Source organism: Macaca nemestrina, chromosome 14 (assembly GCF_043159975.1).
Source record: "Macaca nemestrina isolate mMacNem1 chromosome 14, mMacNem.hap1, whole genome shotgun sequence".
Lineage (NCBI taxonomy): Eukaryota > Metazoa > Chordata > Mammalia > Primates > Cercopithecidae > Macaca > Macaca nemestrina.
Genome location: NC_092138.1, coordinates 112,272,690 through 112,404,931, shown reverse-complemented (window position 1 = coordinate 112,404,931; position 132,242 = coordinate 112,272,690). Strand labels below are relative to the sequence as shown.

At 51.2% G+C, this 132,242-nt stretch overlaps 3 protein-coding genes and 1 long non-coding RNA gene across 11 annotated transcripts in view; 2 read left to right on the top strand and 2 right to left on the bottom strand.

Annotated features, from left to right (window-relative positions):
- Nucleotides 1-13,734: 13,734 nt before the first annotated feature.
- On the bottom strand, nt 13,735-35,937 carry LOC105464050 (phospholipid phosphatase 7 (inactive)). Of its 2 annotated transcripts, none has more exons than XM_011711671.3 (3): nt 35,674-35,927; nt 34,800-35,370; nt 13,735-15,074 (listed from the first exon to the last, which is right to left on the bottom strand). In XM_011711671.3, exons 1-3 carry the CDS (start codon nt 35,884-35,886, stop codon nt 14,710-14,712), a joined length of 1,149 nt encoding a protein of 382 aa, XP_011709973.1. In that variant the 5' UTR covers nt 35,887-35,927; the 3' UTR covers nt 13,735-14,709. The 2 variants fall into 2 exon arrangements, with proteins under 2 accessions (XP_011709973.1, XP_070934553.1); XM_071078452.1 differs by lacking the exon at nt 13,735-15,074 and adding an exon at nt 16,817-19,629 and having other exon boundaries at nt 35,674-35,937.
- Nucleotides 35,938-49,078: 13,141 nt separating this feature from the next.
- Nucleotides 49,079-68,016, top strand: LOC105464049 (family with sequence similarity 78 member A). Of its 2 annotated transcripts, XM_071078451.1 has the most exons (4): nt 55,419-55,698; nt 61,477-61,520; nt 62,506-62,627; nt 64,724-68,016. In XM_071078451.1, the coding sequence occupies exons 1-4, from the start codon at nt 55,551-55,553 to the stop codon at nt 65,250-65,252; spliced, it is 843 nt and encodes a 280-aa protein (XP_070934552.1). In that variant the 5' UTR covers nt 55,419-55,550; the 3' UTR covers nt 65,253-68,016. The 2 variants fall into 2 exon arrangements, with proteins under 2 accessions (XP_011709972.1, XP_070934552.1); XM_011711670.3 differs by lacking the exons at nt 55,419-55,698; nt 61,477-61,520; nt 62,506-62,627 and adding an exon at nt 49,079-49,946.
- A 1,537-nt stretch (nt 68,017-69,553) lies between these two features.
- LOC105464047 (uncharacterized) lies at nt 69,554-89,922 on the top strand. 2 transcript variants are annotated; one of them, XR_011612893.1, is made up of 4 exons: nt 69,554-70,230; nt 74,793-74,905; nt 77,883-78,185; nt 89,012-89,922. It is a non-coding gene; the product is annotated as an uncharacterized lncRNA (long non-coding RNA). The 2 variants fall into 2 exon arrangements; XR_976639.3 differs by lacking the exon at nt 77,883-78,185 and having other exon boundaries at nt 69,591-70,230.
- A 2,170-nt stretch (nt 89,923-92,092) lies between these two features.
- LOC105464101 (nucleoporin 214) overlaps nt 92,093-132,242 on the bottom strand; it is a 113,159-nt gene continuing 73,009 nt past the window's right edge. For 3 of the 5 annotated variants that reach the window (XM_071078447.1, XM_071078446.1, XM_071078448.1), the window contains exons 29-36: nt 128,951-130,750; nt 126,466-126,536; nt 113,552-113,708; nt 105,084-105,236; nt 98,510-98,681; nt 96,058-96,197; nt 94,446-94,470; nt 92,093-93,295 (exon numbers count right to left, since the gene is read on the bottom strand). In XM_071078447.1, coding sequence (XP_070934548.1) covers nt 93,262-93,295; nt 94,446-94,470; nt 96,058-96,197; nt 98,510-98,681; nt 105,084-105,236; nt 113,552-113,708; nt 126,466-126,536; nt 128,951-130,750 — 2,552 coding nt within the window. In that variant the 3' untranslated portion in view covers nt 92,093-93,261. Of the gene's footprint in view, nt 93,296-94,445; nt 94,471-96,057; nt 96,198-98,509; nt 98,682-105,083; nt 105,237-113,551; nt 113,709-113,775; nt 113,797-115,133; nt 121,143-126,465; nt 126,537-128,950; nt 130,751-132,242 lie in introns of those variants that run through there. The other 2 variants (XM_071078450.1, XM_071078449.1) reach the window with 2 other exon arrangements.

Genomic DNA, 132,242 nt, shown 5'->3' with positions numbered 1-132,242 from the left:
CATGTTAGATTGTTGGATAAAATATAGGACACTCCGTGAAACTGAATTTCAGATAAATGAAATAGTGTTTTAGTATACATATGTCCCAAATAATGCATCCTGCATATTGATTTGCTAAATCTGGCAGAATACATGTAAATTTGTGCATTCAAGAGAACATGCAGGCATATGAGTGTGTACAGCAGTGCAAGAACACACATATGGCCGAGCGCAGTGGCTCACGCCTGTAATCCCAGCACTTTGGGAGGCCGAGGCGGGTGGATCACAAGGTTAGGAGATCGAGATCATCCTGGTTAACACAGTGAAACCCCATCTCTACTAAAAATACAAAAAAAAAAAATTAGCCAGGTGTGGTAGTGGGCGCCTGTAGTCCCAGCTACTCAGGAGGCTGAGGCAGGAGAATGGTGTGAACCCAGGAGGCGGAGCTTGCTGTAAGCCGAGATCACGCCACTGCACTCCAGCCTGGGCAACAGAGCGAGACTCCATCTCAAAAAAAAAAAAAAAAGAAAAAAGAAAAGAAAAGAAAGAAAGAAAAAAAAGAAAAAAGAATACACATATGTATAAGCATCTGTGCATGGCCAGGCGCGGTGGCTCATGCCTGTAATCCCAGCACTTCGGGAGGCCAAGGCAGGCAGATCACCTGAGGTCAGGAGTTCAAGACCAGCCTGGCCAACATGGTGAAACCCCATCTCTACTAAAAATACAAAAATTAGCTGAGTGTGGTGGTGCACGCCTGTAATCCCAGCTACTTGGGAGGCTGAGGCATGAGAATCGCTTGAACCCGGTAGGTGGAGGTTGCAGTGAGCCAACATCTGCACCACTGCACTCCAGCCTGGGCAACAGAGCAAGAACCTGTCTCAGAAAAAAAACAAAAGTATTTGTGCCTGAATGTAGGTAAAGCTAAGCGTGTACATATACACATGGATGTGTATGTACCAGAACACAGTGTGTGGACAGGTTTTTCTGTATGTGTACCAGGAGGGTCAGGGAAGGGGATGGCAGGAGCTAGAAAAACTCAGGAACTCCCAGACCCACGGCCATCTGTCTCCAGGAAGAAACAGGACATCTGGCCCTGGCTTTTGGCCCATGGTGAAAGGTGCATTTTATATCTAGGTGCATGTATAAATGTAACTGTGTGCAAATACGGACATGTGTGTTTTCATGTTTGCATCTGCATATGTGCATGCATGAAGTTTAGATATGGAAATACCTGTGGATAAGTATGGAGGGACTACTGAAGGACTATCGAAGCTGGAGGGACGCTTACAGATCTCACGTACATAATTTTACATATAAGGAGAACAAGGCCAGCGGCTGAGACTGTGTGTGTGAGTGAGTGTGGGCTCAGGCTCCTCCGGGAAGCAGCAGGGCTCTCGGAGCATCATCTCACCCCCCGCCGACTGCCCTGTGATTATCATGCTTATTTCACACGTGAGGAAAAGTCAGGTGGGGTGAGGCCAGGGCACCAACCTGCGAGGGGCTGCCTGGGCCACATGGGGTCACATGTGGCTTACATAAACGGCATGGGCCAAAGCCGGTGCCAGATGTTCTGTTTCTTCCTAGAGACAGATGGCGGCGGATGTGGGAGTCGGAGGATTTTTCTAGCTCCTGCCATCCCCTTCCCTGACCCTCCTGGATTTTCCCCAGGCAGGGAAGGGCTGGGGAGTTGGGAGCTTTGTCCTGGTGAGAATTGCCTTGGCCTGGGAAGCTGCTTCCCTTGGGCAGGGCCTCAGGAAGCCATGATGGGGTCCATGCTGACGCGTCTCCTCCAGGATGGACTCCTCTCACAGTGCTCTTCCTACAGGGCCCAGAAGCAGAGTGGCCAGACCAGTGGCATAGTGTAGGTCATGCCCCGGAGCAGTGCTCTGCACTGTAGATCTGTCCCCAGGTTTGGCTGGAGTGTGTTCAATCTTGCCACCGCCTCCCAGCCTTGCTATTCCTGTGGGCACAGGTGACAGCCAGTCAACCTGTGCTTCCAGGGCTGCCATAACAAAGGACCACAGACTGGGGGCCTTAAACAAGACATTTACCTGCTGGAAGTTCTGAGGCTGGAAGTTCGAGATTGCGGTATCAGCAGGGTGACTTTCCCAGGAGGCCCCTCTTCTTGGCTTGTGCATGGCCGCCTTCTACTCAAATCTTCCTGTTGCCTTCCTTCTGTGTCTATCCTGTCTTAATCTCCTTTCTTCTTCTTTTTTTATTTGGGGTGGGGGGACAGATTTTTTTTTTTCTTTCTGTTGCCTAGGCTGGAGTGCATGGCACAATCTTAGTTCACTGCAACCTCCACCTCCAGGGTTATTCAAGCAATTCTCCTGCATCAGCCTCCCGAGTAGCTGGGATTACATGCACACACCACCACACCCAGCTATTTTTTGTATTTTTAGTAGAGATGAGGTTTTGCCATGCTGGCCAGGCTGGTCTCAAACTCCTTAGCTCAGGCAATCTGCCTGCCTTGGCCTCCTAAAGTGTTAGGCTTACAGGCGTGAGCCACCACGCCCGCCCAGGAATGTATCCTAAGGAAATAATCACAGATACGCACAAAGATGGACCATATTTCTATTGTGGTGTGGTTTATAGCTGTGAAGAACTGTTTTTGCAGCCTTGACCTCTTGTTTTCAAGGTATCCTCCCACCCCAGCCTCCTGAGTAACTGGGACTACAGGTTCACCCACCATGCCCAGCTTATTTTATTTATTTTATTTTATTTTATTTTATTTTATTTTATTTTATCTTAGACAGAGTCTCACTCTGTTGCCCAGGCTGGAATGCAGTGACGCCATCTCAGCTCACTGCAACCTCTGCCTCCCAGGTTCCAGCGATTCTTCTGCCTCAGCCTCCTGAGTAGCTGGGATTACAGGCACCCGTCATCATGCCTGGCTAATTTTTTTGTGTGTATTTTTGTAGAGACAGGGTTTCACTATGTTGGCCAGGCTGGTTTTGAACTCCTGACCTCAGGTGATCCGCCTCCCTCGGCCTCCCAGAGTGTTGTGATTACAGGTGTGAGCCACCGCACCTGGCCTGTTTTGGTTTTTTAGTAGAGATGAGGTTTCACTATGTTCTCAAACTCCTGGGCTCAAGTGATCCTCCCACCTTGGCCCCCTAAAGTGCTAGGATTATAGGTGTGAGCCACTGCGTTTGGGGGCCATGAAAAGCGTTGAGAAGCCTAACAGAAAAGCAAGAGAGAGCCCTGGGCACACAGCCCCCTCGAGAAGGCAGGCAGGGCCCCACCTCACGGTGTGGGTCACAGAGCTTCACAACCTGCATTTCCAGCCATGTGGATTTGGGGGCCATCCACCCATCCGATACTGGTTAAGAAGGTGATCAGGGCTCAGCGCAAGGGAATACTGTAGGTGAGGATGAAAACTACAGGGAGAGAGGTCTATAGTATGTGGAAGAGCAGATTAGCACACAGCATGGAGAATTTCCCTATTCAGAATGCATGTGTGTGTACATGCATAAGAATTTGGATTGGGGGCCAGGTGCAGTGGCTCATGCCTGTAATTCCAGCACTTTGGGAGCCCAAGGCAGGAGGATCACTTGAGGTCAGGAGTTCGAGACCAGCCTGGCCAACATGGTGAAACCCCGTCTCTACTAAAAATTAAAAAAATCAGCTGGGCATGATGGCAGGTGCTACAGGAGAATCACTTGAACCTGGGAGGCAGAGATTGCAGTGAGCTGAGATTGCGTCACTGCATTCCAGCCTGGGCAACAGAGCAAGATTCCATCTCAAAAACAAAAACAAAAACAAAAACAAAAATTGGATTGGGCCAGGCGATGTGGCTCACACTTATAATCTTAGCATTTTGGGAGGCCAAGGCGGGAGAATTGCTTGAGCCCAGGAGTTGAAGACCAGCATGGGCAACAGAGCTAGACCTTATCTCTACAAAAAATTTTTTAAAATTAGGCTTGGGTGCGGTGGCTTATGCCTGTAATCCCAGCACTTTGGGAGGCTGAGGTGGGCAGATCATCTGAGGTCAGGAGTTCGAGACCATCCTGGCCAGCATGGTGAAACCCTGTCTCTAATAAATATACAAAAATTAGCCGGGCGTGGTGGCAGGCGCCTGTAATCCCAGCTACTAGGGAAGCTGAGGCAGGAGAATCGCTTGAACCTGGGAGGCAGAGGTTGCAGTGAGCCGAGATTGTGCCAATAGACTCCAGCCTGGGCAATAGAGTGAGACTCTGTCTCAAAAAAAAAAAAAAAAGAAGAAGAAAGAAAAAGAAAAGAAATTGACTTCTCGGCCGGGCGCGGTGGCTCAAGCCTGTAATCCCAGCACTTTGGGAGGCCGAGACGGGCGGATCACGAGGTCAGGAGATCGAGACCATCCTGGCTAACACGGTGAAACCCCGTCTCTACTAAAAAATACAAAAAACTAGCCGGGCGAGGTGGCGGGCGCCTGTAGTCCCAGCTACTCGGGAGGCTGAGGCAGGAGAATGGTCTAAACCCGGGAGGCGGAGCTTGCAGTGAGCTGAGATCCGGCCACTGCACCCCAGCCTGGGCGACAGAGCAAGACTCTGTCTCAAAAAAAAAAAAAAAAGAAATTGACTTCTCGCAGTTCTGGAGGCTGGAAAGTCCAGGATTAAGGTGCCCACAGATTTGGCGTCTGGTGAGGGTCCACCCTCAGGTTCACACAGGGGGCCTTCTCATTGCGTCCTCACCTGGGGGAAGGGGAAGGGGTCTCTCTGGAGCCTCTTGTTTTTTAGACAGAGCCTTGCTGTGTCACCCAGGCTGGAGTGCAATGGCGCTATCTCAGCTCACTGCAACCTCCGTCTCCTGGCTTCAAGCGATTCTCCTGCTTCAGCCTCCTGAGTAGTTGGGATTACAGGCATGCCCCACCCTGCCCAGCTGATTTTTGTATTTTTAGTAGAGACAGGGTTTTGCCATGTTGGCCAGGCTGGTCTCAAACTCCTGACCTCAAGTGATCCACCCACCTCAGCCTCCCAATACCAGCATGAGCCACAGCGTCCGGCCTCCGGAGCCTTTTTCGTAAGGGCACTAATCCCATCGTGTGGGCTCCACCCTCACGACCTAATCACCCCAAAAGCCCCATCTCTTCATACCCTCGTGTTTTGGTTGGGATTTCTTTTTTTCTTTTTTTTTTTTGAGACGGAGTCTCGCTCTGTCGCCCAGGCTGGAGCGAGTGGAGCGATCTCAGCTCACTGCAAGCTCCGCCTCCTGGGTTTACGCCATTCTCCTGCCTCAGCCTCCCGAGTAGCTGGGACTACAGGCGCCCGCCACCTCGCCCGGCTAGTTTTTTGTATTTTTTAGTAGAGACAGGGTTTCACCGTGTTAGCCAGGATGGTCTCGATCTCCTGACCTCATGATCCGCCGGTCTCAGCCTCCCAAAGTGCTGGGATTACAGGCTTGAGCCACCGCGCCCGGCCTTGGTTGGGATTTCAATGTACAGACTGTGGGGGGCATAGACCGCAGCGGCCCCCTCTCCACAGGCCGGTGCAGAGCATCAACGCATCTTACAGATGAGGAAACCGCCCAGTGCCAGTCCTTGCCCTGATGCCTCCCTGAGCCTTTTCGGATGGGGTGGGTGGGAGCCTCACACAGGATGAGTGGGCGCTAAGCCCTGTGGCCCTCCCACCCAGAGCTGCATCTCTGTCCCTCCCTCCTCCTTCCCAGAATCCTCCTGACCAAAGCGGCAGAGAGCGGAGCTGTTTGCAGCCTGCCTGTCCCGGCCCTGCCCTCACCCCGCCCTCTTTGACCTTGAGATGGGTTCCTTGAGCCAACGTCTCTTTCCTGGGGCTGGATGGGGACAAACCCGGGGTCCCTCCCTCTCTTAGGAGTTGAACCACAGTGACCAGGAGCCCAGGAGCGCGGAAGCCCTGTGGTTGCTATGGAGATGGGAGCAGGTTTGCAGAGGGAGCTGTGTGATTAGGTGGCATTTGCGTCTGTAGAAGGAGGCAGCGCGACACCCTCGCCACCCCTGAGAGGTGCTTACGCCTTGGATGCTCTTATGAGAGCTTTCCAGAAAAGCCAGGCTCACGGGGGCAGGAACGGAGATTCCTCCCCACACCTCTACCCTGTCCCTGCCCCCCAAACACACAGGTACCCAGGCAAACTGTGGCCAGCGGACAGGTGCCATCATGACATGGGTGAGCTGCCTGCCTGGAGGTTCTCCAGGTCCCTCCTGTCGCCCCCTGTCCAAGCCCCAGAGCGTCCCTAAATGCCCAGGGAACACTCAGGGTCCTTTCCAGGGGGCAGTGGCCTAAGCAGCTCATTCTCCAGCAACCCTCTGCACCAGGCTGGGTGGTCCCATTGCCCTGTCTCCGACCCTCACAACTTTTAAAGCCAAGTATTAGCCCCATTTCACAAGCGGAGAAGCTGAGGCTCAGAAGGGTCAGCAATCTGTCAGGGCCGGAATCTGAACCCAGGTCTGCCCAACTCCCGTGTATGTGCTCTTTCCCTCACACTAGCCAGCCCAGCCCAGCTCCAGCCTGGCCCCCTCAGCCTACCCTGGGTTTCCAGCCAGTGACCCTCCCAAAGCACAGAGCTGAGGCTCAGAGAGACACGTGGCTGGACATGCAGAGAGTGAAGCTCTGTGGCCCACAGCTGGAGGAGGACCCTGCCTGCCACCTCAAGGGGGCTGTGTGTTCAGGGCTGTGTGCTCAAGGCTCTCCCTTGCTTCTCCCCACTACTCCACGAGCCGGCCTTTCTGCTTAAAAAGAGAGCCCCAGCCAGGAGTGGGGCTCATGCCTGTAATCCCAGCAGTTTGGGAGGACGAGACAGGCAGATTACTTGAGGTCAGGAGTTCAAGACCAGCCTGGCTCATGTGGTGCAACCTGGTCTCTACTTAAAAATACAAAAATTAGCTGGGTGTGATGGCACATACAGGGAGTCCCAGGTACTCGGGAGGCCATGGCAGGAGAATCCCTTGAACCTGGGAGGCAGAGGTTGTAGTGAGCCAAGATCACACCACTGCACTCTAGCCTGGGTGACAGAACGAGACTCTGTCTCAACAAACAAACAAACAAACAAACAAACAAACAAAAAACCCAAAAAACAAAAAATTGGGGGGTAGGCGCAGTGGTTTATGCCTGTAATCTCAGCACTTTGGGAGGCGGAGGCAAGCGATCACATGAGGTCAGGAGTTCGAGACCAGCCTGACCAACATGGTGAAACCCCATCTCTACTAAAAATACAAAAAGTTAGGCTGGGTGTGGTGGCTAACACCTGTAATCCCAGCACTTTGGGAGGCTGAGGTGGGCGGATCACGAGGTCAGGAGATCGAGACCATCCTGGCTAACATGGTGAAACCCTGCCTCCATTAAAAATGCAAAAAAAGGCCGGGCGCGGTGGCTCAAGCCTGTAATCCCAGCACTTTGGGAGGCCGAGGTGGGCGGATCACAAGGTCAGGAGATCGAGACCACAGTGAAACCCCGTCTCTACTAAAAATACAAAAAATTAGCCGGGCGCGGTGGCGGGCGCCTGTAGTCCCAGCTACTCAGGAGGCTGAGGCAGGAGAATGGCGGGAACCCGGGAGGCGGAGCTTGCAGTGAGCCGAGATCGCGCCACTGCACTCCAGCCTGGGCAACAGCGTGAGACTCCGTCTCAAAAAAAAAAAAAAAAAAAAAAAAAAAGCAAAAAAATTAGCCGTGCGTGGTAGCAGGCGCCCGTAGTCCCAGCTACTCAGGAGGCTGAGGCAGGAGAATGGCGTGAACATGGGAGGCGGAGCTTGCAGTGAGCTGAGATCGCACCACTGCACCCTAGCCTGGGTGACAGAGCGAGACTCCATCTCTAAGAAAAAAAAAAATTAGCTGGGCATGGTGACACTGTCTGTAGTCTCAGTTACTTGGGAAGCTGAGGTAGGAGAATCGCTTGAACCCAGGAAGTAGAGATTCCAGTGAGTTGAGACTGGGCCACTGCACTCCAGACTGGGCGACAGAGTGAGACGCTGTCTCAAAAAAGGAAAAAAAAAAAAAAAAAAGAGACCCCCCCCCCCCACCTGCACAGACCCTGCCCAACATGCTATGCTGCAGGTGTCCTCCAGACCCAGACTCCTTGACCAGATCAGAACTGAAGACAAGCCACGCATTTCCCGAGGTTTGCCACGCTCCTGCTCCTTAGACCTTCACGGCTCCTGCTTGGGGGCGAAATGACACATTGAAGACCACCCTTTCCATTTTCCATAGTCATGATTCCTGCAGGCCGTCTCCGGGCTCCCATTCTGTATTCTGGGAAGTGTTTACATTGGCCATGACAGCTGAGGTGGTGAGGCGGTGACGCTGGGTGGGTGGGGTGGGAAGGAAGAAACTGGGGTGGCCGGAGGGCATGGGGCAAAATCAGGGTTAGCACCAGGCTCCAGGGATCCCAGCTGGTGCAGAGAAGGCCGAAATCCACAGGGCTGGGTCTGTCTGATGGCAGGAGAGGGTGTGGGTGGGAACAAGCAGGGGTGGAGGGGGTGTTACCTTTGTAGAGACCTCTTGGGGTCACATAAGGACGGAGCAGGCGCCGTTCCTGCCACACCCAACTTGCAGCCCAGGGTGAGGCCCACGGAGTCTGGCCAAAGACCGCCGGAGACAGCACAGGCAGCCGCCTGGCGTGGTGGGATTTGGTTCTGTTTAAAAAATAGAAAAACAAGTCACCCCCACCCCGCCTCCCTGCGCCTGTCACTTCACCAGCTCAGCCTCATTCCGAGGCTGCCGGGCACCCTGCGTTTCTGTCTTCCGGAGGGCTTCTCTGCGCTGGGGCCACTCAGGCCCGGTTTCTGATCCCAGCTCCACCATATCCGAGCTGGGCAACCTTACGGAGATGGGTTTCCCTCTCTGAGCCTCAGTTTCCTCATCTGTAAAATAGGGATAAGGTCATCACAATGACGCCTATGGAAGACGTAACACAAGCCAGGCCCGGGGGAGGTGTGAGCCCCACTCTTCACTCCTCCCCTCAAATCATGGCTGAGAATGGAATGTCAACTCTAAGAAGAGGGTGCTTTCCAAGAGGCTAGGAACGAGAGGGAGAGCAGAGATCTGGGATCTGGGGGCTGGAGAAGGAGATGATACCAACTCTACACAGATTCTCAGAAGGGTAGAAGAGGCCAGCACGCCTCTGGTAACCAAATCAAGAAACAGCATCCCTCATGGGCATTGATGCCAGAATCCAGAACACATTCTTTGTCCAATCCAACCCAGCCATATTTAGAAGGGAAATGCCCCAGGGTGTGTCAGGGTGTGTCTCAGGTATGCAGAAGTGGCTACCATTCAAAAATCATTTATAGGCCGAGGGCGGTGGCTCAAGCCTGTAATCCCAGCACTTTGGGAAGCCGAGATGGGCGGATCACGAGGTCAGGAGATCAAGACCATCCTGGCTAACATGGTGAAACCCCGTCTCTACTAAAAAAATACAAAAAACTAGCCGGGCATGGTGGCGGGCGCCTGTAGTCCCAGCTACTCGGGAGGCTGAGGCAGGAGAATGGCGTAAACCCGGGAGGCGGAGCTTGCAGTGAGCTGAGATCCGGCCACTGCACTCCAGCCTGGGCGACAGAGCGAGACTCCATCTCAAAAAAAAAAAGAGAAAAAAAAAATCATTTATAATTCACCATAAAAAATGAAATGGGCATGTCAATCACCAGGCGCAGTGGCTCACGTCTGCGGTCCTAGCACTATGGGAGGCCAAGGCAGGAAGACTGCTTGAGGCTAGGAGACCAGCCTGGGCAACATAGTGAGACCCCATCCCTACAAAAATAAAAATAGACTGGGTGTGATGGCTCACGCCTGTAATCCCAACACTTTGGGAGACTGAGGCAGGCAGATTACCTGAAGTCAGGAGTTCCAGACCAGCCTGGTCAACACGGCAAAACCTTATCTCTACTAAAAATACAAAAAAAATTAGCTGGGTGTCATGGTGCATGCTTGTAGTCGCATCTACTTGGGAGGCTGAGGTATGAGAATCTATTGAACCTGGGTGGCAGAGGTTGCAGTGAGCTATTGCACCACTGCACTCCAGCCTGGGTGACAGAATAAGACTCTAGCTCCATTTAAAAAAAAGTAAAAAAAGAAAAAGAAAAAGAAAAAGAAAAATATTAGCCGGTGTGGTGGTGCACACCTGTAGCTATGTGGGAGGCTGAGGCGGGAGGATCGTTTGAGCCCAGGAGTTTGAGACTGCAGTGAAATGTGATCATGCCCCTGGACTGCAGTCTGCAGAGTGAGACCCTAACTCTTCTTCTTCTTTTTTTTTTTTCTCAGGTAGCATCTTGCTCTGTCACCCAGGCTGGAGCGCAGTGGTTCAATCTCAGCTCACTTCAACCTCCGCCTCCTGGTTCAAGCAATTCTTGTGCCTCAGCCTCCGGAGTAGCTGGGACTACAGGCATGCGCCACCATGCCTGGCTAATTTTTGTATTTTTAGTAGAGATGGGGTTTCTCCATGTTGGCCAGGCTGGTCTCGAACTCCTGACCTTAGGTAATCCACCCACCTTGGACTCCCAAAGTGCTGGGATTACAGGCGTGAGCCCCTGTGCCTGGCCAAGAGACCTCAACTCTTGAAAAGGAAAAAAAAAAAAAAAAAATGGAGCAGTTATTGGCTTTACTCAGCAAAGTGCATTCCCCATGCCGGAGCAGGTACACACCATCTCTCGTGTTCCATGGTAGGAACTGGAAGCTGTCAACCAATGCACAGCCGCGTCCATCTCCCCACCCAGGCTCTGTCCAGCAACAAGGCAGGGTGGCAAGTCCTGAAGGAGTCCCGGCCTCCTCCCTGTTCTCTGAGGCTCTGCTCTTGCAGGTGCCCCCAGAGGGGTCATCCGGGACCTGAGGGTGGCAGCTCTTCCCACGGCCCTTGGGTCTTCATGGAAAGGGGCTGCAGAGTGATGGTTCTGGAGACATGTCGGTGTCTGAGAGTGATGAAGTCCAGGTAAAGTCTTGGAAGAGTCAGAGCCTGGGTCTGCCTTGTGCTAACGGCCATGTCAGCACAGCGTGTCCCAGTTCCTTCCTTGCCACCAGGGACAACAACACCAGGAGCCCTGCGACCAACACTGAGCATGACCGGTGATGTGTCAGGTTCGCAGGTGGAGGGCACCCCGAGTCACACATCAACCCCCCGGGGCCCCTGCCATCCCCGTGTGACAGACAACGACACCAACGCTCTGGGACGGGACATCCGCACCGCTCATTGTCCTGAGCCAGCACCGGCTGCCGCTGCCATCACACAGGATATGGTTCCCAGGCAGCACACCGACTGCCTTCCAGGAGGCTCTCCCCTTCACGGTGTGCCAGGCGCTCTTGGGGCTCCACTGGCCCCTGCAAGCTTTAGAGGGCTTGCCCAGAGCCCTCCACCCTTCAGAAACCCCTCCTGATCCTAAGGACTCCAGAGACCACCCAGCCACCTCCTGCAGAGCCAGAAACCCTGGGGATCTATGTCCCTGCTGGGGATACGGGCTCTGGACGGCAGAAGCTGTCCCCAGCGCACACCTGGAGCTGGATCTGCGGTGGATGACAGATTCCAGAGAGCAGGGGCAAAGGGAGAAAGAAGACACCCTTACCCTTCTTCTCAGCACCTTGGAAAGGCACCGCCATGAGCACCGTGGGAATGGGCAGAAGCTACTTTAACCCGCCAGGGTTTAGGAGTGGATGCTGGGTTTTTTTTGTTGTTGTTTATTTCTTTGTTTTTCCCGAGACAGAGTCTCGCTCTGTCACCCAGGCTGGAGTGCAGTGGTGCAATCTCGGCTCACCGCAACCTCTGCCTCTTGGGTTCAAGTGATTCTCCTGCCTCAGCCTCCCGAGTAGCTGGGACTACAGGCGTGCACCACCATGCCTGGCTAATTATTTGTAATTTTAGTAGAGACGGGGCTTCATCATGTTGGCCAGGCTGGTCTCGAACTCCTGACCTCAAGTGATCTGCCCACCTTGGCTTTCCAAAGTGCTGTGATTACAGGTGTGAGCCACTACACCTGGCCAAGATTAGATACTGGAGGTTTGCTTTGTGGTGACCCGGCTGGACCCAGTGCTCCTGAGCTCCCCTCAGAGCAAAGACCAGGTGCAGATTCCCTGCACCCTCAGTAGGCCTGGACGTGCAGGAGGCTTCAGACAGAAAAGCAGGGCTTTGCGAGGGCGGGCAGCGTCTTGGATCCTGTCTGCAGGGGCATTGGCCCTGAACAGACCACCACTGTCAAGGATGTGGAATCTCTGCAACAGGGGGGCAGGGCCTGTAGACCTGCAGGCTGGACCTGGGACACCCAACTGCCTGTTGTCATTGACAGGCCGGCCCCTTTGTGGCAGCCCTACCCTCGGATGGCAGTGCAGCTGTATCCCTGCCCTGTCCCGGTGAGGCCAGCTACGAGGGGAAGATGTGTTTCTCCCCAAAAGCGTCCTGTGGGTTACATACTGAACTGGTCCTCCCAGAAAGAGATGCTGAAGCTCTAATTCCCAGTGTCTATGGCTGTGATCTTCTTTGGAAATAGGGTCTTTGTAGGTGTGACTAAGATGTGGGGCTGGGCGCAGTGGCTCACTCCTCTAATCCCAGCACTTTAGGAGGCTGAGGTGAGAGGATCACCTGAGGTCAGGAGAGTGAGACCAGCCTGGCCAACATGATGAAACCCCATCTCTACTAAAAATACAAAAAAATTAGCCGGGCACGGTGGCACATGCCTGTAATCCCAGCTACTTGGGAGGCTGAGGCAGGAGAATCCCTTGAACCCAGGAGGTGGAGGTTGCAGTGAACTAAGATCATGTCACTGCACTCCAGCCTGGGCAACAAGAGCGAAACTCCATCTCAAAAAAAAAAAAAAAAAAAAAAGATGTGGGTTAAGATGAAGTTCTACTAGAGTAGGATGGACCATAAGCCAGTATGACTGTTATTCTTATAGGAAGGGGACCATAGACAGTGACAGGAAGACAGACACAACACAGGGAGAAGGCCTTGTGGGAACAGAGGCAGAGAGTGGCGGGATGTGGCTGAGAGCCAAGGAACACTGAGGCTGGCCAGCCACCGCCAGGCAGACTGGCTCCCACCCTACTGTGCTGCCTCCTGGCTGGGCAACCTTGGGCAAGTCTCAGGGCCTCAATTTTCCCATCTATGGAAAAGGCATGTTGATCACCTCACATCAGAGGGCTGCTGAGAGCCGCAGACGAGCGCTCACACTCAAAGTGAGGTTAGGGGAGCTCAGGGTGTCCCCAGGCCTCCTGCTGACCTGTGATAGGACCCGAGGGCTCTTGCCTCCTGGCCCTCACCCCTTTCCTCCCTCTGCCTAGAACATTCTTCCCCTCTTTCCTGGCTCCCTCCACCCATTCCCTCCAACTGGGCTCAGATTTCCCTTTCTGGGACCCATGCACTGACACCCCAAGGCTGGGCTCCAGGGCCTTTTCTCTGAACACTCACTGCCCTGCACATCCCTCATGGCAGCTCTCGTAGGCTTGGCTGTGTTCGACTGGTCACTTGCCCACTTCCTGGGGGACGAGGATCAGGTTAGCCAGGTGTCAGGGCGGGGGGCTTTGGGAAGGCCTGAGGCTGAAGTGAGAGAGGGTCTCTGATCCATCAGTATCACAGTGAGGGCTGCTCAAACAGTCCCTGCCCAGGCCCCAGGTAGCAGCCAGCACAGGACCTGGGGACTGAGGGAGCACCAGGCGGCCACCCCAGGGTGAAGGGACTGGCCAACCTGGCAAAGTCCAGAAGGAGGCCAGCTGTGCCCAGAGCCCCTGATCCCTGGCACTGTCTAGGGCCGAAGAATTACCCCACCCTTCCGCCCATTAATAAGGCGATTGCTTCCGGAGCAATTGAAGTGCACAAGGAAAAAGCCACACCGGAGAGGGCCATTTACATGTCATCTGTATTGTCACATGAAATGCACATCCATAACAGGTGACTTGGAAACGACCTATTAGGTCACACGGAGTCCGGCCCCTGGGGGCCAAAGCCTCATCGATGCCCACGGGCGGTGGCCAGCGCTTCCCTTGGGCTGTGGTGGTGCAACTGGCCTCCGCAGTGGAGAGTCAGCTCACACCCCAGGCCCCTTAGCTCTCTGACAGCAGCTCCCAAAATGCAATTGAGGAACCAGTGGTTCCTTGGGTGTTAATAGCTGTTCCCCAAGAAAAGGGTTCTGTGGTCAAATAAGTTTAGAAAACATGGGTTAAAGAAGGTTTAGCAAGAAGCTTTTCTGCAGGACTCGTCAGAGCCTTGATGGCAATAACGACCTTTGTGAATGTCCAACTTGGGGACAGAGGGTGCAGCACTTCCCAAAGTTATTGAACCACAAAACCCTTTTCCCCACAAAGCATCTCGCAGGCTGGTGTCCCACGGGGCACCCGTTGGAAAGTGCTGCCCTAAGCTGTCGATGACTGTTCATGGCAATGGCACCTGCATCAGGCAGTAGGTTGGGGGCACTCTGGCAGGCGTCGTGCTGTGGCATGATGAGCACAGCCAAGAACTCAACAGTCATGACGATGAAAAGATGAGACTCGGCCCCTCCCACCATCCTGGTTTTTGCTGTACCCAGAGCAGAGCTAAATAGGGCTGTCCCCACGGGTGGGTCCGGGTCGCCTAGAGAGGAGACTTGGAGTCCAAGCAAAGGGGCAAGAGGCCTGGCACTGCCAAACACGCTTGTCACTGGGAGGGGCGGCCTGGGTTCGCTGGCCTCCAACCAGGAGGGGAAGACGGGGTGGGGGTGGCCGCTCCAACTCCTGGTGGCTCTGTTCAACCTGTGCCTGCCACCTTGCCACCCCCTACCCCTTCTCTAGGGCCAGCCCTGCCCCCAGAGCCTTGCATGGGTCGGCGGGCGCTTCACCAGGCGGAGATGAGCATCTGGCAGGTGCTGGAGGGCATCCAGACCAGCTCCACCAGGCGGAACTGGAGGTAGCCGATGACGAAGCCGGAGAGGACGTCCGTGACGTGGTGGCGGCCAATCATCACGCGGGACAGGCCCACGCAGAGGGCCCAGAGCACCAGCAGCACACGCAGGGGCACCGCCAGCACCAGGTGGCTGAGGAAGAACTTGGACACCATGGCGGCGCGGCTGGCGTGCCCGGCCGGGAAGGCGTAGACGTCCATGGTGAGGTAGTCCAGGAGGCTGGGGCTCATCTCGTACGGGCCACGCCGCTTGATGAGCTTCTGCACACCAGCCACTGTCATGATGTCCAGGAGCAGGGCTGTTGGGGGGAGACAGAGGCCCCCCGGCCATCAGGGCCACCAGCCAGGTCCAGGCCCCAACCCCCCACATTCCCCCACCTCATCTCCCCTCCCTGCCCCTCATTCCAGTCACTCAGCCACGCTGACCCCCAGGCACGGTCCCGCCTCAGGCCATTGCCCTTGCTGTCCCCTCTGCCTGACACGCCCTGCCTTCCCGTAGCCACTCCATTTAGCAGAGAAGCCTTCCCTGACCACGCTGTTTATAAAAGCCCCCCCCACACTCTCTCCCCTCACCTTGTTTTTCTCATGCCCTGATGTAATATGCCTTTTATTTCTGTGGTTTTTTTTCTTTTTTCTTTTTCTTTTTTTTTTTTTTTTTTTTGAGACAGAGTCTCACTTTGACACCCAGGCTGGAGTGCAGAGGCGTGATCTGGGCTCACTGGAACCTCCGCCTCCCAGATTCAAGCGATTCTCCTGCCTCGGCCTCCTGAGTAGCTGGGATTACGGGCACCCGCCACCACATCCAGCTAATTTTTGTACTTTCAGTAGAGATGGGGTTTTGCCATGTTGGACAGACTAGTCTCAAACCCCGGACCTCAGGTGATCCAACCTCCTCGGCCTCCCAATGTGCTGGGATTACAGGTATGAGCCAATGCTCCTGGCCTCTTTTTCTTTTTTTTGATACAGGGTCTTGCTCTATTGCCCAGGCTGGACTACAGTGACCCGCTCTTGGCTCACTGCAACCTCCACCTCCTGGGTTCAAGCAATTCTCATACTGCAGCCTCCCGAGTAGCTGGGATTACAGGCGCACACTACCATGCTTGGCTAAGTTTTTGTATTTTTGGTAGAGATGGGGTTTCTTCATGTCGGCCAGGCTGGTCTCCAACTCCTGGCCTCAGGCAACCCGCCCGCCTCAGCCTCCCAAAATGTTCACCCATTACAGGCGTGACCCACTGTGCCCAGCCCCATTCCCATTTTTCAAAACTTGAAGCAGAATTTACATCACGTACAGCGAACCATTTTAGAGTACACGGTTCAGTGGCATTTAACACATCCCAGTGTCGGCAGCCACCTCCTCTCTCTAATTTCAAGACATTTCATCATCCTAAAAGAACGCCCTGTACCCACAAAGCAGCCACTCCCCATCCCCTTCTCTCCAGCCCCTGGAAACCACCAATCTGCTTTCTGTCTCGGTGGATTTGCCTCCTCTAGACACTTCATGTAAATGGAATTAGACAGTATGTGACCTTTTGTGTCTGCCTTCCTTTCCTTAGCATAACGTTTCCAGCGTCCACCCACGTGGCAGCATGTGTCAGCACTTCATTCCTTTTCATGGCCAAATAATATTCCATTTATGGATGGACCAGTATTTGTTCCTCTCCTCTTTCTTTTTTCCTTCCTTCCTTCTTTCCTTCTTTCCTCCCTTCTTTCCTTCTTTCTTTCTTTCTTTTTTGAGATAGAGTCTCGTTCTGTTGCCCAGGCTGGAGTGCAGTGGCGTGAACTCGGCTCACTGCAACCTCTACCTCCCGGTTCACGCGATTTTCGTGCATCAGCCTCCTGAGTAGCTGGGATTACAGGTGGGCGCTGCCTTGCCTGGCTAATTTTTGTGTTTTTTGTAGGGACAGGGTTTTGCCGTGTTGGCCAGGCTGGTCTCGAACTCGTGACCTCAGGTGATCCACCTGCCTTGGCCTCCCAAAGTGCTGGGATTACAGGCGTGAGCCACTGTGCCCAGCCTCTTTTTTTTTTTTTTAAAGATGGATGTCTCTGGCTGGGCACAGTGGCTCACACTTGTAATCCCAGCACTTTCGGAGGGTGAGGTGAACCTATCACTCGAGCTCAGGAGTCTGAGACTAGCTTGGGCAACACGGCAAAACCCTGTCTGTACAAAAAATACAAAAATTAGACATGTGTGATGGTGCACACCTGTAGTTCCAGCTACTCAGGAGGCTGAGGTGGGAGGATTGCTTAAGCCCAGGAGTTTGAGACCAGCACGGGCAACATGGCAAAACCCCATCTCTACCAAAAAGAAAAAATACAAAAATTAGCTGAGTGTGGTGGTGCATGCCTCTCATCCCAGCTACCTGGGAGGCTAAGGTGACCGAGTGAGACCCTGTCTTAAAAAAAGAGAGAGACACTTTGGGAGGCCAAGGCAGGTGGATCATAAGGTCAGGAGATGGAGACCATCCTGGCTAACACGGTGAGAAACCCCGTCTCTACTAAAAAATACAAAAAACTAGCCGGGCGAGGTGGCGGGCGCCTGTAGTCCCAGCTACTTGGGAGGCTGAGGCAGGAGAATGGCGTGAACCTGGGAGGCAGAGGTTGCAGTGAGCCGAGATCGCGCCACTGCACTCCAGCCTGGGCGGCAGAGCAAGACTCTGTCTCAAAAAAAAAAAAAAAAAAAAAAAGAGAGCGAGTGAGAGCGAGCGAGCCTCTTTCTGTTGCCCAGGCTAGAGTGTAGTGGTGCAATCATAACTCACTGTAACTTTCAATTCCTGGCCTCAAGAGCTCCTCCCGTCTCAGCCTCCTGAGTCACCAGGACTACAACTGTGCCACCATGCCCAGCTAATTTAAAATTTTTTTTTTTTTTTTTTTTTTTTTTTACAGATGGGCATCCCATTTTGCTGCCCAAGATGGTCTCAAATTCCTGGCTTCAAGCTATCTTCCTACCTCAGCCTCCCAAAGTGCTGGGATTCCAGGTGTGAGCCACTGTGCCTGGACACAATTTGTTTATCCATTCATCTGTTGATGGCTATCGAGTTGTTTGCGCCTTTTGGCTGCTGTGACTCACGCCGCTATGCAGGTGTGTGCAAGTGTTCGCCGAGTGCCTGTTTTCAGTTCTTTCGGTAGATCCCTAGGAGTGGAGTCGCTGGTTGGCAATGACAGTAACTCTGTGTGTGACTCTTTGAGGAACCCCACTGTTTTCCCCAGCACCTGCACTGTGCCATCCCCACTTTACAGAGGACAACATGAACCTTTGGAGCTCAGGGCACTCATACCTGATGCTCTTACTTTCTGGAATGTCCCACTCTTTCCCAACCCACCACCTCAGGGACCTGCCCCTGCCTTCCAGACAGCTCAGGCCCTGAAGGGTTCAGTCTCAGCATCTGGCCTGTTTCATGGCTTTCCCTGCCTGTGCAGTCACTGAGGCATCTGTTGGGAGGTGAGGGTTCGCCGTCTGTGGCATGAAGTCATCACTCCATAGAGGCAGGGCCCGTGCCTGTTTGTTCAGAGGTTTTTTCCCCCGGGTCTAGAAACAGAGCCACGTCTCCAAACTTAGTTGAGTTACTGGCCTGAGGCTCATAACCAGCCAGGTGGGCTCTTTCCTTCCTTTTCTTTTTCTTTATTTTTTTGAGGCAGAGTCTCACTCTATCACCCAGGCTGGAGTACTGCAGCGTGATCTTGGCTCACTGCAACCTCCACCTCCTGGGTTCAAGCGATTCTCCTGCCTCAGCCTCCCGAGTAGCCGGGGACAACAGGTACCTGCCACCACGGCTGGCTAATTTTTGTATTTTTAATAGAGATGGGGTTTCATCGTGTTGGCCAGGCTGGTCTCGAACTCCTGACCTCAAGGGATCTGCCCACCTCTGCTTCCCAAAAAGTGCTGGGATTACAGGCGTGAGCCACTGCTCCTGGCCTTTCTTTCCCTATTTTGGAAACACAGGGCAGACCTGGATCTCCATCATGCCTCTGCCACCCACCCTGCTGTGTGGCCTTGGGAGGTTGCTCTGCCTTTCTGTGCCATGAAAGGAAGGCACCATGCCAGAACTCCAGTTTCACCCAGCTGGTCTGAGTGGCACCCATACAACCAATGTGGGGGTTCTGGGTCAACCCTCCCCACCATTAGAAAGGCCTTTGGTGGCCAGGCGCGGTGGCTCAAGCCTGTAATCCCAGCACTTTGGGAGGCCGAGACGGGTGGATCACGAGGTCAGGAGATCGAGACCATCCTGGCTAACACGGTGAAACCCCATCTCTACTAGAAAATACAAAAAACTAGCCGGGCGAGGTGGCGGACGCCTGTAGTCCCAGCTACTCGGGAGGCCGAGGCAGGAGAATGGCGGGAACCCGGGAGGCGGAGCTTGCAGTGAGCTGAGATCCGGCCACTGCACTCCAGCCTGGGGGGCAGAGCAAGACTCTGTCTCAAAAAAAAAAAAAAAAGAAAGGTCCTTGGAGGTCACACCCTCTGACCTGGGGGTGGGGGTGGCATCGGCAGGCCAGAGAGCACTCCCAGGGCAGATGCAGTCAGCAGGGAGCCTGTGCCCCTGCCCCCTGTGCTTCCCCACCTCAGGTGACCTTGGGGACCCCAGTGAGGTCACAGCCCCTGCAAGCCCTGCTCTGGGGACAGTGAAGACAACACCCGCAGTGTATCATGGTGGCAAAGCTCACAGGCGTCACAGCCAGAGACCCGGCTGTGAGTTCCAGCCCCGGAGCCTCCCAGCTGTGTGACCTCAGGGAAGCCACCTAACTTTCCTCACCTGTGAGACGAAGCTCATGGACGCCCACCTCCCAGAGGGGGCCCAGCACCGTGCCCGCAGGCTGACTGCAGGGTGACAGGTTTCGCCGGGACAGAGGGGTTTCCTAGGACACAAGACATACGGTACTAAAGCAGGGAAGTCCCAGCAAACGATTGAGTTGGTCCCCCCAAGCGCTCGGCCCACCAGGAGGGCTGGATAAAGGTGGGGGTCATGACTCGGTGACAGTTCAGTACAGCTGGACGCTGGGAGCTTCCCTAGAAAACTTCAGTGTTGGCCGGGCGCGGTGGCTCACGCCTGTAATCCCAGCACTTTGGGAGGCCGAGGCGGGCGGATCACGAGGTCAGGAGATCGAGACCATCCTGGCTAACACGGTGAAACCCCGTCTCTACTAAAAATGCAAAAAATTAGCCGGGCGAGGCGGCGGGCGCCTGTAGTCCCAGCTACTCGGGAGGCTGAGGCAGGAGAATGGCGTGAACCCGGGAGGCGGAGCTTGCAGTGAGCCAAGATCGCGCCATTGCACTCCAGCCTGGGCGACTAAGCGAGACTCTGTCTCAAAAAAAAAAAAAAAAAAAAAAAGACAACTTCAGTGTTTATCAGAATGGTCAGCTCTTGGCAAAAATGGAAACAAAAATCTAAAAAAATATGACGCAGAAGATGCTGTTCACCGCAGAACATTTATAACACAGAAAACAAAAGTTCGAGTTGAAATCACCTGTAATCCTGCCCGTCAGAGGTAGCCATTGTTCCAGACACTTCCATCCATCTATAGAGCATAGTTTTTTGCTTGTTTGTTTGATTTTTAAGACGGAGTTTCACCCTTGTTGCCCAGGCTGGAGTGTAATGGCGTGATCTCAGCTCACTGCAACCTCTGCCTCCTGGGTTCAAGCGATTCTCCTGCCTCAGCCTCCTGAGTAGCTGGGATTACAAGTGTGTGCCACCACCCCCGGCTAGTTTTTCTATTTTTAGTAGAGACAGAGTGTCTCCATGTTGGTGAGGCTCGTCTCGAACTCCCAACCTCAGGTGATCTGCCCACCTCGGCCTCCCAAAGTGCTGGGATTACAGGCGTGAGCCACCGCACCTGGCCTTTGGAGCACAGATTTAATAAAGCTTGTAACATGGTTTACATATGTTGTTCTGCTGCCTGCTTTTGAAAGTCTTGCCCCATCACATACCCCCGATCCCCATGCTGCAGGGGTGAGGCACTGTGGCGCACCTAACTGTCCGTGCCAGGCAGTTAGACTGTTCCATATCACACAGTCCTCCCTGGAGGACTAGAACTTCTGGGCTTCCCCTTTTCCTACCCACTTCAGGGTTGCTGCTTGTAGTCTGGTCTCTCTGTTTGGGGTTTGCACTGTGGCCTCTCCTGGCCCCTCTCATTAGCCACAGGGCTGGCTGGGAGCCTCGCACCCTGGAAGTGCCTGGCCAGCACAGGAGGGGGCTGAGCAGGTGCACAGAGGAGCTGCCTGGCCCGAGGAGGGTGGGGCCTGAAAGCCTGGAGAAAACCTTGCTCTACCCTGGCCTGCCAATTTCACAGCAGCTGTCCCCATGGGCTGGGTCTTCCCAGGAGGCGTGTGGCTGGCCAGCTCGTGTGCTGGCCATGCCGGGGTTTGGTGCCATCTGAAGCCTGTGGGAGGTCACAGTTCCAGCAGGAGAGAGGGACTGGGGACTGCCAGGTCCCCAGGGCAGGTGGGAGCTGGATGGAGGTGGCTGTGCTGACCTTGGCATGCCTCCGCCCCGTGGAGCAGCTGAGGAAGCCAGCTCAGAGGGGCCAGCTGGTCCTCTCCAGCCCAGGGAGCCCTTCTCATCTGCAAGCCCCGCTGCTTCCCCAAAAATGGGCTGGCGACAGGCCCTCTCCACCTGGGGACAGGAGGCAGTTCATGGGGAGGGGGTTAAATCTGAAGGTTCTGGAGTCACAGGTGGGGTTCAAGTCTCGCTGACTGGGGCTGTGAGGAGGGGATCCTGGTGCTTCTGGCCTGGGGGTTGACCCTGCTAATTAAGAACAAATTCTGGCCAGGTGCAGCGGCTGACGCCTGTAATCCCAGCACTTGGGGAGGCCGAGGTGGACGGATTGCCTGAGGTCAGGAGTTCAAGACCAGGCTGGCCAACACGGTGAAACCCCGTCTCCACTAAAAATACAAAAAATTTAGCTGGGCATGGTGGCGGGCGCCTGTAGTCCCAGCTACCTGGGAGGCTGAGGCAAGAGAATCACTTGAACCCAGGAGGCAGAGGTTGTAGTGAGCCAAGATTGCACCACTGCACTCCAGCCTGGGCGACAGGGCGAGACTCTGTCTCAAAAAAAAAATAAAAAGAACAAGTTCCTTCCCCTCTCAGAGCCTTGGTCTACTCACCCATAGCAAGGGTGGTCCCAGGAGGAAATAAGCCAATGAACTGGGGGAAGTGTGGTGATTGACAGCATGCTGCTGCCATTGCACTGCCCGCAAGTCCTGGTCCCGCCTGGCCTGGGAAGCCGTGAGAGGCTCTGGTCCTGGAGGCTGGGGCACCATGCATGAGCATCAGTGAAGGCTTTTTCTCCTAAGGTTCCACCAGGTCAAAATTGTCTGGCCCAGGTTCCAAGACTTCCACCACCTCAAGGCAAGTAAGAGAGGCCAGGCCAGGCAAGGCCAGGGCCTCCTTGGTTGTGGCGGCTGGTGACTGGTGGCCAGCCAGGGTCTGGGTGCCCAAAGAGCTGCCAGACTCTGGGGTAGGAGGTGGTTAATGTAGACCAGGACTGAGCTCCATGGCAGGCTGAAATATGACACCAACCACTGGAAGGCATGGGCCATGTGTCCTACTGGCAACCAGGTCTTTAGGTTGAAAACCAGGGCTCGGCAGCTGATGGGTTCAAAATCTGCCTTTCGAGGCCAGCACAGTGGCTCACACCTGTAATCCCAGCACTTTGGGAGGCCGAGGCGGGTGGATCTCCTGAGGTCAGGAGTTTGAGACCAGACTGGCCAACATGGGAGAAAACCCATCTCTACTAAAAATACAAAAACTAGCCGGACGTGGTGGCAGGCACCTGTAGTCCCAGCTACTCAGGAGGCTGAGGCAGGACAATCGCTTGAATCTGGGAGATGGAGGTTGCAGTGAGCTGAGATGGCACCACTGCACTCCAACCTGGGTGACAGAGTGGGACTCTGTCTCAAATAAAAAAATAAATAAAATAAAATAAAATGATCTGCCTTTTGAGCACAGGGGCCCCCATGGACAGCTGCTGTGGTCAAGGAAAAAGGGAGGAGGAAAGGGTGACTTTACTAAGTCACTTGGGGGGTACACTGGGCCCAGTACCTCACTCCGATGGGGTGGCCAAAGGCAAGGAGGGCTGGCTGCCTCAACCTCCCCACATGCCCCAGCTCTCTGCATAGGCTGTCAGGATCCATAGGCCAAAAACTAAGCTAGACCCAAACCTTCCTTTTTTTTTTTTTTTTTTGAGACAGTGTCTCCCTCTGTTGCCCAGGCTGGAGTGCCATGGTGCAAACAGGGTTCACTGCAGCCTTGAACTTTTGGGCTCAAATGATCCTCCTGCCTCAGTCTCCCATGTAGCTGGGACCACAGGCACAGGCCACAACTGGCTAATTTTTTGATTATTTTTTGTAGAGACAGTGTCTCAGTTTGTTGCCCAAGCTGGTCTTGAGCTCCTGAGCTCCAGTGATCCTCCTGCCTCAGCCTCCTGAAATGCTGAGATTACAGGTGTGAGCTACTGTTCCTGGCTCCTTTCAAATTTCTAGCAGCAAAACATTGTTTTCACCAATGAAAGCATACAGACTCGGTGTATGAAACAGATGTGGCTGAAGCTGGTGTGTTGTGGGGGTCATCTGGAGCTCCCCTGGCTGCCAGGGAGGCCTCTGTGGGTGCCCACGTCTCATGATCTGGAAACTCCATCTATGGCTTGAATGAGTTTCATGAAGTTCGTGTGTTGGAAACTGAATCCCCAATGCAACAGTTTCGAGAGGTGATGAGGCCGGCTGTGGTGGCTCACGCCTGTAATCCTAGCACTTTGGGAGGCCAAGGCGTGTGGATCACCTGAGGTCAGGAGTTTGAGACCACCAGCCTGGCCAACATGGTGAAACCCTGTCTCTACTAGAAGTACAAAATTAGCCGGGCGTGGTAGCACATGCCGGTAATTCCAGCTACTCAGGAGGCTGAGGCAAGAGAATTGCTTGAACCCAGGAAGCGGAGGTTGTGGTGAGCTGAGATAGCGTCATTATACTCCAGCCTGGGCAACAAGAGTGAAACTCTGTCTCAAAAAATAATAAAATAAAATAAAATAAAATAGCGATAGGCCATGGGGGCTCTCCCCTCATGAATGGATGAATGCAGGTATCGGGGGTGGTTCCTGACGAAAGGGTGAGTGTGGTCACCTCCTGCCCTCCCAGGCATGCACTCCCTTGCATGAGATGCAGAAGACACAGGGAGCAAGGAGGCCCTCACCAGATGCGGCCCCTCAACCTTGGACTTCCCAGCCTCCAGAACCATGAGCCAAATACACTTCTATTCTTTATAAATCAGTGCGTGGTGTTCTGTTACAACAGCATAAAATGGACTAAGACGCCCCACAGCTGGGCCTTTGGGAAGCTGTGGCTATTTTGGGCTGGTTCCCTCTCTTCAGGCCATAATGAGAGGGAGGCTCTGCCCCTTTTCTGCCCTGGGCCCTGCGGGGACCATAGGGGCCAGCCTGGCTGTCCAGCGGGTTGACCCACCCAGCCTGTGCCTGGTTCACTCATTTTTCCACCTGCCCGCCGGTTCTTGGGTATTTCAGGCGTGTGTCAGGCCTGGCACTGTGAACTAGGCTGGCAGGGTCCCCTGTGGCCAAGCGGGACGGTGGGCAATAAGCACGTAGTGACACAGAGCGTTACTCTATCACAGGTGTGATTGGGCGTGTGGCTTTTCGCCCTCACTATGCTGCAGCCGTCTGGCCAGGAGGGTTGTGAATGGAAGAGGCAGTGGCCTGCCACCCTCAGACCACAGGGCGACTCTCCAACAGAGCCGTGGCCTCCCCTGGGCCTCCCACCCCACCCTGTCCTCTCCTGCTGCCCCTGCAGGGCCTCTCTCCCTCCTCCCGCGCGGCCAGGCCTCCGTGTGACTGTGATTCTGACACTGTCAGCGCATCATCTGGTGCCCAGAAATAGAAGCAAATGGCGCCATCACTCAAGGCTGATTTTGCCCACATGGCCCTGTCCAGTTGACCGACCTACATTCCCTTCTTGACTCAAGGAGGGCAAGGAGACCCCTGTAGGGGGAAAGGTCCGCCCAGCAGGAGGCTCAGGGGCAAGAGCTGGGGAACGGGTGGGAGCTGCACTGCTGGGACCTGCTATGTGAAACGTCTCAGGGAGGCCCCTCAGCCTCCACTGGCCTCCACTCACTGGGATCACCCAGGGTGGTGGCTGCGAACTCAGGCTCCAGAACGAGACCAGCTTCGAGGTAGGCCACTTGTGGACAGCATAACCTCGCTGTGTCTATCCCTCAGAGCTCCCTGCCATGGATACACTGGGATGACAAGGGGCGTGCTCTGATGCTTGTGTGCAGCAGCCACTGAGTAAATGCACCCCCGGGACCCCGTCAGAGGACACCAGGGCTTGGCCCCACTACCCCTCACACTCTTCCATTCCAACCAGCTCCACTCTCAGCTCTTTTTTTTTTTTTTTTTTTTTTTTTTTTGAGACGGAGTCTCGCTCTGTCGCCCAGGCTGGAGTGCAGTGGCCGGATCTCAGCTCACTGCAAGCTCCGCCTCCTGGGTTCGGGCCATTCTCCTGTCTCAGCCTCCTGAGTAGGTGGGACTACAGGCGCCCGCCACCTCGCCCGGCTAGTTTTTTGTATTTTTTTAGTAGAGACGGGGTTTCACCGTGTTAGCCAGGATGGTCTCGATCTCCTGACCTAGTGATCCGCCCGTCTCGGCCTCCCAAAGTGCTGGGATTACAGGCTTGAGCCACCGCGCCCGGCCCACTCTCAGCTCTTTTCACAGGGTTGGGGCCTGAATGTCTGAAGCTCCCGTGCAGGAAGCACAGCTGTCCCTGAGGCCCTGCTGTCCTAGAGGTTTCCTGGCCCTCAGAGGGCAACAAGAACCCACCTCAAGGCCCACCCTTCTCCCCTAGCCCAGGTCCCTCGGGGCTGGTGGTGGCCAGGGAACCAGAGAGCCGGAGGCTCCCAGAGCCCAGGCAGGAGCCAGGGTTTTCTTGGAAAAGAGCTGCTGCCATGCTGGAAGATTTGGAATCATCTCCTCCTGGGGCCTCTGAAAATCAGAGTGTCACTTGTCTGCCGGCAGCTACGTGCACTGGGGGAAGAGCGGCAGCTGGGGTGACCTAGTGTGGCCCTTTGTGGCATTGGGCTGCTTTCCCCCTGAGGACGCATTCTGTGGGACCAGCTTAGAGCAGGGCAGGGTCTCTGGGGAGTTGGGGCTAGTGGGGTAGGGGTGGGAGGTGGAGGCTGTGGGCTCAGCTGTTCTAAAGCCAGGGGCAAAGACGGGGCTTCCGGGATGCCCTGCAGGCTGTGAAAGGCTGGGTTTGTGGGCAGACGTCTCTCTCTGGCTGGGTTGGGAGGAGGGGTCCCGGTGCTTCTGGGCTGGGAAGTCGATCCTGCTTCTCATCCCCCATTCTGGCTTCTGGAAAGCTGGGCGCCAGCCATATGCTGCCCAAGGGGTGTGTAAATCGTTCTGAACTTCCTGAAGGGCATTTGGCTTTGGAATCAGAAGTCTCCTCCACGTGTCTCCCTTGGACTCAGCTCTTCCCTTTGCAGGAATATCTCCTTGGGAAATCGTTAGGGATGTGGGCCATGATTCATGGCCCGGGATGTTCACTGCAGCATTGTTTATAACACCGAAAAACGTGAAACAACCCAGCGCCCTTCAAGAGACAGACGGGACAAACCGTGGCCTAATCTAGACACCAGAGCATGCTGTGGCCACGGTAGATGATAAGGCCCATGTGTATTTATAGACCCACTATATCGGAGAGCCGCGGGGTATGTTAAGTGGAAAAGGCCGCTTATAAAATAGGATTTCCAGTAGGATGCCATCTTCATAAAATAAGATATGTATGTAAACAAATGTGCTTATATGCAGACAGAAAAATCTAGAAGGCACTGCTCTAAATGCTAACAATGCTTCTTGCTGGGTAGGAGGTTTAGGGGTGACTTTTACCATCTTTTTGTAATTCTGCACTTTAAATCTTTCTTGCCACAAGCACATATTATTTGTGCACATTTTTAAAAAGTATATTTACAGGCCAGGCGCAGTGGCTCACACCTGTAATCTCAGCACTTTGGGAGGCGGTGGCGGGATGATAGCTTGAGCTCAGGAGTTCGAGACCAGCCTGGCCAACATGCTGAAACCCCGTCTCTACTAAAAATACAAAAATTAGCCAGGCATGGTGGTGGGCGCCTGTAATCCCAGCTACTCAGGAGGCTGAGGCGGGAGAATCACTTGAACCTGGGAGGCAGAGGTTGCAGTGAGCTGAGGTTGTGCCACCGCACTCCAGCCTGGGTGACAGAGCGAGACTCTGTCTTAGGAAAAACACTAGCTGTGCTGGTGGGCAATGCTGAGCCAGACCCTGCCTACTGGCACCACAAACCATTGCATTTCTCTTGCACCCGCTGTGTGGACGGCTGCCAGGGCAGTGTATTAAGGGTTGACCTGGCCTGGGGGTGGCCAAAGGTCCCCCTGAGGGACTGACTGTTGTACTGAGCCCCACTGAGATGCTGAGAAAGGAGGCTGGGGAGTGGACCCCTCTACTTCTGAGGAGGTAGTGTGTGCGGTCTCCCACAGAAGGGTATCTAAGTGAAGATTTGGGATCAGCTTAGATATCCCTCAGTTAGGAACAGGCTAGACAAGCCTCGTGCAGAGGCTGTCACCTTAATTGTCCCTGAGAGCAACAGCCAGAGGGCAGGGGATGGGGGAGCTGCCAGAACAGATTATCTGGAGCATCTGAACCCCTAATGCTTGGCGCAAGGGACATGGGGGGTCCAGACCAGGATTCTAGGCGGGAGGGCCACAGCTGTGAGAGTGAGCCCAAACCAGGCAAAACACAACCTGAGAAACACATTACGCGTTAGCATATGCACGGGGAAAAATCCAGGGACACCTGACCCAAGCTGCGGCAGAGGCTCTTCTGGGAAAGGGTTTCAGGGAGAGGCTCACTTTCTTCTTGATCTAGCCTTGTAATGATTGCATTTTTTTCTTACTATAAGAATGTGTAGGCCGGGCACCGTGGCTCATGCCTGTAATCCCAGCACTTTGGGAGGCCAAGGTGGGCGGATCATCTGAGGTCAGGAGTTTGAGACTAGCCTGACCAACAATGGTGAAACCTCATCTCTACTAAAAATACAAAAAATTAGCTGGGCATGGTGGTGCACACCTGTAATCCCAGCTACATAGGAGGCTGAGGCAGGAGAATCGCTTGAACTCAGGAGGCAGAGGTTGCAATGAGCCGAGATGGTGACACTGCACTCCAGCCTGGGCAACTGAGTAAGACTCTGTCTCAAAAAAAAAAAAAAAAAAGAATGTACAATGAAAAGGCGCCCAACATCACTGATGGTTAGGGAAATGCAAAGCAAGACCACAAAAAGGGCCGGGTGCAGTGGCTCATGCCTGTAATCCCAGCACTTTGGGAGGCCAAGGCAGGAGGATCACTTGAGGTCAAGAGTTTGAGACCAGCCTGGCCAACATGGTGAAAGCTCATCTCTATGAAAAATTAGACAGGCATGGTGGCAGGCACCAGTAGTCCCAGCTACTTGGGAGGCAGAGGCAGGAGAATCGCTTGAACCTGGGAGGTAGAGGTTGCAGTGAACCGAGATCGCATCACTGCACTCCAGCCTGGTGACAGAGCATGACTCTGTCTCAAGAAACAAACAAACAAAAACCCCCAAAATAAAACCAAAACCAAAAACAAACAAAAAATACCCAAAACCACAACGGAGACCACTTCACACCCATTAGGAAGGCTCTGATTGAAAAACCAGATAATGAGTGTTGGCGAAGGTGTGGACATATCGGAGCCCTTGGGCATTGCTGGGGGAATGCAAAATCACACAGCCGCTATGGGCAACGGTAGGACAGGTCCTCACACAAGTCGACATAAAATTACCCTGTGATCCAGAGGCCCCCTTCTGAGTATACAACCAAAAGAACTGAATGCAGGGGTTCAAGAAGATGCATATACATCTGTGCGCACGGCAGTGTTACTCAGAGCAGCTAAAAGGTGGAAGCAACGGAAGCGTCCATGGGTGGACGAATGGATACACGAGGTGTGGTCCATCCTGTAACTGAGCACTATTCAGCCTTAGACAGGAAGCAAATGCTGGTGGTGCCCGCTACAGCATGGATGGACCTCGAGGATATCATGCTGAATGAAATCAGCCAGTCACAAAAGACAAATACGGTACGATTCCACTTACGTGAGGTCCCTAGAACAGTCGAATCCACAGAGACGCAGTGTAGAATGGAGGTTGCCAGGGGCTGGGGGGAGGGGGAGTGGGGAGTCAGTGCTTAATGGGGATAGAGCTTCTGTTTTGTAAGATGAAAGATGGAAAGAGTTCGGAGATGGATGGTGGTGATAGCTGTAGAACAGTGTCAATGGACTCAGTGCCACTGAACTGTGTACTTAAAAGGATTATAATGATCAATTTTATGTAATGGATAGCTTATCACAATTAAAAAAAATGACATAAAAATGTAGTTTTCATAGCCAGGAGTGGTGGATCACTCCTGTAATCCCAGTACTTTGGGAAGCAGATGCAGGCGGATCATGAGGTCAGTAGTTCAAGACCAGCCTGGCCAACATGGTGAAACCCCATGTCTACTAGAAATACAAAAATTAGCCAGGCGTGGTGGTGGACACCTGTAATCCCAGCTACTCGGGAGGCTGAGGCAGGAGAATCACTTGAACCAGGGAGGAAGAGGTTGCCGTGAGCCGAGATCACAGCACTGCACTCCAGCCTGGGTGACAGAGCGAGACTTCGTCTCAAAAAGAAAAAAAAAAGTAGTTTTCATACTCAGGAAAATCTCAGTAAAGATACTTTTTTTTGAGACAGAGTCTCACTCTGTCACTCAGGCTGCAGTGCAGTGGCACGATCTTGGCTCACTGCAAGCTCTGCCTCCTGGGTTCATGCCTGTACTCCAGCCTGGGGACAGAGCGAGACTCCGTCTCAAAGAAAAAAAAAAAAAAGAAAAACATACTTTTATAGGCCAGCGTAGTGGCTCAAGCCTGCAATCTCAGCACTTTGTGAGGCCGAGGTGGGTGGATCACCTCACGCCTGTAATCCCAGCACTTTGGGAGGCCGAGGTGGGTGGATCACCTGAGGTCAGGAGTTCGAGACCAGCCTGGCCAACATGGCGAAACCATGTTGGAGAATGGCTTGAACCCAGGAGGCGGAGGTTGCAGTGAGCCAAGATCTTGCCACTGCACTCCAGCCTGGGCAACAGAGAGCGAGAGACCCTGTCTCAAAAACAAAAAGATACTTTCATAAAGGACACAGATCAGGGAACAAGACCGTAGGCATTTCCCACCACAGGACAGGCCCATGAGGAAACAAGGATGGGCTTAGTGAACCACGATGGGCCTGGTCACCTGTCACCTGTCACCTGGCTCCCTTCGGATCATCAAGCTGGGTGCTGCGCGGGAGGGAGAAGGAAGGGGACAGGGTGGTCTCAAGGCATCTAGAGCTTGGAAGATACCTGGCAGGAGGCTGGTCCTGGACTTCTGACAATGATGACGGTGATAATGATGATGATAATCATCGCTACTTAAGCGTTAACTAACATCAGTAAGTGCCAAGCACTTTATGTGAGATTCATCAGGGAGATTTCTCAACAACCCATTTGACAGATGAAGAAACTGAGGCTCAGAGAGGCAATGTCACTTGCCTGAGTTCCCACAGCAGGGCTGGGATTTGCACCCAGGTCCTGCTGCCTCTGGAGTCCAAGCTTTTGCCTGCTGCTAAGACCCCTTCTGGCTCCGAGCTTTCTGGAGTCTTGACAGTGTGCACTAGGGGAGGGGCAAGCAGGGAGGGCATGGGACTGACTACCATGCAGGAGCACGCGGAGAACTTCCCCGGGCCCAGCAGGACCCTTCCTAGGCCTTGTAGCTGCAGCTCCCATTTCCTAAGCTCCCAAGTCTGCCTCTTCAGAGCCAAGTAGAACCCAGATCCCAACCACAAGCTCGGAGGTCTTGCTCCCAGCCCAGAGACTGCCCCAGGAGTTGGCTCAGTGCCATGGGGCAGGGTTAGGCAGGGCTCCCTCCCCCTTCAGTACTGCAGTGATGTCAGCCATCGGTGGGACATGTGTGGCATGGCACCCACCGTGCCAAATGTTTTACCAGCTCCCTTCAGATCCCTGCCACAGTCCCCTCAGTCCCCAGATAGGGAAACTGAGACTCAGAGACAGGAACTGACTTGAGCAGATGCATACAGCAAGTAAGGGTCAGAGCAGAGACCTGGACAAAAGCCAGTCTGACCCCAGAGCCTGTGCTCCAGGGTTGAAGGGTGCCCTCCAAAGACAAAAGGACAGATGGAACCCGCAGCCCGCACTCAGTGGGTGGTCTGCTTTCCTGGGACAGGGGACCTTGGGACCGTCCCTCCTGGCAGGTCAGACCAGAGCAGCGGGATTAGAGCGTGCCTTGGCCGTTTGCTGCTGTTTACTCCCACCAAGCCGAGGGCTGAGCTGGCATCCCCACGGAAGGACCTTGGGGTCCCCAGACCCATCCGGCCTGCTCTGGGCCTGTGCTGAGTGCCTGCCTTGTGCCAGGCCCTATGTCCCCATGATCTCAATACCTGGATAGAAGTCAGTCATCCTCCTCCCAGACCATTCCCCTTCTCAAAGCACACACGCTCCAGGAGTGCAGTGAATATGGGTGATATGACCGATCTACAGCCCCATGGTGAGCAGCAAGGAGCGGGGGGATTTGCAGTCACAGGGCCTTGGATTTACTTCCTGAACCTACCACTTATAGCTGTGTGGTGGGCAAGTTGCTTGAGCTTTCTGAGCCTCAGTTTACTCATCTGTAAAATGGGCACATTAATGTTTACCTTGAAAGGTCATCAACAGCTTTTTTACATCATAAAATACAGGCCGGCCGGGTGCGGTGGCTCAAGCCTGTAATCCCAGCACTTTGGGAGGCCGAGACGGGCGGATCGCGAGGTCAGGAGATCGAGACCATCCTGGCTAACACGGTGAAACCCCATCTCTACTAAAAAAATACAAAAAACTAGCCGGGCGTTGTGGCGGCGCCTGTGGTCCCAGCTACTCGGGAGGCTGAGGCAGGAGAATGGCGTAAACCCGGGAGGCGGAGCTGGCAGTGAGCCGAGAATGCGCCACCGCACTCCAGCCTGGGCGACAGAGCGAGACTCCGTTTCAAAAAAAAATAAATAAATAAAATAAAATACAGGCCGTTCATGCCATTGTCTTTGGTACATAATAAAGCTCACTAAATGATGTTTTTAAAGTTTTTAAAAATGTCTATCGGCCGGGCGCGGTGGCTCAAGCCTGTAATCCCAGCACTTTGGGAGGCCGAGACGGGCGGATCACTAGGTCAGGAGATCGAGACCATCCTGGCTAACACGGTGAAACCCCGTCTCTACTAAAAAATACAAAAAACTAGCCGGGCGAGGTGGCGGGCGCCTGTAGTCCCAGCTACTCAGGAGGCTGAGACAGGAGAATGGCCCGAACCCGGGAGGCGGAGCTTGCAGTGAGCTGAGATCCGGCCACTGCACTCCAGCCTGGGCGACAGAGCGAGACTCCGTCTCAAAAAAAAAAAAAAAAAAAAAAAAAGTCTATCACTTCTGTTCAAGGAGGAAGGCATCTCAAATCTTCATCTTTATCCTGTGGGGCATACACCTTTGTGCCCATAGCAGCTGGCTGCTGGAATGAGCCTGAAGCCTTATCTTAACAAGTAAGTTGCAAATTTTTCAATGTTGGGGGCAGGGGAAATGTTCTTAAAAGCAAACATTCCTGTAAAAAAAACAAATCAAAGCAGAGCTATTTTACTTGGTGATGAGAGGCAGCTTGCTTGCATACCCCCTACCTGGGGGAGCTCACCCCCTTACTAGAGAATCCACTGACTGTGGGTAAGTTGAGATGCACCTCCTTTCTTCTCTGATCCTCCCCACGCTGGAAACTTCACACAGTCTGAGCTGGTTCCCTCTCCCTCTCCTCTGAAAATGCAAAGCAAAGCTAGAGTTGCTCCCAGTTCTGCTCCTGGCTCCATCACTGACTAGCTGCCCAATCTTGGAACCATCGTCACTCCATGCCTCAGTTTCCCCCTTTAAACGGGAAATAATAACAGCACCAAGCTCCATGGGTTACGGTGAAGAGCCGAAGTAATGATATGGTTTATGCAAAGCCCTGGAATGTGGTAAGCACTCAACCAATGACAACTTCATCACCTCCCTCGTCAAATGGGGAAGGAAGATGGGAAGGAGGAGATGGGGTCAAGGGAGCAGGGTTGAGAGACAGACTCGGGCGTATGCCTTCCCACCCCATCTCTGACAGCAGGCAACCTACCTCTCTAACTCCCAACAGTCTTCTTAAGCCATGTGGCCCCGTGTGAAACTGTTGATAATGAGAGCAGGGTCTGCCCCTGGAAGCGCCTGGCCTAGTGCCTCGGCCACTTTGCTCTGTCCCTCCCTCCCATGCCCGTGGCACAGCACCTGGTCTGTGTGTCAGCTGGAGCCAGTGCAAATCTCAAGCCCCGAGGCTGTGCCAGGTTGCTTTATTTATAGGAACCTCAGTTTCCTAATACGTAAAATGGGCACGATAATGGCACCAAGCTCGTGAGACTGTTTATTCAGGAGTAAATCATAAGTTATTGTAATGTAAACAATTTAGTAATAAGAACAAGAAAACTGGCCAGGCGCGGTGGCTCATGCCTGTAATCCCAGGACTTTGGGAGGCCAAGGCGGGTGGATCACCTGAGGTCAGGAGTTTGAGACCAACCTGGCCAACATGGTGAAATCCCCCTGGTCAACATGGTGAAACCCCATCTCTACTAAAAATACAACAATTAGCTGGGTGTGGTGGTGGGCACCTGTAATCCCAGCTACTTGGGAGGCTGAGGTAGGAGAATTGCTTGAACCCGGGAGGCAGAGGTTGCAGTGAGCCGAAGGTTGTAGTGAGCCGAGATCGCGCCACTGCACTTCAGCCTTACAGCCTGGGCAACAGTGCGAGACTCTGTCTAAAAAAACAAAAGGAACAAGCATACCTCGAAGGTGGCAGACCCAGCCATCTCCTGCATGAAGTATCCCGATGGTTTCTGCCTCCCTGAGTCCCACCCACAGGGCATGGAGCCTCCAGACTGAGACTAGAGTGAGGAGATACATGTTTTTATTGTGACTTCCTCTGGAACCCGTGTTCTCTGTGGTCCAACCCAACGCCCTTTTGGAACCGAGACCCCTTGTTAACGTTTACCTCTCCCGAGACCTCCACCTCACATGTCCCCCAAATGATGGCCACACTGGGAAAGACAAGGAAATCGATGTGGGCCTGGCATGGAGGATGGAAGTAGAGGTTCCCGGGGCACCTTGGGGACCTGGTGGTGCCCGAAGGGTGGCCTGGACGGGGGCTGGGTGTCACCTCTGGGTGGAGGGAATGGCTTGCCCCCACATGGGTCCCACGTGGCACCTGGCACAGGGCGGTGCTAATCTGCAAGATGTTGGTGGCAAAGACTTTGGAAACAAACCAACAACTGGTCCCCCGACCCTTTCTCCAGTGACTCCCCCTGGGAAGGAGCAGGGAAGAACTCCAGGGGGCTGTGAGTGGGTGGCAGTACCAGCTGGACCCCCTGGATCCCCAGACCCTGCGGGAGAAGCCTGGGCAGCTTGCTGGGTTCCCGAACGAGGCGGGAGGTGCTCATGGGCAGCTCACCGGCACTGCCTAGCTGGGAGCTGTCAAGGAGCGAGGACCCCAGCCATGGGGCAGGAGTCAAACAGTGACACCCCATTCCAGGACGCCCACCAGAGCCCATCTCCCTTGAGGCCACCGCCTCTGGCCCAGCCTCCCCTCAAGCCGCCTCTGGGCAGCGGTGCCTTCTGCCCAGCAGGCCCTCCTCACAGGGCCGCACTGGCCTCTGCCTTCATTTGGCACGTGGCTGGGGAGCCTCGCCTATGCATCCCTGGCTCTCGCTCCCCACACTGGAGCCTGCCCGTTTCTGGGGCACCCTTCCTGCCTAACCTCATTAGACCATCCCAGCCGGTTTCTGAGGGCTGTGCAGGTCCTGGCCAGGGTGGGGCTGGGCAGGCCGGTCTCCCTCCCGAGGGGCCTGACAGCGAGTGGCGGGTGGCAGGCACACTCACCCAGGAGCAGATTCATGAGCACCTCCTGTCCGGCCAGTGTGCTGCTCTTCACCAGGCAGAGGATGGTGCCTCCGATCCAGGGGATGCCGTGGCCCGTGATGCCGATGAGCTTGACCATGGAGCGAGCACTGGCCCAGGACGCCGCCCGGCCGGCACACACCCCCAGCCGCTTGGACATACAGATATCGATGGCCAGCAGGGAGTTGAAGGCGATGCCCTTGAAGGAGGGGTTCAGCTGCATGCAGTCCTCCTCTGGCAGCTGCTGTGACTGGCGTCGCTCTCGGGCCCCGTCACCAGCAGGTGGGGGCTGTGCCGAGGGGCCGGAGGCCTTTCTGCCGGAGCTGCGGGGCTCCGGGCCCCCCTTGGGGGGCTGGTTCAGGGACAGGAACTCAGCCCGGTTGAGGACGTTGTTGCGGTCCCTGGCGCGGGCCCGGCTCTGGGAAGCTGGCATGGTGACCTCGCTCACCCCGAAAAGGCCGACGCCAGCCCGGCTCCAAGGGCCTTCTCCCCGAAGAAAAGAGCTGCCCCCAGAGCCGCCACCGTGGCTGCCTCCCTGCCTTCTCCGCCGCAGCTGTTAAATATAGGGTGGAGAATTGCACATGGTTGTTTATCTCCGCTGCCACCCGGCTCCAAGGGGACGTCAGTGCCAGCCGGGCAGCCAACTGAGCCCTCCAATGCCGGGCCTGCACCAGCGGAACCTCCGGGAGGTGAGGAGTCCACAGCTGCGGCCTGGCTGCCTCGGGCCTGGGCTATTTAAATCGGCCAATGGCTCATCCCTGGCCTTGGGGGACTCTGGGAAATGTAGTCCTCCGGCTGCTCTCGACTCTGCAGTGGCCTTGGCCTCTGACAGGGCAGAGGTGGGACCTGGGCTTACCTTGTTTTTACCAGCTTCCCTCTGAGCCGTCCAGACCCCTGCAAGCCAGGCCTGCCTGCCCCAGCGGCCTGGCAGCTTGGACCTGGTTCTGTAAACTGGCCGGTGTTGCTCGGGCCGAGGCCTCTTTGGGCACCAGATAGAGTGAACGACGTCATTGACAGCATCATCCTGGGTCCCTGGGGTCAGGTCCAGCTCCTCCCTCTGTGACAGCATTCATTAAGCTGGCAGGTCTTTTTTTAAATCAGTCTTGAATTCAGCTTCAGCGCATCACAGTCCAATCAAATGACAATCCGTGAGCTCTGATTTCCATCAGAGGGAGGGGTAATGAGTTAGCTGGTAACGGATCGCCTCTTGGAGGTTGCTTGCACTACCTGGGACTTTGTAAAGGACAGGAGTGTGACAGCAGCTTCAGGCAACCTGTAAATAGTTACCGAGCGCCTGGCGCTGTGTCAGTGCTGGGCACACTGCAAAAAGCTCACAGTTCAGCGGGGATGGAAAGAAGGACACGTATAAGTGGTCACCAGTGTGCAAATGTGTGGCAGGATCCTAGAAGCGGGGCTCTGGGAGCTCTGGGTCTGGTCTGGGAGTCATGGACGGCTCCCCCCAGGAAGGAAGAAAAAGGGGGGAGCCCCATTCAGGGAGAGCCCACCTTGCAGGAGGCCCCAGGAGGCCCGTGTGGCTGCATGGGGCCCAAGGGTCGAGAGGCTGCAAACCCAGAACGCAGACCCAGAGGGCACAATCGAGGATTCGGGATGTGAGGTAGGGATCCCTGCTCCCACCTGGGCCACCTGTGGGAATCCAAAGTCTCCACAGCCCTTTTAGGGCTGACTGGGCCTGGGCTCGATGGGGGAAGCTGCCAGTTTCAGCTGACCAGAAGAGTCAGAAGCGAGCTCCTCTGTCTCCTGATTCTGGGTGCCAGCGCCTGTCTGCTCAGCCCAGATGAAGGCAGGAGGCTGCAACTTCTCTTCCAACCATGGAGCCCGCCCATGGTGCCTCAGGCCCACCTAGAGCCTCCCAAGAACAGGAAGCTGCCCCGGGAGGGAGTAGGGGTTCCCTGGCCACGGGGGACAGGCACCCAGGCTCTGAGTCAGACAGATGGGGCTCTGCCCCGCCATCAACCAGCTGGGAGACCTTGAGCAAGTCACTTGGCCTCCCTGGGCCTTGGTGTTTCCACCTGTCGCATGAGAATGACAGTGTTCACCTCCTAGGGCTCTCATGAGTCTGGGTGAGACCGTGTTTGTGAAATGCTGAGCTGGGTCCCTGCCGCAGAGTGGGTTAGGAATCGATTTCAGCCCTGTGGGTTAGGAATTGATTTCATTTGACAAACGAGGCACAGCCCTCTCTTCCTTTTGAGTGCCCTCTTCAGAAGGGCCCAACCCTGTGGTCTGGCCTCCTCTCCATCCCTGGCAGGGAAGAGGCCAGAGGCCAGGAGCCCTCAGTCTGGGGTTCCCTGCAGATGCCCTGGCTGGGTCCAGCTGGGCTAGAGCAGGCTAGACCTGCCTCATTGCCCCCTCTTCCTTTCCAGCGTGCTCCACCCGAACTGTGCGGCCATAGAGGGATGTCATGGCCGCAGGACGTCCTGCCATCTTGGGTGCAGCAATGATGACATGCGCTGCTTCATCCCGGACTCCAGACAGCTGGAAACAGGCGCACGTGGAAGTGTGTACGCCAGGCACGGATATTGAGCATGTACAAGTTCTCTGTGTGCTGAACTCTATGTGTTCAGCTTACTGACAACGTCTAATGACAGTCCTGTGATGCAGCTGTGATATCCCCATTTATAGACGTGGAAGCTGAGGCTGAGGGGGTGAAGGCCTCCAGCCAGGAAGCTGAAAAGAGAAGGGGTCTGGCTCCTAAGTGGTCCCTATGGGACGTGGCACGAGGGCCGCTGGACTCAGATTCCTGGACCACAGGGACCTGATCTGCTCATCTCTCCACCAAGCACTCACCCCACTCTCCCTGGGTGGCCTCAGGAGGGGCACAGGAGCCCGGCTCAGACAGGGGTTATTAATAGCCAGAGGTTGTGTCAGCATTTCGTCTGGCCGGAGCTGCTGGCAGGTTCTGAGAGCCACATTGGGCCTCGCACTGGCGGGGCCATGGGATCTGATTTGGCTTCTGCCCAGCAGTAGTTAAGACATAAAGTCTGGGGTAGGATGGCCCCAGGTTCAAACCCTGGCTCAGCCACCTCCAGGCAAGTCCTTTCACCATTCCAAGCCCATTTTCCCCTTTGAGGGCTGGCAAGAAGATTATGTGAAGGGCTCTTTCTGTCCGTGATGATTTTGGTGACTTCCTCCAGGACCCTGAGACCCGCTCCTCTCCTTTGTATGGTGGGGTGACTCTGTACACATTCTCAGGTAGCTGAGAATCAAGAGTGAGCAAGCAAGCTTGGTGGGCTAACCTGAACCACCTACTGTAGCACCCAGACACTGGGAGGCAGGATGGGGCCACAGACACTCCTGGTTGTCAACCCACAAGCCTTTATTTTTACTTTTTTTTTTTTAAGAGATGAGGTCTCCTTATATTGCCCAAGCTGGTCTCGAACTCCTGGGCTCAAGTGATCCTCCCGCCTCCTCCTCCCAAAGTGTTGGGATTACAGGCATGAGCCACTGTGCCTGCCCCCTACAAACCTGTATAAGCACCCACCATGAGCCGCACAATCCCACTTCCCAAGAGACTGAGAATTAATTCATCCATTCATTCACTCATTCATTCAGTGCTTTTATTGATCTCGTCCTCTTATTGATCTCGCAGTCTAGTTGGGGATACAGGACACACATCCACAAAATAATTAGCCCATTTATAAAACAGTACAATTTTACCAATAACCTTATTTTTTCTTACTATATATATTAAAGTGTTACATACTCACTGCAATAGATTCAGCACACGCGGTTGATATAGGTTTCATCCTACCACCCAGTGTTAACATGAGGGTGATCAGGATATAAAGGGAATCTCACTTGTCTGATTTCCAGTTACTAAAATATTTTGCATCAACCAAGCATTACTTTAATAATTAGAAAACAATATATACTAAATAAGCTATATCTTTATATATCACATATATGCAACATACACAAAAATATGCATTTTTAAATTATTTTTTTTTTTGAGAGAGAGGATCTCACTCTGTTGCCTGGGCTGAAATGTAGTGGCATGATCTTGGCTCACTGCAATCTCTGTCTCCTGGGTTCAAGTGATTCTCATGCCTCAGCCTCCCGAGCAGCTGGGACTACAGGTGTGTGCCACCACGCCCAGCTAATTTTTGTATTTTGGGGTAGAGACGGGGTTTCAACCATGTTGGCCAGGCTGGTCTTGAACTCCTGACTTCAAGTGGTCTGCTGCCACGATCCTAAAATGCTGGGATTACAGATGCAAGCCGCTGCGCCTGGCACCAAAATATGCATTTTAAACATGTGATGACAAGCCGGGCGCGGTGGCTCACGCCTGTAATCCCAGCACTTTGGGAGGCCGAGACGGGTGGATCACGAGGTCAGGAGATCGAGACCATCCTGGCTAACACCGTGAAACCCCGTCTCTACTAAAAAGTACAAAAAACTAGCCGGGCGAGGTGGCGAACGCCTGTAGTCCCAGCTACTTGGGAGGCTGAGGCGGGAGAATGGCGTGAACCCGGGAGGCGGAGTTTGCAGTGAGCCGAGATCCGGCCACTGCACTCCAGCCTGGGCGACAGAGTGAGACTCCGTCTCAAAAAAAAAAAAAAAAAAAAAAAAACGTGATGACATTTTACCTTCTTCTGAAAAGCACCCTGCCCTTTTCACTTAATATAAATCTGGCCATGTTTCCATGACACCCTATTATTTTTCAAAGGCTGCCTGGCATTTTGTCACATGAATGGGCCAGAATTTATGTAACCAATCCCCTGTTATTGGACTTTTCATTGTTTCCATTGTGTAACTATTCAAAAACTACTTTAGGGTGGCCGTCCTTCTACATATATCCCCGTGCCCTAAAGCAGGATAGAAACAAGTAGTCAAGGCCGGGCGCAGTGGCTCACGCCTGTAATCCCAGCTCCTTGGGAGGCTGAGGCGTGAGAATCGCTTGAACCCGGGAGGTGGAGGCTGCAGTGAGCCGAGATGATGCCAATGTACTCCAGCCTGGGAGACAAGAGCAAAACTCTGTCTCAAAAAAACAAAACAAAAAAAAGCCGGGCCCGGTGGCTCACGCCTGTAATCCTGGCACTTTGGGAGGCCGAGGCAGGTGGATCAGGAGTTTGAGACCAGCCTGTCCAATGTGGTGAAACCCCATCTCTACTAAAAATATAAAAATTAGCAGGGCTTGGTGGCCCACACCTGTAATCCCAGCTACTCAGGAGGCTGAGGCAGGAGAATGGCTTGAACCCGGGAGACAAAGGTTGCAGTGAGCCAAGATCGGGTCATTGCACTCCAGTCTGGGTGACAAGAGCAAAACTCTGCCTCAAAAAAAAAAAAAAAAAAAAAAGAAAAAGAAAAAGAAAAAAAAAAAAAGAAAAAAGGCAAAGAAAAAGAAAATAGGCCGGGCGTGGTGGCTCACGCCTGTAATCCCAGCACTTTGGGAGGCCAAGGTGGGCAGATCACGAGGTCAGGAGATCGAGACCATCCTGGCTAACATGGTGAAACCCCGTCTCTACTAAAAAAAATACAAAAAATTAGCTGGGCGAGGTGGCGGGCGCCTGTAGCCCCAGCTACTTGGGAGGCTGAGTCAGGAGAATGGCTTGAACCCGGGAGACAAAGGTTGCAGTGAGCCAAGATCACGTCATTGCTCTCCAGTCTGGGTGACAAGAGCAAAACTCCAACTCAAAAAAGAAAGAAAAGAAAAAAAAAAAAAGAAACAAATAGTCAAGGTGGGGTGACTGGGACCATGCTGGGAGGGATCCCATGGGATCTAGTAGGCTAACCCAAACACTGTAGCGGCCAGACATGGGGAGGCAGGATGGGGCCACAGACACTCCCCAAGGTGTCTTGTTGGACAAGGCAAGTCCAACCACCCTCTTCCCATGTTAGAGGAACAAGTGCAGGCCCAAGGTGGTGACATCACTTGTGAGGCCACACAACTGACCAGGGCCAGAGCTAGGACTTAAGCAGGCCAGTCCCTCTGACTCTGAGCCTTCGAGCTATCCTCCTAGCCACGTGTCCCACGGCTTCTCTGTTCCCTGCCTGCTCGGCCTCATCTGTCACTCATTCACTTACTCATTCAGTTTCACTCATTCACTCATCAACAATTTTTTTTTTTCTTTTTGAGACAGGGTCTTGCTCTGTTGCCCAGGCTGGAGTGCAGTGGCATGATCTTGGCTCACTGCAACCTCCACCTCCCAGGCTTAAGTGATCCTCCCACCTCAGCCTCCCAAGTAGCTGCAACTATAGATGCATACCACCACACCCGGTTAATTTTTCTATTTTTTTGTAGAAATGGAGTTTCACCATGTTGCGCAGGCTGGTCTTGCACTCATGAGCTCAAACAATCCGCCCACTTCGGCCTCCCAGAGTGCTGGGATTACAGACGTCAGCCACTGCACCCAGCCTTCACCAACATTTCTTGATGCCACAGTGTGCCAGGCCCCATGGAAGGACCAATGAGAAGAGTAAAGATGACCTTGGTGGCCCTGTTCCCTTAGACCAGTAGACCTCCCAGGATCATTGCTCTACCTGGGCCTTGTTCCAAATATTGATTGCTGAAAGGTGGGCTGGGGGTGAAGTGATTTACCAGGGCCCACAGCTAGTACAAGGATTCAGACCCAAAGCTCAACCTAAATCCCTAACCATCTGACAATACTACCTCTCTCTTACTTGACAGCAGGAATTTTCTGGCAGCTTTTGGTACCTAGAGCAGTTTGGACGTTGCAGACACTTGTTTTCTGTCTTTAAGAGTTTAAAATAGTTACCATAAATACCAACATGCATGTTTATCCCTGGTTTATACTTGACCCTTGCTATGCCTGTGCCAGGCTTGGAGTAAAGTGCACGCCCTACATCACCCAGTGTAACCAGCAAAGAAACTTCACAGACAGGCTTTTCACGCCCTTCACACAAAGGGGAAAACCGAGGCTCAGAGTTGAAGAGATGGAGCCAGGCCACTGCATGAGCCAGCGGGGAGCCCCGAGTCAAATCTCACCCCCCCACCCCTTGCCTTCTTCCCTCTTCTGCTCTCTGTTTTTTTTTTTTTTTTCTTTTTGTTTTTTTTGAGACAGGGTCTCGTTCTGTCGCCCAGGCTAGAGTTAAGTGGCGCGATCTCAGCTCACTGTAACCTCCGCCTCCCGAGTTCAAGCGATTCTCCTGCCTCAGCCTCCTGAGTAGCTGAGACTACAGGTGTGCACCACCACGCCTGGCTAATTTTTTGTATTTTCAGTAGAGACGGAGTTTCATCATGTTGCCCAGCCTAGTCTCAAACTCCTGAGCCCAGGCAATCTGCTTGCTTTGGCCTCCCAAAGTGCTGGGGTCACAGGTGTGAGCCACCACACCCAGCCTTTTAATTTTCTTTTCTTTTCTTTTTTAAAGCCCATATCCCTTTTGGACGCAGCATAGCCTCACCTCTTTATTCTGTGAATGTTTGGGGTTCTGTGTCCTGCTAGGAAAAGGCTCTTCCCCCCGGGGCAGGGCCTGTCCTCTATTTGTTCACTGGTGGGACCCAGGTGCTCAGGCAGTGCCTGGCTCATAGTAGAAGCAACTTCCAAGCCGGTCTTGAACCTGCTACATACCTGGTCATCAAAGACGATTGCCAGTGGGACACTACTGGGGGACTGATGGCAGAAAGGAAGGGGAGGCAGTGGGTGAAAAGCTCCACTCTGGGTGGGGCCGGCGGCCTGGCAGCTGCAGGGGAGAGGAGGGAGGGTCCGCCGCGGGGTGCACTGCCAGGAGGGCGAGGGAGCCCCGCGGAAAGCATTTTTCACCCCCGCCTCCCGCCCGGATCGCTTTCCCAGTTCGCATTTCTAAGGCCGCTCCTGGGTTATTTTGGTCGGGAAACCTGATCCTTCGCTGGGTTTATTTTAGCACCTTGGAGAACTCCCAGTCCCGCACCCGATCCCAGGCCGCCCCCTCCGTCCTTCCCGGGCGGCGGGGGGCGGGGGACCGCCGGGCTTGTTGTGGGGCGGCGCACCCCGCGCCTGGCCGCGGTAACCCGCGGTCCCCCACTCGCATCTCCTGCACGTGGGCTTCTGACCTCTCGGACGGAGGCTGCTGGGTGGGACTGGTGGTGAGGGGGTGCAGAGGGGCGGCGTCGGGGTGGGCGGGGCGGTGCTGAGCGCGCTCCAGCTCCGCGGTGCCGGCCTTGGGCTGCCTGAGTCTCCGGGCCTGGGCTGGGAGACTGCGTTCAGACGCGCGCCCTGCGGGGGAAGACGTTAGGCGCTCAGGGCGGTGGCTGGAGGCTCCCAGAAACTTCCAGGAGGATGAGGAAGCCGGGCCACTGCGGGAGTGGAGGGTGTTGGGGGGCTTCACGGGGTGGAATGCGAGGTCAGGAACCCTACCTGGGACCCTCGGTGGGCAGCGAGGAACAGTCCCTACCCGCCCCTTCCCGATCTCGATTCAGCCTCAGTGCCTCGGACTCAGCCCCACACTCACACCCAACACACTCGCATGTGCAGGCACTTGCACACTCACACTCATGCACACACACAGACGTGCTCACCACACTCTCACCAGTTCACACCCACACCCACGCAGACACACGGCCTCACCCACAGACACGCATGGACCCACACACACAACCAGAACACACACTTAAACAGATCCTTACACCCGCCAACTTTCATCCCCTCACACAATACACACACGGTTATACACAACTTGCACACACTTGCCCATCAACACGCACACCACATATGCTCATTCACACCATTACACACCCCAAGCACACACGGACATGCACCCACATGGCATGCAGGCACATACACTTACATGATGGACACACATACACACCCACACAATCACACACAACTGTCAAATGTAGCCTCACACACAGAGATGCACACTCACACCGTCATGCACAGATGCACATTCCCCCACACACCCTAACCCACTGCACACACACCCCACAGCCTCACACCCCACAGCCCTGGTGCACGCACCCTTCCTCCAGCTCAGCAGCAGACACACACATGTGGAAACAACTGACATACCTCCTGATTTATAGCCATTGATGCTGACTCATAACCATTTTGAGTATCAATGTGTACCTATTTATTATTGATGATAATTAATACCCTCATTCATGGCTCCTGGCATTATCCCCGACATCTCTGGCACGGGGATGCCAGTGCTGTTGTCTGGGCCTGGCTGTGACCCCTCCGCTATATCTTCCCAGTGCCTGGCCTGGTGGACGTGTCCGGTCCACACTGGGGAAGGAATGAATTCGAACAGTGGGCAGGTGGGCTGAGAAGCCCCAAGCCTCACTAGCCCTAGAAGCCATGTGGTTCTGAGCTTTGGCTGGGAAGGCCCCAGCCTCCAGATTTGCAGCCAGCACAGGCGGTGGTCGCGTGCCCTGTCATCCCCATGTGGCACCATGGCCCTCAGTGGAATGACGCTCTCGCTGAGTGCCAGGCCAGAAGACTTGAGTTCTAGTGAAGGAGGCCTCCCTGGAGGGCTTCACTGGGCCTTTGTTCCCCACCTGAAGGGGAGGCTGCTGGACCAGCTGTCTCTGAGATCTTGTCCCTACTCCCCTGGCCAGGCCCAGTCTGCCCCCTGTCCTAGTGAGGCAGGTCAGGGCTGCAGACATGCCCTGTGCCTCCATCTGCCACCGAGCCTCTCAATGTCCCCCACCTCCAGATACCTGTCTGGCTCTTTGGCCCCACCCACCTCCCCGGTGGACATTCCAAGCTTCGTCATTGGCTTTCGGTCTGATCTCCAACAGTTGGGGAGAGAACGCTGTCTCCCAGGGCAACAGAATTCCAGCACAGAACATTTCCATCTGCAGAACAGAAACTCTTGCCTCCCGTGAGCTGCCTTTTTGGCCTCTGATGACCCCATCCTTGAAGGTGGTGAGCCCTCGGAGGACCCGCTGTAACCCTGAGTGCAGAGTGGTCCCTGAGAGAGAAAGAGCCTTGGGACTGTCTCTAGTGGCCACTGAAAACAAGGTCCCCATACTGCAGGGAACGCTGGTGAGAGCACCCACTATATCCGAGTCATCCAGCCTCTGGGTCTTACAGCCGGGCCGCCTGGTTCCATCCACCCCTCCCTCTTCACCAGGCTTCAGTGTCCTCATCTGTAGAATGGGATGATGACAGGGTCGGGTCAACCCCTGATCACTGGGTTTCTCTGGATCAGGTCTGGGATCGTTGTGGAAAGCCACGAAGATGCTGTGTGCAAAGCCCCAGCTCACGGTGATACCTGTAAGGAGACACTGCAGCGGGCTCTTTCTGAAGGCCTCCCAGGGCCCTGCAGCTGGGCGGGGTCCTCGTTGTTTCTACTTCTGACTTGCTGTGTGGCTTTGGGTTTTCATGACTTCTCTGGGCCAATGTACCAGGAATTGAGGACCTTGTCCTCCCACTGACAACACTTTGAGCTCCCAAGTTGCCATCCCACTGTTCACCATCCCGGGTGGGGGGTGGGGCTGTGTCTCCCCACCCCTCCTCTTTCTCATTTTTCAGAGTCCAGGGAGCCTGAGGCCTGGGGGAGGGGAAAGGGGCCTGGGAGCAATGGGAGTGCCCTGTGCTGTTGGGCAATGACTCAAACAGATGTCCCCTTCCTCTGCTCTGCAGACGCCGGCACTTCACACGCGCGTGGATGCGTCATGAGCCTTCCACATATGCTGAGGCTGCCGTGGGTCTGTGCCCAACACCCACGGAGCTCCGGAAAATGACGAGCAGGAGGGAGGGCTGTGTAGGGAAGTGGCAGGGTCGGAGGGGCCTCGAGCAGGGGAAGTCGCTGGAACCCTGGTGGGCGCTTCAGAAGCCAGGGCAGGGAGTGCACGCAGGAGCCCAGCCCATTCACACCCCCTGCCTGGCACAGCTGCCCCCTCACTCAAAGCCTGCAAACAGGCCCGTGGACCGATGCTGACTGGTCTCTTCTCCTGCAGACTGAGATGACATCCTGTGCAGGGGCGATGTCAAGGGGGGGCAGGTTAGGGGAAAGGGGTCTTTTACTTTGCAAGCCCTCACCATGTGGGCGTCCACACACCTCTGCTGGTAGGACTCCCTAGTGGTCAGTCCCATCCTAGTTCTGAGGGGCTGGCCCCGGCTAGCAAGTGGGGTGTGCTTGGTGAAGAAGCTGAGTGTGGGCTTTGGAGCTGGTCAGATCTGAGCTGGCATCCAGCCTCTGAGAAGTCACTATCCTCTGATCCCTGGTTTTCTCTGTCTGTGGATCCCACCGCTCAGGGTCAAAGTCAAGGATAGAAGAGACAGTGCCTGCTCAATGTAATGCCTGACACACAGTGGGTGCTTCACAAACCCAGGCAGAGCCCAAGACGGAGGGGGACACTGTCACTCCCAGCTGGCCTTGAGGGGAGCCAACTCCTGGGAAATCACCTCCAGCAGCTTCACTGCTCACGAGGCGGTTCAGGGCTCTGGCCCCTGTCCTTTCCACGAGAGGGACGTGCAGCTCTGCCCCTGTTCATGGAGCCCTTGAACCTGTCACCTCATTTCCAGGACAGCCTTCCTTACCCTCTCAGAGCACCCTGGCCAGGCTGTCGGGGGGATGGGAGTCGGGAAATGAAACAGACACCTCAAAAGCGAATACCTTCCCTACATATAAACTGAGTAGTGCACAAGAGTTGTAGAAGGCCCTGTGAGTGCCAGAGGGACAGAATGTTTTGTAGGGGCCATTAGTTCATGGAAGAGAGAGGCCACTTCACGTGGTGAAGAGGCCATGGAAGACTTCTCCCTGGAAATGGACATTCATGTGGGGCCCCGATGTAATCTGTGTGCTGTCTGGGGTTCTACTGTGTCCAACAGGCCAAGGGGCCGCCTCTGTGGCATTGGCTTGGCTCCCCTGCCTTGGTCCGAGTCAGTGGGACTAGGAATAAGTCACCTACTAGCTGAACTGGAAAGGGACCACCTCCTCACTAGCTGGGGACATGGGCCACAGCAGTGCTGGGGTGAGGGTGTGGCTGGGTGAGAGGGGGAGGCCACCCTAGCCAGCCACTTCCTGCTCCATGGCTGGGTCAGTGCTGCTGTGAGATGGTCTGGCTGTTCACCCTTCAAAGGAGAGACCCAAGAGTGACCAGCCCCTCAGCCCCTCCAGCCCTGCCCTTACACACTCAGCGTGCTCTGGCTCTGGGGCTGGCTGGAAGCACCTGCCCTGTGCCAGCTGTGGGCTCCTGTGGAAGTCAGAGTCATGGGGATGGGGTGGGGATGAAGAGCGTGGCTTTAATGTAGCTGCCAGATGTCCTTATATCACAAATTGCTTGGGCTTTCCCTAGGGCTGGCTGCAAGGTAGGGGTGGGGTTCATAGCTCTCCCATGGCTGTATAGCCTCACGCTCCTTTTGAGCCCCTGCACTGGGACCACCGGGCTCCGAGTCTCAGCTGGGACACCTCGGGGAGACGCCGGGAAGGACCTTGGGCAAATCCCCCAGCCTCTCAGCTCTGGGTGCCTGTTCTGAGAAGTGCACATCATCACAGTCTCCCTCCACAGAGAGGCCGATGTGGCTGAAACGATGCTCTGGTACAGCACTCATCACACAGCTGGGGTCCAACAGGCAGCCAGCAGACCTGCTAGAGGGGACCCACCTCTCCCCAAACTTCTCTCTCCTCCCCCCGACCTTCCCAGCCTTGGAGCCTACAAAGCCCCCGCGCTGTCTCCACCAAGCCACTGTCTCCCTGCAATCAGGAACCCCAGGGCAGGGCAGCCCTTCTGCGTGTGCTCAGAGCACCAGAAAGCCTCTGGTCCCTAGAGTTCAAAGGGCACAGGGAGCAGCCCACCTGGCCCCGAGACAGCAGCGGAACTACACTACCCAGAATTCCCGGGGCTGGCCAAAAAGGAAATGTCGTTTGTTCAAGGAGAGGCTCAGCTCCCCGAGCAGCTGCAGAGAGAGGGAGCGAGGGGGAGCGAGGGATTACCAGAGGGAGGGCGGGCTGTGTGCGGGGAGCGAGGGTGGAGAGCCGGGCGGGCGGGGAGGAGGAGGCGGCGCCCGCCCGCCGCCGCCGCCGCCGCCGCCGCCGCCGCCTGCGGACCTGCATCCCCGCGGGGCCGGCGAGCGGGCGGCGGTCCCTGCGTGCGCCGGCTGCGCTTGGCCGGCGGCGGCGAGCGGACGCGGGGGCCGGGCCGGCGCAGGGGCCGAGTTTCTGCAAAGTTTGACCCGGTTGCCTTTCCGATGCTGCAGCAGAGCGAGGCAGCGCGGGGCGCGCCAGGCGGCTGCGGCGCGGCGGCGGGGCTGAGCGGCGACAGCGCGCTCACAATGATCATAAAATAAAGGAGGCGCGCGGGGTGGGGGCGAGAGAGCCCCGAGCCTCAGCCCTCCGCCCCCGGCCGCCCCCCGAAGCCCCGAGCCGGGAGGAGGGTGGGGGCCGGGGGCACTCACGCCGGCCCCAGATTCCAGTAGAGCCAAGGGACAGTGCCCGGGGAAGGGGGTGGGGGCGCCCCAAGAACGTGCCCGCGGCTGGGTCGGGGCGTTCGGAGGGCTGCGACCCGGCCAGCAGAGCGGCCCCCGGGGCAGGTGAGTCGGCGGCGCCGCCCGGGTGGGGGCGTGCGCGCCAAAGTTCCCCGGCAGCGGCGAGCGCGCCCGACGCGCGGGACCCGGGGCTGCTCGCGGCTGGAGAGGGGCGACAGAGGCGCTTGACGCGGCGGGGCGGGGGCACTACGCTCTCCGAGGGCCGGGGGACCCCAGCAGGGAAAGGGGTGCCCGCCGGATCCGACGGCCCTGGTGGGTGGCGCTGTGCCCAAGGGGCCGGAGGGACGGGGTGGGGAAGGGGCACCTGGCGCTGGCGGCGCGGTGGTGGGGACAGCGCAGGGCAAGTGCTCGTCGCCCCCTGCAGCAACAGCCGCTCGCCCCCCACCCCGCCCCCGCCAGGGACGGTATCAGCGGAGATGTCACGGGCGGCTATTATTCGCTGGTGCGCGCGGTCGTGCGGTCGCCACTGACGGGGCGGGCGCAGGGGGCGGGGGCCGCCGCCTCCGGGGAGACCGCCCAGAGCTGCGCCGTCAGCTCCGCAGCCCGCGCCCAGCGCACACGCGTCGCCGCCCCCGCGCGCCCCCCGCAGCAAAGTTCGGCTCAACTTTGAGGCGGGCCTTGACGCGCTGTCCCTTCCACCTCCCACCAGGTCCTCGGCGGCCGTGGCGAAGCAGGCGGCGGCGGCTGGAGCGCAGCCCCGGGACCCTGCACGGCGGCCGGCAGCGACAGCGGCGAGGGGACGCGGCGTGCCCGCGTGGGGACGTCCGGCCGGCGCCCGCGAGTGGGCGCCGACGGGGACCCGCGCCGCGCTCCCCCGACACCGGCGAGCGGCCCGAGCCCTGAGCTCGCCTCCTGGAAGCCGCGGGTCGGCGCTTGCCCCGAGGGCGCCGGGACCTCGGCCGGTGGACAGAAACTGCTCTGCAATTGATTCGGCCGCGCCGGGCGGGTGCGGGTGCGGGGCCCGGAGGGAGCGCGTGCGGAAGGCCGGAGGGCAGGAAGTCAGGCTTCTGCAGCGAGGGTGGCGCGACCGCACGGGGACGGAGCCTTCCTTATTTATGAGTCTGCCGGCGCTCGCCTGCTTCCTCCGAAGACTTGAGGGAGAGTCTGCGAGCTGCCGTCCCCGCGTATGAGGCACAGAAGGGCCGGATGTCAGAACGACATAATTATTCATTAAACTACAAACTTTTCTTTTTTTAACCCAAAGAATATCGGTGATTTTTGTCCACTGCAAGGAGAAGAAGAGCGAGCCCAGGGCTCGTGAAATGCAGCAGAATCCTTATTTATAAACAGGCCGAGGTAGTGATATATGCGACCCCCCCTCTACTCAGTGACTTTTCTATCCTATGGATATCGGTCTTGAGAGTTGAGATTGGAGAGCAGCGCCGTCTGCACTGGGTCCTGCAGCCTCCGTCCTTTCAATGCCTGGTTTTCTCTGTGACTGCTGGCCTTCCCTGGAGATCAGAGCGCTCCTGTGTGCCATGGGCTGTATTCAGAGCATCGGAGGTAAAGCCAGAGTCTTCCGGGAAGGGATCACGGTGATTGATGTGAAAGCCTCCATCGACCCCGTCCCCACCAGCATCGATGAGTCCTCCAGCGTGGTGCTCCGCTACCGGACACCCCACTTCCGGGCCTCGGCCCAGGTGGTCATGCCTCCCATCCCCAAGAAGGAGACTTGGATAGTTGGCTGGATCCAGGCGTGCAGCCACATGGAGTTCTACAACCAGTACGGCGAGCAGGGCATGTGAGTACGGCGGAGAGCCAGCTCTGGGAACTGCTAGGGATGGCCGAGCTTGGAGGCCTGGTGAGGGGCGGCCCATAGTGGGGAAGGTGGAGATACCATGGAGACAGGACCCAGGCCAGAGAGAAGCTTTAGGCAGGTATGCAGGTGGCCTCCTTGGCCCGGTGTCTCCCTGAAGAGTTTCCCTGTGGATCTAGATTGGAGTCACAGTTCTGCACCCTACCCTGCCACTGTTTCCCCGGGGTTCCTCTCTCCTTCCTTGCAAGATGCCGAGAAAGCAGAGGAACATTACTCCCAGTGTTTCCTGGCAGAGCAAGCGTGCCGTCCGCCTGAGGAGTGTTAGTGCCATCAGGGGTCACCAGAGAGGCTGGAGGGCTGCCCTCCAGGCCTCTGGCCCTGTGGGGGCCCATGGCAGACACTCAGGCACTCTGCAACTCCCAGACCGGTGTGTTCAGGGCTTTGCGATTGGGCCTCAATTATCTCTCTGGCTTATACGAGTGCGTGCGAGGACCTGGGGGAGTGCTTCGCTATTCCAAACGGCACTGTGTTTGAGAGCACAGTTAGTTTTACAAGCCCGATTTCTTCACAGTGTAGCGCTTTCTGTCTCCAAGGCAGAAGGCCACTTTAGGCAGGCAAGTCCAGTGTTCCCCCGGGGAGGCCCTAACAGCAACAGCAAACAGGAGCCTCTCCTGCAGCCCCGAAGCCCCGTCTCCAGAGTGTGCCTAGGGTACTGGGGGTCCCGGTGAGGACCCTGGGGCCCTGGGGCTCCTTTCCTGGCCTGCTTCCTGACCCCAGAGAAGGCCGTCCCCATGGTGAAAATAGCTGTTTCTGAGCATGAGGAGGGCTAGGCAGGCCCTGGTGGGTAGCCCACCCATGCGGCCCCCTGACTGGCCGCGGACACTCCCAGAGCCCCTCTCAGCGTCTGCCCTGTGCAGCTTCACTTCCCCGTTTTGCAAGTGGGGAAAAGAGGAGAATTTCCCCAGGAGTTCGAACTTATCACAGATTTAAGAACCTCGTGGGCCACCTGTAAAGGAGAGAGGGGTGGAGGATGGCGGGACACCAAGTCTGGTGGCTTCTCTACTTAATGACTGCAAAGTTCTAAAGGAAACATGAGGATCACAGTAACCCTTAAATCCAGCGTGTGACTGTGACCATCCCAAAGAGGTGCATGGAGAGCACATGCAGAGGCTCTCACCGGCCGTCTCCACCAGCCTGGTATCTGTGCCAAGGCTTTTGCGTCTCAAGAGCAGCTAGTAATCCAGTTCAGGCCGGGGGCTGCCTTTCTATTCTAAGCAGGGAAACATGATTCTTAGTTATGCAGTGAGGACCTTTTCTAAGAACCCTTAAGCCCATAAACCTCCTCGGGCTTTGAAGGCATCCGGGACAGTTGTAGAAACAAAAGTCTTCCTCGGGGTTTTGGGCTAAGCCTAGTTGATTCCCTAGAAGGGGTTGGGAAGCGGGTGTCGTCTTCTGAACTTGGAAAGACTTGAGCACTCGTCGGGACTGTATTCTAATGAGGTTGGTGCAACGTGTGGTGGGGAGGCCACAGGCCTGACCCAAGGTACAGACTCCAAGCCTCAGCTTCCCCTTCCGTGCACCCGGGCTTCCGATGTCTTCACTAAGACTCGTTCTCCATCTGGTGACCCTGAGTAGGTGAGGGTGATGTGGCTGGAGCCAGGCCTGAGATTGGGAACTGAGGCAGGTTTGCCCTCCCTGTGCCAGTCCTCACTTCCTGGTTGGAAGAGCCTCATGCCTTCTTAGGCAGATGTGGGCGGGAGGCCAGGCTCTGCCACTTCCCAGGATGTGACCCTCGGCAAGTCCCTTTACTGCTCTGAGCCTCAGTTTACACATCTGCAAAATGGGGCTGGCGATAACCCCTTCCCCATGGCTTCTTGTGAGAATCACTCAAGCCAACCAAATTTGCCATGCAGTCAGCCCTGCGCCAAGCTCGTGGTGAGTCCTCACCGCAGGCAGTCATGGGATGGGGATCGTCCTTAGCGGTGTTGTCACTGTTACTGTTATTCCATCAGACGTGAGTGGCTAAAACTACAGAATTAGGACAGATGTCAGCCACACTGTGCAGTGAATCTTCTCCCCAGGCTGAGTCTTTGTCTGTCACGTAGGGCCCACTTCCTGAGTGTAAAACTTTTTAAAACAGTGTAAGGCATGAAGAGCTTGCGTTTTCAAGTGGCTCCAGACCATTTTCCTTGCTCTCCCTCTGCCCCTGACGTTTCTCTTTGCTCCCTCTCGTTCTCGGGACTCCTCTTTCGCTGCAGGGAGCCTCTGTGTCCCACCCAGCTCATTCTCCCTGGGTGCACTGGCTGTGTAATCCCAGTTGGGGTACACAGGGACCAGCCCCAGGGACAGGATGCAGTCGGAGGCTCCCTGGGAGGGGTGGCTTGGAGCAGTTGGGCAGAAGGGTCCACGTGTCCTGGCTCCTAAGGCCTTGGCCAGGCAGCCCCCGGACTTCCATTCCGTGTCTGTCCATGAGGGTGAGAACTTCCCGTAGGCTGCTGTGAGGATTCAGCGAGAGGCCAGTATGGGTGGCTGTCCTGTAGCTGAGCCGTAGAGGAGGAGGCTGCCGAGTACTTATTAGTAATCAACAGAATCAGCCTAATGGGCTGAGTGGCCAAAAAAGAGAGTCCCTTGAAGGGCTCATGCAGAAGGCCAGAATGTGGCCTTACTTTAGCTCCTTGCTGAATGGAAATAGAAGCATTTAGGTGGGATTTAGTTATTTTTTTTTTATTTTAATTTTTATTTATTTATTTATTTTTTGAGACAGTCTTATTCTTGTCCCCCAGGCTGGAATGCAGTGGTGCCAATCTTGGCTCACTGCAACCTCTGCCTCCCGGGTTCAAGTGATTCTCTTGCTTCAGCTTCCAGAGTAGCTGGGATTTCAAGCACACACCATCACGCCCAGCTAATTTTTATATTTTTAGTAGAGACGGGGTTTCCCCATGTTGGCCAGGATGGTCTCGAACTCCTGACCTCGGGTGATCTGCCTGCCTCAGCTCCCAAAGGGCTAGGATTACAGGCGTGAGCCTTAGGTGGGATTTAAAACCCCTTCCTGTCTCCCCTGCCCCTAGGCCTTCCATTTTCCAAGTTTTTAAGCCTTGTGGCATGAAGGAAAGGGAACAGTGGTTGGGGTGACCAGGAACCCCAACCGGCCCAGAATTGTCCCTCTGCTCTGCCTGGCCCAGGATCAGGTAATTCTTTGTGCTGGTGGGGGGTGTCCTGTGCATGGGTAGGGGGCTGGGCAGCATCCCTGGTCTCTACCCACTGCATGCCAGGAGCACATCCCCGCAAGCTGTGACAGTCAGTAATGTCCCCGGGGAGAGCCCGATGTCCCCAGGAGGGGCTATGAAATCACACCTAGTGGAGGACCGCTGGACTTGACCCAGACAATTCACATCCTTAAAATGAAACCTAGGCCCTGTGCTTTAGTGGCCCGGGGAAGGGACAGCCAGGTAACGAGAGCTAGGTTAGGGCTTTCATTCTTTACAAATGGACTTGTATCCAAAATGTTAATTCCAGATACTTAACCGAAATCCGTCATACCCCCAAACGTTATCCCTGCTTAAAATTAATCCCTAAACCAGGAGGATCACTTTTTAGAATGACATTCTGGGTTTGAAACATTTGAAATGGAACAATTAAAAAAAACAAAACAAAACAACAACAAAAAAACACACACCATCTCAGTAATACCCTGACTTTTACAGACAGAGCTGGAAAAGAGTGAGTTTCTCTGTGCCAGCATGAGAGGATTCTATATGGCTTTGGGTCCAACCCACATCGCTTTAAAAGCCAACCCCCCCCCCCTCCAAATTGTTGGAGACACCTGCCTCCACAGCCCGGCCCCCGCAATTCCTCAACTGCCACCTGTCAGCTGGCACAGAGTCTTCTAAGTGACAAGTCACAATTTCTCGCCTGTGTGGGAGAAGTTCCACGTTGTCCCTGGTTTGCCCTTCTCTGGAGCCCCCTGGGAACCTGGCCCACAGCCACGCCCATGGCCAAGGCCAAGGCCAGGGGCAGTTTATGGCTCTGGAGTCTGCCAAAGGGCAGACTGGGTGGGGAGGAGGGGGAGCAGCTCAGATGGAAAGGGTTTCTTTGGGTTGATGGGGACACTGCTCCATGCCCATGTGTAGCAAGGTCTGAACCCTAGCTCCCAACCCTTGGGCCAGCCTCTTAACCTTTCCAAGCCTCACTGTTCCTGTCTGTGAAATGGGAATTTGAGTTCTCCCTCAGGGTTGTGATGATAAGAGCTTAACCCAGCACCTCACATATACCAGGCACTCAATATATGGTAGCCGTCAATACCACAGCTATGAATCATGATACTGACAATGTCTTATTCATTATGCGGTGCCTGTCAGAGTCAGCGGAAAGGTGGCTGTCTTGTTGCTGTTGTTACATTATCCCTTCTCCTGGGTTTCAGATACCTGTCTATAGCATGAATGCTGTCACTGTGTTACGAAAGGTCAGTGGGGCCGGGCACGGTGGCTCACACCTGTAATCCCAGCACTTTGGGAGGCTGAGGCTGGCGGATCACGAGGTCAGGACATCGAGACCATCCTGGCTAACATGGTGAAACCTCGTCTCTACTAAAAATACAAAAAATTAGCCGGGCGTGGTGGCGGGCACCTGTAGTCCCAACTACTCGGGAGGCTGAGGCAGGAGAACGGCACGAACCTGAGAGGCGGAGCTTGCAGTGAGCCGAGATCGCACCACTGCACTCCAGCCTGGGCGACAGAGCGAGACTCCATCTCAGAAAAAAAAAAGAAAAGAAAAGAAAGGCCAGTAGCCAGCCTGGACAACACAGTGAAACCCTGTGCGTACAAAAAATACAAAAAAATTAGCCAGACACGGTGGCGCATGCCTCTAGTCCCAGCTACTTGAGAGGCTGAGGTGGGAGGATCACCTGAGCCCGGGGAGGTCAGGGCTGCAAGTGAGCTGTGATCGCACCACTGCCCTGCAGCTGGGGCTACAGAGTGAGACCCCATCTCAAAAAAAAAAAAAAAAAAAAAAAAGTCTAGTGGGAAAGGACAGGGCAGGGGTGGAGGGACTGCTGGGTGCCACCCAGCCCTGCAGGGATGACCCTGAGAATGGCTACCTCGGGCGCCTTCCCACCTGCCATCTCCCAGCGTCCTCCCCAGGAACTCAGGAAGGCCTCATTTTATGATGTGGTCACAGCGTCTAAGACCTGAAGCTGGTTGCCCGAGCAGTCTTGCTCAGCGCCAGCAGATCTGGGGACAGGCCATGGAAGAATGTCCCTGTTGACCACGTGGCCTCTTCCTGAAGCCGGGGCCTGAGCGTCAGTTGTGCAAAGAACAATTGAGGAGGAGGCTTCCTCTCTGTAACCGGAAGGCGGCCTCCCCCATCTGCTGGGCCCTGGCGGAGGCGAGGGCGGGGTGGGTGGGAGAGGGAAGTCCTTGTTTCAAGGCTTTGGGGTAGGAGGAAGTAGGGGGGATGACCCAGCCAAAAGAGAGCTCCCCCAGGACCAGCCCCGGCCAAGGGATCGCTGCAGCCCTCATCCACCGTCCAAGCACTGGAAACAAACATTGGAGACGTGCGAGGCGCCACTCAACAGCCGTAGTAATCAGGGAAATGACAAGTTACATACTGACATCCTTTGTTTTGCTGATCAGAGTTGGGTGCAATGAAAAAGATCAGTGGTGCCCAGTGTTCGGGAGAGGGGAGCGTCTTCACCTGTTGTTTGTGGGAGGACAGTTGAGGCAGGCGAGGATGCTGAGAGGTGAGCCTGGCTGTGCCTGTTACCGTCCACATGCGCAAGCCCTTCAGCTCGGTGGTTGTACATTTTTTTTGTTTGTTTGTTTGAGACGGCGTCTCGCTCTGTCGCCCAGGCTGGAGTGCAATGGCCGGATCTCAGCTCACTGCAAGCTCCGCCTCCCGGGTTCAAGCGATTCTCTTGTCTCTGCCTCCCGAGTAGCTGGGATTACAGGTGCCTGCCACCACACCCGGGTTTTTTTTCTTTTTAACATATTTTTAGTAGAGACGGGGTTTCACCATGCTGACCAGGCTAGTGTTGAATTCCTGACCTCAAGTGATCCACCTGCCTCAGCCTCCCAAAGTCCTGGGATTACAGGCGTGAGCCATAGTGCCCAGCCTGTACTTTTAGAGTCCCTTACAGAAATTTTGTGCCCCTAGCTCAGGGCCTGCATATTGGAGGCGTCCAAAAAAATAATCTACTTGGCCGGGCGCGGTGGCTCAAGCCTGTAATCCCAGCACTCTGGGAGGCCGAGACGGGCGGATCACGAGGTCAGGAGATCGAGACCATCCTGGCTAACACGGTGAAACCCCGTCTCTACTAAAAAATACAAAAAACTAGCCGGGCGAGGTGCCGGGCGCCTGTAGTCCCAGCTACTCGGGAGGCTGAGGCAGGAGAATGGCGTAAACCCGGGAGGCGGAGCTTGCAGTGAGCCGAGATCGCGCCACTGCACTCCAGCCTGGGTGACAGAGCCAGACTCCATCTCAAAAAAAAAAAAAAAAAAAAAATCTACTGAACAAGTGAGTTAATGATCACGTGAACGGGGAAGCAGCACATAAAGATGTACATGGGCCGGGCGCGGTGGCTCACGCCTATAATCCCAGCATTTTGGGAGGCTGAGGCAGGCGAATCATCTGAGGTCAGGAGTTCGAGACCAGCCTGACCAACATGGCGAAACCCTGTCTCTACTAAAAATACAAAATTTAGCGGGGTGTGGTGGTGCACGCCTGTAATCCCAGCTGCTCAGAAGGCTGAGGTGCAAGAATTGCTTGAACCCAGGAGGTGGAGGTTACAGTGAGCCGAGATCATGCCACTGCACTCCAGCCTGGGCAACAGAGCGAGACTGTCTTAAAAAAAAAAAAAGCACAAGTAAGGATGTTAACTCCAGCACGGCTCCTAATAGCAAAAAACCAGGAACAACTCAGGGGTCCCTCAAGAGGGAGTGAAATTATGGTCTGTCTGCAGTGCAGACTCTGAGGCAGGGCTATAGGCCCTGAAGACAAGGTAGAGCTATGGATACTCCCACGTGGGGAAATGGTACATTGTTGTTACATTTTTGTTTCAAGTTATCAAACAATATGTGGGGTAGTAACCCATTTTTGTTAAAAAGAAAATACTGAAGTTGGGAGTATATCCTGTGTGTATGCAGAGAGCAAGGTCCCAAAGGATGTTTACCGGAGTACAACACGGGGCACACGGGGAGGGGCGCATGGGGAGGTAGGTTTCAGTTTTCACTTGATATGCTGTTTTTTTTTTTTTTTTTTTTTGCAACGAAGTTTCACTCTTGTTGCCCAGGCTGGAGTGCAGTGGTGCGATCTTGGCTCATTGCAACCTCCGCCTCCCGGGTTCAAGTGATTCTCCTGCCTCAACCTCCTGAGTAGCTGAGATTACAGGCGGGCGCCACTGTCCTTGGCTAATTTTTGTATTTTTAGTAGAGACGGGGTTTCCCCATGTTGGTCAGGCTGGTCTTGAACTCCTGACCTCAAGCAATCCGCCCTCCTCTGGCTTCCATAGTTCTGGAATTACAGGCGTGAGCCACCGCGCCCGGCCTAAAAGTACTTCTTTTATAACTAAAAATTTTTTTTCTTTTTTTTTTTTGAGACAGAGTCTCGCTCTGTCGCCCGGGCTGGAGTGCAGTGGCCAGATCTCAGCTCACTGCAAGCTCCGCCTCCTGGGTTTACCCCATTCTCCTGCCTCAGCCTCCCGAGTAGCTGGGACTACAGGCGCCTGCCACCTCGCCCAGCTAGTTTGTTTTTTTTTTTTTGGTATTTTTTAGTAGAGACGGGGTTTCACCGTGTTAGCCAGGATGGTCTCGATCTCCTGACCTCGTGATCTGCCCGTCTTGGCCTCCCAAAGTGCTGGGATTACAGGCTTGAGCCACCACGCCCGGCCTATAACTAAAATTAAACAGGCTCTGTTGGTCTTTCCTCCTTGTGTTAAATCCCAGTGATCCACTGCTGTGCCTGGGTTAAGAGGGGTGGGGTTGGCAGGGAGAAGGTGTCTGGGTCCCAGAAGGAATGGGGTTTGTTGTGGTGGGGGAATCCCCGCGGGCAGGCCCTGTGGGAGGCGAGACCTCCAGCCCTTCCCTCACTTGGTGAACAGGTGTTGGGGAGACCGGGAGAGCACGGCCTGGTGACCTGGTGGTGGTGGGGACAGCCCAGGGGGCCAGCAGCACGGGGGGAAGTCAGGAAGCCAGGATGCCTGTCCAGTGTGGAATGGGGGTTCTTGGGCAATCATTTCTTAAAAATTGTAAAGTTTTTACAGAATGAGTACTTTCTGCAAATTTTATCAGATCATAAAATCCATACCGTTGGGGGGTAGGTAAAATAATTCCTAACTTCCTGCCTGGTCCGTGTGAGGGGCTGAAACCAGGGCTGAGCAGGAGACTCTGTGGCATGGGCAGGCCCTTGCCCTGGAGCCTCAAGTCTTTATCTGTAAAGGTGTTTCTTAAGGTGCCCAATGTGAGCCGCTTGTAGGAGGTGGAATAATATTTGAGTCAATCATTTAAGGTTAAGGCTAAATTTTGTTTTAATGCAACATATTTAACGCCTATTAGAACATATATCTGTATATATAGCATATCCAACCTGCTATTTCAAAAGTGTTTCTAAATTTCGTTGACTTTTTTTTCTTTTAGAGACAGGGTCTCACTCTGTTGTCCAGGCTGGAGTGCTGTGGGGCAATCCTAGTTCACTGCAGCCTTGACCTCCTGGGCTCGCGCAATCCTCCCACCTTAGCTTCCCGCATAGCTGGGAGTATAGGGACGCACCACCATGCCTGGCTAATTTTTAAGTTTTTTGTATAGATGAGAGTCTCTTGCTTTGTTGCCCTGGCTGGTCTTGACGTCGTGGGTTCAAGCAATACCCCACCCTCCAGCCTTAGACTCCCATAGTTGATTGTTTTAAAAGCTGATTAGGTTGGGCACGGTGGCTCATCTCAGCAGCTTGGGAGGCTGAGGTGGGAGGATCGCTTAGGTTCCATTAGAGGCTGGTGGGGTAAGAGCTGGGTCAGATTGGGGACCTTGGCCCAGTGACTTCCCAGCTGTGTGACCTCGGACCTGGCCTCTAACTGCCCTAAGTCTCCTCCATGAAATGCACCCCACAGCCCCAGCCCCAGGGAGGTGTGGTGCCCGGCGCAGCCTGTGTGCTTAGGGAGTGGTACCTGCTGTCAGCACTTGCTAAGGAGACCGTCCAGCAAGAGGCTCTTGCAGCTGCAGCCCTGCAGGATAAGCAGAAGCTCAGAGCAACTTTGGGGGCCCGGGACTCCTCACAGAGATGCCCTGTGGGCTTTGGGGGAGACCCAGCATGTACTGACAGCCATTGATCCTGGCCACAGACATTGATAGTGCCTGAAGCTGGGCCAGGTGCTGTGATACATCCCAGATATGTGGTGATGGGTGAGGCAGGCCTGGCCCTGCCCTCATGGCCTCGTGGTCTGTCTGGGAAAGAGACTGGTAGCAAATGAGTGCATCAGTATTTAATCACCGTCATGAACAGGCCACAGGGCAGTGGGATGAGATCCAGTGGCGTTGAATACCGGGAGGCACCTGGCCCATGTGGAGCGTCCAGGCAGGCTTCTTTGGGATGGTGGCTGCAGAGCTGAGTAATGAGCAGCTATGAGCGAGGACAGGAGGAGTAAGAGGGGAGAGGAGGAGGAGGAAAAGGCGGTGGAGGAAGAGGAGGATGAAGATGAGTACGAGGATGATGCTGCTCCCGGTAGAAGGCCCTGAGAGGGAGGAGCATGGCCCGCTGCAGCAGCTGAGAATGGCTGGGGCCCTGGAGCCCAGGGAGGATGTGTGTGTACACGCACGTGTGTGTACATGTGCATGTGTGCACGAACACAGGGCTCTAGGCTTCAATTGCGTCGGTTTTAAGGGCATAGGGGAGTCATGGCCGGTTTAACAGGGTTGGAGCCATGCCATCGGATTTGTGTTTTTAGAAGATCGCTCGGGCTGCTTCTGGGAGGGGAACAGATTGCAGGAGGCTGGGAGACCAGGGAAGGGTAAGGCCAGGGTGGAGGCAGAGGAGGAGAAGGGGCACAGCCTGGAAGGGCGAGGGAGAGTCCGGGATGGCACTGTGTCCCGGAGACACGGGCCTCCCCCATTGCTGGCCAGGCCAGTAGCTCTGTCCACCCCTTTCAGGGCTTCGTGGCGTGTGGTACCTTGGCATGTGGTGCCAAGCAGGTGCCCTGCAGATGTTTGTTGGGTGGGTGACGATGGGACTCAAGACAGGGATGCTGCGGGAGGCTGAGGAAGCCACTTCAGCCCAGGAAGCGTTCTGAATCCTGGGTTCCAGCTTGGACTTGCCTGCTTGTCCTTTGGGGTCACTAGGAGGATGGGATTGTGACAGGTGGCCCTGCCTGCCCCTGCCCACAGCCATGGAGGTGAACGGCCTGCTGGGCTCCTAGACTGGACAGCTGCCCGGGGCCTGCACTCAGAAGGGCCCCGAGCGTGGTTCAAGGCTCTGCTGTCACCGCATTGAAAATCTCAGGTTGTTTACAGCCGGGCGTGGTGGCTCACGCCTGTAATCCCAGCACTTTGGGAGGCCAAGGTGGGCAATCACCTGAGGTCAGGGGTTTGAGACCAGCCTGGCCAACATGGTGAAACTCCATGTCTGCTAAAAAATATATAAAAATTAGTCCGGGCATGGTGGCTCACGCCTGTAATCACAGCACTGTGGGAGGCTGAGGTGGGTGGGTTACCTGATGTCAGGAGCTTGAGACCAACCTTACATGGTGAAACCCCATCTCTACTAAATAATTAGTCGGGCATGGTGGCACATGCCTGTAATCTCAGCTACTTGGGAAGCTGAGGCAGGAGAATTGCTTGAACCCGGGAGGCAGAGGTTGCAGTGAGCTGAGATCATGCCACTGCACTCCAGCCCAGGCAGCAAGAGTGAAACTGTCTCAAAAAAAAGGAGAAAGGTGGTTAAGATATTGCTTAACTTTAGACTTTTAAGTCAAAAATAATGGGAAAATTTCAAGGACAACTACTAAAAGAATAGAATTAGAATGTTTAAATCCCCAGTAAGTAGAAAAATACCAATAAAATCTGTAATCAAAAGAATGGTGGGCAAAAAGCATTAAACTGAATAGCAATTTTATAGAGAAGAGAAACAAGTTCATATAAAAATAATTCGGCTGGGGCGGTGGCTCACACCTGTAATCCCGGACACTTTGGGAGGCCAAGGCAGGCGGATCACCTGAGGTCAGGAGCTTGAGACCAGCCTGGCCAACATGGTGAAACCCCGTCTCCACTAAAAATATAAAATTAGCTGAGCATGGTGGTGGGTGCCTGTGGTCCTACCTACTCAAGAGGCTGAGGCAGAAGAATCACTTGAACCTGGGAGGCCGAGGCTCCAGTGAGCAGAGATCGCGCCACTGCACTCCAGCCTGAGAGACAGTGAGACTCCGTCTCAAAAAATAATAATAATAATAATAATGAAAGGTCAGAAAAGGCTTCAGGTCAAATCAGGGCTACCTGGTCTGGGAGAGGCACACCTCTAACTGCTCATGCCACCCTCAAAGTGTCTCCAGAAGCGTCCACTGACTGCTGTTGGTTGGACCAGGCAGTGAGTATCAATACATTTAATCATCACAAAAACCTGGCAGGCAGATGTCGGCGGATTGTCCGTGGGCTGCTGATGAGACGGTGGAGGATCCGCGCGTCTGTGACTGGACCACAGTGCAAGCAGCTGGGGCTAACAGTAGACCCTGGGCTGCCGCAGGTGCCCCTGAGCTACGCATCCCCAGCACCCCCAGGTGGGGGGAATCCATACAGCCTGGTGACGATTTGGCCCTGGCCCGCATGACGCAGTGCTGTCTGCCAGTCCAGGAGGCTCCTCACCTGCCTGTGTCTGAGCCAGGGCCTGGGAGTTTCAGGACTACAGAAAGGAAAGGAAACCCCAAGGCTGGGGTCAGGAAGAGGAGGGTTGTTCTGCTGCTCAGCCTCACTCCTCCAAACCAGGCCTTCAGCTCTTTGCAAATGAAAGGGGCCAAGGCCAAAGCAGGGTTCCTTATGCAAGTTTGCTTTCTGCCCTGAAAAACCAAAAAAACGGGAATCTGTTCCAAACAAGTGTAAGCACTGGGTGAGGACAGAGTGGACGTTTCCTTCTGAAATAGGAGACCCGGCCCCCAGTGGGCAAAGAGGCTCTGACTCACTTCTTCATCCATGCGGGGGAGCGAATGAGCAGGCTCACCCGTTGTCATCCTGCCTGCTGCTGTGGGCCCCCCCAGATCTTTGGAATTACTGGGTACTTCCAGACAGTGAGGTTGTCTGAGCTTCCTCCAGGTTCCCTGAGTCTGGGGTGCTCAGGGGCTGGGCAGGAGATGCCCATTAAGCAGGTGTTACTCTAATGAGTGAGCTTTTCAATGAGATGAACAGGAAAATTGGCAAAATCATGTTCCTAATCATTCCTCCTATAGCGGCCCCAAGTTTGCTAACTGCTAACATTATATGATGTGTAAGTAGGGGAATACATTTTTTAAATTATAGTAAAGTCTATGTAACATTTTATAAAATTTACCATTTTATTTTATTTTAATTATTTTTTAAAGACAGGGTCTGGCTCTGTCACCCAGGCTGGAGTGCAATGGCATGATCTCGGCTCACTGCAACCTCCACCTCCCAGGTTCAAGCGATTCTCCTGCCTCAGCCTCCTGACTAGCTGGCATTACAGGCACCCACCACCACGCCTGGCTAATTTTTGTGCTTTTAGTAGAGACAGGGTTTCACCATGTTGTCCAGGCTGGTCTTGAACTCCTGACCTCAGGTGATCTGCCCACCTTGGCCTCCCAAAGTGCTGGGATTATAGGTGTGAGCCACAGCGCCCAGTCCAGAACTCTTTTCATCTTGCAAAACTGAAGCTTCGTCCCCAAGAAACATCAACTTTCCGTTCCTCTTTCTCCCAGCCCCTGGCAACCTCCATTCTACTTTCTGTCTCTATGAATTTGACACTAGGGACTTCACGTAAGTGGAATCCCACAGTATGTGTCTTTTTTTGGCTGGCTTATTTCACTCAACGTAATGTCCTCAAGGTTGATCTGTGTTGTAGCCTGTGTTGGAACGTCCTTCCTTCTGAAGGCTGAAGAACATTCCATTGTATGTATATAGCACATTTTGTTTATCCATTTATCTGTCGTTGGACACTTGGATCGATTCTACCTTTTGGCTATTGTGATTAATTCTAGGAACAGGAATGCTTTTTTTTTTTTTTTTTTTAAGGTAGAGTCTCGCCGTGTTGGCCAGCCTCGGCCTCCCAAAGTGCTGGGGTTACAGGTATGAGCCACTGTGTCGAGTTGGGAATGCTTTTTTTTGAGACAGTCTCACTGTGTCACCCAGGCTGGAGTGCAGTGGCACAATCTCAGCTCACTGCAAACCCAGCGTCTCAGGTTCAAGCAATTCTCCTACCTCAGCCTTCTGATTACAGGATTACAGGCGTCTGCCACCATGACCCACTAATTATTATTATTATTTTTTTTTTGAGACAGACCCTCACTCTGTTGCCCAGGCTGGAGTGCATGGCATGATCTCGGCTCACTGCAACCTCTGCCTCCTGGGTTCAGGTGATTCTCCTGCCTCAGCCTCCTGAATAGTTGGGACTACAGACATGTGCCACCATGCCTGATTAATTTTTTGTATTTTTTTTAGTAGAGACGGGGTTTCACCATTTTGGCCAGGCTGTTCTCAAACTTCTTTTTTTTTGTTTTGTTTTGTTTTTTGAGACGGAGTCTCGCTCTGTCGCCCAGGCTGGAGTGCAGTGGCGCGATCTCGGCTCACTGCAAGCTCCGCCTCCTGGGTTTACGCCGTTCTCCTGCCTCAGCCTCCTGAGTAGCTGGGACTACAGGCGCCCGCCACCTCGCCCGGCTATTTTTTTGTATTTTTTAGTAGAGACGGGGTTTCACCGTGGTCTCGATCTCCTGACCTTGTGATCCGCCCGCCTCGGCCTCCCAAAGTGCTGGGATTACAGGCGTGAGCCACTGCGCCCGGCTGTTCTCAAACTTCTGACCTCATGATCCGCCCGCCTTGGCTTCCCAAAGTGAATTTTTGTATTTTTAACAGAGAGGAGGGTTCACCATGTTGGCCAGGCTGGTCTTGAACTCCTAACCTTAAGTGATCCGCCTGCCTCAGCCTCCCAAAGTGCTGGGATTACAGGCGTGAGCCACCATGCCTGGCCAGGAGTGTATTTTTAGCAGTAACTTGTTCCTGGGAGTACCCGCTGTGCACATAGGTGAGCAGAAGGCACAGTGGGCGCAGGCTGTCCTGAGCTTCCCTGTTACAGGTGCCTTGGTGGAAATGGGCGCCCGGGTCCCAGGCTCCACCACTTGGCCAAATGTCCTTTGGGAAAGGTAGCGTCACTGTCCACCCCCAGCCCACCCCTTTGCTTTCTGTATCTGCAGCGTGGGGTTGCATGGAGAAGATTGTCTGTGAGCCTGTAATGTTAAATTAAGGGGCCCCTACAGCCTGGGGTGGGCTCCCAGGTGCTACTGTATCCACGGCCACATGGGAGTATGGGATCCTGTATGTCCCAAGAGCAACTTGGGCCAGGCCGGCCACCTTTTTCTGTCCGAGGGTTATGATTATAACAGCGGTAGTGATGACAGTGATACTCCCAGCTGTTGTCTGACCCCCTGCCCCCAGAATGTCAAAGGGGACCGGGTGGTCTGCTGGGTCCGTTCCATCCTCAGGGCCCGGGACAGCCCCTGGCCTACCAGGGAGACACAGAAAGCCCTCCTTGAGTGACCGAGTGAGTGAACTGGCCTTCCTTGTCCTCAGGTCCAGCTGGGAGCTCCCCGACCTCCAGGAGGGCAAGATCCAAGCCATCAGCGACTCTGACGGGGTGAACTACCCCTGGTACGGCAACACCACGGAGACCTGCACCATCGTGGGCCCCACCAAGAGAGACTCCAAGTTCATCATCAGCATGAACGACAACTTTTACCCCAGCGTCACGTGGGCCGTGCCCGTCAGCGAGAGCAACGTGGCCAAGCTCACCAACATCTACCGGGACCAGAGCTTCACCACCTGGCTGGTGGCCACCAACACCTCCACCAACGACATGATCATCCTGCAGACGCTCCACTGGCGCATGCAGCTCAGCATCGAGGTGAACCCCAACCGGCCTCTGGGCCAGCGCGCCCGGCTGCGGGAGCCCATCGCCCAGGACCAGCCCAAAATCCTAAGCAAGAACGAACCCATCCCGCCCAGCGCCCTGGTCAAGCCCAATGCCAACGACGCCCAGGTCCTCATGTGGCGGCCCAAGTACGGGCAGCCGCTGGTGGTGATCCCGCCCAAGCACCGGTGACAGCCAGGGCCACCCGCTAGGTTAGACTCGCAAATAATAATACCGCTGAAAACAAAACTCAGACTCACTCTTCAGTCATTCAGCAAGATACGACCATTCTACCCTCTCCAGCGGGCGGATCTCACTGTGCTGAGGCCCCCCGGGAAGGCCTCCCCGGCGCTCAGCACCTGCTTCCTTTCAGGGAGGGGGGAGACCTAAGCGGGACAGACAGACCCCACGTGCGCCCTCAGGGTCACCTCTGGTCTCCTTGCCTCTCCTTTTGCTCACAGCTTCAGTCACTCACCCGTAACAGATTCCCTGAAACACTGCTTTTTCCGTTTTTTAAAAAAACTCCTCTTATGGGGGTTCAGGGGCAGGAAGAGGAGGAGCCGATTAGGAGGGAAGCTCCGGCCCCCGATCAAAGAGACAGATCCGCACTGCTGCCGATTTGTGGCGCTGGCCGGCCTTCCCTCCCCGGGTCCCCCTGCCCTCTGTCATGCGGCCTTATGTAGACTTGCTTTGCCAAACTTTTGCCTTAAGCTGAATTTAAAGGAAGAAAACCAATTGGAGAAAGAAAGCAGGATCTCTTTTCTACCGGACTTTTCCTCTTCTGCCACAGGTGGAGGGAGGGGTGGGGTCGCCTGGGAGGGTCTCTTGAGCCTTTCTTCCCGGGTGTCTTGGGAGAAGGGTGAGGATGGGCGTTTAGACCCGAAACCAGCTGCTCACTCTTTCTTTTTGGCAGAAACAAAACCACAGGCAGATTCCGCCTGAACAGCCCCTTCTCTCCCTCCACCCCCAGGTCTCATCCCGGCACCGGTGGAGAGGGGCTGTGAGCTCTGGCCAGGGGGTGGCTCTGCCAGCGGCCTGGCCTCTTCTCCCCTCTCTTCCCAGCAGCCTTAACTTCCCTTGGGCGGCTCTAGGAGGAGAGAGGGAGGCTGCTGTGAGCCCAGGGAATTTTCACCCTCTCAGTCCTCGGGACCCACCCCCAGTGGAGTCCCTGGCCCTTCCTCCAGGTGTGTGGTGGTTTCCTTCTCCATCCACACTGGTCCCAAATGCCTGGGGGCCAGCCGCCCGGACCGCCGACACACAGCCTCAGTGTTAGTCTCAAAGGTAAGGAAGGCGTTCACATCCCTTCTTGCAGGGCATTTTAAGACTTGAATCAGGTGGGCCCCGGCCCCTGTGGCTGGCCGGCCCCTGGTGTACTGTAAAAGGGCCAAGACAGGGCTCGTTCTCAGGGGCGCCCCTCCCAGGCCTTCGGGGCAGCGGGATGGTGCAGTCAGGCTCTGGGTGCCACACTGATGGAGGTAGAAGGCACCTGAGCTCTAGGGAAGTCTTGGGAGGCAGTTGGCCGAGCCCCTGCTTCCTGTCCTCAAAGAAGTGAATCCAGGCTAAGGGCTGGGAGGCCTGGGTGGGCTCATGGTAGAGAGGGGTCAGAGCCACTCTGGAGGCTGGGCTGGCACAGTGGAGAGTGACAGGTGAGGACAGACGTCTGGAAGCCCATCCCTGGGACCTGCCATCCCTCGGTCCCAGGTTACTGGAGCCCCAGGGCTTACTTAGTCCTGACCCATCGTGCCAGGGCTCTGGGCAGTGTCTGCCTTGCGGCCACTTGCAGGGGCTATTAGGGGACATCCCACTGAAGCCATGTTCCTTCCAGCTTGCCAAACACACAGCTACCCGCCCGGGGCCCACACTCAGCCTAATAATAATCAAGCACAGAAAACCATCCATTTAGAAAAATAATCAATTTCTGCTACAGATGAGCCACTTGTAGGAGTCTCCGTGACAGCATGGGACGGTGTGGGCACCGAGGTCCCTGCCCCGCTCCTTTGTCCACGGGCTGTTGCGTTTATTCAAGGGGTGCTTAATGACCGTTCAGCCTCTGCCGTCTGTCTCCAGGCCCAGCTCGTGCCAGGAGGCCGTCCTGGGACACACTGGGCTGGAGCTGCCGGCTGGCACGGTGCTCAGGGGGCCCCTGGTGGGGGCCAGGACCTCCCCACAGAAACTGCAGGTTCTCTCTTGTGAGGATGGAGGCTGTGCCACCCGGAAAGGCAGTAGCCTTGGGGGAACATCGGGTCCCAGCTGCACGTCTGAGGACGGGTGGGGACGGGGCTGGGACTCGGCCTTCATTCACTGGAGACTTCTCCACTCAGGTCTTTGTTGCACTAAAGCAGGGACAGGACCCTGGGGGTTCAGGAGGCGGGTCTCAGGCTGCTGGGTTCTTCCGGAAGTGGGACTGGAGAGCGGAATGGAAAGGGGCTTCCTGAGCTGCTGGGGGCTGAAGGACCCCCAAATCCGCATTTCTTGAGTGTGAGCAAACACTCGAGGCAAGAGCCAGCACCCCTCCCACTGCATGCCCGGCCCCCGGCCCACCTTGCCCCCTGACCCACCTTCACCTGTGCCCCTTCTTTCTACCCTTCCTTCCTCACTGAAGAAGGGCTGGGAAGACCCTGGAGAGGCTGCAGGTCTGTCCACAGACACTCAGCTAAGCCCCAGTCTGCTCCCTCAGCCTCCTTGCTCATGTTGGAGCACAGACCCCAGGCTTCCTGCCTGGGGCCCCAATTCCTCTTATGTCCCCCAGCCCCGCCCTGGCGTGGACATCCACTCACTCCTTCCAGCAATAAGAACCGTCCTTGGTCGTGGAGAGTACTGTGAAACAAACCAATGCACTTACCAGGAGGCACAAGACTCTTGAAGAAGATGTAAAATGAACCTTTTTTTTTTTTTTTTTAAATAAAAAACAAAAAACAAATATTCATAAAGAGAAATAAAATGTAATTTTAAAGTAGGCTTGGCTAGGTCCTGGATGTTTCTGAAGTGGCGATTCACTTTGGGGTGGGTGGCTCAGCGGTGCTGGCTACGGGGGTGAACGTGTTTGGGGGGCAGGAGGATGGGCTGAGGCTGGGATCCTGGTGCTCAGGACCTGGGAAATGGGAGGAGGGAGCCAGTCTTTGAGGCCTGCTCCTTCCAGCTGCCTCTGTTCACAGCACCAGCTCCGGCGAGAGCAGCCCTGCGGTCTCAGCCTTGCACCCACAAGTGCCCCTGCCAGTGCCCTGCCTGGAGGGTGGTGGGCTTGGAGGTAGAGCTAGGAATTGAGGGCAGCTTGGCTTTTTGGCAAACAGGTTCTCTTTTGTGAGGATGGAGGCCATGCCACCCAGAAAAGCAGTAGCCCTATGTCAAGGGCAATTAATGTTTAGGTTGACCCTTAACTTGGGCCTGCAAAGGTGTCTTTCTGTGCCCAGGCAGGACAGTGTGTCTGGACAGGGGCTCCGTGCCCTGCCCTCGGCCAGCAACTGACGAGGGGTCCTGTGAGGCCCCAGCCTTGAATGGATACCATCTTATAAATGGTGCTTTCTTGTGTAAGCGTGGGTGGGGGCCCCAGAGGTCCTGGAGTGGCCGTGGGCCCTGAAGGCAGACCACAGGTTCAAGGCCATTTATGTGAGCTTCAGCACGACACTCAGCCCCTCTGAGCCCTACTTACTTTGTATGGAAAATGGAGATTTGGCCAGGTGTGGTAGCTCACACCTGTAATCTCAGTGCTCTGGGAAGCCAAGGTGGGTGGATCATTTGAGGTCAGGAGTTTGAGACCAGCCTGGCCAACATGACAAAAATCCGTCTCTACTAAAAATACAAAAATCAGCCCGGTGTGGTGGCGGGCACCTGTAGTCCCAGCTACTTGGGAGGCTGAGGCAGGAGAACCACTGGAACCCGGGAGGTGGAGGCTGCAGTGAGCTGAGATTGTGCCACTGTGCTCCAGCCTGGGTGACAGAGCGAGACTCTGTCTCAAAAAAAAAGGAAAAAGATTGGGAGGCCGAGATGGGTGGATCACGAGGTCAGGAGATCGAGACCATCCTGGCTAACATGGTGAAACCCCGTCTCTACTAAAAAATACAAAAAAAAACTAGCCGGGCGAGGTGGTGGGCGCCTGTAGTCCCAGCTACTCAGGAGGCTGAGGCCGGAGAATGGCGTGAACCCGGGAGGCGGAGCTTGCAGTGAGCTGAGATCCGGCCACTGCACTCCAGCCTGGGCAACAGAGCGAGACTCCGTCTCAAAAAAAAAAAAAAAAAAAAAGGAAAAAGAAACTGGAGATTTTCAGAGGAGCTGCCCACTGGCGGATGCAGTGGAAACTCCCTGTTCTACTCTCTTTCTGGGTGCGAACTCATTGAATCCTCATGACAACCCCACAAGGGAGGTGTTACTGCCACCCCCATTTCACAGACGAAAGAACGGGGAGAGTGGACGCCAAGGAGCTGCCTGAGACCACGCAGCTAGGGCAAGGCGGAGCCAGGATTCGAACTCTGGCCACAGAGCACCTCTCGCCATGGTGCACTCTCAGTCTTGAGCCTGAGACTGTTGGGCCATGTGCAGTGTCCAGTAACATTGGTGACTGTTACTGAGAAGGTCCCAGTCCTCTGCTCCCCAATCCTGGGTGCCCCGGGCAGGAAGTGCACCCCCCTCCCCACCCCGGAAGTCTCGGGACAGTCAGTTTTTTCTGGCCCACAATGAGCCCATCTCTTTCCCTTTGAGGAGGGGCCGGCTGCTGCACCCACTGCACGGCGGCTCATCATGCAGGGTGGGCAGTGGCTTCTCTGCACCCCCATGGGGACAGGGAGGCCCCATGCGCTCTGGGCATCAGAATTCGGGTCTTCTGTGGGTTCTCCACGTTGCAGCAAACCAACGGCGCTCACATCCTGCCTCCTGGGGCTGAGACAGCAAAGCAGGAAATTGCATAACAGGCATTGCTGGCCGCGCTCCACGCAGATGGCTTCCGGGTGGTGCAGTTCACTGTCATGGTTTGGCTTCTCGGTGTGGAGTCGGCTCCTGAGCTCTGCCCATGAAAGACCATAGGGTGTGTGTGTGTGTGTGCGTGTGTGTGTGCGTGTGTGTGTACAGAGAATGGGGTGCAGGCCTAACCTGACAGCAGGGTTTCAGAAGCTCAGGGGCTCAGGAGAACAAAGCCTTCATGCAGAGGCGCAGTGAGACAGGAGACGCAGCCGAATCTGTGAGTAACAGTTTCGAGAGGGAAATGTACAAGGACGGGGGTTGTGAGTAAAGTGGATTCCAAGTGGCATTTAGTCACACAGTGGAAGCCCTCTAGCCTCTCCAGCTGACAGCAGGTGAAATTTAGAAGTCCAGACTGGGAGAAGAGGCACAGACGGTAGACTCTGCCCAGCTGTCATGGGTTCCTCTCCAGGATCCAGGCCTAAGAGAGCCAGCTGTCTGTGCCAGGCGAGGCTCACCTGCTTGAGACATCCAGGGTCTGGGAGAAGCAGCTGCACAGCGACCCCATACACCTCCACCTCCCACCTTCGAAGTCACTTCTCAGGAGAGCCCCTTCTGCTCTGGGGCTGTTTGAAATGGGACAGAGACTTGCTGTAGGCTGGGCCATGAGGCCAACCAGGAAAGCCCCTCTTGGGGCCCTAAAGAAGACGGTCTCATCAGGAACTGCAAAAAAGGTGATGGCCTGGCCAGGCGCGGTGGCTCACGCCTGTAATCCCAGCACTTTGGGAGGCCAAGGCGGGTGGATCACGAGGTCAAGAGTTTGAGACCAGCCTGACCAACATGGTGAAACCCCCGTCTCTACTAAAAATACAAAAATTAGCCAGGCATGGTGGCGTGTGCCTGTAATCCCAGCTACCCAGGAGGCTGAGGCAGGAGAATCGCTTGAACCCAGAAGGCAGAGGTTGCAGTGAGCTGAGACCGCACCACTGCACTCCAGAGCCTGGGTGACGCAGTGCGACTCCATCTAAAACATAAATAAATAAATAAAAAGTATGAGGGCCTGTGGCGCTTGCAGGGCCTCGGAGGTTTCTAACAGCCCAGGTGATCTTCTGTCGCCTCTGGCTTGGTGGTTCTCTAGGTCATCCTCTATCCTGCTTGGGCACTGCCACGGAAACGGCTTCCCACCTGGTTGGGGTCTGGACATAGGATGAAAGTAAATATTTTACTGTGTGACAGTCCAAAAATTGCCCATCAAGATCACAGGGCACAACCAGCTGCTCCGGTGGGTGCTGTCCAGGCCCCTTCCTGCCACTGCTAATCCTTCAAGTATGCTCTTCCCTTTCAATCAATGAGGACGCTGCCCCACAGAAGGGACCAAGGGGCTTGCCAAAGGCCACTTTTCTGGGAAGCTGCAGAGCTGGGCTGGTTTCAAACACCCGGGTTTTGACCCCATTCTTTGTCTCTGCTCCTTCTGTGACACCCCAGCCTTCTGGTACCCCAGTTCTACCAGACTGCCCTCAGCCGTCCTGTTGCTAAGGTTCCCCAGCATGATGCTGAGTCCAAGTCCTTAGCAGCCCTGTTGATCTTGGATGATGGAAACTTTTTTTTTTTTTTTTTTTTTTTGAGACGGAGTCTCGCTCTGTCGCCCAGGCTGGAGTGCAGTGGCCAGATCTCAGCTCACTGCAAGCTCCGCCTCCCGGGTTCCCGCCATTCTCCTGCCTCAGCCTCCCGAGTAGCTGGGACCACAGGCGCCGCCACCTCGCCCGGCTAATTTTTTGTGTTTTTTTTTAGTAGAGACGGGGTTTCGCCGTGTTAGCCAGGATAGTCTCGATCTCCTGACCTTGTGATCCGCCCGTCTCGGCCTCCCAAAGTGCTGGGATTACAGGCTTGAGCCACCGCGCCCGGCCTTGTTTTTTTTTTTGAGACGGAGTTTTGCTCTTGTCGCCCAGGCTGGAGTGGAATGGTACAAGGTCGGTTCACTGCAACCTCCGCCTCCCAGGTTCAAGCAATTCTGTCTCAGCCTCCTGAGAAGCTGGGATTACAGGTGCCCCCCCTACCACGCCCAGCTAATTTTTGTATTTTTAGTACAGATGGGGCTTCACCATGTTGGCCAGGCTGGTCTTGAACTCCTGACCTCAGGTGATCTGCCTGCCTCGGCCTTCCAAAGTGCTGGGATTACAGGCGTGAGCCACTGCACCCAACCAATGGCAACAGTTAAATACAAGCCAACACATTGGAGCGAATGAACTCCATCTCTGTGCCTGTGTCCAGGGAGGTGAACCCGAAATCAACATGGGAATTGGCGAAGGTCAGCCCAGCTCCCTTTGGGCCCAGACGGCACGACTTGGAATGCAGAGACAGGATTATTTCCTGCATCAGCCTGAGCCCTGGTTCTTAATTTCATGTTCCCTTTTTAATCAGACAGAAGAAGGGTGGCGCGGCTGGGTGTTTACGGCGGGCCAGATGCAGCTGGGAGCCCTGCACTATTCCTGGCTGCCACTTGTCTTGCTGAGTGAGATCGGGCTTGTCGCTCAACCTCACATGCCTGAGTTTCCTAATCGTCAGGCCAGAGACATGCACACTTATCCTGTCCTCCACGGTCCGGGGCCCAGCAAGGGTGTAGCAGTTGTGCTCCGTGTTAAACATGCAAATGGGGCCCCCAGAATAATCCCACTGAGCACCAGGGCTTAGCTCAGAGACCAGGGACTCTTCTCTCTAAATACGGCTCAGTTCTTCTGCAACATCTAGACCACAGGGGCCTGGCTTAGTGATGTGGGATTCTCAGCATCCATGACAAATGCAGACTGAGTGGTGGTCAGACAGTCACACAAATGTATTTAAATGCTTTACCCTAGCTTTACTGGGATACAGTTCACACACCACACAACTCACCCATTTAAAGGATACAGTTCTGGCTGGATGTGGTGGCTCCTACCTGTAATCCCAGCACTTTGGAAGGCAGATCACCTGAGGTCAGGAGTTCAAGACCAGCCTGGCCAACATGATGAAACCCTGTCTCTACTGAAAAAAATACAAAAATTAGCTGGGCATGGTGGCGCATGCCTGTAATCCCAGCTACTCAAGAGGCTGAGGCAGGAGAATCACTTGAACCCGGGAGGCAGAGGTTGCCGTGAGATTGCACCACTGCACTCCAGCCTGGGCGACAAAGACTCCATCTAAAAAAAAAAAAAAAAAAAAAAAAAGTGTAGGTTCTGGCCAGTGCAGTGGCTCCTGCCTGTAATCCCAGCACTTTGGGAGGCTGAATTGGGAGGATCTCGGGCTCAGGAGTTTGAGACCAGCCTGGGCAACATAGTGAGACCCCATCTCTACAAAAACACTTAAAAATTAGCCAGGCATAGGCCAGACTCAGTGGCTCATCCCTGTAGTAACTCCAGCACTCTGGGAGGCTGAGGCAGGTGGATCACAAGGTCAGGAGTTCAAGACCAGCCTGGCCAAGATGAGAAACCCTGTCTCTAATAAAAATACAAAAATTAGCCGAGCGTGATGGCTGGCGCCTGTAATCCCAGCTACTCGGGAGGCTGAGTCAGAGAATTGCTTGAACTCTGGAGGCAGAGGTTGCAGTGAACCGACATTGTGCCACTGCACTCCAGCCTGGGCGACAGAGTGAGACTCCGTCTCAAAAAGCAAACAACAACAACAAAAAATTATCCGGGCGCAGTGGCACATGCTCATAGTAGTGAGCCATGATTGTGCCACTGCACTCCAGCTGGGCGACAGTGAGTCCCTGTCTCACAAAATAAACGCAAATAGAAAGTGTACGGGTCTGGCCGGGCGCGGTGGCTCAAGCCTGTAATCCCAGCACTTTGGGAGGCCGAGACGGGCAGATCACGAGGTCAGGAGATTGAGACCATCCTGGCTAACACGGTGAAACCCCGTCTCTACTAAGAAATACAAAAAACTAGCCGGGCGAGGTGGCAGGTGCCTGTAGTCCCAGCTACTCGGGAGGCTGAGGCCGGAGAATGGCGTGAACCCGGGAGGCGGAGCTTGCAGTGAGCTGAGATCCGGCCACTGCACTCCAGCCTGGGCTACAGAGCGAGACTCCGTCTCCAAAAAAAAAAAAAAAAAAGAAAGTGTACGGTTCTACGGTTTTAGTATATTCACAGATAATGGACAATCGCCTCAGCCCAGTTTGGCTCTAGAATAAAGTAACCATAGACCGGATGCCTCATCAACCACAGAAGCCAATCCCTCACAGTTCTGGAGGCTGGAAGTCCAAGACAAAGGCGCCCACAGCTTCTGCGTGGTGAGGGCCGCCTCCTGGTTCACAGAAGCGCCTCCTAACTGTGCTCCATCACCTCCATATGCTGGAGGCCGGAAGGCAGGTCCGACAGCCTCTGGGGAAGGAGTAGCTGAGGAGTCCAGAGTAGCGGAGGAACTGGGGGGCCCACACCGGCCTGCTGGGGGCTTCAGATGTTCTTTTAGGAGTGACAAGGGAATCGACCTGCCCTGTTCTGCAGCCCTGGGGGCCACAGAGGACCCGAGCACAGCTGGCGTCTCTGCTGCTCAGGGCTCCAGCCTCCATCTCTGGGAGTGAGCCCCCATGGATGCCTCACTCCACCCAGGGTCACTGTCTCACAACAGCAGCTTTCCAGAAGGCAGCCGGCCATTGACGAGTGACCTGGCGGAGACGGTGAAGGCCAGAAGTTCCGCCAGAGGCCGCGGGCCAGCCCCTCGCCTGTGAGGGGGACCTGGGTCTCTGGTCTCCCCAGGATGGTGCTTCCCCTTGCAGTTGGGCCTGGAGGCCGGAGACGGTCATGTGAGCTCTCCTGGGCGGGGGGTCCCTCTATGGCTGTGACCTTGAGCAAGTCCCCTTCCTCTCAGGTCTCGGTTTCCTGGGACACGGACTGGGGATGGACGTGGTTCCTCACCTCACAAGACTGCGGAGGCACGTGAAGCCGATGGTCCCGAGCATCTGGACAAGTGCCCAGCCCAGAGTAAGCGCTTAGCAAATCCGAGTGATTTGGCAGCACCGCTGAGCCTCAGTTTCCTCATCTGCAAGACAGGGTTACGCTCTCCTCGCAGGGAGGAGAGTTCTGTGGGGTCATCAGGCAAGGCCCTCGGCACAGAACCGCCAATAGGTCAATAACAGATGTTAGCTGTTACTGAGCTCGTAATGGGATGATAAAATGGTTTTCTTGACTGGGCGCCGTGGCTCATGCCTGTAATCCCACCACTTTGGGAGGCCGAGGCAGGAGGATTACTTGAGCCCAGGAGTGGAGACCAGCCTGGGCTACATAGTAAGACCCCCATCTCTACAAAAAATAGAAAAAATTAGCCCAGCGTGGTGGGGCATGCCTGTAATCCCAGCTCCTCTAGAGGCTGAGTCAGGAGGATTGCTTGAGCCTAGGAATTCAAGGCTGCAGTGAGCTGTGACTGCACCACTGCACTCCAGCCTGGGTCACACAGTGAGACCCAATCCCCGCTCCTCCCCGCAAAAAAGTTTTTATTTGCTGCCCCAATTTTAGCTGAGACTTTGAGGGAACAAAATAATACAACGGGTGAGGTCCCCCACCCAACAAGCCATCTTGCTGGACGCACATACTTTGGGGCTGTGCAGCACCTTGGACGGCATCTGTCCAGTGCCCGCTTGGTGTAAATGAGGCAGATGGATGAGGTGGGTGGAAGAAAGGCCCCTGGCCAAGCTGCTCATGTGGATCACGTGTCCCTTGGAGAGTGGGCTGCCTCCTTCCTGGTTGCAGCCTGACCAAGGTGAGCAGCCAGTGCCTAAGGCTTGATTGGTGTTAACCACAATCACTGCCATTGGACCCATCATCAAAAGCATAGGTGCGGCCGGGTGCGGTGGCTCAAGCCTGTAATCCCAGCACTTTGGGAGGCCGAGGCGGGCGGATCACAAGGTCAGGAGATCAAGACCACAGTGAAACCCCGTCTCTACTAAAAATACAAAAAATTAGCCGGGCGCGGTGGCGGGCACCTGTAGTCCCAGCTACTCAGGAGGCTGAGGCAGGAGAATGGCGGGAACCTGGGAGGCAGAGCTTGCAGTGAGCCGAGATCGCGCCACTGCACTCCAGCCTGGGCAACAGCGTGAGACTCCGTCTCAAAAAAAAAAAAAAAAAAAAAAAGCATAGGTGCGGCCGGGTGCGGTGGCTCACGCCTGTAATCCCAGCACTTTGAAAGGCCGAGGCAGGTGGATCACCTGAAGTCAGGAGTTCAAGACCAGCCTGGCCAACATGGTGAAACCCCATCTGTACTAAAAATACAAAAATTAGCCAGGGTGGTGGCAGTCTCCTGTAATCTCAGCTACTCAGGAGGCTGAGGCAGGAGAATGGCGTGAATCTGGGAGGCGGAGCTTGCAGTGAGCCAAGAATGTGCCACTGTACTCCAGCCCGGGCGACAGAGTGAGACTCCATCTAAAAAAAAAAAGTTTGCCCTTTTTTTTTTTTGTTTGAGAGGGAGTCTCACTCTGTCACCTGGGCTGGAGTACACTGGAGTTCAGTGGCGCATCTCAGCTCACTGCAACCTCTGCCTCCCTAGTTCAAGCAATTCTCCTAACTCAGTCTCCTGAGTAGCTGGGATTACAGGCACACGCCACCACGCCTGGCTAATTTTTGTACTTTTAGTAGAGACAGGGTTTCACCATGTTGGCCAGGCTGGTCTCGAACTCCTGACCTCAGGGGATCCACCCTCCTCAGCCTCACAAAGTGCGGGGATTACAGGAGTGAGCCACTGTGCCTAGCCTAAGTCTTAAGAGTAGGAGTAGGGGACGTGATGTTGCTCAAACTCTTTAAAAAAAAAAAACAGCTTTGTTTAGCTATAATTGACATATATTATGTAAAGTGAATAATTTTTTAATTTTTATTTTTAAGAGACAGGGTCTTGCTGTGTTGTCTTGGCTGGAGTGCAGTGGTATGATTGTAATTCACTGTAGCCTCAACTTTCCGAGCTTAAGCCATTCTCCTGCCTCAGCCTCTGGAGTAGCTGGGACTACAAGCACAAGCTACCAAGCCTGCAAATTTTTTTTTTTTTTTTTTTTTTTTTTTTTGAGACAAAGTCTCGCTCTGTTGCTCAGGCCAGAGTGCAGTGGTGTGGTCTCGACTCACTGCAACCTCCGCCTCCCAGGTTTAAGCGATTCTCCTGCCTCAGCCTCCAGAGTAGCTTAGATTACAGGCACCTGCCACCACGCCTGGCTAACTTTTTGTATTTTTGGTAGAGACAGGGTTTCACCGTGTTGGCCAGGCTGGTCTTGAACTCCTGACCTCATGATCTGCCTGCCTTGGCCTCCCAAAGCACTGGGATTACAGGTGTGAGCCGCCGTGCCCAGCCTAATTTTTGTATTTTTAGTAGAGATGGGGTTTCGCCACATTGGCCAGGCTGGTCTCAAACATCTAAGTTCAGTCCTCCCACCTTGGCCTCCCAAAGTGCTGGGATTATAGGCAAGAGCCACTGCACCCAGCTATTAATACTTTCTTTTATGGATTATGCTTTTGGTCTAAGAAATCTTTGTTTAATCCAAGATTACAAAGATTTTCTCCTATGTTTTCTTCAATAGTTTTAGATTTTACATTGATGTCTATGGTCCATTTTGAGTCAGTTTTGTATGTGCAGGGCAGGAGTCAAAGTTCTCTTTTTGGCACTTGGAGACTTTATCGTCCCGGCAGCTTTTGTTGCAAAGCCTGTCCTTTCTTGCTGTGTCACCTTCCACCTTTGTCGAAAATCAAGTGACCAGATACATGCGGATGTATTTCTGGATGTTCTGTTCTGTACAATTAACCTATGTTTATTTAAATCTTGACACCAGGACCACATGGTCTTGAATAATGTAGCTTTATAATATGTCTTTTAAAATAATAGTTGTATATATTTTGGAAGTACATGTACTATTTTAGTAAAATACATATATATATATATTATTTATTTATTTATTTATTTATTTATTTATTTATTTTGAGATAGAATCTCCATCCGTCTCCCAGGCTGGAGTGCAATGGCACGAACTCGGCTTACTGCAACCTTCGCTTCCCGGGTTCAAGTGATTCTCCTGTTTCAGCCTCCTGAGTAGCTGGGACTACAGGCGTGCACCATCACCCCTAGCCAATTTTTGTATTTTTAGCAGAGACAGGGTTTCACCATGTTGACCAGGCTGGTCTTGAACTCCTGACCTCAAATGATTGGCTCCCCCTCCATCTTCCCAAAGTGCTGGGATTACAGGCGTGAGCCACTGCACCTGGCCAAATTTTGTAATGTCTTAAAAGAAGTGTAAGTCCTCAAACTTTGTTCTTCTTTTCCAAAATTTTATGAAATATTTATAGCTCCTTTTTTTTTCTTTTTCTTTTTTTTTTTTTTTTGAGAGGGAGTCTCGCTCTGTCACCCAGGCTGGAGTGCAGTGGCCGGATCTCAGCTCACTGCAAGCTCCGCCTCCCGGGTTCAGGCCATTCTCCTGCCTCAGCCTCCCGAGTAGCTGGGACTACAGGCGCCCGCCACCTCGCCCGGCTAGTTTTTTGTATTTCTTAATAGAGACGGGGTTTCACCATGTTAGCCAGGATGGTCTCAATCTCCTGACCTCGTGATCTGCCCGTCTCGGCCTCCCAAAGTGCTGGGATTACAGGCTTGAGCCACCGCGCCCGGCCGAAATATTTATAGCTCCTTTGCAGCTCCATATGAATTTTAGAATCAGCTACCAAAACAAAACAAAAGTCTGTCGGGATTTTGATTTTGATTGGGACTACATTGAATCTATAGGTCAATTTGGAGAGAAGTGGCAACTTAACAATATTGAATGCTCTGATTCAAGACTGTGTGTCCCCCGTTTATTTAGGTGTTCTTTCATTTCAATCAGCGATGTTTTGTAGTTTTTGGTGTACAGTCTACGGTCTTGCACATCTGTTTTTGTTTTTTTTTTTTTGAGATGGAGTCTTGCTCTTTCGCCCAGGCTGGAGTGCAGTGGCACGATCTCGGCTCACTGCAACCTCCGCTCCCAGGTTCACGCCGTTCTCCTGCCTCAGCCTCCCGAGTAGCTGGGACTACAGGTGCCGCCACCACGCCCGGCTAGTTTGTTTTGTATTTTTAGTAGAGATGGGGTTTCACCGTGTTAGCCAGGATGGTCTCGATCTCCTGACCTCGTGATCCGCCCACTTTGGCCTCCCCAAGTGCTGGGATTACAGGAGTGAGCCACCGCGCCTGGCCGCACATCTTTTGTTAGATTTATACTTAGGCAAATCGTATTTTTGTTGCTATTGTAAATGATATTGGAATTTTGAATTCCAATTTCTGATTTTTTATTGTTAGTATTTGGAAGGACAATTGTTTTCTGTTTATTGAGCTTGTATTGTGAAGACTTTTTAAGTTACTTACTAGTTTTAATAGCTTTTTCTGGCCGAGTTTAGTGGCTTACGCCTCAAATTCCCATACTTTGGGAGGGAGAGGCAGACGAATCGCAATCACTTGAGGTCAGTAGTTCCAGAACAGCCTGGCCAACATGGCAAAACCCCATCTCTACTAAAAATACAAAAATTAGCTGGGTGTGGTGACGCATGCCTGTAATCCCAGCCACTCTGGAGGCTGAGGCCCAAGAATTGCTTGATCCCAGGAAGTGGAGGTTGCAGTCAGCCGAGATCACGTCATTGCACTCTAGCCTGGGGGACAGACTGAAACTGTCTTGAAAATAACTTTTTCCCTAGATTTCACAGGATTTTCTAAATAGATGATTATGTTATCTGCATGTAAAGCCTGTTTTACATCTTCTTTCTAATCTACATGCCTTTCGTTTCTTTTCCTTGCCTAAGGGCATCGGCTAGAACCTCACGTGCAATGTGAATGGAAGTGGTGAGAATGGATATTCTTGCCTTGTTCCCTGTCTTGGGGTGAAAGCACTCTATCTTCACCATTAAGTACGATGTTAACAGTATATTTATCTTAGATGCCTTTTATAGAGTGGAGGAAGTTCCCTTCAATATCTAGTTTGCTGAGAGTTTTTTATCAAGAATGGACATTGGGTTTTATCAAATGCTTTTCCTGTATTTATTGAGATAATCATTTTTAAAAAAATTTTTACTCTGTTAATATGGTGAACTGCATGGATTGATTTTCAAATGTTGAATCAACCTTGAATTTCTGGAATAAACCTCACTTGGTCATTAAGTGTTATAGATTTTATAAATTATTGGATTTGATTGCTCAAAGCTTGTTAAGAATTTTTCTGTTTGGCCAGGCGCTGCGGCTCAAGCCTGTAATCCCAGCACTTTGGGAGGCCGAGACGGGTGGATCACGAGGTCAGGAGATCGAGACCATCCTGGCTAACACGGTGAAACCCCGTCTCTACTAAGAAATACAAAAAACTAGCTGGGCGAGGTGGCGGGCGCCTGTAGTCCCAGCTACTCGGGAGGCTGAGGCCGGAGAATGGTGTGAATCTGGGAGGTGGAGCTTGCAGTGAGCTGAGATCCAGCCACTGCACTCCAGCCTGGGCTACAGAGCGAGACTCCGTCTCAAAAAAAAAAAAAAAAAAAAAAAAAAAAAGAATTTTTCTGTTTGGCATCTTGTAGGAAGAAAAAATTTCTTTAAATAAAATAAAATAAGAGTTTTCCCATCAATCTTGATGGATATTTGTTTGTAGTTTTCTTTTCTTATATGTTAGGTTTTAGTGTCACAGTAATGCTAGTGGTCATAGAATGAATTGGGAAGTACTCTCTTCTCTTGAATTTTCTGGAAGAGTTTGCATATAATTAATATTATTTCTTCCTTAAGGAAGAATTCTAGGTTTGGTAGAATTCACCAGAGAAGCCATCTGGGCCAAGAGTTTTCCTTATGAGAAAGTTTTTGACAATAAATTCAATTTCTTTAATAGGTAGAGGGATACACCAGTTATTTCTTGCTGAGTGAACTTGGATAATTGTTGTTTTCAAGTCATTTGTCTATTTCATTGAAGTTGATTTTAATAGAAACATACATATTTCCCTGATGTTCTTTTTAATATCCAAGGAATCTGTAGTGACATTGTCCATCTCCTTCCTTGACATTGGTAATCTGTATCTTATCTCTTTTTTCCTGATCAGTCTGGCTAGAGTTTAATTAATTTTTTCAAAGAAACACCTTTTGATTTTATTATTTGTTTCCTATTTTTGTCTTGTTTTGTTTACATCATTGATTTCTGCTCTGATCTTTATGATTTCCTTTCTTGTTATTTTTTATTTTTCTTTCTGTAGTTCCTAAGATAGCTTTTTTCTTTATTTTATTATTTTATTTTTCATCTTTGAGACAGAGTCTCACTCTGTCACCCAGGCTGGAGTGCAGTGGCGCAATCTCAGCTCGCTGCAACGTTCGCCTCCTGGGTTCAGCGAATCTCGTGCCTCAGCCTCCCTAGTGGCTGGGACTAGAGGTATGCACCACCATGCCCAGCTAATTTTTTGTTTTTTTGTTTTGTTTTGTTTTAGATGGAGTCTCACTCTTGTCACCCAGGCTGGAGTGCAATGGCACAATCTCGGCTCACTGCAACCTCTGCCTCCTGGGTTCAAGCGATTCTCCTGCCTCAGCCTCCCAAGTAGTTGGGATTACAGGCGCCTGCCACCATGCCTGGCTAATTTTTGTATTTTTAGTGGAGATGGGGTTTCACCATGTTGGCCAGGCTGGCCTTGAACTCCTGACCTCAGGTGATCCACTTACCTCGGCCTTCCAACGTGCTGGAATTATAGGCATGAGCCACTGCACCCGGCACTTTTTCTTATTTTAATATAGGCATTTAGTGCTATGAATTGCCCTGCAAGTACTACTTTAGCACCTCAAATTGTGATGTCATGTTTTCATTTTTCATTGTTAAAATATTTTCTAAGTTCCTTTTTTTAAATAATGTGTTATTTAGCCTCCAAATAGTTGGAGATTTTTCTGGTTGTCTTTCTGTTATTGATTTCTGATTTAATTCCATTGTGGTCAGAGAACATATTTTGTGTAAGTTGAATCCTTTTAATGTCATTGAGACTTGTTTTATGATTTAGAATATGGCCTTCCTATTTGTGTGCGCTTGAAAAGAACACATATTCTACTGATGCTGGGTGGAGTGTTCTACCAATGTTAGTTAGGTTCAAAGTGTGTTGATAGCATTGTTCAAGTCTTCTATATTCTGACTTATTTTCTGTCTATTTGGGTTGTCAATTTTTGAGACAGGGTGGGGTTCAATGACTCCTGCCTGTAATCCCAGCACTTTAGGAGGCCGAGGTGGGAGGGCTGCTTGAGTCTAGGAGTTTGAGACCAGCCTGGGCCACGTGGCAAACACCCTTCTCTACAAAAAATGCAAAAATTAGCCAGGCATGGTGGTGTGCTCCTGTAGTCCCAGCTACTTGGGAGGCTGAGGTGGGAGGATTGCTTGAGCCCAGGAGGCGGACGTTATGGTGAGCTGAGAGTGCACGACTGCACTCCAGCCTGGGTGACAGAGTGAGACCCTGCCTCAAAAAAATAAATAAATAAATACAAAGATTGAGACAGGGCTGTTGAAACCTCTGGATATATCTATTTCTCCTTGTAATTCTAATGGCTTCACTTCATGTATTTTAAAACTCTGCTATTAGGTACAGAAACACTTAGGACTCCTGTTCTCTTCCTGAATTGATACATTATGAAATGACCGTGTTTATCCCTGACAATGTTCTTTGCTCTGAAATCTACTTTATCTGATATAAATACAGCTACTCCAGCTTTCAAAAATAGTTGGCATTAGCGTAACTCTTTTCCCATTGTTTTCTTTTTAATCTATTTGTGTCATACTTGAAATTAGTTTCTTGTAGGCAGCATATACCCGAGTCTTGCTTTTTTTGACCATTTCTATTTTATGTGATTATTGATATGGTTGACTTTAAATCAATCATCTCACTGTTTTCTCTTTCTCCTATCTGCTCTTTCTTCCTTTTTATCCCTGTCATTTTCTGCTTTCATTTGGATGAGTTTTTGTGATTTTATTATATACCTTTTGTTGGCTTATTAGCTATAACTCTTTGTTGTGTTATTTTAGTGCTTGCTTTAGGGTTTTTTATATCCTTTTTTTTGGGGGGGGGATGGAGTCTCACTCTGTCACCCAGTCTGGAGTGCAATGGGGCAATCTTGGCACACTGCAACCTCCTCAGCCTCCTGAGAGTAGCTAGATACAGGCACCTGCCACCATGCCTGGCTAATTTTTGTAGTTTTAGTAGAGATGAGGTTTCACCATGTTGGCCAGGCTGGTCTCAAACTCCCAATCTCAGATGATCCACCCGCCTTGGCCTCCCAAAGTGCTGGGATTACAGGCATGAGCCACCATGCCCAGCTGTTGTCATACTACATTTTCCCACATATATCATAAAACCCACAGTACATTGTTATTATTTTTGCTTTCAACAGTTATTGTTTAAAGACATTTAGAAAAGCCCCTATACCCCAATCTTTACATTTACTCATGTAGTTACCATTTCTGATCTTTTTGTATTTTTCTTTCCATCTTTTTTTCAGGGACTCCAATTACACGTATATTAGGCCACTCAAAGTTGTCCCACCATTTACTGATGTTCTGTTCCAAATGTGTTCAGTCTTCTCTCTGTGGTGGTTCATTTTGGGGAGTTTCTATCACTATGCCTTCAAGTCAAGTTCACTCATCTTTTCCTCTGTCATGCATAATAGCCTATTAATCTCTCCCAGGTGTTTCTCAGATACCATCATTTTCATCTCTACAAGTTGGGATCTGTTGTATCTCTTCTATGCCTCTATCCAATATGTTTAATCTTTCCTCTAGCTTCTTGGAAATACAGAGTACAGTTGTGATCATGGTTTTAACGTTTCTGACTGCTAATTTTTTAATCTGCATCATTTCTGGGCCCATCTCAATTGTTTGAGTTTTCCCATTATAGATTATATTTCTTTGCTTCTTTGCACGCCCGGCTAATTTTTTGTATTTTTAGTAGAAATGGGGTTTCACCATGTTAGCCAGGCTGGTCTTGAACTCCTGACCTCAAGTGATCTGCCCACCTTGGCCTCCCAAAGTGCTGAGATTACAGGCGTGAGCCACTGTGCCTGGCCACTTTCTCACATTCTAGCAGCTGCAGATATAGTATATGACTAAGTGGGAAGTTTATATTTATTATTATTATTTTTTGAGACAAGGTTTCCATCTGGTGTCCAGGCTGGAGTACAGTGGTGCCATCACAGCTCACTGTAGCCTCAACCTCCTGGGCTCAAGCAATCCTCCTACCTCAGTCTCCTGACTCCTGGGACTACAGGCACATGCTACTATGCCCAGCTAATATTTTGATTTTCTTTTTTTTTTTTTTTTGTAAAGACAGGATTTCCCTAGGTTGCCCAGGCTGGTCTTGAACTCCTGGAATCAAATGATCCTCCTGCCTCAGCCTCCCAAAGTGCAAGGATTACAGCGGTGAGCTCTTGCACCCCACCCAAGCAGGACTTTTTTGTTTTGTTTTTGGTTTTTTTTTAGATGCAGCCTCGTTCTGTGGCCCAGGCTGGAGTGCAGTGGTATGATCTTGGCTCACTGCAACCTCACACCTTCTGGGTTTAAGTGATTCTCCTGCCTTAGCCTCCCTAGTAGTTGGGACTATAGGTGCTTGCTACAACACCTAGGTAATTTTTGTATTTTTAGTAGAGGCGGGGTTTCACCATGTTGGTCAGACTGGTCTTAAACTCCTGACCTTAAGTGATCCACCCATCTCAATCTCCCAAAGTGCTGGGAATACAGGCATGAGCCACCGTGCCTGTCCTTAGTCTGTTTCTGTAGGCTCATGAGCTGTTTCTTCTTCTGGTAGTGGATTTTGACCTTCCTCTTCTCCAGGGTGGCTGTCACCACCTGGTACTTCCAGGCAACCTTGTGAGCCAGGCGCTCCAGGTGTGCAGACCTTAGAGGCTTGAAACACAGCCTTAACGGCAGCGGGAACCACCCTCCGCTTTTTCTTTTTCTTTTTTTTTCTGAGATGGAGTCTCACTCTGTCGCCCAGGCTGGAGTGCAGTGGCGTGATCTCAGCTCACTGCAAGCTCCGCCTCCCGGGTTCACGTCATTCTCCCACTTCAGCCTCCCGAGTAGCTGGGACTACAGGTGCTCACCACCACGCCCAGCTAATTTCTTTTTGTATTTTTGGTAGAGATGGGGTTTCACCGTGTTAGTCAGGATGGTCTCAATCTCCCAATCTTGTGATCCGCCTGCCTCAGCCTCCCAAAGTGTTAGGATTACAGGCGTGAGCCACCGTGCCCAGCCCCGCTTTTTCTTGTCATAGGGTGGTGGGATCCCATCAGACACTTGGAGGTGGTCTAGGGCAGCCTGACCGCACTTAGTCTTTTTAAATTTAAATTAAAAAATTCTTTTGAGACGGAGTTTAGCTCTTATTGCCCAGGCTGGAGTACAGTGGCATGATCTCGGCACACTGCAACCTCTGCCTCCCTGATTCAAGTGATTCTCCTGCCTCAGCCTCCCGAGTATGTGGGATTACAGGCACCTGCCACCACGCCCAGCTAATTTTTGTATTCTTAGTAGAGACGGGGTTTCACCATGTTGGCCAGGCTGGTCTCGAACTTCTGATCTTGTAATCTGCCTGCCTTGGCCTCCCAAAATGCTAGGATTACAGGTGTGAGCCACTGTGCCTGGCCAGTCTTTTTTTTTTTTTTTTTTTTTTTTTGAGACAGCATCTTGCTCTGTCGCCCAGGCTGGAGTGGAGTGGTGAGATCTTGGCTCACTGCAACCTCCTCCTCCCGGGTTTAAGCAATTCTCCTGCCTCAGCCTCCTGAGTAGCTGGGATTACAGGCGCCCACTACCACACCTGGCTAATTTTTGTATTTTTAGTAGAGATGAGGTTTCACCATCTTGGCCAAGGCTGGTCTTAAACACCTGACCTCAGGTGATTCACCTGCCTCAGCTTAAAAGTTCTGGGATTACAGGCAAGAGCCACCATGCCCGGCAGGCCTCGCTTAGTCTTAAGGACAGCACGCCCCACACTGTCTGCCTAAAGAGGTGGCTGGGGGCCTGGAAGTGGTAGGGGCTGCCAGAAAGTTTGGCATTCATCCACTTGCAGGGGAAGGATAGGCACTTTCACTTGTTTCTGTAGAAATTGCTAGAAACATTGATGCCCTTGCCACCCAGGGCCACCACCTCTTGGTCCAGCAGTACCTGTTTGGCTGTGATGGCCAGGCAGCCCAGGAGATGGCCTCAGCCACTGTGCACCAGGGCCCGCCCTTTTGCTACCTTTGACAGCCGCCCATTACAGGGTGCTTTTGTATTCCTATGTGCTCCTTGGGCTTTGTTCTGGATTCTTACTTGGAAATGGTTTGATTTGTTTGGGTCTTGCTTTTAAGCATTGTGAGATCCAAGCGGCATTCTGGGTAGGACTCATATTCTCCCAGCACCGAGGCAAACCGTTTCTGAGCACTGTATCCAGTGCGAAGTGATTTATGAGGCTTTCCACTTCGGCCGGCAGGAAGAGGCACTATTCTTCGCCCTAGAGTTCTGAAGAGTTTGCCTCTAATCCTTTCATGTTGTTTTCCTTCTCTAGACTCAGGATTTCCTCACATGTATCAAACTGAGCAGTACTCGGTTGAATACTCGAGAGGACCCTCCGCAAGGGTCCAGAGTTCTGTGTGAGGCCCTCTGCTCCCCAGTCATCTGCTTTGTAAACTCCGGGAGACTGCCGGGCTCCTCTTGGGCTCTCCTTCCATGCCCTGTGATCTGGACACTTTCTCCAGGCGGTAACTGGGGCAATTATATGGCTTGTTCATTAGTTTCTTGAATCTTGGGGATCACTGTCCTTCCTTGTCTGATGTCTACTGTCTTGATTTTTTTTTTTGGCAGTCTCACTCTGTCACCCAGGCTGGACCTTTGCGGGTCCCTGAGCCCCATTCCTGAAGTGAGTGCTGCCGGTCAGCTGTGGGATCAGGGAAGACTTTGTGGAACACTGGGGTCTGTGTCTCTCCCTGTGAAGGCAGGGAAGCCACCGTGAGCACCCCAGTGACTGTGCCAGGCTCTGCCCTGAGCCCCGTGCAAGCCCTGCCCCATGAGGCACACGGCACCTGCCCCATTTTCACTGGGGGCAGATGGGATGACTTGCTCCAGCTGGTGAGTCTCAGAGGAGGGCCTCCTGCACCCAGTCTGCACTCTTCACCCCTCACCTGGCTGCCCTGCCCTAGTGCGTTCCTGGGATGAGACCCAGAGGATCCCTGGGCAGGGTAGGGGAGCCCTGGTCTTGCTGTGCAGCTCTGGTGCCATTAGCTGGCCCTGTGCCCTTGGGCTGTCTGAATACTCGCTACCCCTTGTCATCTCCTGCGGGGGTCTGGCTTTTGAACAAGTCTTGGCTTCTTTCTAGGAAGTCGTGCTGTGAGTCATTTATCAACAGTTCCTGACTCTTGCTCTGTCCTGGCACTGCCCTCACGGAGCTGCCCGTTGCTGGGACGGACTAGATAAATGAATGAAACCACGGACTACACGAGCAATTACAATTGCGATGGAGGCCTCAAAACAGCAGCGCAGCAGGGCAGGAGCACACAAAGGCAGCCGGTGCCTGTGAGCGGGTCAGCCCACCAGGAAGGCTCTGCGGGAGGGAGGTGGCGCTTAAACGGAGACCTGCAGGATGAGCAGGAAGGGACAGAGAATGGAGCGGTCCCGTGGCGAGGAGGAGAATGGGCCATTTGAGGAGCAGAGAAAGTGCAGAGGGGCCTGGAGAACCGCAGGGAGATGAGACGCAGAGAGGGGCAGGAGATGGAGAAGGGCCAGACAGGAGGGCCTGCGGGCACTGTGAGGGCTGCACGGCAGCCAAGTCCCCTTCTAGCCTTCCAGATGGAAAGGCACTAGGCGAGGTTGAGAAAGCCAACATCCGACGGGCCACAAAGCAAAGCTGCTTCTGCACCCTCATGGGCCAAGATACCAGCAAGGTGAGGTCACCTCCAGCCAGGGCCGGGCTCGGCTCGTCTCATGTGTCCCGCCTTCCATCCACAGCCCACTCGCTCCCCCCACCCCTGCCTGTGGCCTCTGCAGCTGGCAATCTAGGCCCGAAAACAATGCAGAGAATCTCCGGCCGGCCGGGGCTGTGGTATGGATGGGCTTCTATTTATAACAATGCAGCAACTGCCACCTCAGTGGGCCTGTGGCCCGACCTCTGGTGGGACTCTGGCAAGCCTCAAAGCCAGACCCTGGAGGAGACAGCAGAGGAAGGGCAGATGACACAGCTGAAGGGTGTGGAGCCAGCTGCTCCCACCCTGGCGTCCTCGTCAGGACCCGCAAACCCCCATCTGTGCGTGGTTCACACCAACATAAGCTAGACAGGCCCGGCCTCTGTCCAGCCCCCTGGGCTGCCGTTTTAGACAGATCACCGTCACAGATACAGACAGGCGAGAGGAAGCAAGGGACAGGTAACTTTGTGGTGTCAGCGTATTTGCTCTGACTGATGTCAAGACCGGCTTGTTTTCACAGGGTGGTCTGTTGGTCGGTAAGGGGTTCAGCAATGTTGCTGGCACCAGCAGGCAGGATTTCTTTGGAAATGAACAGGTATCTTGGAGAAGAATCAGGAGATCCAATGGTAGCCAGCCAGGGCCTGGCAGGAGTGGGAGGGAGGCACTGCCTGGGCCCCAGTGCCAGTTCCGCCCCTCATTCTCTTGTGAGACTTGGGCAAACCGCTTCCTGGCTCAGCCTCATTTTCTCCTCTGAAAGCTGTGGGTTATAGTATGTGGCTCGCAGGGTGAAATGTGAAAATGTCAGTGAAGTGCTTAGCATAGTCAGTGCCTGGCATGCTGTAAACATCCAGTGAATTGTTACTATTACAAAGCAATTTTAAAAAAGGAATGTGTGTTAGAAACACAACCAGCAGGAAGTGAGCTGTGCTTCCGTCCAGCAACATCAACGAGGCAGCGGTTCCCAGCCTGAGTGCCAACGACCCCGACCCCAAGGAGAAAGGTTCCGAGGCAAACGTATTTGGGAAATGGCAGACTGTTTCCTCTTACTGATTTACAAAACACATCTGCATATTAAAGGCTCAAAAAGGTATTTTTTATACTAAAAAGATGTTAAATTTTGTCCCATCCACTCTTCCTAAACTTATTTGGCCACAGAGCCCTCACCTTTTTTTTTTTTTTTTTTTTTTTAGAATACTAACTTCCCATGGGAGACATTTTGAAAACGGCAGAAGTTTGGGGGTTGATACACCCTCCATCCAATTGCTCCTCCTTCTTTCCCCAGGAGAAAAGTAGAGAGTGATGTTGAGGCAGAGCAATGGGGATGCACACACAGGAATCTGACCGGCTGGCAGCCTATGATGGGAGATCCACCGTCCCTGCCTTCCAGCCAGGGTGCTCCACGGCCTTCCTCAGAGGAAGTATGGACAAGAAGCCCCATCTCTGGCATGAAACTGGGTCCGTTTTGTTGGCTAAAAATCAAATGCCAAGAAGTACTGGATAGGTCTTCTAAGAGAAATTGCAAATGCGGCCAGGCGCGCTGGCTCACGCCTGTAATCCCAACACTTTGGGAGCCAAGGAGGGCGGATGGCTTGAGCCCAGGAGTTCAGGACCATCCTGGCTAACATGGTAAAACCCCGTCTCTACTAAAAATACAAAAATTAGCTGGGTGTGGTGGCGGGCGCCTGTAGTCCCAGCTACTCGGGAGGCTGAGGCAGAAGAATCACTTGAACCTGGGAGGCGGAGGTTGCAGTGAGCCGAGATTGCACCACTGCACTCCACCCTGGTGACAGAGCAAGACTCTGTCTAAAAACAATTAAATAGAATAAAAAACTAAGTGGCAGTCCAGAAGCTAAGTGGGGTGAGCTGCTGCCAGGCGGGACGAGGGCAAGGAAGGTCTTTCCTCCTGTTAGGGGGACTCACAGAGGAGCGTTCAAAGTGTTTGACTGGCAAGGAGGTGACTTGGCCCACTTGTACTTTCAGAGTTTTTCTTTTTTGAGCAGGTGCCAGAGAGCAGCTTAAATTTGCACTTGTGTTTCTTATCAACCATTTCAGATAAAATCCCTTAGCCTGGATTAACTGCAAAATAAACATGTTCGTGGGAGCTGGGTTCTGTGTTTCAGACGCCCCCTGGGTGGGTATTTATGGTTACTGTCCTTAGATTAAAGCAGAAGGCCCATGGGGTTCGCGGACCATCTGTACAAGAGTCACTCGCTTTAGGAAATCACTGTTTTAGGAAAAATAGATTCAAGGGCCTAGCCCAGCCCTGATGAAGAATCTCCAACGAAAGCCTGCGCACTGTACTAGAGCCGCACCACTCCCCAGCAGCGGGGTCCTGTGCTTGATAAGGGGGCTGAAGGCCAGGCGGGAGATGTCCCTACCCCACAAACCAGATGAAGTCGAAGTGGGAACCAACTTGGGACCATTTAACCCGGATGTCAGGCCAGAGCCTGTGGGTAAGCGCAACAGCATCACCAAGACTGGGAAGCAGGTTTGTGCCAGGTCCACCTCATTTAGTCCGAACCACCGCCCTGCCAGACAGGTATTCAAGTTCTGCTTTACAACTGAGGGGAAAAACTCTCAAGACATAGACGCCAAGCGCCTCGATCTGGTTACAGAGCAGGTGAGGGTTAGAGTTAGGGCAGCCTGCACAGTCCACTCCCTCTGTAACGCCAGAGACCTGACCTAGAAGCCTCTCCGGAGGCTGCCACAGAGAACTCAAAGCTGAAAGCAGGCACCAGGACACTCATAGGTAGGCAGGGCCATGTGGAGGGGACCACTGGCTCAGCCACGTCATCGTGCCACAGGACTCACACTTTTGCCCCAACGAGAGGCCGGGATCGTGTCATTGTGTAACTGTTCTTTCTACCCGTCCCTGAGGAGCTTAATTTGGCCTCTATCCCTGTGTTGCCATCTGAAGCACCCTTTACCAGTGGGATATGTGTGTCCGGAAAAGCCAAGCAAAACACGACCTAGCGCAGTCTGCCTTCCCCCTTTCCTGAGTTAAGCGGAACAGAAACATAAATGAAACTGCCTGTGCCTGCCACTGCAGCACATGCCCCAGAAGGGCTGCGTGGGCATCCTTGGGGCCCCTTCTTGTCATCATCCAGACTCTTTGCCTGCCCTGATTTGGAGGCGGCTCAAGCCCCGCCATCTCCTTCCCGGGCAGGCGGGAGCGACCGTGCATTCCAGCCGGACATCCCGACAGCTCGGGCGTCAGGGGATGCAGGCTGAGCTGACCCCTGCCATCTACCACTGTAATCGAACCCAAAAAAGAAACTTGGAGGGGCTCACAGGCCTGTAGGACATTCTTCCGGGGCTGCTGCCTGACAGGGAGTGGGGGTGTTATCTGCCTGAGCACAGCTGATAGTGCCTTATGGAGAGATGTCACATGCCACCTCAATGGAGGATCAACGCAGAGAATTTGAGGTCAAGGGTTTAGGCCGAACCATTTCTATTTATAAAAAGGAGTGTCCAGGGGGAAGCAGAAGGGTAGGAGAAGACTGGCTCGGCCTGGGTGCCAGTCAGCAGGATGACAGCCAAGGGCAGAATGGAGCCTGTAGCACCTCTCCCTTTAAAGCTAAGCCCTCCGCCATGAGCCTCTCCTGTCAGAGCTTGAGTCCCTTTGTCTCCAGATGGCCTCTGTATACAAACTAGCACGAGCCCACGTGGGAGAAACATGCCTTGTGACTGGCTGTGAATGTCACTGGGGACTGTCCCCCCACTTCATGGCTGAGAGGGCCTCCTGTGAACACAGCGTGGAGAAGGTGTCAGGCTCTTCAATTCTACAAGGACCAAAAAGGGCACACATTAAATTTTTGGAGACCCCAGCTCTTTGCGAGAGGCAGGGCCCCTCGATATCGGACCGTGCAGACAGCCCCTCCCTCTCCTAACTGCACAGAGTGCAGCGTGACAGACATCCAGAGACACCACGGATCTAATTTCAGCTCTTGGCTCTGCTGGCATCTGGTTGAGGGAGGGATTTCTGAAACCCAACAGTGCTATACAATGAGATTCCTCTTCCTGCGAGCTTAAGAAATCACCAAAAACAAAGCCAGGTGGGTATCTAGCCTCTATCTGAGTCCTCTGGAGCCAGAGTCCCCAGGATGGAGGCTGGGAATGTGTACTTGACAAAGAACTCTGCAGGTGATGCTGGGGCATAGGCAAGATGGGGACCATCAGACCAGGTGGTGACACAGTAGGGACCTCACCATGGTCTACTGTCCCCACTTAAGCCATCAGAACCAAGGAGGTCACACTCTCTGCAACATGAATTAATGTCATGTCAAACTTTTATTAAAACATGAAAAAAAAAAACAACCTGCCAATATGTAAAACTCAAAAAAAAAAAAAATCCCTTCCCAACTCGCCCCTGCTCATGACCCAAGCCAAAGCGCTGTCAGATTCTGGGTCTGAAAGAGAAAGTCTTACATCTGTTTTCAATGCGAGATGGTCCTTGTTTGATGGCAACTATCTAGGATGTTACAGGCCTCAAAGATACTGCATTAAAGATAAAGAAGCACTGTAACGGAACTGCAGTGATGAACTCTGGGCCGTGCTAGCAAACACTGTTGTCAAATCCACTACCGTTCTGCTAGTGTTGTCTGGCAATAGCAGTGTCTTCCCACTTCCTGGGTCTACCCAAGGGCTATCTGCACTGTGGTTAGCAGACAATGGGTAGGTGTGGTTACCAATGTCACTGCCACATACAGAATATAAAGGCTGTCTTCTCAAGCAACTGGTCCCTCCTCTCTGGAGTAGGACACACAGCACCCAAGAGCCACATGGAGATGAGCGGACAAGGCCGGCTAAGGGGCAGCACTGTCCTGCCTCACGCTGGCTACTATTGTACTGAAGAGCGCTATGGCTGCTTCTGAAACTCAACTGCTGCTGGCGTGAGTGGCTTCCTGTGCCTCTTCTCAATCTCAGAGTGTGTCCTTGGATGGTCCTGATACACAACGGCAAAAAGAACATGGAGAGGAGATAACCAAGTTTTGGCCTCAAAAAGACAACCCACCAGCCTTCAACCTCTTCCCTATGTGGAGGGCGCTAGGTCCAAGTGAGACCATGGCACATTCGATGCTGTTTACCAACACCCGACGCTGGTGACTTTGGATGCCATCCTTGAAGACACAGTGCTGGCTGATGGAGGCTCTGCTGGCTTCTCAGAGCCACAGAAACGGGGCTATCTCCTTGGCTGTGATCTGAAAAAACGCACATACATTCTGTACAGAAACGGACAGTTTAATAGTGGCAGGGAAAACCCAACGTGAAATATAAAATAAGTAATCACGCGTCTCGTGAGTTTCGGTTTCTGTTGTTTCTTTCTGGATGTATGTGTTCTGATGGCAGCGTCGGTCTGAGCAGCCTGCTCCAGCATTTCTCGGTGAAGCAGCTGAGGATGCAGTTGGTCCCAGGGACCGAAGGGCCTGCTGACACCCCCTCAGCTTCGCCAGCCACCAAAACCCTGCACAGACCTGCAAGGAAGCACAGAAGAGTGGTGGAGTCAGCTGCTCTGTCACAGAGCAGTCACAGGCTCTGCTGCTCTGCCTGTGTGCAAAGGTCAGGACTCCGATTTTTTATTATTATTTTTTTGATAGAGTCTCACTCTGTTGCCCAGGCTGGAGTGAAATGGCGTGATCTCAGCTCACTGCAACCTCCACCTCTCAGGCTCAAGCACTTCTTCTGCCTCAGCCTCCCAAGTAGCTGGGATTACAGGCATGCACCACCATGCCTGGCTAATTTGTGTGTGTGTATCTATATATATATATATTTTTTTTTTAGTAGAGATAGGGTTTCACCATGTTGGCCAGGCTGGTCTCAAACTCCTGACCTCAAGTGATCTGCCCACCTTGGCCTGCCAAAGTGCTAGGATGACAGGTGTGAGCCACTGTGCCTGTCCAGTTTTGTTTTGTTTTGTTTTCCTTTTGAGATAGGGACTGGATGTCACCCAGGATGGAGTGTAGCAGTACCATCTTGGCTCACTGCAGCCTCGACCTCCCAGGCTCAAGTGATCCTCCCACCTCAGCTTCTGGAGTAGCTGGGACCACAGGCATGAGCCAGCATGCAAAGCTAATTTTTAAAATTTTTAGTAGAGATGGGGTCTCACTATGTTGCGCAGGCTGGTCTTGACTCCTGGGCTCAAGCAATCCTCCCACCTCAGCCTCCCAAAGTGCTGGGATTATAGGCATGAACCACCCACCTGGCTAAGACTGAATTTTAACGCCATGAAATTCTACACAGAAGCAAAGAGGATGGATCAGCACGAGACCTGGTGATGGCCCAGAGCCCAGGGGTTAGCACACGGCTTCCGAGAAACCCACAAGGGAAGTCACAAGCAGCATCTCCTCAGCGCTGCCCTCAGGCCCGGCTCACTGGCAGGCTGCTCTCTTTCTCTCTGAACCATGTCTCTTAAGAAGGCGAGGCCTGGCACCTTCTGTCACATTGCTACGGAGAAGAGCAAGTCCACAAAACCCAAACCCTGCTGCTGAACCCCCACACTTCCAGGACAAACTCTAAAAACAGGAAAAAATGAAAAGAAAATGCACAAATCCAGCAAGATCCACACACTTCCAACCTTATTTAATGCTTTTAATTAAGGTCAGACTCAAAAAGGGGGATACTTACGAGTTATTTGATCCAAAGCTGAAGCCTGAAAAGCAGAAGACAGAAGTTAAAGCACGCGTCCACTCGAAAGATGAAGGTGGTCCCCATGCTAAGTGCCTGCCCTCCTGTGCTTCTCAGTCATGGGAAGCCCTCCATGCCTCCCCCACCTACAGGAAGGCAGGAAAGGTACATGCAGAAGCCCCTTTATTCTGAGTTTGTCCTCTGGAGCTGCTCAGATCCCCCAGAAGGCAGAAGAAATCCTTTACATTTTATGAGTTATCTTCTTGGTATTTTAGGTTCTTCCTCCCTCCCCGGCCCCAGCTGTAGGCAGAGGGTCTCTGGTTTGGCCTCTCTCTCAACTGCGCTGGACCACACAGATTCATTTCATTAGGACAACTTTTTTTTTTTTGTGCTGTGGTTGTTTTTCCATCCATTTGCTTCCTCTTCTTTTTGAGGGCCAGAGAAGCAAGATGGCTGGATTCTAAGCCTGGTTCTGCTGCTAACTGACTCTCGGCAAATCACTTAGTTCCTTGGAGTTTCTGTTTCGTCATTGGTACGACTGTAATGATACCTAAATTCTGTGCCTCATCAGTTTATTGCAAGAACAAAATGGAAGACACATATTCTGCCGTCTGAAGAAGCAGAGTGTTAAACAAATGCAAGATGTTTTGTGAAGTTTCTACGTGTTTTCTTTTTTTTTTTTTTTTGAGTCTGTTGGCTTAGATTTTTAAACCAAGGCCTAGTAAGACCATTATTATGTTGGGCTTCTCAAATCCTGAGAGGAAATAAAGACAGTAATTTCTTTGGTAAGAAATGACACAATGTTCTAAGCCTAACCAAAACCTAAAAAATATATATATTTCTTCATTGGTATGAGATACATACATATATATATATATATTTATTTTTCGGCTGGGCGCGGTGGCTCACGCCTGTAATCCCAGCACTTTGGGAGGCTGAGGCGGGTGGATCATGAGGCCAGGAGATGGAGACCACCCTGGCTAACCCAATGAAACTTCGTCTCTACTAAAAATACAAAACATTAGCCGGGTGTGGCGGTGGGCGCCTGTAGTCCCAGCTACTCAGAAGGCTGAGGCAGGAGAATGGCATGAACCTGGGTGGCAGAGTTTACAGTGAGCCGAGATCGCACCACTGCACTCCAGCCTGGGCAACAGAGCGAGACTCCGTCTCAAAAAAAAAATTTTTTTTTTCAACCACTTTCAGTATGTTATGTATTTATTTATTTTGAGACAGGGTCTCATTCTGTCACCCAGGCTGTAGTGCAGTGGTGCAATCACAGCTCACTGCAGTCGACCTCTCGGGCTCCAGTGATCCTCCTGCTTCAGCCTCCTGAGTAGCTGGGACCACAGGTGTGTGCCACCATGTCTGGCCAATTTTAAAATTTTTTGTAGAGAATGGGGTCTTGCCATGTTGCTCAGGCTAGTCTCAAACTCCTGGGCTCAAGTGATCCTCCCGCCTTGCCAAAGTGCTGGGATTACAGGCATGAGCCACGTGCCTGGTCAGCTTTTAAAATACTAAACAGACTGGTCAGGTAAAACATACTCATTTGTTTGGGGGAAGAAGGCAAGAGGGACCCATTGTGCTTGCGCAGGGAGAACTTGTAGCAGCTCACCTCCTGTGCCTGATCCAAAACCAGAGAATCCGCTACTCTGGGTCCCAAAACCAGAAGTCTGTTGGGACAGTGATCCGAAAGTGGGGGCATTCTGACTCGCGAGTGTGCCGAAGGATGTGGTGTTGCTGCTGCTCCCAAACCTGCGCTCCAGTGAGAAACAGACTGAGGTCAGTGGGGCCTCTCACCACTCGGCCATCTGCAAGCCTCAGCCCCCTGCCGTAAATCTCAATATACACGACACACATGATCCAGGGTGACAGGCTGGGCCTAACTAGCAGCCTTTTAGAGAGAACGAGCTATCGTCCAGGGCCAACTTTTATCTCTGCTCTGGGAAGAAAAACGGCAGGAGTACAGTATGAAATCCAACCTGGCCAGTGTTTTGGTTTCCATCCCCTATCAGAACACCAGGGCATTTGGGAACTGTGCAGTACACATTTCCTGCTCTACCTCCAACAATCCTGAAGCTTTATTCTATCATTTTAGCATTTCTCACTTACCGACCATTCCCCCACACCCCGCTCCCATTTATTTATCTTCAGCTCCTCTTGGGATCTTAATTCTATTTACGTTTTTCAAGTCGTTTCATTCAGGATTTTGTATTTGTTTCCTGAATCAATAATTACTATCCAAAACAATGTAAAAGTGGCTACCATTTTCTTTCCCCTGCTGGCCCCACCTGGAGACAATCCCCTGTGCACCCTCGCTCAGTTCTCCCTCCAGATATGGACCAGCACAGAAGGTGGCACTGTGTGGCCTACCAGAGCCCCCTGAATCATTTGCAGAGGAATTCAGCTGGGTTGGCGAGAGCTTCTGGGGTCTGGAGGTGACTAGGTGAGGGAAATAGATCAGTGGTTTCTGGGAGAAGGGGCAGCACCTGGGGCAAGAGTCAACCCCAAAGCAAGAAAAAGTATCTAAAACTCCCCCTTCCCACCATTCTATTCACTGTTAATGGTGAGGTCAAGGCTCTTTCCATACAAAGGTGGCCAAGGGATCTGCCCTCATTGGACTTTCTCCCAGGAGCATCTGCTCCCTTCCTCCTCCTGCCTTGGGCCTCATCAGCAACAGCCTGCCCTTCTCAGAGGCCTGCCCTTCAGGGTAGGAGACAGGCTCATGGCCAGGGACCTGGAAGAAGGTAATGGGCTTTTATGGGGATTTAATAACTGACCTGGTATTAACCCTTTTTAGGACTGACTAACCAGCCAGTCAGGATTTGTGTGAGAGCTGCCCCAAGGCAGAATATGATACTTTTCTACTAGTAAAGAAAACAGCTGGTTTCAAATAAATAAATCAATTCTCAAGATACCCAGTCAACCCACACCTTCCACCAACTCTGTGGTACTATGTGCTAGGTCATCACTGCAGAGAACAGCGTCCATTAAGACCTCTGAGAATACCAGCCTAAGTGGGTCTCTAACTGTCTTTTCCAAGCTTTCCTTAACTTAATTCTTGGGGTTTCCTGAGGGCAAACCTAAGGCATTAGTCTCCCTGTGAAACAGGAGCAGCAGCACGCCAACCCTCACTCTTGCTGCTGCGCTCCAGCATCTTGCATGGAGGGAAAGGGTGTGAGTAAGAACATACTATAGTTTATTTTCAAGATAAAGATGCTGTTAGCTTGCCAAGACTCAGATCCCAAGTATCTCTACAATTCCCCCAGACAAAATCATCTCCCCTCCCCCAAGTCTTCAGCTCATGTTGAGCCCAGTACCGTGGTGAGAGGCATTTTAGAACTTTCAGGCATCAACACCTCCTTTGAATGAGACTTGGTAGTCACCCCATGTACAATTTTTAAATTGGGATGTTGTGGTGGGGTGAAGACTTTTTTTCCCTTGGGGTTTTGGCAACCAGACTGAAATTCTGCCCTTAAAAGCAACTCCCTAACATGGCCTTTTCCAGTGCAGACGCACACGAGGCAATGAAAGCAGCTTCGAAATTCCTGATCATCCAGGATCTTCCCATGGCGGGGGACCTGTGGAACTGAATACTCACTGTGGGGGCTGCAGGGGAGCAGGGGACACAGGGAGTTGTTTGTTCAAGGACAATGGGTCTAACACAGAACAATCCCAAGATGAAAGAATCTGGTGGAAACCATTCATTGAGGACTTCCTAACAGAAGCTCCACAAGGGGGTACCCCTTGGCTACAAAGCAGTAGTTAAGGCAGGGCTGGTGCCTTCCTTTAGCCCCAGCAGGAGAACAGGGGCTCTGATGACCAGCATTTCTCATACGAGGGAACAGCAACACAGCTGAGGTCCACCCATGAATTCAACAAAGCCTGGCTTAAAAGAAATGAGTCTTACCCTGGAGAGGAACAGGAATCCTTGAGGGAGTTGTTCACCAGTTTCAAGGGAGGGGCCTTCAGCTCATGGTCAAATTTCTTTTCAGAGCACGAGTACAGGCCCCTAGTGCTTTTTGGCTGGCATGTGGGTTCCCAAGGGCCCTCCCCAGGGGGCTTACCCGAATCCTCCTGCGCTGGCAGCCGCAGTGCCCTCTCCGAACACTTTGCCTCCCGTCGAGCCCAGAGGGCTTGTAAAGGCTGGGGCTGAACCGAATGCTGGCACCCCTCCAAACCCAGGGGATCCCCCAAAAGTAGGAGGGCTGCCAAACACTGGAGCAGCACCGAAGCCACCTGAGCAAAACAGAGGCAAACAAACAGAAATAGGGAGAAAGAGAGGAGGAGATAGGAAGAGAAGACATTGAGCAATGAGAAACCAAATCAAAATAGGAAGAAAAAAAGGGAAAAGAGGATGTCAGCAATTCAAATGCAAGAACTAAAGAGCAAAATCCACCTGCCCTTCTATCAAGAAAATAGTAATGAAATCAACAAAACAAAAGCCCTCAAAGCAAACCACCCCCCTCCATTTCCATCAGAGGGCTCTGGGGTCCACTCAGGAGAGCTCCTGCAAACCCTGTGAAGTCAGTATGAAGCCGTGTGAGCAGACCTCCGAGAGCCCACTCGGTGCACCTCCCACCCTTGCAGGTCCTCTGAGCTGTCTGGAGTGAAAAACCATTCTCGAAAACTCCAATTCCTACCCAGCTGTCAAAAAGATGACAGACTGTATTACTTATCAGTACGTAGGCAAGACATCTAGCTTCACAGAAACCCAAATTATAAAATCAGAGGCTCAAAATCCCCTCTCAGGGAGAATTCCTGAATTGGGTCATAGCAGAGATGGACGTGCACATGGCGCCCAGCCAGGTGCTTTTTATTTATTTACAGCCTGATGGCTCCTACATCTCTCATCGGAGTCTCCCTTTCTCTCGCTCAGTGGAGAAGGTTGTTTTTTTTTTTTAAATGCTTTTTTCCTGCAGTTTGGAATTACTTCTCAATGAAAAAATACACCAAATTTCTTCTTTGGAGGTAGGCTGCTGTAGAAATCTAATAAAATAGTAAGTCAACAGTGAGGACAGCCCTAGAGTTCAGATGCCTTCTGCAAGTTGCCAACATTGCTGCCCAGTGAGCTCAGGCTGCCAGAGGGCAGCACCACACAGGTGGCCACACAGACAAGGCTGAGGTCACACATGGGGCACCCTACTCTGATTGCTGGTGATGCCTGTCAGGCGGGAAGACAAAACATCCTCCCCTGAGCTATTCCTGATGTGGGTTCCCAAACTTCCAAGACACTGCTGAAATCATTCTACAGTATTAGAACAGACACTCAGTGAGTGTCTTCTGGAATGAACGGAACAGAAGGGCTTAAGAAATGTGCTCTAACTGGGAGCACTCTCTAAAGGGTAGTACTTCTTAAAGTGAGTTTTGGCCCATGAACTGCATGCTGGCGGGAGTAATGGTGGCTTAGCGACAAGCCTTTTCTCCCCTTTCAGAAAGTGAATCTGCTGTTAGAGGGATGAAATCTAGACTTCTTATTGTTTATGTAATCACAACACAAGATTCTGCTGTCTGAATCAGGAAAGATCAAATCCTGGGTATGAAAAGTTGTCAGCTGAATTCCTCAGTTAACTGTTACTTTATGATTCACTCATGTGCCTATTTGCCATTAATAGTGGTAGGCTGCAAAACTGAGAAGATACTTTTTTGCTAAGGCTCATGTTTGGGTTAACATTCCGCATTTTAAAACCTTGAGTGAAATTCCAAGCCATGATAATGGAGACTGTTGGGTTATAAATATAACAGACTGGAAAAAAAAAGTGCTAAAAAACCCTTACAGTTGAATTATTTAAGACTGATCATAGATCTAGTTACACTTTCTTCCTAGACATGCAGGGCTTTATCCAGTGCCTTCTTTTCAATATTGCTTAGACTTCTTGGTGGAAGGTGAGTGAAAAATAGGAAGTCATGACGATACAGAAAATAAACTGGACAGGGGAGGGGTGGCGGTTAAGTATACACAGAGAGAAAAAGCCCCCAAACAACACACCTGGGTCCCAGCCAAATTACACAGGAAGACAACAGTCACTCTGGCTTAAACAGGCAACTCCCTCCTGATGGCAGGAGGGGTTCGATTTTATTTTATTTTATTTTATTATTTATTTATTTTTTTTGAGATGGAGTCTCACGCTGTTGCCCAGGCTGGAGTGCAGTGGCGCGATCTCGGCTCACTGCAAGCTCCGCCTCCTGGGTTCCCGCCATTCTCCTGCCTCAGCCTCCTGAGTAGCTGGGACTACAGGCGCCCGCCACCGCGCCCGGCTAATTTTTTGTATTTTTAGTAGAGACGGGGTTTCACTGTGGTCTCGATCTCCTGACCTTGTGATCCGCCCGCCTCGGCCTCCCAAAGTGCTGGGATTACAGGCTTGAGCCACCGCGCCCGGCCGGTTCGATTTTATTAGTTGCCATATTTCATAAATTTCTTCTCCAGAAGAAATATAAATTTTCTAATAATCAATGATGACAAACTTTCTAATTTATTGAGGGCCCACTCTATGCCAGGGGCTTCACAGCAGTTCTCTTAAATCCTCCCAATAAACCTGGGATCCTTACATCACAGGGGAGGAAACTGAGACTTAGAGAATATGTCACTTGTCCAAACTTTAGCCAGCTGGTGGGTGCTAGAGCTCGGACTGGAACAAGGTCTGTGCGACTCAAAAATGCCCACCTCTCATCTTCCCATCATTCATCCCCTGCCTGCCTCCCTCCAAATCTAACACTTGAGCGAGAAAGCAGGGTGTAGACCACTGACCATGGTGGGCAGGGCAGCAAGGCCATCTTCACTCCATCCCACCTTCCTCCTGTCCTCTCCCTGGATGACCTCCAGCAGGATTTTTTTTTTTTGAGACGGAGTCTCACTCTGTCACCCAGGCTGGGGTGCAGTGGCCGGATCTCAGCTCACTGCAAGCTCTGCCTCCTGGGTTTACGCCATTCTCTTGCCTCAGCCTCCCGAGTAGCTGGGATTACAGGTGCCCGCCACCTCGCCCAGCTAGTATTTTATATTTTTTAGTAGAGACAGGGTTTCACCGTGTTAGCCAGGATGGTCTCAATCTCCTGACCTCGTGATCCGCCCGTCTCAGGATTATTTTCTAATGCAATTTTACAGAAGGGAAGATAGACACTTTGGAATTTTTCAAAGACCCATCCAAATCATCAACTTAAAATCTCTCTTACAGCAAAAAGTGACTGCCCCGATGCCTGCGCAGGAAGGCAGTTCCTCCATTCACAGCAGCCCTTCCTTCTACTTGGGACTTCCAGTCCCCTCTTTCGACAGAAAAAGCTCTCCAGAACCAATACGAGTTCGGCTGCAGAGAGATGAAGTCCCTGAAACATGAGGGGGCGTGGTCTTTCCCCTGCCCTCGCTTTGATGTTTATGGTTACTAGTTCATTCATCTTATGTATCTGAAAGATAGTTTTTCTCTCTTTGAGTCCTCGATCTAAGTATTACAGTTTCATGGGGCAAATAAATAAATACTATGAAAAGTTGAGGCATATATTTTCTCTAAGACTGGACAAATAAAAGGGTCAGATTTTCTTTCTTTTTTTAAGACAGTCTTGCTCTGTTGCCCAGGATGAAGTGCAGTGGCATAATTTTGGCTCACTGCAATCTCTGCCTCCCAGGATCAATTGATCCTCCCACCTCAGTCTCCTGAGGAGCTGGGACTACAGGCATGCACCGCTGTGTCTGGCTTATTTTTGCATTTTCTTTTTTTTTTTTTTTTTTTTTTTTGTAGAGACGGGTTTTTGCCATGTTACCTAGGCTGGTTTCAAACTCCTGGACTCAAGTGATCTGTCTTCCTTGGCCTCCCAAAGTGCTGGGATTACAGGTGTGAGCCACTGTACCCAGTATCTGAATTAGGTGTGATTTTCCTTTTTTCTTTTAGAGATAAAGGTCTCACTATGCTGCCCAGGTTGGTCTTGAACTTCTGGGCTCAAGTGATCCTCCCACCTCAGCCTCCCAAACTGCTGGGATTACAGGCGCAATTTCAAAGGTCAGATTTCCAAATCAATGGGGACATAATCCCAGGATAAAGAACCATATATAGGAAAACCATAAGAGTCAAAGAAAACATTATCAGTCTTCTAAAAACATACAAAGTTTTGATGATCGATGAACTAATATTCCCCAGTTGAAATGTTCACGATGTGCCTTTCTAACTGGGATAAAAGCCTTGTGGCCCTTTCATTTTTAAATAATGCACTGTGTGTGTGGCAAAAAGAAAGCTGCGAAGCCCATTTCAGAATATTCTGTTTTAATTTCTAGGAGCAGTATTAACAACTAGCAACCAAGGACTAAGCTACCTGAGTCACAGTTTGAGGTAAGGTACACAGTAGATTTGGAAACCACAGCACTTTAGGCTCTACACATGAGACTCCATGTATTAATTTGGGGCAGCCTTACTCCCAAGTCAGAGCCACCGATGCATCTAGTCCTGAGGTTGGATCCTTCCTCTGGAATTAGCATATTTCAGAGCATCCTATACATACGGGGGCCAAGTGTCCTGCCCACTTACCCACGGGGAGTTTGCTTTCAAAAGCTGCTTGCTCAAACAGCCTACCCTGGACCCCCCCGTCTTAAAAAAAATTCTTTTCACACAACTTTCCATCAACAAGAACAGGAGTGCAGACTCCCCGCAGATCTCAGAGACAGAAACAGAATGGAGAGGCAGATGACAGAAATGAAGTACGTTTTCAGATCTAAACATATATTGTTCTTTAAAAATTTTTAGTTATAAATACATCATACATGATTATAAAAAGGCATATAGTTTATATAAATGTATACTTTAATAGTAATGCTGGGATAAAAAGTAGTGCTAGTAATGTTCCTTTTCCTTGTTTACATGGGTGTCAACTATGAAAATTAATTCAGCTGTGTACTTATGCTATTTGGATTGTGGATACACATATACTTCAATTAAAAATAAAGGGATCTGGGGGCCAGGAGTGGTGGCTCACGCCTGTAATCCCAGCACTTTGGGAGGCCGAGGTGGGGAGATCACGAGGTCAGGAGATCGGGACCATCACCATTTCACATGATGAAATGCCATCTCTATTAAAAACACAAAAAATTGGCCGGGCGCGGTGGCTCAAGCCTGTAATCCCAGCACTTTGGGAGGCCGAGACGGGTGGATCACGAGGTCAGGAGATCGAGACCAACCTGGTGAACATGGTGAAACCCCGTCTCTACTAAAAAATACAAAAAAAAAAAACCAGCCGGGCGAGGTGGCGGCGCCTGTAGTCCCAGCTACTCGGGAGGCTGAGGCAGGAGAATGGCGTGAACCCGGGAGGCGGAGCTTGCAGTGAGCTGAGATCCAGCCACTGCAACTCCAGCCCGGGAGACAGAGCGAGACTCCGTCTCAAAAAAAAAAAAAAAAAAAAAAAAAACAAAAAATTAGCCGGGCGTGGTGGCAGGCGCCTGTAGTCCCAGCAACTCGGGAGGCTGAGGCAGGAGAATGGCATGAAGCTGGGAGGCAGAGGTTGCAGTGAGCCGAGATCGCGCCACTGCACTCCAGCCTGGGCGACAGAGCCAGACTCCGTCTCAAAAAAAAAAAAAAAACCGATTTGCGAAAGAGGGGAAAGTAATATACAGATGAGAAATTAAACAGATAATCTGCTTTGACCCTCACAAATAATGGACACCCCAACAAATCCATGACTCAGGATGCTTTCCTGTTGATACTTTAGTTATCATTTCCTTATGTGTTCCTTTACTTTGGTTGTTCTGCAGCTGTAAAATATTTAGAATGTTTTTTTCCCAAGAAGACTCTATGTTCTCTAAAGAGTTGCATTACAGCTGGGCGCGGTGGCTCACGTCTGTAATCCCAGCACTTTGGGAGGCCGAGGTGGGCAGATCATGAGGTTAAGAGATGGAGACCAGCCTGGCCAACATGGTGAAACCTCGTCTCTACTAAAAGTACAAAAATCAGGGCCGGGCGCGGTGGCTCACGCCTGTAATCCCAGCACTTTGGGAGGCCGAGGCGGGCGGATCACAAGGTCAGGAGATCGAGACCACGGTGAAACCCCGTCTCTACTAAAAATACAAAAAATTAGCCGGGCGCGGTTGTGGGCGCCTGTAGTCCCAGCTACTCGGGAGGCTGAGGCAGGAGAATGGCGTGAACCCGGGAGGCGGAGCTTGCAGTGAGCCGAGATCGCGCCACTGCACTCCAGCCTGGGCGACAGAGCGAGACTCCGTCTCAAAAAAAAAAAGAAAAAGAAAAAAAAAAAAAAAAGTACAAAAATTAGCTGGGTATAGTGGCACATGCCTATAATCCCAGCTACTAGGGAGGCTGAGGCAGAAGAATTGCTTGAACCAGGGAGTCGGAGGTTGCTGTGAGCCGAGATCGCACCATTGAACTCCAGCCTGGTAACAGATTTAGACTCCATCTCACACACAAAAAAAAAAAAAAAAAAAAAAAGGTTGCATTACTTGCATTCTATGCTTTTAAACATGTTTTGGAAGACCTGGAATCATGTTAGGAATGTAGCAGATGCTCAGTAAATATGAAGAGGAGGAAACAGTTAACTTCTTTACTCCAATCCTATTCTCTTGAGATAACCACCCTAGAGATGTCTCCTTCCAGATATCTACGCATAAACAAATATGCATAAAAAGATAACCATAACAAATAGACACAGGAGTACCTGTTTTGTTTGGAGAGGAAAACCCAAAGCCTTGGGATGCCACACTTCCTCCTCCAGAGCTGAAAGTGCCAGTGGGTTTCTGCTCTCCAAACGACGAGCTGGCAAAGCCACCAAATGTCTTGGCCCCACTGTTTCCAAACAGGTTAGAGGTATCTGAAGAGACGAAGAGATGAAGATGTGAGGGAGGTCAGAGGGAGAGAAATGTCTTTACCTGCTTCTCAGAACAAAGAAAAAAATATCAGTTGGGTGTTTGGGAAGATGGGAGTGACAAGCCGCCTAGAACCCAAGGGAGCGGAGCGGCAGAGCGACAGGCACTTTCTCTGATTTTCACACACCTTGCTGGGAAGTTTTTAGTCATTCTGGCACCCAGGCTCAGGATTTTCTGGCATGATTCTACAGGCACAAAACAAAGGAGCAGTGAGAGGCCCCACTGAAGAGGCGTGCTCCCGCAGGTGTCAGGACGGCCCAGCAATGGAGGCCATGGCTCAGCCCCACAGGCTGCTTTCTTCTGAAGAAAGGGTTTGCTTTGATTGGTTTCTTCACACCAAGACCAACTTCAAATTTTGTCAAACTAGGGAAATTAAAGTTAGAACAAATCCAAACCAGGCATAATGGCTTCTAGCACTTACTTACTGCTTTTATAGTCAAGTTCAGCATGCTTATGGCTGCCCGAGCTGCTCAGAGAATGGCAGTGAAATGAGAAAAATCACGGTGCTCCTATCTTTGATCCAAGAGGATATAGGGATGGTCTGAAGAATGTGAAAGAGGCTAGCAAGACTTCCAGTCAGATTTCCTCTAAGAGGTTTAATGAAGCCCTTGACCTTTTAGATACTTATCTAGGGGGTCATTCCCCCTCTCTCAACTATGCACTGAATTCACTCCAAGAATTAAAGGAAAAAAGGAAACTACTAAAAACCAAGATGGCTGAGAATTTTTTCACCTGTTACAAGAAATGCAAACCTGACAGACAATAAATAGCCAAAGTCTACATACACAGAAGCTGTCACTCAAATACAGCATAGGATATGTCAGAGTTTTCAAACTTTTTTTTGTGGGGGGAGGGGTGTTGGTGGGAAGGCAAGGAATAACTCACGTTTCCTACCACGTCTGGATGGGTGTTTTATTAAATATATGCCCACAAGGCAGGCAGAAGCTATCCTGAAGTGGAGTGGATGCCCAAAGACACAAGGCATAAATGGGAGGCACAGCGTATGCTCTGGGTAATCACTGGGTGGGTAATAAAGGACCAGTCTCTCCCTAAGCCAGTCAGGTGTTCACAGGGAAGGTGAAAGGAGAGGACTGGAAGAGGGGGAGCACTTAACATCATTTTCAAAGTTGAGCTGTTGGAAGGGGTGCCCCCCCCCCCCGCCCCCATTAACCTGTCACTCCTCAGGTCTCTCAACTTGTGCTGTTACAAACCGACCCTAACAGGACAGCCAACACGGTTAATACGTCCAGATGCAATGCTCTTAATCCACAATCCAGGAGGTGAGTGGCCTCACTTTGGGACCCAGTCACCTCAAATTTCCAGGCACCAGTAATACAATATGACTTGGCCCATCACATTATGGTCACTGCCCTAGAAAAACACTGCTGACAACTGGAGAGCCTGGCTAAGGACCCACATGTCGGGTATGTCAGACATCGGCAGCTGGGTGGTTGAGAAATCCCTTTGTATCACCCTCATAACTCAGTACCACAGGATAATTTATCCCTTGATGGAGTCCCACAAAACGGCCTCCTGAGCAGTTTGACCTTCCCCTTATTGAGCTAGCCCAAAGTTAAGTTTGATTCCTTCAATGGCAGTACATTTGACACTGGAGATGAAAAACAGGCTTCTCAGCCATTCTGTTTACTTGGTATTTCAATAACAGAGGGCTGCAATTTTGTACTTTGTTAGTGCTAGCAATGCAAAATTCAAATAGCAAACAAATTCAAAGGCAAGACTGGGGTTGAATCTCCTCTTGGAGAAATTTGGTGCAACCATATGAAATGAGAGGTGAAATGATTTTACTGAGATAGTGGTGGGAAGTCAGAGATCATTTAGAAGTCTTTGGGCTTTTTAATCTTTTTCTCTATTTAAAACTTTGACTTTAAAATCTTTATGGCATATCATAGTGGAACAAGCAGTGAAGTTTGCAGTCAGACCCAGGTGAGATTACCTAATAGCTGCGTGACCCTGGGCAAGGACTTAACTAACTAAGTCCCAGTTTCCCCACACATAGAACAGGACAGCAATTCTGACTCTGCAAGGGATGCTGGGAAGATAACATGATGCACACAGGGCACTAGTGTGATATGCTGTGGACCCTCAGAAAAGGCTGCTGCCTTTCTCTGTTCCTTCAACCTCCTCCTTCCACATCTCAATCACACTTCAGCTAGTAAGACACTGAGCAGGTCAGCAGGAGATAATGAAATCCTTTTCATTTTTAAAAGATCCCAAGAATGACACCATTAAAGCTGTAATCACTCTCATTTAGTCTCTCAAGGAGCTCTGCATGTTGAGACATTTTACCATTGATTTAAACTGCTCTGAAACATAGTAGCATAAAACAATGACTGCGACTCTGTTTCTAATGTCAACATGTGTTTCTTGGTTTTCTCCTAATGGTTCCAAAATAACACAATCTCTAGCTTTTGAAAATACGTTACCATATTCTCATATTACCAAAGAGAATATCTTGGCGAACAGAACAATATTTCACTATAGAAGATTCTTTTTGACTTGTAAATAAACTATCCAGTAAAAAAAACAAGTTTGTCTTTGCATAGCCATCTGTGACTGACACTTTAGGGGTGCCAAGTACAGGTAAGACTGTCATCTGCTCTGGGCTTCTGCCCTGCTGGCAAAACATGGATCCTCTTTGGTCTTTTATTTGGCAAAAACACTAGCATAATCCAACATGCATGCCTGACCCAACCTGAATTAAATTATACTTAATATAAACTGGATAGTAATTAAATTTGACACAAAGAGAGCAGGCCCCATTATCATCCCGCAGGTCTAAAGTCACTGAACAAGAATTCAATGCACACTCTGAAGGGGTCTCTCAAGAAGCTCTTGCCCAGGATACTTTCCAAGATATTTTCTTCAAGAACAGTTGTAGAGGGACCCGTGAACCCACATGATCATCATCAAATGGCTTCTTCATCTCCTGACGAAACAAATATGTCTTTCAGGACCCTAAACAGAAAGAATGTGCTGGGAATGGCCCTACACAGTGTCCTCAGGACAGTGCTCAAGGAGGCAACAGGTCCTTATGGGTAACAGTCCACAGTGGTGGTGACTTTTAGATGACCCCATGGGTTCACAGGTTTTCTTTAGTAGAGTCTATGGGAATGACAGAGAGAAGCCCTTCTTGCAAGCTTTGAGCTTCTGGATACAGAACATGCCAACTCCAAGCACTGGTGTTCTCAGCTTGTCTCTCCTGGTCATTGTTATAGTTCTCATGACTTCTCAGGGGTCAAGTGGGCAGTTTCAGGGCTAAGCAGCCCAGGGCATAAATGTCACAAAGAGCACTGCTCAAATAACTCTCTATAATGGGGTCTTTTCCATGCATAAGTGTTGCCCAAAAAGGCATACCTGGGAGACGTTACGTAAACATGGCCCATCAAAGCTCGGGAAAAGCATCTGGACTAAATCCTGGCTATGCCACTGAACAGCTGTGCAGCTTCTGCAGTCTATATCTCCTCTTGGACCTGATTTTCCTATCAGTGAAATGGGGACAGCCACATCTAAAAGCACTGTTGTAAGAAGTGGTTAGCTCACGTGCATTGAGCTTCTGGCACACAGTAGGTGATTAATAAAGGCTGGTTTATTTCTGCTTGATGGTTTGTGTAGTGATGAAATCCAAGGGCCGCAGGATTTCCAGAGAGGGAGCAATCATGATGGGCCTGAATGACCCCCAGGCAAAGGTGCACTGCACACAGAAACAGCCTCGCATTCATCCTTAAAAGGACAGGCTCAGAAGGTGGGTGCAGGGTACCATGTGAACCTGGAGGAAGTGAGGGAGGGATGCTTGTGTGGACAGCAAGCAGACAAACTGGCCAAACCAGAAGGAACGTGCTGGGGAACTGAGTATAGTCAGAAAGGTACTTTGGGGCCAGCTCAAGGAGGGCCCTGAATTCCAGTTTCAAGTTTGTTTGGACTTTATCCTATAGTCAGTGGGAAGCTGTCCAAGGGTTTTGAGTAGGAAAAGGGGCAAAATAAATGCAGTCTTAAGACTCAGTTTGGCATGGATTTTTAGACCACAATGGAAGAGCCAGGGGGAAGGGAGAAGAAGATTGTGATGAACCAGAGGACCATGGGGAATGCCCCATAGCAAAATGGGGCGGGGAGTGAGGGGGTTGGTGGGGGGGAAGGAGAGAATGTAGAGAAAAGAAAAGGCCGGGCGCGGTGGCTCAAGCCTGTAATCCCAGCACTTTGGGAGGCCGAGACGGGCGGATCACGAGGTCAGGAGATCGAGACCATCCTGGCTAACACGGTGAAACCCCGTCTCTACTAAAAAAAAAAATACAAAAATCTAGCCGGGCGAGGTGGCGGGCGCCTGTAGTCCCAGCTGCTCGGGAGGCTGAGGCAGGAGAATGGCGTAAACCCGGGAGGCGGAGCTTGCAGTGAGCTGAGATCCGGCCACTGCAGTCCAGCCTGGGCGACAGAGCGAGACTCCGTCTCAAAAAAAAAAAAAAAAAAAAAAAAAAAAGAAAAGAAGAGGAGCAGAGGAAGAATTGTTTGAAAGGCAGAAGGAACCAGGAGAATCAGTTCATACAGTCCAGGAAAGAAGTGGTGCTCAAAGCATCAAATGATGCAGAGCCACCTAAGGAGAAAGAGGCTGTCACTGATGATTCTGCAGAAAGTATCCTGAGTAGGCTTTCCCCAGACGACTCCCAGCTCTTCCTTCTCCACTGTTCCTTCCTCTTACCCTGTACTTGGTGGCTCTCAGGGTTAAAAAAATTCCTGTCCCTTTCATTATCGAATCATACACTTAGTACCCCCAAAAACTGTTGAAATAAAATCATATACTTAGTTTTTAAAAATAATATAATGTTAAGTATTTCCTCGACTCCTTCAAAATCACTTAAACTTCCCTTAGGCACACATGTAAATTGTTGGTTTATAGTTAACAGCCAACATTTAGAAGATGAAGACTAACGGGTTATCCGGTATCAAGAATAGTTATGTGTTTACTTTAAACCAGAATTAAAAGAATTAGCCAGTAATGTTTGACAGGCTGGGGAGTCCTGGTTTGTAGGGTTTTCTGATTTCCATGATATCAATACTCTACAATGGCTAATTTCAGGCTACCCCACACGATGTCACCAAATGAGCAATTGGGAAGATGTGCATGGCTGGCTCTCCTGTGTCCGTGCAAACCAGCTGCAGCCAGCCACTGACCAAAGGCAACTCCTTGACAGTCAAGAGTCATGGCATTAGAGATGAGTAAATGAATGTTTATAGGGATATGACACATTTAACTTTCAACAAAATTGGCCAGTAACACAACCTCACATATGATACCTTAGCTCTGGGATAAACCCAAATTTCTAACTGCAGTGGAGCATGTTAGTAAGTGTCTATTCTGTGCCAGATTCTGTGTTTGGCATGTGACATATAGTCTAGCTGAGCTCTACATCTGTGACTTTCTCGCTCTGTGACCTCAGCATTCTGGGCTTGTTTCCTCAATGGAAAATGAAGAGCCATAAAAGGACGATGTTTTCAAAGTATGTGCTATGGAGCCTCGCAGTCGTGTGGTGCCAGTCAGCTGTGTGTCTTGGAGTTCTTGACCCCTGCTTCAGCATGAACCTACTTGTGTTTTCCTTGTCAGGATGCTACTTAAGAGTTCACTGGCAAAAACGGATTTTGAAAACTACTTGACTTGATTTCTTTTTTTTTTTTTGAGACAGAGTCTCACGCTGTTGCCCAGGCTGGAGTGCAGTGGCGCGATCTCGGCTCACTGCAAGCTCCACCTCCCGGGTTCCCGCCATTCTCCTGCCTCAGCCTCCTGAGTATCTGGGACTACAGGCACCCGCCACCGCGCCCGGCTAATTTTTTGTATTTTTAGTAGAGACGGGGTTTCACTGTGGTCTCGATCTCCTGACCTTGTGATCCGCCCGCCTCGGCCTCCCAAAGTGCTGGGATTACAGGCTTGAGCCACCGCGCCCGGCAACTTGATTTCTAAGATTCAGGATTCTAAATCCCTCCTGGCCAACTGAAACCTAAAGAACAAAAACTTCTGATTATATAATTTCACGAATTAAAAGGTATGTGACTCTTGACAAGTAATCTTTCCTTATGTATTAGTGGAGTGGACAGTGACAACAAAATAACTAGGTTTTTGTTTGTTTGGTTTTTGAGATGGGGTCTTGCTGTGTTGCCCAGGCTGAACTAAAAAAATGACTAGTTTTTGATTTAGGAATTTAGAAGGGCAAATCAGGATAGAAAGTTTTGCTAACTGCATAGGTCTTAATATTAAGGAAACATCCGTCATGACTGCAGAACACTAGCTCATGATTCATGGAGATCTCACACAGCACAACAGATGAGAGAAACTTCATGTAGAGCATATTAAATGAGAGAAGCTGAGACAAACAGGACAGGCTCCCAACTTCTAATCTCAGCCTCCGTCTGAGCAGCAGGATAACAGATCTACACAAACAGATTTCTTTCATTTCCAACCATGAATACGCAGCTCAACAAAGAATTTTTAAGGCCGAGCACGGTGGCTCACGCCTGTAATCCCAGCACTTTGGGAGGCTGAGGTGGGCAGATCACTTGAGGTCAGGATTCAAGACCAGCCTGGCCAACACGGTAAAACCCCATCTCTACTAAAAATACAAACACTAGCCAGGCTTGGTGGCAGGCGCCTGTAATCCCAGCTACTCAGGAGGCTGAGCTGGAGAATTGCTTGAAATTGCTTGAACCCAGGAGGTTGCAGTGAGCCGAGATTGTGCCACTGCACTCCAGCCTGGGCGAGAGAGTAACACTGTCTCAAAAAAAAAAAAAAAGTTCGGGCACAGTGGCTGTAATCCCAGCACTTTGGGAGGCCAAGGCAGGCAGGTCACAAGGTCAGGTGATCAATACCTCCTGGCTAACACGGTGAAACCCCATCTCTACTATAAAAAATACAAAAAATTGGCCGGGCGCGGTGGCTCAAGCCTGTAATCCCAGCACTTTGGGAGGCCGAGACGGGCGGATCACGAGGTCAGGAGATCGAGACCATCCTGGTTAACACGGTGAAACCCCGTCTCTACTAAAAAATACAAAAAACTAGCCGGGCGAGGTGGCGGGCGCCTGTAGTCCCAGCTACTCGGGAGGCTGAGGCAGGAGAATGGCGTGAACCCGGGAGGCGGAGCTTGCAGTGAGCTGAGATCCGGCCACTGCACTCCAGCCTGGGTGACAGAGCGAGACTCCGTCTCAAAAAAAAAAAAAAAAAAAAAAATACAAAAAATACAAAAAATTAGCCAGGTGTGGTGGTGGGCGCCTGTAATCCCAGTTATTCGGGAGGCTGAGGCAGGAGAATGGCGTGAACCTGGGAAGCGGAGCTTGCAGTGAGCTGAGATCGCGCCACTGTACTCCAGCCTTGGTGACAGAGCAAAACTCTGTCTCAAAAAAAAAAAAAAAAAAAAAAAGAATTAAAAAAATCAGCTAAAGAAGGCTGGGCATGGTGGCTCATCCTATAATCCCAGCACTTTGGGAGGCCGAGGCGGGCAGAGGAGTTTGAGACCAGATTGGTCAACATGGCTAAACCCTGTCTCTACCAAAAATATCAGCTGGGCATGGTGGCGCATGCCTGTAATCCCAGCTACTTGGGAGGCTAAGGCAGGAGAATCATTTGAACACGGGAGGCGGAGGTTGTAGTGGGCCGAGATTGCACCATTGCACTCCAGCCTGGGCAACAAGAGTGAAACTCCGTCTCAACAACAAAAAAAAAAAAAAAAAAAAAAAGAAAAGAAATTAGCTCAAGAAAGTACCAGCAGATACAGCTTCAGATGAAAATAAAACAAAAATGTAAGAGGTGAGAAACAGTAAAGGCTTCAACTTTTGGATGACATCTCCCCACAGGAGCTATTCGGAGAGTACTACCCAAATGAAAGTCTACACGCTCTCCTCCCAGCATGCTCGGCTTGCTATGCTGCCGCTCACTTATGCTTGTCTGCTTGCCTTCACTTCAAGTCACTCCAATACTAAGAAACAGAACGATTGGGCCTTGGGAGAGAAGAGGGGAGCAGCTCAATACACAGATCCTCTCCCTGCAGATCTGATGTCTTTTCATGATTATATAGCACATCTCATTAAAAAACCAAAAATAAAAAACCAAAACAGATCACACTGCTTTGGGGAAGATATTTTAAATGGGCCTTCTAGATAATTTTTTTTTCTTTTTATATTTGTCACTGAAGCTTTGATATGGCATTAAGAATGAAAATGGCATTAGGGTACCAAGGGACTGGGAAAAGTCTTCTCAACTTACTTGCAGTAGCTGTGGATCCAAAGCCCCCACTGGCCGAGCTGAACGGGTTTTTGTTGGCTGCATCCTGACTGGGTTTTCCTCCAAGGCCACTGAAGAAACCTCCCCCTCTTCCAGTGTTTCCAGACCCAAACACGCTACCACTGGAAGAGGATGATTGCTAAAAAACAAAAGGGTCAGGAAGCAAGATAGGATGAGAGGTCATCGTGAAATGGCAGGCTGCATCCGTGGGCAGGAGGTACTCACAGCTGGTACAAATGGAAAAAGCAAGAGAACTCTGATTAGTTCTGGTACAAATGCTCTAACAACCACAAAAGAAGCTAGACTCTGGACAGGGACTTCTTCCCTATGAGAAATTCTCAAGCTATTCCATGTTCACAGTTCTCTGAAAACATGACTTATGGTAGGTGGGAACTTTTAATGTTTATCTGCCACGCTGCCCATACTGTCTGTTTGACACAATACCAGGGTCAGGAAAACCAAACCCACAGGAGATCCACCAAATAAAAAGTTTGAAAACATTTACAAGCTATTACGAACACCACTTATTCTGATTCCTCCAGTGTTTGGCTGAACTCATCAGCAATGGATGGTAAGTGATTTTCACTGTCTTTCTCTCAATTTGTGTGCTTTTATTTCATAATGACTTTCCCAGTGCTGCAGAAGTAAGCTTAAATTAGCTTCATTGTTGAAATGATGACCAAAGCTGAATTTGGCCCAAGTTCGCAAATCTCATGCTCAGAAGATGCTGCTAGTGCAGGGGCAAATGCTGACTCAAGGCTGTGTCAGGTCCCAGACACTTAACTTCTCTGGAAGCTGGTTCTTAAAGAACAACTGGGTTACATCTGAGGGGCCATTCACATTAGTTAAGTGTCATCTCTCCGTGGCTGAGAATGCAGAATAAGATGGACTTTAGAAAGGGGCCACTGTGCACAGAAACTTGCAAGAACAGAGCGGTGTTATCGATTCCCTCCTGTAAAATGGGGGTAATAAACTACCCACCTCAATATGGTGGCAAGTGAATTACATGAGCCAAGAAATGTAACATACTTTAGAACAGAGCCTGAAACAGACTTACATGCTCAAAAAATGGTTGTTCAGTGTTTTAACCACAATGAACCAAAAATCAAGCACTCTGTATGTGCTAGACACATTTCTAAGTATTTTCTAAGTAATCATTTAATCTCTACTCGTTGAACCTCCAGGGGCCACTTCTGAAACACGCCCTACCCCTCAGGGTATCCCCTCCTTTCTACTCTGGTCTGAGCCACCTAACCCCAAGCTTTTGCCCCGACTATGCAACAACTTAGCTGGTCTTTTGCTCCCACTACGGTCTATGTCTACATAGCAGCTGGAGCACTACTTGCAATGCAGTCACATCATTTCGCTCCTACCAATTCTAGAAGGCCCTACATGATCTGTCCCTCGTCCACCGCTCTGACATCATCTTTTATCACCCTCCCCCTCACTCAGGACAGTCACACATATCTTCTGTGCCTCAAATACAACAAGCTAATTTCTGTCTTAGGGCAACATACTTAATGTACTTCCTAGTCTCTTTTTTTTCCCCTTTAAATTTCTTAACAACAACAACAACAACAAAACAGTACCAATTCACTACAACCATTTAAAAACTAGGAATCCAATCCAGCCCTAACAAAAAATGGCTCTGATAACTAGTAAACTGCCACGGAAAGGTAGAAAACCTAAAAATGAATGCATGCACGTGGAAGGTATCTGACTGCTTAGCTGACATCCATGCAGCAGGCTGAAACACAGAAAACTGCCAGTATATGAGCATTTTGCCTGACAAAGCTCAGAAACCTCAAATGGTTCAGCCCAATTTTTAAACTGCGATTTGATAGGTTGGAGGCAGTGGCTCACACCTATAATCCCAGCACTTTGGGAGGCCAAGGCAGACGGATCACCTGAGGTCGGGAGTTCGAGACTAGAGTGGCCAACATGGAGAATACCTGTCTCTACTAAAAATACAAAATTAGCTGGGCGTGGTGGTGCATTCCTGTAATCCCAGCTACCTGGGAGGCTGAGGCAGGAGAATCGCTTGAACCTGGGAGGCGGAGGTTGCAGTGAGGCAGTATCGCGCCACTGCACTCCAGTCTGGTCAACAAGAGCAAAACTCCGTCAAAAAAAAAAAAAGTGATTTGATAAATAATAGCTTCCCATAAAAATGAAGTCGATCACTAACATACTTTATTGAAGTCAACATGAATTGATAGTTATTGCATCCTCATAAATGGGTGAGGGAGAATTCATTTTGAGATAAATAATAGGCTTTAAAACATAAAAGTATGGACAATCTAAAAACTGTACAAAAAGCAGACAGAAGAGTATAATGAACCCTCCAGACACCCATCAGCCAGATTCAACAATGCTCGACTCATGGCCTGTCAGATTTTGTCTTTACCCCCAAGTACTTCTTATCCTTTATTACAGTGGAGCAAATCTCAGACATATCATTTCATCTACTAATTTTCCTGTATAAATCTATAAAACAAACCATCACCACATGACCATTATATCTGAAAATTTTAACAATAATGCCTTAATATAGTGTAAGGAGTAAGGAGTGTTTAAGATCTAGACTTAACAATATTGCCAAAAAAAATCAACTTGACTCTACTCAAGTCTCTAGACCCAACCACCACTGCAGAGGAAGTAACAGAGGGTCGAGGATGGTTATCGGGGAATCAGCCCCCAATATTTCAATGTAGGTTCTTTTCTATTTTCCCTAAGTGTTGGTTGGTCTGAGAAATAAAGGGAAAGACTACTAAAGAGAGAAATTTTAAAGCTGGGTGTCCGGGGGAGACATCACATATCAGCAGGTTCCGTGATGCCCCCTGAGCCGCAAAACCAGCAAGTTTTTCTTATGGATTTCAAAAGGGGAGGGGTGTACGAATAGGGTCACGCTTCAAGGCAATAAAATATCACAAGGCAAATGGCGGCAGAGCGAGATCACAGGACCAGGGTGAAATCAGAATTGCTGATGAAGTTTCATGTCCCACTGGGCATGCATTATCATTGATAACATCTTATCAGGAGGCAGGGTTTGAGAGCAGACAACAGGTCTAAAATTTACTAGGCAGGAATTTCCTAATCCTAATAAGCCTGGGGGCACTACAGGAGACCAGGGCTTATTTCATCCCTTGTCTACAACAGTATAAGACAGACACTCCTAGAGTGGCCATTTTGGAGACCTCCACCTAAGAATGCATTCTCCTTCTCAGGGCTGTTCCTTGCTGAGAAAAAGAATTCAGTGATATTTCTCCTATTTGCTTTTGTAAGAAGAGAAACATGACTCTGTTCTGTCCAGCCCCTCAGGTCAGTGGTTATCTTCCTTGTTCCCTGAAAATCGCAGCCATCCTGTTCCTTTTGGATGCCCAGATTTTATATTGTTCAAATACAGATGCTCTACAAATAATTTGTGCAGATAACGCAATCATCACAGGGTCCTGGGGCAACATACATCCTCAGCTTATGAAGATGACGGGATTAAGAGATTAAAGACAGGCATAGGAAATCACAAGAGTATTGATTGGGGAAGTGATAAATGTCCATGAAATTTTCACAATTTATGTTCAGAGATTGTAGTAAAGACAGACGTAAGAAATTATAAAAGTATTAATTTGGGGAACTAATAAATGTCCATGAAATCTTCACAATTTATGTTCTTCTGTCACGGCTTCAGCAGGTCCCTCTGTTCGGGGTCCCTGACTTCCCACAACAGATGGCGCTCACTTGGAAGCTGTGCAGTCAGCAACCAGATCATGAGAAACGCCACAGGACAAATGACCAGCTTTCTTCAACAACTGAATTACCAGGAAAAATTCAAAAGGGAGACGTGAAAGGGGAACCTATAGATAAAGAGACTTAAGAGACATAGCAAGCAATCTCAATGTGTGGCCTTTATTTGGTCCTAATTCAAGAAAACAAAATGTAAAAAGAAATAGAGACATTTATGAGACTTTTTCAGAGAGGCATTTCCTGACCATCTAACCTAAACCATCTTCCCCAATTATTATCACATCACGCTTTATTTCTTCATAGTACTTAACACTGTCTGAAATTATACTGTTTTATTAAAGGATGACTCCCTCCATCTAATGGAAGCTCCATGAACACAGCCACTTTCACCTGTCTTACCCACCATGAATTCCTATATGAATGATTAAATTAATCTGAACAGACTTTGGTTTCAGCACTGGTTCTACAATTTACTAGCTAAGTATTCCATCTTAACAAAATGTTGAGTCTTCTGATCCATGAATACGGTATGTATTTTCATTTATTTAGGTTGTAATTAATTTCAACAATGTTTTATAGTATTCTTTGCATAAGTTTTGCACTTCTTTTGTGAATTTATCCTACCCATTCTGTCTCTTACCCTTCCAGGATTCTGATTACACAAATGTCGGACTGCCTGATATTGTTGCATAGATAGCAGAAATGCTCTATCCACTTTTTTTTCCATCTCTCTGACCTTCCTTTTAGATAATTTCTATTGATATGTCTTTGAGTTCACCGTTCTTTTGTAGTATTCACTCTGCTGTTAAGCCTAATTTTTTTTAATTTCACGTACTAGATTTAAACTTCAAACACAGATAAAGACTTCTGCTTTTCTTTTTTTTTTTGAGACAGAGTCTCGCTCTGTCGCCCAGGCTGGAGTGCAGTGGCCGGATCGCAGCTCACTGCAAGCTCCGCCTCCCGGGTTTACACCATTCTCCTGCCCCGGCCTCCTGAGTAGCTGGGACTACAGGCGCCCGCCACCTCGCCCGGCTAGTTTTTTGTATTTTTCAGTAGAGACGGGGTTTCGCCGTGTTAGCCAGGATGGTCTTGATCTCCTGACCTCGTGATCTGCCCGTCTCGGCCTCCCAAAGTGCTGGGATTACAGGCTTGAGCCACCGCGCCCAGCCCTGTTTTTCTTTTCTTTCTTTTTTTTTTTGAGACAGAGTCTCGCTCTGTCGCCCAGGCTGGAGTGCAGTGGCCGGATCTCATCTCACTGCAAGCTCCGCCTCCCGGGTTCACGCCATTCTCCTGCCTCAGCCTCCCGAGTAGCTGGGACTACAGGCGCCCGCCACCTCACCCTGCTATTTTATTTTTTTTGTATTTTTTATTAGAGACGGGGTTTCACCATGGTCTTGATCTCCTGACCTTGTGATCTGCCCGCCTCGGCCTCCCAAAGTGCTGGGATTACAGGCGTGAGCCACCGGGCCCGGCCTGAGTCCCAGATTTAAGAAGACTGAGCTCACCTCTGGTTAGCCCAACATTGTCTCCGCTTAGGTTTTAGGTTATTGGTCTATAAGTACCTGAGGTGGAAGCCAGGAGGAAGTATCACCTTTCAAACAATAGTTACAGAAAACAGGAGAATGTAAGACCCTGTTAGTTCTTTCTACTTTTTAGTGCTGCCTTTAGTTCCTTTTTCTTTGCAAAAGTTGGGGAGGATTGGCGGGGGAGAGCTGGAGGATATGTATGCTGAATTATTGTTGCACTTATAAGTCTTTCGGATCCCAATCTGAGTTTTTAATCTGATTGACTGAAGCCAGGTGTGGTGGCTCATGCCTGTAATCCCAGCACTTTGGGAGGCCGAGGTGGGCGGATCACCTGAGGTCAGGAGTTTGGGACCAGCCTGGTCAACATGGTGAAACTCCAACTCTACTAAAAATACAAACATTAGCCAGGTGTGACAGTGACCACCTGTAGTCACAGCTACTACTTGAGAGGCTGAGGTGGGAGAACTGATTGAACCCGGGAGGCAGAGGTTGCAGTGAGTTGAGACTGCGCTACTGCACTCCAGCCTGGGCGGCAGAACAAGATTCCATCGCTAAATAAATAAATAAATTTGACTGACTGTGACAGGGTTCTCACTTTGTCACCCAGGCTGGAGTGCAGTGATGCGAACACAGCTCACTGCAGCAGCCTTGACCTCCCGGGCTCAAGTGATCCTCCCACCTCAGCCTCCTTAGTAGCCGGGACTACAGGCATGCACTGCCACGCCCAGCTAACTTGTGGGTCTTTTATTTTGTAGAGATGAGAGTTTTGCCATGTTAGTCTCAACACTCCTGAGCTCAAGCTATCTGCCCACCCCGGCCTCCCAAAGTGCTAGGATCACAGGTGTGCACCACTGCACCCAGCCTTAGCATATGGTTTTCAAAGTTTATCTATATGTAGCATGAACGAGAACTTCATTCATTCATTCATTCATTCGTTCGTTTGCTTGAGACGGAGTCTCTCTGTTGCCCAGGCCGGAGTGCAGTGGCATGAGCTCGGCTCATTGCAACCTCCGCCTCCTAGGTTCAAGCGATTCTCCTGCCTCAGCCTCCCGAGTAGCTGGGACTACCAGCGCACGTCACCATGCCCACTAATTTTTGTTTTTGGTAGAGACAGGGTTTCACCATGTTGGCCAGGATGGTCTCCATCTCTTGACCTCATGATCCACCTGCCTCAGCCTCCCAAAGTGCTGGGATTACAGGCGTGAGCCACCATGCCTGGACAAGAACTTCACTTCTTTTTATGGCTGAACAATACTCCACTGACTGTATATACCACATTTTGTTTATCCGTTCATCTGCTGTTTGACACTTGGGTTGTTTCCACCTTTTGGCTACTGTGAATAATGCTGCAATGAACACTGATGTACAAGTATTTGTTCGAGTCCCTTTTTTTCAATTGCTTTGGGCATTCTACCCCAGTGTAGAACTGCTGGGTCATATGCTAGAAGTATTACATTTAGCTTTTTGAGAAACCACCAAACTATAGTAGCTGCACAATTCTGCATTCTCACCAGCAATGTATGAGGGTTCTAATGTCTCCATATTCTTGCTAACACTGGTTATTTTTATTTTTCACTTTTTAAATGATAGCCATCCTAGTGGATGTGAAGTGGTATCTTAACTAATTGTGGTTTTGATTTTCATTTCCCTCATTAGTTTAATGCTATCTGATCACCTTTTCATGTAATTACCGGTCATTTATTTTGCTTGCCCCCATCACTGCCAACAGCTCCTTCTCCAGCCAGTACATTTTCTCAGTCTTTGGCAAGGCCTCTCTACTACCTGCTCAAACCCAGACCTGGCATCTGCCCCTAGCAGCAGCTGTGCCACAGTGCTCACACCTATGATGGGCTCCACTCTCTGGAAATCAGTTCGACAAGGCTTTCTGCCACTCTTCAATAGTCCAATTATGACAGATTTTCCAAAGATGATCACAGCATTACTTCTAGTCCCATATGCTCTTCTAGAGCAAGAGGTGGCCTCTATATCTCCTCTTGAACCTGGATGGGAATTTGTGAGTGCCCTGATGACGAGGATGCAACCTAAGTGATGTTCTGTGACTTCTGAGGATAGGTCATAAAAGGTTATACAGCTTCAGCATGGCTCTTCCGCTTTCTTGGAATGTTCGTCCTTGGAACCTAGCCACCATGTTGTGAGGGAGCCCAGACTACACAGGCCAAATGTAGGTGTTCAGCTAACAGCTCCAGTTAAGGTCTGAGCCAACAGCCAAGCCAACCACTGACAGAGTGAGCCTTCAGATGACTCCCGCCTCAAGTCTTCCCTTCTTCCAGCTGAGACCACCGATACTGTGAAGACAAGCCATCCCCACTAAGTACATCCGAAGTTATGACCCACAGAATCCAAGACTATAATAAATAAGTAGCTGTTGTAGGCTACTAGGTTTTGAGGCAATTTGTTATACAGTAGTAAATAATTCCAATACTGCCAGAGTAAGTGTGATTTCTACATTATCTGATTTTTTCTTGGTGTTATTATGGCAGTGAAGGTTTTCTATATCCTTTTACATCCTAGCCAGAATCTGTCTAGCATCTTTAGAGTTTTCTGAGGATACTTCTGCTACCTGAAAGTTCATTCATTTCCACAATGCCTATCATGTGCCAGACACAGTCTTAAGCATTGGAGATGCAGCAATAAATAGAAACAATAAGGCCCCTGCCATCATAGAAAAAAACCTTGATTTCAATCTTTGGCCCTTCCAATTGCAAACATAATTTCTGTGGAGGAAGAATATGGAGTGGAAGGGGAAGTAACAATATGGAGTTTATCACAGTGATGTTTTCTATTTCTTTGGTTCAACATTGTGCTTGTCAGTTATACATGTAGCTGAAATCTGCTCATTTTCCTAGCTGGATAATATTCTACTATGGGACCAGGTATGGTGTCTTATGCCTGTTATCTCATCAGCACTTTGGGAGGTCCAGGTGGGAGGATCACTTGGGCCAGGAGTTCCAGACCAGCCTAGGTAACATGGTGAGACCCCTTCTCTACAACAAATTGAAAAAATTAGTTGGGCGTGGTGGTGCATCTGTGGACCTAGTTATTCTGGAGACTGAAATAGGAAGACTGCTTGAGCCCAGGAGATCAAGGCTGCAATTACCTGTGACTGTGCCACTGCACTCCACCCTGGGTGACAGAACGAGATCCTGTCTCAAAAAAAAAAAAAAGAAAAGAGGGCTGGGTATAGTGTCTCATGTCTGTAATCTCAGCACTTTGGGAGGCTGAGGCAGGCAGACTGCTTAAGCCCAGGAGTTCAAGACCAGCCTTGGCAACATGTGAAACCCCGTCTCTACAAAAAAATAGAAAAAATTAGCCAGGCACAGTGCGTGCACCTGTAGTCTCAGGTACGTGGGTAGCTAAGGCAGGAGAACCACTTGAGCCTGGGAGGCGAGGGTTGCAGTGAGTAGAGAGATCACATCATTGCACTCCAGCCTTGATGACAGGAGTAAAACCCTGTCTCAAAAAAATAAAAAAATAAAAAAAAATTCTATTGTGGAATAATATAAATTTACTTACCCATATGAATGTTGATAAACATTTGGGCTGCTTCTAGTTGTAAGCTATTACAACAATGTTGCTATGAATACACTTGTATACTGATACATATGTGCACAACTTTCTTTAAAGAACAAATTTAGGCTGGGCATGGTGGCTCACACCTGTAATCCTAGCACTTCGGGAAGTCCAGGTGGGCAGACCACCTGAGGTCAGGAGTTCAAGGTCAGCCTGGTCAACATGGCGAAACCCCGTCTCCACTAAAAATAAAAAAATTAGCTGGGCGTGGTGGTGGGTGCCTGTAATCCCAGCTACTCAGGAGGCTGAGGCAAGAGAATTGCTTGAATCTAGCAGGCAGAGGTTGCAGTGAGCCAAGACCATGCCACCGCACTCCAGCCTAGGCAATAGAATAAGACTCTGTCTCAAAAAAACAAAAACAAAAAACAAAAAAACAAATCTAGGCCAGTTATAGGAGCAGTACGTTTTATTTCATTTCTCTGTGGCATTTGGCTGTATAAATATACCACAATTTATTTATCCATTCTTTAGCTCATAAGCATTTGGACTGTTTCCTGTGTTTAGCTATTAAGAATATTCTGCTGTGAACATTCTTACCCATATCTTTTGGTGAACAAAGGCACTCATTTCTGTTGGTTACATATTCAGGGTAGATTTGCTGGGCCAAGAGGGATTTTGTATCTAGTTTTGATACTGCCAAATGGTTTTCCAAAGTGGTTAATATGAATTTACACTCTCACTAGCAATATATGAGTTCCCAGTTGCTCTTCTTCCTTACCAATACTTGGTACTGTCAGCCTTTTAATTTGGGTATAGTTGTCTTTCTTTTTGAACTATAGGAAATCTTTACATATTCTGAATATAATTACACTGTTGGTTACATAGGCTACAATTTTCCTATTTAATGGCTTGTTTTACCCTAAAATTAAGAAGGCCATAATTTTAGTGAGGTCAAATTTTCCTTCTTTCCAGATAATATCTCTTAGAATTTCTTTTGTTTTCTGAGATGGAGTCTCGCTCTGTCGCCCAGGCTGGAGTCAGTCTGCTAGATGTAAATTCTTTCGGTACTGGCTTATCTGAAAAAAAGTCTTGATTTCTCTTCATTCTTTAGATATTTTTTGCTGGATTTAGAAATGCTAGGTGGCCAATTCTGGCTTTCATGGTTACTGCTGAAAAGTCTGCTGTCAGTCTACCTATGGCTTCCTAGAAAGATAATCTGTCTTTTTTCTCCAGTTGCTGTTAATATTTTATCTTTGGTGTTCTGCAGTATCACTAGGACAGGTCTCAGAATCAGTTTCCTTTTATGCATTCCCGTTTGGCACTTGTTGGGCTTCTGAATCTGTGGGTTACTATTATCAAATAGTTTCGGAAGTTTCTTTCTCTCTTCTCCTTCTGGGATTCTGATTAAATGTATGTTGCATTTTTTCCCACAGGATTTTTTCTCTTTTGTGTCTTTCATTTTGCTTTCTGTGATGCATTCCAGATAACTCACCTTAACCTACCTTCTAGTTAGGTGAGCAAACTACAGCTCGGGGGCCAAATTCAGCCCTTGGGTCAGCAAACTACAGCTCAGGGGCCAAATCCAGCTCACTGCCTGTTTTTGTAAACAAAGCTTTACTGAACACAATCAAGCTCATTCGTTTACATATTGTCTATGGCTGCTTTTGCACTACAATGGCAGCATTGAGTGCTTCTGACAGAGGCTATCCATAGCCCTCAAAGCTGGAAACGTTGGCTACCACATTCTGTTCTAGTGCGCCACTACTCCTTTCAGAAGGTCTAATCTGCTCCAAATAGAGCCACTGAGTTTAAACGTGAGTTTAATCATTACATTTTCCTAGAAATTCTATTTGGTTCTTCTTCACATCTGCTATGACACTTCTTATGATTTTCTATTCCTTACTGGTATTTTCAAGTTTGTCTTTGATTTCTTCTAAACTCTGTAAGCCCCAGCTGCTTGATAGTTTAGGTAGTCTGTGCAAAGGTAATTTCTGATGCTTATTCTGGCTCTTGCTCATAGTTCCTGGTTTCCTTGTGTCTCATTTAGGGACAGAAATTACTTGTAAGAGTAATTCGAAGGCTAGGTAAAGTTCCTCTCCTTCAGGGTGGGCCTGCGCTGCCTCTGCCAGACACCTGGAGGCAGCATCACCATGGAACCATATCAGTCTAGTCACGGGCTGAGACCTGTCAACGTGGAGTCCCAGCTGATTGTGGGAGGGTCTCTTTTAGACTCCCCACTTTGTGCATATCTTAGTTGGTGATTTTTGTCCCTTCACCTTAGGGGTTATTAAATAGAAAATTCACATTTTCTCAGGTTAGTAAATGCTGTCAGGGCACAACTGACTTGTGGGCTCCACTTTACTTCTCTAGGTTCCCATTTTCCTTTTGGCTTGGTAAAATACCTTGTTAGTTTATTGGTGCTTTTAAAAATGGGGTTTTTATGTTTTATCTAGCATTTTTTAGCAGTTTTCAGTAGGGAACGTGGTTCCCCTGAATGACTTAGTCCTCTACTACCAGAAACTGGAAATCAGAAGTTCTACTTCTCTCTTAAGAAAGATCACGGACTAGGGCAGAGCCTATCTTCAAAGGAAAACAGAGATGATAAAGAAAATTTCTTTCTGAAGATGCATATTATGCCTACCACTTTATTAACTCCTTGACTAATACAAATTCTACCTTCAGAAAGTCACAATCCTTTCTGATAAATCAGGGTATCTTTCTTCATAAGGGCTCCTTAGGAGGTTACTATCATCTAAATGATCTCAATGTAGCTGGTGTCTGATGTAACAGTTAATTTAACCTCTCTGGGCCTTCAGTGTCCTCATCTCTTAAATGGCAATAATCTCACCTATCTTATGGAGGTGCTGTGATGCTTACATGAATTAATTTGTATAAAAGACTTAAAATTATGCCTGGCACATAGATAACTGCTAGCTACATAACATCAAATAGCTCAGTTCACCAAAAGGAGTCTCCGGGCTACATATAGCTTAGCAGAGGGGACATATATGTTGCCAAACCTTCTTCCTCTTTTTTCTTTTTAAACAACCACTTAAAAATATAAAAACTGGCCCGGCACAGTGGCTCACGCCTGTAATCCCAGCACTTTGGGAGGCCAAGGCGGGTAGATCACCCTGAGCTCAGGAGTTAAGAGACCAGACCAGCCTGGGCAACATGGGAAAACCCTGTATCAACCAAAAATACAAAAAGAAAAAAAAAAAATAGCTGGGTGAGGTGGCACAAGCCTGTAGTCCCAGCTACTTGGGAGACTGAGGTGGGAGGATGACTTGAGCCTGGGAGGTGGAGGCTGCAGTCAGCCAAGACTGCACCATTGTCCTCCAGCCTGGGCAACAGAGTTAGACCCTGCCTCCAAAAAAAAGAAAAAAAAAAAAAAAATACACACACACACACACACATATACACATATAGACATACACATACACACAAACACCATTCTTAAAGAAGTTAAACAATGAACCCCAAAAAAGCCAAACGGTATATTTAGCCCTCAGACTGTAGTTTGTCAACCCTTGGCCTAACATGCAGGGGACTGATAGAAATCATGCAATGTGGCCAGGCGTGTCAGTTCACGCCTGTAATCCCCTTGCATGAGGATCGCTTGAGGCCAGGAGTTTGAGACCAGCCTGGCCAACATAGTGAGACTGTGTCTCTACAAAAATAAAAAATTAGCTGGGTGTTATGGCTCATGCATATAATCCTAGCTACTGGGGATGCTGAGGCAGGAGGATTGCTTGAGCCCAGGAGTTTATGGCTAGAGTGAGCTGTGAATGTGCCACTGTACTACAGCCTGGGCAACAGAGCAAGATCCTGTATCTAAAAAAAAAAGGAATCAGGCAATGTGCTTTCAAAATACTTTCCCAGAAGACTGTGGAAGGAGGATCAAAATTCTAGTGATCCTCTTTAATCAGAGGCTGAGACTCCTGCATCTCCAAGGCAGTTGAAGGGAGTACAGCTTAAGAACCACACATGGCTATTTGCTGGATTTAGATATACAACATGAACTGATTATATAACAGTGAAGAAAACTGAATGGGTTTGATACATGTTGACATGAAAGAAGACAAATGCATATTTTACCTGGCCAAAGACTGTTCCACCAGTACTGGCTGCTTGACCAAACACAGAACCAGTATTACTAGACCCAAAACCTGTAAAATACAAAGAAAACAAAAATTCAATTTGGATTGGATGAGTCTTTTAAAACATTAAAGTTTTTTTTCTTTTGAGGCAGTCTCGCTCTGTCACCACGCCGGAGTGCAATGGTGCGATCTTGGCTCGCTGCAACCTCCGCGTCCCGGGTTCAAGCGATTCTTCTGCCTCAGCCTCCTGAGTAGCTGGGACTACAGGTGTGCACCACCATGCCCAGCTAATTTTTGTATTTTTAGTAGAGACGGGGTTTCTCCATGTTGGCCAGGATGGTCTTGATCGCTTAACCTCATGATCTACCCGTAGCCTTGGCCTCCCAAAGTGCTGAGGTTACAGGTGTGAGCCACCACACCCAGCCTAAGTTTGTTTCTTTTTAAATGACATTCAGGTGTGCTAAGATAGCCCATAATAAATTAACTTATGAATAAAATGTTTCCCCATCTAGTCTGGAGAAAATTCTGAGCAAATACTTTAAAGACTGTTTTTCATTGCTAACATTTTAAAGTAGTGTAAGTTCTAAAGCCCTGGGGAATGAATCCTCTCCAACCAAACTCCAAGTGGATGGGGGCTAAGGAAAGCTTATGCTCAGACTTTCAGTGACCAGAAATTCTTTCTAATGACTGACTTAATATTATGAATATTTCTACTCCTCGGTTTCTTCTGAATCTCAAATACCACATTCTTTCAGGGTAGCTTATCTTTCTTCCAGATGGCATAACATGGTTGAAGTGCTGAGCTGAACAGGGCCTGGGAAGATGAGGCAGAACTATTCAACAAAAGAGCTCCAGACAAGGAGTGAGAAGGCAGGAGTTTTATTGTCATTTCTTTTTTTTTTTTTTTTTTGGAGACAGAGTCTTGCTCTATTGCTCAGGCTGGAGTGCAGTGGCGCTGATCTCGGTTCACTGCAACCTCCACCTCCCAGGTTCAAGCGATTCTCCTGCCTCAGCCTCCCAAGTAGCTGGGACTACAGGCGCCTGCCACCACGCCCAGCTAATTTTGTATTTTTAGTAGAGAAGGGGCTTCTCCATGTTGGTCAGGCTGGTCTCAAACTCCTGACCTCAAGTGATCCCCCTGCCTCGGCCTCCCAAAGTACTGGGATTACAGGCGTGAGCCACCATGCCCGGCCTCTATTCTTATTTCTGTCACTGATCGGGTAGGTGAGCTTGGACAAGACTCAATTCCTCAACTAGGGCTGAAGCAGACAGCTCAGATACCTTTCCACACAGATACTAAATGAAAGAAGATTCCTCCTTGGGTTCTGAATTTGTTGAAATAGTATGACCATGCCTGTGCATGAGGTCTTCTCAAGTTCTGACTGCAGAGCAAATGGAGCAGTAGTGATACAGACTGTGTTACACGTCCTTCTCTCTTTTAAGACTCACAGGGCCTTCTCCTTGCCCATTTTCTGGATGAAGTCAGCACATTTCCCATCATTCAGCGGCCCTCTGGCCTCTTCACAGGGCATTGGGTGGGTCTCAAAACTGTGTCTTTTCAACACCATGTCCTTATAGCTGAATTTAGGAGGAGTGTAACAAACATTTGCTGAAGAAAGGAAAATGTTTCCTTTCTAATAAATTATGAGCGTTTTCAAGTTATCATCGAATAATGAATTAGCAGTTACTAGTAATCTTGCCCACAACGAAATCATTGATCCTTGCTTTTCTCCTAGAGTCTACTGCTGAAGAATTACCGTTCACAAGATAACTATCAGAAAGCAAATCTTAGGACAGATTTTCAAATTGCCTTGCTTATTGATAACTTTTAGAAGTAAAAGCAGCTGCTAAAATGGAAAATGCAATAGTGAAGAATTAGGTTTCACTGTCAAAAACAATAAACTGTAGTTTTTACAAAAGTCACAACATTGAAAATAGAAAAAAACCCAAATCAAATGTCAGTGACTGCGATTACAGCAAGAAAGATGGTGTCGGAGGGGACAGAAAACACTGGCAGGGTGGTGGACTATAATGACACTTGGACTCTCCTGCTGGTTCCACCGGCACTATCCTATCTGACATTAGAGCAGTCTCCTTGAGGCTTGACAGCTTTGGGTATAATGATCTCTAAAGTACCTTCCAAATTTGAAATTTCCTATTTATTGTTCATTAAATTACTTGCCAGGACCTCAACTAAAGATGCTTGTTTTTTCCCCCATGAAACTGGCACTCTGGTGGCTTGCAGAGTGGACAATTTGCTAAGAAGCAAAACTGGAGCTGCATTAAGCTGTAATGGATCCAGCCAATTAGGCCAAACAAGTTCCTGAGACCACATGTGCTCCAAACTGTCTTCTTTAACCTACAGATTATTTTTGGGTTTCAAGTCTCCCCTTTCTTTTAATTACAAAAGTAATAGGGGTCTGTTGCTAATGTTTCAAACAGCAGAGAGGGAAACAAAGTAAAAAGCTTCCACAAATTCTTACCTGAAGCTTGACAAAAGCTGAACCCAGAGGATGCCGCTGTTGTGGTGGCAGCTGAGGTACCACCAAATACAGAGCCTCCCTGTCCAAAGCCAGGACTTTGCCCAAAAGCAGGAGGGTTGCTTTGGCCAAACAGCCCCCCTCCTGTGTTGGCAGAAGACTGTCCAAATGAGAAGGAACTGGAGCTACTGGTACTTGAGGCGGCACCAAAGACACTTCCACTGGTGGATGTGGGGGTGGAGGAAGCAGGCTGACCGAAGGCAGGCACAGAAGTGAACCCAGGCTGACTGAAGGAAAAACCACTTGCAGCACTGCTCGCTGACTGCCCAAAGACTGAGGCCTGCCCAAAGGCTGTCTGTCCAAAGACCCCTGGGGCTGTGGTGCCAAAAGCTGGGCTGCTAAACCCTGAGCTGCTGACCTGTGGTGTGGCAGCTGCTGTGCTGGCTGTGCTACCAGTCTGCTGCCCAAACAGGCTTGGTGCAGTGCTGGCTGCCACCTGCCCAAACACGGGTGTGGCAGAGGGGGCAGTGGCTGTGTTGTTGGTGAGCTGGCTGAAAGCTGAGCTAGAACTGGCAGCAGGGGGCTGAGCAAAGACTGATGAGCCAGAAGTGACGGTACCAAATGCTGCTGCCTCTGCAGATGGGCTGGGAGCAACAATGGATGTGGTGCTGGGGGCTGTGGGGGCGCTTGATGTTTCGATGGCCACAGGGCCTGCACTTGAGATAGCAGCTGCTGTGACAGCAGTCTGCCCAGGCACAGAAAAGGAGGAAGCAGGTGGTACTGCCTCCGTCCTGATATCAGGGACCCCGGTGGTGGCTGGGGTAGCCTCTGCAGAGAGTGCTACAAGACCAGTACTAGATGCTGCAGTGCCAGAGTTGCTGACGGCAGGCTGGGCAAGAACAGGTTCTTTTTTAACAGAGTCAGGAGTTTGCAGAGGAGCCTGGGGAAGCTGGGCTGACTGCTGTTCCTCTAGAAGTGAGGTTGCTGATGCTGAGACCTCACTGTCGCCTGGCTTCTCAGGCAAAGCTGATGAAGTGGCCTCTTCTGTGCTTCTGCCAGAGGACATAGGCAGGGAGGGAGTAGTTGCTGAACTCAGGAGGCTACCGAATGACAATGTGGGGAATGATGTTGGAAGGGGAGTGGCAGCTGTAGTTGGCGGTGGGGCAGATGGGGGCACTGTGCTATTGGTCTGTTGGCTTCCAAATGAAAAACTAGTCTTGCCACCACTTAGAGATGTCCCACCAAAACTGATGACCCCAGAGGATCCTGCACTGGTGACTGGCAGACTGCCAAAAACGCCAGTTGAGGAAGTGCTGGTGGCTGCTGGTGGTGCTACTGTGGTGGCGGTTGCAGAGGAGGTCACAGGGGGTTCCGTGTGCTTCCCTAACACTGAGGGGGCAGTAAAATTAAACCCTGAGGGCACGCCTGACGTCTTGGTTGGCTGGGTACTAGTTAGGCTTGTGGATGAAGCCTTATTGGTTGGCTTTGTAGAATCATCTGCTTGGCCAACCCGCAGTCCTGAAAAACTTCCCAGAGTCTCTCCAGCCAAAGAACTTGGAAACAGAAGCTCTCCCAACTTGGACGGTGGGGTTTCCAGCTTACTAGAGGTGGTGGAAAGAGCAGTTCCAGAAGGTGCCACAGGTCTGCTGCTAGATGCGGCAGGTTCTCCTGGGGTGGTGTTTGATGCGGATGTGATTCCTGAGGGAGGTGAGCTTTCAGGAATGGCCTCATAAGAAGGTTTGCTGCCCCCACCAAATGAGAATGCGTCCGGCTGGCTTGACTCTTTAGTGGAGGGTGTTGCCCCTAGCAAGAAAAAGAAATTAGAAAATGGGTTGGATTTAGCAAAGATGACCCATTACATTTCCACTGATTGTATTTCTAAGCCAAAGTTTCTCTCCTCCCTGTACAGAGTCAGGGTGCCTTGTTCTCACAGCAGCTTTCTCTAAGGAGGTGGAATGTATGCTTCTCCACACAAACATCAGCTCTGAGTTGCCTTTTCACCTCTGGCGAAAAGGAAAAAATATCTTTTTATGACCATTAAATCACAACAAATACAAAATATCTAGAATATGTGAAATTAACATATTATCCCAAAGAGAAATAAAAAGGCCTCTTCTCTTAATTTACCCTAGCTGTGTGCTTTCCTTAATAACATCCTCGGCACAGCACTAGCCTGTGGACCTCCTGATAGACCAGGACTTGATTTGAAATGGAAGTTCTTCCTTCATTTTTACGGGTAAATAAAGTGTCAGTCCATAGAAAATAATTTTTATGTACAATTAATGGCTACTTATTAGTGCTCTACTAAGTCAGCTATTTGACAGAGGCAGTACAGTCTGGTGGTCAAGGACATGGGCTCTGGAGCTACGCACTCTGCGACTTGCTGGTTGTGTGAATCTGGAAAGGTTGCTTTACCTCTCTGAGCCTCAATTCCCCCATTTGGAAAATCCAGATCATTACAGTACCTACCCTCAGAGAGCTGTTACAAAGATTGCATGAAATATGGGTAAAGCACCCATAAGGCCTGGTCAAACAACAGTGGTTAATAAATAAAAGAGTAATGATGCTGGGTGTGGTGGCTCACACCTGTAATCCCAGCACTTTGGGAGGTCAAGGCAGGTGGATCACAAGGTCAGGAGTTCGAGACCAGCCTGATCAACATGGTGAAACCCTGTCTCTACTAAAAATACAAAAATTAGCCACGTGTGGTGGCGGGCACCTGTAATCCCAGCTACTCGGGAGGCTGAGGCAGGAGAATAGCTGGAACCTGGGAGGTGGAGGTGGCAGTGAACTGTGATCACGGCATTACACTCCAGCCTGGATGACAAGAGTGAAACTCCATCTCAAAATACATAAATAAAATAAAAGACTAAATTATAAATGGATAACTGAAAAGCACTTAACAAATAGATCTGGTTTCTTTACAGGTCTTCAAATTCTTTTAAATGTTAAAAACATGCTACTGATGGAATTTTTTTTTTTTTTTGGGACAGAGTTTCACTCTTGTTGCCCAGACTGGAGTGTAATGGCACAATCTTGGCTCACTGCAACCTCGCCTCTCTCAAGTGATTCTCCTGTCTCAGCCTCCTGAGTAGCTGGGATTATAGGTATGCGCCACCACGGCCAGCTAATGTATTTTTAGTAGAGATGGGGTTTCTCCATGTTGGTCAGGCTGGTCTTGAACTCCTGACCTCAGGTGATCCGCTCGCCTCGGTCTCCCCAAATGTTGGGGTTACAGGCGTGAGCCACCGTGCCCAGCCTACTGACGGATTTTTAACAACATGCATGGGATCAG

Excerpts from the sequence above, each read along its gene's own strand:
- LOC105464050 (XM_011711671.3), bottom strand. The coding sequence starts at position 35,886 with ATGCTGTCACAGAGGGAGGAGCTGGACCTGACCCCAGGGACCCAGGAT. Across the intron at positions 35,371-35,673 it reads GGGAAGCTGGTAAAAACAAG|CTGCGGCGGAGAAGGCAGGG; the intron begins GTAAGCCCAGGT and ends TATATTTAACAG. Across the intron at positions 15,075-34,799 it reads GCTCATGAATCTGCTCCTGG|CCCTGCTCCTGGACATCATG; the intron begins GTGAGTGTGCCT and ends TCCCCCCAACAG.
- LOC105464049 (XM_011711670.3), top strand. The coding sequence starts at position 49,624 with ATGCCTGGTTTTCTCTGTGACTGCTGGCCTTCCCTGGAGATCAGAGCG. Across the intron at positions 49,947-64,723 it reads CAGTACGGCGAGCAGGGCAT|GTCCAGCTGGGAGCTCCCCG; the intron begins GTGAGTACGGCG and ends CCTTGTCCTCAG.